Consider the following 144,179-nt stretch of genomic DNA (forward strand, 5'->3'; position numbering starts at 1 on the left):
TAACCCAGAGTTTCAGGAATGGTGGATGGGAAAGAGTAAGTAGTATCAGACCTAATGTCAATCAACACTCGTAACAATGGGCTTGTTCGACGGTGATCCAAAATCAGCTCCTATTTGTCATTTCTCTACAAAATCACCTTTCATCTGTCATTTTTCTTTTTGTGAAGGTATTTTGGTCAATACAAAATAATCTTTATGTGGGAGCATTGTAGGGGTATATATAAGTAATTTGAGAGAGAAAGGATTGCTATTGAGGGAAGATAAGTTTTTGGGAAGAGATATTGGGGTTTGCTCATTTATGGGCAAACCCTAGCCCTAATGTTGAGAATTTAGAGGAATTTTTTTGGTAGCGACGAAGCTGGTTGACGGCGTCAAAGAAAGAAGTCGATTGATAGTGTTATTGTGGTACGAGAAATCAATTTGAGATTTCAGTTTGAGAAAAAAATATTGGGGTTTCGTTCATCTATGGGCAAAGCCTACTATTGTTATGCTTTTATATTGAGAATTTAGAGGAATTTCTTCACGGCAATGCTTACTATTGTTATGCTTTTATATTGAGAATTTATGCTCTTATATTGAGAATTTAGAGGAATTTCTTCGCGGCATTGGAGTTAGTTGATAGCATCAAAGAAAGAAATCAATTGGTGTTATTATGGTAGGAAAAATCAATTTGAGATTTTTTTTGTCGGTATTCTCTATAAAACTCGCAAACAGGTAAGTTTTCTCCCTGATGCATCCTTGCCGAGAGCCTATCTTGGATGAACGCTTTTGTTTTATATGTGTCATGGTTTGTTGATTTCTATTTCATTTAGTTTTTTTCATTTTTATATTTTTTTTCAAATTTATTGCACATATTATTGCTTTTTGGCATATTGTCTACTTGATCGACTTTTCTTTTGAGATGTTAAATTTATTGATGTAGGGTGCTCAAGACATCAAGTAGAAATTGAAATTATCCGAGTGCCTGCCCAGCTGGGATGCTGCCAATGGCTGATGTTCTTGTTTTAATGGAGGGAGAGAGAATTAAGGGGTGCCCATTGCAAGTGTGGGATGTTTCGAGAAGAATGGAAAATGAACTGCGGTGGCTTGGTTTTAGGTTCGGACCGATCAGTATCTTCTTGTTTCTTCCCTCTCTTGCATCTCTTCTTATAGATCAAGGACACCATAGAGTGTTTGCAATATCGGCCAGTTCAACTCCTAACTCGCCAATCACTTCGGAATCGGGCATTGGTTTGGTGATTCGGATGGTTATTTTTAAAAGATCAAAAAATTTTATAAATAAAATTCAAAAAATAAAGGATTTGTAATACATTTTTAAAGCAAAGATCGGAAAGAGTTTTTATCATGAATATTTATTTTTATATTTTTTCTAACTTTTTGAAAAATTTCAAAAATATTTCTAGACACAAATTGATTTTTTAAAATTCATTTTTTTACTAATTTTCATCGTCGATGTGTTTTGTTTAATGATGTTCTAAATATATTTTTCATATTTTTTTGGTTTTTTTTGTATTTTTTAACACTTTTTTTGAAGAGAGAGAATCCATGTTTAAATACACTTTTTCTTTTTCTTTTTTCACATTTTTTCTATCTTTGGAAACTTATTTGTTCTTGATCCCTAAAAATTTGGATCATGTTTATCATGAATCTTTGAGGGAGGAAGCATATGAATAGGTGAGTCACCAAAATTGGATCATTTGATAAAAGGTTATATTTTTAAAAAAGTTTATATACGGTGTCAACCCAATATATTGGGTCGATAATCTAGAAAAATGGAGCGATTGGGAAAGATGTCGCATACAGAATTGGAGCTGGGTGGGTGAAGTGGAGATGTGGGATTGGAATTTTACAAATGAGTTTTATAGGATAGCGGTAAGGCCACTTTGCTTTTATAGAGCGGAATGTTGGGCATACAAAAAACAATATATTTATAAAATGATTGTAGCAGAGATGATGCTGAGATTGATGAGTAGTAAGACAAGAAGGGATAGACTTCGAAATAAATCTATTCGAGAGAATTTAGACGTGGTACCAATAAGTTATACAATGAGATAGTAGACTTAGGTGGGTTAGCCATGTGTGGTACTGACTAAATACAAGACCAGAGATAGGGCTAAAACGTTGTAATTAAAAGTAGTCTGAAAAGATATGAGGACTTATAGTGACATATGACTTTTAATAAGGATATGACCTTTAATAGATCTTAATGGAGAACTAAAAATCATGCAATCGACATCAATTAATTAGAAAAAGCTAAAATGAGGAATAAATGATATAATGTAAAGTAAAGTGGATCTCGAAAATGTTTTCCTAACATCAAGAAATCATATAATTAATCATCTCCACCTCTAGATGGATTTTCGAACCATCTTTTTTCAAATTTTTCGAATGTCTATAGATGCGTTAGATCTATACCATTTTTAAAGTTTTAAATTCATAATTAATGATGAAAATAAAATTTTAAACTATGATAAAGATTTCTAACACCCAAACAACATCTTTTACAAAAATTAAAATGTGTACAGTACCGTCATAAATTTTTTTGTTTCACCAAAAATATTATTATTTTACGTGGTTAGTTATTGGGGGAATTTGTTATCCAAAGTAGATGTTTATGAAAGATAAAAAAAAAATTTGGGCGTCTTTTCTCGTTAATTAACTAACTTATTGCTCTTGGTTAATAATTTATGCCCCATCAAAAATTTTCAAAAATATTTTCATCTGCACCATTTTCTAAAAACAGGAATTTTTTTTTTTGTTTTCGTTTGCCGTAGATTCAAAGAATGTAAGATAGGGCACTCCAGATATTTTCTTAGATCTTAGGGGTTCTTATTAAAGAGGCATTTGCAAGAAAATGCCATTTTAAGCCAATTCCAGAAATAAAGGGCATCCCGGTAACGATTATCAATGAGGGGGTACTATCGATATTTCATGACTTCTAGGTCAATTACAAGTCAATTTTTGTTCTTTGGCAATCCCTATGGAAACAGAAGGAAATCTCTTACCCCTGCCCCAAGCATGGAGAAATAAAGAGAGCAAAATCCACAGGTATTCTGCTTCCTTCTTTCTTCCCCTTATTTTCCGTTTGTTGAAATGTCTGATTTTCCATTAACGACCTGCAATCAAGGGATTTGATTGTTTTTGTATATTTTACCAAAATTGAACCAGGTTTTCCTCTTTTCTCTCTCTTCCAGAAGCTGGTTTTTTTCTTCAATGGAGGTTCCTCAATGCAAGAGGTCAGATGGCAAGGGATGGAGATGCAGCGCCATGGCCTTTGGAGGCCGAACGTACTGTGAAAGGCACTGGTTGATGCAGAAAAAAACTAGAGACAGAAAATTGAACTCCAAAATTGGGAATGGAGAAAATGAGAAGAAGTCAATTAAGAGGAAGAAGAGCTCTGATGAGAAAGAAAATGGGTTTCACAAAAGGAAAAAGGTGAAGAGGGAGAAGAAGAGGGAATCAGAGGATGGGGTCTCTGATAATTATTCTGACGAGGGGTCTGTGGGTTTGATTGATGAGAGAGAAAGAGAATGCCGGTTATCGAAGGGGTTAGGGTCTGTGGGTTTGGTTGATGAGAGAGAAAGAGAATGTCGGTTATTGAAGGGGTTATCTGGAAAGAAACAGAAGGAGGTGCGCAGCCTGTATGGGAAGAACCCAAAAGCGGGTACTGGATTCGAGAAGAAGAAGCTGGATTCTGGGTTATCAACTGAGAAGAAGAAGAGAGTTTCTGGGTTATCAAGTGAGAAGAAGAAGGTCGTTCGTGTAAACTCTGGCGAGGTTGGTTGCAAGGTTTATGGAGCACTGGACAGAGATGATGAATTAAAGAGAGAGGTGGGTTTAACTGTGAGCTTGGCTTTCCATGATAGTTTTCCTCAATAATTCATTTTTTACGTGGCAGTTCATTGTTTAATTGGTAGTTTCCCCAAAAAATCTATTCTTTATTATTTTCCATAGAAAAATGATATTTTACTTGGTTGTCCCAAAAATCTATTCGTTATTATTTTCCATGGAAAAATGATATTTTTACTCAGTTATTATATTTCATGTGTTCTTTTTGAAATTGCTCATCCTGTCTCAAAAAATTGAGATGAGTAAAGTATTTTTTACATGATCAAGCATTGTTTTTCTGCAATACAATTTACAGGTGGGAAATAGGAGAGGGGGATTAGTTGCACTGTGAGTTTGGCCCAGCATCACAATGCCCAACGGATTAATCTTCTATGTGTTGTATTATGCAAATTTCTTGTGAGCTTGGAATTGCGTGTTATTGGATGATCATTGTCTAGCCTTGTCTTTAACAACATTTAGGGTTGTTTTGTAATTCATTATTGTATTATTTTGCTGCATCTTGGTTTCTGTTTTGGTTTGTTCTTTTCAGTTTTCTACTTATGTCTCTTATTTCGGGATTGTATAATTGTGTATTATTATTATTATTCTTAGTTTTTTGTAGTTTCTGTAACTTGGAAGTCAGTTTTTACAGTAGACCCACATATTGTTGACCATTTAACACTCCTGATGTTTTTCAGCCGTCCCATCTCGTTCAGTGACTATGCAGCACCTGTAGTTACTTACGACTATAATCTATGAAGAAAACAGATGAGCTTCTAGCGTGTAACTAGCTGGCTCTTGGGGATATCATTTATTGTTGTTATTGATAATTATGGGACAATTTTTGTTCAATTTCAATTATTATATATTTTTGATCGGTAGAGTGAATGGCATACAAAGAATACTAGATGACAAATTTTCTTTTCTTTTAAGGGGGAAGAGGTGAATATTTGGAAAATAAAACATATATATGTATCTTAAACTTTTCTTTTAAGGGGGAAGCAGTGAATATTTGGAAAATAAAACATATATATGTATCTTAAATGATATACATAAAGAAGTTTTGTGAAAAATGAAAAAAGAAAACAAGTCCTAAGGTTGGCAAAATTTCCAGCTTTAGAAATCCTCTCAAGAGTTGTGACACCCCAAAACTTGCTAGTCTTTCTGTAACCACTTTTCCCTTTATCAAAACGTGACACATGTCTGAGTCTCCTTCAATTATGGTTGCGGCCTACATGTATGTCTTCGATAATGCAAGCCCTGATGCAGCAGCTCTAAATTTTCCCCATTTTGAATTCCCAATTCTTAATCCACATAACATTTTAGATCTTTGCCTCTGTCATGTATTGCACCACTGTAACAAGCTGACAGAGGGCTACCTTCATCCTTCAAAATTCAGCTCATTGTACTTCCAGGGAGGACACCAATTTACTGTTTGGCTTGATCTTTGAGTTTGTTCTTGTAGAAGGTTGGACCATCTTTGTCGCCCTTCCCCTACAGTGGGCTTTGTGTGAATTCTTAAAGTTTGGGACACCATTAAATTTTGTCTCTGAATGATGTCAATGGCTCATGTTGATTGTGGCTTGCTTGTACATTGTCTCAAGGATATAGTCACCTTACTCCAAACGATAACTTCGCAATGACCTGTCCTGACTTAAAATTTATGAGCAAAATGCTAGAGAACTTACCTTTTTAAGAATAGTTGACTTGGAAGGAACTTACCTTGTATGACAGTCTGTGACTTCTGGGCATTGTTTATCTTGTGATTTACTTTGTCCATCTCATGTAAAATGTGATCTTTTACTTTTATGTAAGAAGGAATTCAGAGGCGTGTAAAAGATAAATTTAGTAATATTATATTTTCTTTTCTGTGAGGTTGCTTGTAAACTTCTGTCAGAAATAATGGTCTTCAGGTAAATTAAATTCAAGCTCAAGTTTTTATGCCCTGTGGCAAAATCAAGTCTGAAGTAACTAGCATTATAATGCTTATGGATACTAGTAGTGGCCACAAATCATCTGTAATAAATTCTTGGTGTGCTCTCACACAAACTATCCTTTGGAACTAAATAAGCTATTTCCATTTATATGCCTTGGATAATTAATGTAGAATGTAGGAGCTTACTTCTGTGAGTGGTCACCCTGAGTTTTCTAATTGCTACTTTGGTTTTTTGGGAGGGTACATATCTGTGGTTGCTGTTCGCTATCTGTTGTTGAATTGATGATGATTTCAACTGCTTTGTAGGATGGTACCTGTAAGAATAAGGAGAAGAAAGGTCTAATGTGCCACCAGTGTCTGCATAGTTACAAAGATGGTGTCGTTGTTTGCTCGTACTGTGAAAAGAAGCGCTATTGTTACACATGTGTAACCAAATGGTAAGTATTTCTATTGAATGAAACGTTCCTCATCAATCTTTTGGGATGATCAACATTAGGACCTGATATGAAGCATAAATGATCAGTGGGTTAGTGCTATTTTTATTTTTATGGAGCCCCCCTCATCTTCATTCTGCCAACTGTTGCTTGTTAGTGTTTACACATTTGGCTCTTATGTTTATTTTGTTGGATTCATTTTTTTTATATATTTTAATTTTCTGAGTTATTAAATTGGGTTTAACTTGGGTACCTAGCTAAAAAAAGGTTTTAGCTTTGTTGCTTTATTTTTATATTTTCTTTTTATTTTTTTTTTAAGATAGAATCACCTGACCTAAACTAATTAGTTGCTTAGCCAGTAATGAAATTGAATAATCACAAGATATGAAACAATGAAATAAAATAAACCTGCAAATTTTTTTTTAGCTCGCTTGTTGTTTATGCCGTCCATTGTTTGCTTGAATGAAATGACAGGTATCCTGAACAAACACGGGAAGAAATTGAAAATGCTTGTCCATATTGTCGTGGCAATTGCAATTGTAAGGCGTGTTTGCGTGAAAGCATTGCTGTGATGGTAATGTATCTGTCTTTTTGGCTTTTCTTGCATTGGTTGGAAACTTGATTTGTGACTTGACTTTGTTTACAATGAAATTGATCTGATGATCAAATTTCTCACTCTTCCTTGGACTCTCTCTCTCTCTCCTTTGGCTTCTTTCCAGGCCAATAGAAAGGAAGTTGATGCCAGTGTTAAACTGCGACGATTGCAGTATCTGTTACGTCGGGTCCTTCCTGTGCTGGAGAAAATTTATGCAGAGCAGGATTTGGAGAAAGAGATAGAAGCTAAGATAAGGGGTTAGTGATTATGATATACACATTCTATTTGTTTTTTATTTTTGCTACTTATTTGCTTATTTCCTTTTTTGTTTTTTAATCTGGAGTCATGGTAACTCTTTAATGGACTAGGAGTTCAGCCAGCTGATCTGGATGTGGAAAGGTCAAAACTTAACCCTGATGAACGTATATATTGGTATGTAATGTCTTAAGGTGGAAATGCCATGCATATTTCTTAATTTTCATAGAACAAGTTAATTACTTACTGGATGTTGAGGGAGAAGTTAGTGACTTATGGATGTTGGGAGGGAGGGAGGGAGAGTGGCATTTGGGAAGTTGCAATGTGGATTTTATATAATTTTGTATAGGAGTTAAAAAAATGTCCTTTTGAGGAAGGAATTCGGCCTAGCTGTGGTCAGAAATCTGAAACCTTTAGCCCAATCTTTGGTTGCATTTGGTTTCTGGAAGTGGTGGCTTCCATATCCTCCGCTTCCAGAAATTTTAGCACTTCTCCGTTTGATTTTGGGAAGTGCAACACGATCTTTGGAACCGCAGCTTCCAAAACCATGTAGAAAGGTGGACGTGGCTGATTCTATGGGGGGCCATGGAACTAGCCACTTCCTTCTTTGGGAAGATATTACTTCCAAAGCTGCGCTTTCCCTAAATCGAACATGCCCTTTGACTCTTTGTTTGTGCTTCCTCGTTCAATAATGAACCATATTAACAATGACTTTTCTTGTATGGCAGCAACAACTGTAATACGTCGATCGTCGATTTCCATAGAAGCTGCTCAAACCCGAAATGTGATTATGATCTTTGTCTTTCATGTTGCCGGGAACTCCGTGAAGGTCGTCAGCCAGGAGGCAACAAGGCTGAAACTGCCCACCAACAATCAATAGAAAGAACCCAAAATCGGGTATCGGATGACTCTTCCAAAGATGTTAATAGCAAACCATGCATACCCAGAAAAAGATATGGTTGGGAGAGTCAAGCGGCTGCTGCTAATGGCCATATTGTGATGCCCCCTTCTCTTCCTTTGCCTGATTGGAAAGCAAATGAAGATGGTAACATCCCTTGCCCCCCAAAAGTGCGGGGCGGATGTGGGGCTTACACCCTCACGCTAAAGCGCAACTTCAAAACGAATTGGGTTGTCAAGTTATTTAACAATGCCAAGGAACTCATTGATAGTAATGATGAATTGTCTAAGGATTCGGGGTTTTCTCAAAGATGTCTTCGTTGCCCTCCATATTGGCATTCAGAGATTATTGGTGATGATAATAAAAAGTGTGACCTTAGGCTGGCGGCTCATCGAGGTGACAGTGATGACTTCCTCTATTGTCCAAGTGCCCTTGATGTGGGGAGCGATGGGATTGACCATTTTCAGGAGCACTGGATAAGAGGCGAGCCAGTGATAGTTAGGGATGTTAATGAGAGAACATCTGGACTTAGTTGGGAACCCATGGTTATGTGGAGGGCTGTTCGGGAGACATCCAGAAAGAAGCTCCAAGAGGAGAAAACAACTGTAAAGGCCATTGATTGCTTGGATTGGTGTGAGGTAGCGTTCTTATTCTCTGTCCTCATCTGCATCCTAGAAATATGCTTTCCTGCATCTTAGCAATGTCGTATTCTTGATTTTGTGTTTTTCTATTACTTAATCCCAACAAATAGGCATACCAAGGTTTAATCGTCATAGGAAACAAAAAGTATAATTCAACAAATTATGGAAAACCGTAATCCATTTAGGTCATCACCATTCTATGACATGATGGATGCCATGATGGAGAGAGAGTGAAATCCGTCATTGGGGTCATGCCTTGTCTGGGTGGGTTCCAGTTTCTCCACCATGTGTCATTTCACGGCATGGTGAAGACCCCAACGGACAATGGTTTTCCACAGTTGTATTCTATCCCATCTTTTTAGGCATTGTATGAGTGAAAAATCAAGAATATACTTATCCAGCCATGAAGACCTGGCAATGGTGTTTTATTTACTAATGGTTTAATGGGCAAAAATGAAGTCCAATGCTTTATCAGAATGCAACATTAATAGTCACCTGGATTGTTCTTAAGCCGAGTACCTACTCATAAGACATGGAATTCTTGAGCCTTGTCAGATGTTAAGCATAATATTTGCTAGATGTGATTGTGCGTCTTTGGTTTCGAACGGTTTCCACATTCTTGACAGAACCAAATTTTCGGATTCTGGACAGAAATCTGACCAAATAGGAAAGCCCCCGAAATTTGGAATTTCAATCTAATTGGATTGAGATTAGGGAAAAGATTGTTTAAACACAATGTCTTTAATACCTTTTCCTGTAATTATTTAATGATTAGCTTCTTCTAAATTTCACTTAAGTGGATTATATCTTGGCCATTTCTGACTGAAATTTGCTACAGTGGTTGTTTGAAGGGTTATAATATCATTCTTGCATCCTAATGTTGATGGTGGATAGAATACAGAAGATGCCTTTAAGGGCTGATTACAAATAGTGGCAAAAATATAGGGGAACCCTGATGTAGTATACAGGGTGGCAAAAATATATGAGACACCCTGATATAGTATTGGCTGCAGCAAGCTTTTAGTCAATTACACGTAGTATTGATAACATTGAGATAGATTTTAGCTAAATGCTCTACGCATTGGTGGTGGCTAGAAGCTGAATACATCAAGTCTTGATAGCAGTGAAAAGGCTTTTGTTCTTTATCCACTAAGCATTTTAGTGGCAAGAAGCCTGAACCCATCAAGTTTTGATACTAATACTCTTCACAGTGGAAATAACTTTATTCAACCAAGGAATTATTTCAAAAAAACTTAGATTTGTTTGTTGCATGCTAATTACGGCTGTGACTAGAATGAAATCCAGCGAATTGTGTAGGAAGCTTTGGCCAAATATACTTTTAAGTACTGATATAAGTGAGAAAACTTTAGCCAAATACACTTTTTAAGTATTTTTGGAAGAGAAGGCCTTTTGCCAAATACACTGAAGCATTGATTACTGAAAAGACTTTTATGCTAAATACATTGAGTATTGGTAGTAGTGAGAAGCTGAATTCATCAAGTGGTAATCATGTGATGATCATGGCGAAAAGGCTTTTACTCTGTATACTGGTCACGGCAAGAATAGATTGATCCATCAAAGGCATTAAGCCAAAGCACCTCATATTTCTTTGTTCCTGCGATAATTGTTCAGCCGTGGCAAGAATAAACTTTGTGTTATAAGGCAGAGAGAACTAGGCATGGGCCAAGTGGCAATCACGTGACATACTCTCACCTCTTGAAAGATGATAGCTGTTAACGTCTTATAGAGCGCAAGAGTTATGCACGTGCCCCAATTTCCCAAATAACAAGGGCTTAAAGCTCATCTTCTAAGGTACCTAGCATGCTGAGAATTTTGTAAGCTGGATGGAAGTTGTAACTTCCAAATCTCCTCTCAAAGTTTTCTAGAAAGAAGATTTGGGTTCCAACTCTGAGAAGACAGCAGACAATACTTAGAGAGAGGGAAGACAAAAGAGATTGCATTCAAGTGGAAGGGGGAAGATTCTCATTGCTTGTAAGCAACTTAGAGAAGGCAAAATCATGGTGAGGAAATCTCTATTTAAAACCCGTTGTTTTCAAGAAAGCTTTGTATTTCTTAAATGTGTTTTAAAAGGTGTGATTTTAACTTTAAAAAATCATATTTTTTAAGAAAACAAAAGGAAAAAACCCATTATTTTCAAGAAAGCTTTGTATTTCTTAAATGTGTTTTAAAAGGTGTGATTTTAACTTTAAAAAATCTTTTTTTTTAAGAAAACTAAAGGAAAAAGTTTATACAAGATTGCAACCTTGAAATGTAGAATTAAGGTGCACCTTTAAAATAAGTCATAAAAGGTTGTTTTGATGTTGGAAAACCCTCTAATTGATCATACATTGAGATGTACGAGTACGAAGAGAAAAAAGGATTTCGAGTCCCAAAAATAGTGCATCTTGAAACACATTATCTAGACTATCTATTTTTAAGATTTTTATGTGTTTATAGATCTACTTTGATTTGAACTATTTTTGAAGTTTAAACTTTTATAATTAGAGATGGGAATAGATTCTCAAGCCATCCTAATAAAATTTAACACCGAAATTACATTTATTATAAAATTGGTAGGTGCGCCTTAATTTGATTGTTTAAGGTTGCAACCTTATACAAGCGACATCCATAATATTGTTGTATTTTATATTTTTTAAAAGAAACTTTTGAAAAAACTCCCAAAATTTGCCTTAAAATTTTCTTACTATGTTTGTCTCTCTGACTCGATGAATATAACTCCCTTTTGAGCATTGGCAAAGTATAACTCCCTTTTTTTTTACTATACACACCTGTGCATGTATAGGACTTTTTGGACCTCGTAATGGGTTTTTGATATATGAACATCTGGTCTGTGGGTGTTCCATTTTGTGTGCATTTTCCCTATCACTACAAAAGTTAACATTTAAAAAAAAAAAGTATTAAGTTTGGTCCAGTATTTGATTAAAAACATTATAAAGTGATAGTTCCATGCAGTGTTTTAAAAATCGGCGAGTCAAACCGGACTTGCCCGGTTCGACTCGGGAACTGGCACAGCCCATGCTGGTTCCAATACAAAACCGGGAACCGCCTTGTTCTAGAGAAGAACCGCCGGTTCCAATTCGGTTCTGTCCGGTTCTACCTGGTTCTCTCCCTGCAAAAGTGCGACACGCGCGTGCATAAGTGCGACACGCGCGTGCATGCGTGCGACACGCGCGTGCACGCATGCGACACGTGTGAGGTACATATTGTATAAATATATGTTGTATATATTGTATAAATATTTTTGTAAATAATATAAAAGAGTAAAAAAATGAAAAATAAAAAAGTTAATGTTTTGTATAGCAGTTAATTTTTGTTGTATATAGTGGTATAATTATTTTTTTAAATAATATGAAAGGCGTAAAAAAATAAAACATAAAATTTTTTTATTCTATTTGAAATCTCCATCTTTCTACTAACAATCTCTTTCACTAAATTTATTATAGAAACCTAAAAAAATAAATTTTTGAAAAATTGAAGTGTTATTTCTAAAATTTGTACGCATTTTATTAATTTTTACATTGATAACCAAATTTTTTATTTTATTTATTAATTTTTACATTATAAATCATGTAATGTACTATTTTTCTTACAGTTGTCAATAATACATTTTAAATTAGATAATATTATAAATATTTTTAATTTGTTATTATTTATCTAATAAAATAATTATAAAATGTAAACTAATAATTATAATTTCAGTATATAATATTATAATTAGTTAGGTTTTAATAATTTTGGATTATAGTTAGTTAGGCTATAATAATTTGGATTTTTTTAGTGGATTAGGGTTTTTCGCCAAAACGAGATTTTAATGGCCATTCTTTCATTGATTAGTCTACTCTTTATAATAGTCCATGTATAATTATATATTTTATCTATGATAATTCTATGAATTTTCTTTTATGTGATGCAAATTTAATGGTTAACATAAGTTTATACAAGGAAAGAGCATCTCAATATTCACAAATTGATGAAAAAAATGAAAGCTAATAATGTAGTACTTTCATTTCTTATTTGATTCCTAAAAAACAATATTTATAATGAATTTTAATAATTTTTTTGGATGGTTTTGAAGCTTTAATCCGACCGATTCAGTCGATTCCCGATTCGGATCGCCGATTCGGATCGGTTTTTGAGATGCCTGATCCGGGTCACCGATCCGCTTTTTAAACTATTGGTTTCATGAGTTCTATGTGAAAGTTGATGTTTTTAGCCACTCTCCCCAGCCACACATACATAAAAATACATACATACATAAATATGTATATATATATATATACAGTTATACATCAAGTTCCACCTGATTTTTTAGTCAAATCCAAACTAATTACATTCTTCACACCTAAGAGTTTTCTGTTTTTCTATTATTTGGATGAAAACCGAACTCATATGTATTTTCTTGGTTACTAGTGCATTGCTATTGTATATCCTGTTAAATATGGGTAAATTAACGCGTCATCTGTGGCTTGTGTAACCTTCTCTAGTTGTCTCCTTTAACTATAGAGTCGTCATTTTGTCTCGAGAATGAGCGGTTTTCCTTTAAAGAAGTTTCAAAAAATTCCTGATGAAAATAATAGTTATGTTCCTAATGGGCCCAACTGTTGCATTATATAAAGATAACATGGAGTACAGTAAATGCAAGTACTTATGTAAAATTACTCTTGTTTTGCACCAAATTAGCCATTAAGAATTGCCTCATGGCTGTAAATAAAAACTTATGGAAAAACATATGTAAATATAAAATCAAAAAAATTATTATTATTTTTTGAAGATGACCCTTTTCCCAAAAATAAATGTTCTTTTTTAGTACTTATAATTTTCTCCATTATTTTCCTTTTTCATCATTTGCCCATTTTGTCTTTTTTCTTGAAAAAAGTTTATATAAGGATGCAACGTTATAATGTAGAACTACATATGCACCTCAAAAATCCATTGGAAAAGGTAGTTATTAATGTTGAAAAACCCTTTGATTGATCATCTCGACATCGAGATGCATGACCATGAAAAATAAAAAGATTTTAAATCTTAGAAATAGTGCATTTTACAACATATTATCTAAACCCTCCATTTTCAAGATTTTCATATGTTTATAGATCTACTTGGTTTTAACCATTTTTGAAATTTTAAATTTTATAATTAGATATAAAAATAGATTTTGAGATAATCCTAAGATCATTTTACATTGAAATTATATACCATGATAAAATTTGAAGGTGCACCTTACCTCTACAGTTACGGATGCATCTGTATGCCAACTGCACCCTTTTTTCTTTAAAAAAAAAAAAAAAACTCAATGCCCCTTTCCCCCTATATTGGCTGCCATTCATCGTCATCATCATCGTCATATCTGTTTCCCAATTAATTGGGGTTTGCTACACGAATCTTGAAATGGCATTCTGCTCTATTAAGGGCCATGCTCTCTCAATGTGGCCATAAGTCCCCATATCTTTTCTCACTACTTAGAACCATGTCTTTTTGGGCCTATCCTTTGCTCTTTTTGAGCCTTCCATTTGAACTAACTTACATCTTCTAACAGATGTTGTACTGCGCCTGTGCCACACAGGGCCAACCCCTCGAAGTCTACTTTCTCTTATCTTATTATCGTCTGTTAACACCACGTCTGGACTCTCTCGAATGTAATCATTTCGAATTTTATCCCTTCATGTCTTGCCACTCATCCATCTTAACATCCTCATCTCGGCTATATTCATTTTATGGGTATGTTGTTTCTTGACCGCCCAATACTCTGCCCCAAAAAGGAAAGGTGGTGTCACAACCATCATATAGAACTTGTCCTTCAGCTTTATTGGTATGCGGTGATCACATGAAACTCTGGTTGCACATCTTTACTTTGCGTTCTTGACCTTCCAATACTCCGTCCCAAAAAGCAATGGTGGTGTCACAGTTATTCTATAGAACTTGCCATTCAGCTTTATTGGTATGTGGCGATCACACGAAACTCTGGTTGCACATCTTTACTTCGCCCACTCGGCTCTAATTCTATATGCGATATCTTTCTCAATCTCTCAATTTTCTTGGATTGTCAACCTAAGATATTGAAAATGCGCTTTACGTTGCCTATACCATCATAAAATGGAAATGGACCAGTCCCATTCTATTCTATGATACCTATTTCTTTGAACTTGTGTTTTTTCTTTCTATGATTGTTAACTTGGGACAAGGTGGGAATGGAACTCTGGACGTTACGTTGTGGCACCTGTCACCCTGATTGCCTCTACCGAGAATCTGTTCGCACCCATTCCTTTGAACCTTACACAAAAGGATGTAATGAATGGAGCATTGGTTGAGCTTTGGAGGGTTTTTGTTTTTAAATTATCATTATTATATTGTTTCTGAGCACAATATTGGGTTTACAAGGGGTAGAGGTTACACATGGCATAATACACTTGCATTGGTTTCTACAGCCACTAGTATTGAATGTGGCTGAGTATACGAAATTCTCCCAAGTTGTGAATATTTATTTTGGGTAAATCCATGTTTATGAATACTTATATTAGGTAAATCTGTGTTGTAAAGTTCAAGCGCCTTGCTGCCTAAGTGGTCTGCGGCTGCTGGAGCACCACCTAGTTTTAGGCAGGGGCCTATACAAATGATGTCTGCCTTTAAGCTAAGGTGCCCACTTGATGCTTAGACATGCCTTTAGCAACATGCAGGTGCCTCGATGCTGTGTTCCACAAAACGTCGGACGGGGCCTAACCAAGGCGGCTGCCCAAGTTTAGGTTCGAAACGGGGCAAGGGGTGTCGAGTAATCCTATTTTAGATACAAATTTTGTATAAAAAATGAATGAATATGTATTTTTATAATTCAAATCAGAAAAAAATACCCAAAAATACCTCACTTGATGGGTTTTTTGGCACCTAGCTGTCTCTTGGGCGATCGCCTAGGTGGGGTACGAGACGGGCGCCAAGGGCCCCTATGTGGGCGCCCAAAGACAGCCCGCCTAGTTGGTCCACCCAAGTTTGGGTGATGTGCCCAGGCCCCCTACCCTGCCTTGGCGTCCTGCCTAGGCACAGAGCGGATCGCTTTTTGAACCAATGCCTCAAGCCCCCTATTGGATGGCGAAAAATGGCCCTTGGTGGGGACATTTTAAGTTAGTTTTTTTTCCTTTAAAGGGAGCCAAAGGGTTTTCAAGGGCATTCTTGTCCACCAACATCTAATGGAGATCCCTACATAGATGGCATCGAGATTCCTAACTCTATGGAATCGTGTTTCTGACCTATTTGGAATCGATTGATATGGAATCGAGATTTTGATATCTTTTGGAATCAAGATTTTTAAGCATCTTGAATTGAGATTTGTACCAATTTGGAATCGATATTCGACCCAGATTGGAATTGAGATTCATAGCAGTTTCCATTCGAGCTTAGACCTATCTAATAAAAAAGGCGTCCTCTTAGCCGAACAATGACTTTCGAAATGGTACTGGCTAATGAATTTGCAGGATTGAGCATTTTTGAATGCATCCATCCTTGAATCTATCTGAATCTGTCATTCCATCGTGATGGTGGAATGTCATCAATAGTAAATCCTTTAGATGAATCTCCATAGGTTGGGGTAGGTTGAGGTTCTTGGTGGTCAGGAGGTCTGAATTCTTCATCCATGGCAGGGTCTGGTTCTTGAGGTGGTTCAGGGGGGGTTCATCATTAGCAAAGGATCTAAAGAAGAAGAGGAAGATTTGTCTTCAAAAGTATCAGAAGTATCAGACATATCTTCTGAGATTGTGTTTCAGTTTGAAGGTTTAGTTCATGTTGTTTGGTCAGGTTTTTGAGGAATGAACTCATATTGTTCATAGGCTTGGAGGAAGTCAATATTTGGGTTGGGACTGAAGAGGCTATGACATCAGATTCAGTATCTGATGACTGAAACATTTGGGTTTCATTTTTAGGTATTTGAGGACTAGTATGAGGTTGAAATGTAACAGGTGGTGCAGTAACAGAAGGTTTAGGTATTGGATTTTGTGAAGAACTAGGTGTTGAAACATTTGGTTTCTTTTTTTAATTGGGGAAATAACATTTCATCAGGAAAACGTCTTTCATCTTCAAAAGAACTTAAAGCTCTAAAACTAAATTGTCTTGGAGGAATTAAACCTGTAGGTGGGTAAAGGGTTCTTGTACATGGGAACGGGTCAAGGCTTCTCAGGGTAGGGTAGTTTTGAGTGTAGGGATCTGCAAGTAAGGGTTGAAATTGGGAATGGTATTGTGGCTGAGGGTATTGAGATTTCATCCAAAGATCTTTTTCGAGGCTTTGTAATTGTTTTTCTAAAAAAGCTTTTTCCTTGCCTTTCTTATTTAGTAAATAGGATTGCGCATGAATATCCTTTACTGTATATAAGATCTGCATCAACTCTTCATGCAACAATTGAATCTTTTCTTTCAATTGAACAATTATGCCAGCTAATCCCTGTAACTGTGAAGACATAACAGTTTGTTTTTCTTCAATTCGAAGTAATGCTAAATTATGCGATTTAGCATTTTCAGCTTGCCAATTGAGGCTTGCTTCAGCTGGAGAAATGGACTTTTGTGCTCCAGTGGCATCTCTAGTACTGAGATTTTTTATCTTCCATACAAGTTTTTCATTTTCCTGAACTTTTTCATAATCATGTAATGGAGGAAAATTTGAGGCATAATTTGAACTTTGAGGGTCAAAAGCTAAGCATTCTGGGATATGATTTTTTCTTTCAGAATTTCATTCTGATCATCCCATCCTGTAGGGACTATTTATGAAACATTGGTTTTGGGTTTTTGACTACCATAAGTCACATAATAATCCCATTTTCCTGAACTCTCTCCAAGTAATCCAACAGTTGGATCTCCTTTAATATATCTCTGATGTAGCTTTTGTTAAGATAAAATTTTCTTTTTATTTATCTTTTTTGGTATTTCATTAAAATCATTTTCAAGACAAGTGGAACAATTGCGAATATCAAACCAATTATGACCATCAGAGGTTTTCTGTTCATAAATAGGTTTCCCTGTTTTGTCAAATGCAACAACTGGAACTTTTTCAAGTAATCCTTGAAATTGGGTAGGGAATATTTCTCTGGTTTGATTTTCAATAGCTCTTGGAGTCTGAAAACTTATCTGAACTGTGCCATCAGGCATCCTTGACATTCTGGAATCTAATTGCATTACTGGCCGACTTTGATTTTGAAAATTCTCATAGTTTGTCACCCATGTCAATGGAATCAATTCAAGCAACCTTTCTCGAGATATTTGTCTGAGTATGTAATGACAGACAGGTTGGGAATTATTGTCAACTTTAATGAACAAAGCAGTATTTTCACATTCAGGGGGTAAAGGGGTAACTATATCAAAAACATGGTTCTGTAATCTATACACCATTTGATAATGGAGTGTAGCTACAGTGGCTGTTTTAATTTGCTTGGTTCCTGTAATTTGTAATTGGACTTTGAAAGCAGAACTCAAATGAAGGTCTTTGATTGGGATATTAAAGTTTGGGAAAAAGGTAACAAAAATGGTGCCAGCGTTTAAGGTTGTTTGCACAGTTCTGATACAGGCATGCTGCTATTCTAAAAATCTGGAATCTAATAAAGCAATTCGGAAACTGCTTCCATACCTTTTCTTTCATGAAAGGTTAAGGCTAATTTGATGCTTCCAAAATGAATATGCGTATACCTATCTTTAAGCCATTGGGAGAATAGGTTTCTGGGTAAGGTAATGGTGATATACTGTTCAGCTTGGGTTGCAAGGATTTGGTGTTGGTCAAAGGAAGAGGCTTGAACATATTCCTTGATGGCTTCAGGATTCTTTTTTCCACATTTTTTTGATTCTTTTGGTCCAATTTAAGCTAGATTTATCATAAACATGATATGGATTAATTAATTGAGAGAGCTAGTTTCAGAAAACTTTTCAGGGGTATAGGTTATTTCAAAAAGATGTTCTTGTTTAGAAAACATGGGACCTAAATCTGGATTAGAAGAAGAAGCACCATCTAAAGAGATATCTGAGACATTTTCTTGTGTCATTTTGAAGTTATCTACTGTGTTGACTGTAAAATTTTGAAATAAAGGTTAAGGCCAACTTTCCTTTTCTAGCTAACGAGGTATGAACTCCTTTCACGACCTTCTTGCCTCCAACAGAGCTTCTGTTATGTTAACTTTCAGAAAGTATTAACAGTGGAATAGCATCAAAACTAGAAATTAACCTTTAATTCATACTGTGTTTTCTGATGCGAGAGGTCCTAGATCAACTAGACAGACGCAGAGCATACTAATCTCAGTATGAACTACAGATTAACCCAGTCAACAAAGTAAATATAGGAAATAATCTCATTCACATGGCTCTGATACCAATATAGATGTGCATAAAGAAACAAAGATAACAGAGTAAGAATAACAGAGTAAACAGTACAAGAATGTTGAAAAGATAGAGTAGAAAGAGTAGGAACACATGCACACCGAAAGTCTATAAACTTAAGGATCAAACTTACAAGCACAAGCAGAGGTGAGCAAGAACAAACTCAGAAATACATAAGAAAGAAGAAGCACACCAAGGAAAGAAACTAGGCTGAGAGGCTCTAAGCAGCGCTCTGCCCTTACAATTGACTTAAGAGGCCTTTTATAGGCATCGGACGTGAAATCCGGATTCCAAACCATAATAAAATAAGATAGCTGGCCTGGATAGGTAGCCATTATAAACAGTAAAAAGTGGATGTACAGTGGACAAGTGGCCGACATGAACAGTGTACAGGTGGCCAACATGAACAGTGAACAGTGGACATGTGGCCGACATGAACAGTGTTGCCGACAGAATAGTGTTGAACAGTGTTGCCGACAGAATAGTGTTGAACAGTGTTGCCGATAGAATAATGTTGAACAGTGTTGCCGACAGAATAGTGTTGAACAGTGTTGCCGACAGAATAGCGTTGGACAGTGTTGCCAACAAAATAGTGTTGAACAGTGTTTTAATCGGTGTCATAATTGAGGGGATAACCATCAGAATCGTAGCTTGGTGAAGAAGGATTGGACAGACTGTGTGATGGTCCAATGTAAGTATCATCACTGGAACTATCTGTTTGGATTTCTGCAGGAGGAGGGTGATCAGCAAGTCAAATGTGTAGTTGATGTAACAGTGCAGCTCCTCGGGGTGTCTCATCATTCCAAACTGTGTTTCCTGTATAGACATCCAAAGGATTCCATTCTAGCTGGATTCTGTTAATATAGCACATGAGAATTTTTAATTCTTTCCATAATTCTGTCTGAAATAGCCAAAAATTCAGGAGATTAGAATCATATCATCCAATGGTTTGGATTAAAGGATGTTGGGTGAAATAAGTATGTTCTGGATAAATTTGTGATCTAAGGTCTTGATGAACAGCTATAATGATATGAGGTCGGTGAGGATAACCAAAGGATTCGAGATTCGCAACCCTTTTATAATCAAGCATCAAACAAATACATGGATAGATAACGACAAATTTAGAATTTAGTAGGATACTACATATTGGATAAGTAGTAGGATACTACATATTGGATAAGTACAATGCATACTAAAGGATATTACATATTCGGAGCGCACATGAACTATGGAAGATATAATTGTCTAGTTCTTGTTTCCAATTTCAAAACATATTTCATAAATATTTCAGCCAATTTATAAGTCACATATTTATGCACTTAGAATATTAGTATTTGATTTTGTGGTATTACGATTTCAAGAAAAACAGATCACGGTGTTTCGTGCATCTAACAAACACGGTAGTTGTTCAGGAATCTAGATTTGAAAAAAAGTAGAATCAAGTATTGTTATACGTGAATCCAATTTCAACTAAGTATAGAATCAAGATTCACCAATTGCGGAATCGAGAATCCGTAAATATTGGAAACGAGTCTCTATAATTGTTGGAATCTTGATTCCTAAAATACGGAATCGAGATACCAGACTTCATGGAAACGAGTTTCGTGAATATTCCTTGTCAGAATCGCCGAATCGGGGTTTCGAATCGGAATTGTGATATTCGGTGAGATATTCAAGTAACTACTGTTTAACTACCTTTTGGGCCTTAACAACATTTATTTTTCTGCTATACTGCCCCTTTTCAAATTTTTGGTGGTTTCTTCTTAATATTTGGCATGGCTTTAGTGACTTTTTTCATTTGGGTGATTGTTTGTTTTTTTAAATTTTTTTCTTTTAGTTGTTATTGTTTAAACTACTGAATACTTTCTAGGCTGTGTGAATTTCTTCAATATTTGGGTTGGATTTATTGTATCCTATACTAAATACTTGAGTTTTGTGAATTGCTAAATACTTGAGTTGTTGCAGGCTTCAATATTTGAGTTCTGTTAATAATGAATTTTTCTTCTTAATATCCAATTTGGGTTTTGTTATTTTTTTTATAGTAATCTGGTTTTTATTTAGCGATTTTGTTTGGTTTTCATTTTGTAATTTACTAAATATTTTCTTGGTTGGGTTAGCTTATTCAATACTAGATTTTGGTTTCTTCACCACATTTATGAGATTGTTGCATACAAGAGTAAGGTGAATTGCAACTTTTATAATGGAATTTATAAAGCTTGAATAAATCGACGCAAAAAACATTTCCCTGGCGAAAGAGGGGATGTTGAAGAAAATAGCAATGGATGTCACATAGAATCACAAGATTCAACATGGTTTAGCCACATTTTGTGACCTACATCCACAAGAAAATAATGCAGAGCTCTAATTACTGATTTGATGGGGATTACAATGAGAAACAAGGCCCAAGAGCCTTCAAAGGGCTCCCTCTTTATACAAAGTCTCATGTACAACACAACCAGCAAAACCCAATATGATGGTTTCCCCTTTCACACTTTCTCTCTCCAGAACATGGGCACACAACATACCCTAAAGAAAACTCGCCCTCTCACTCACTCAGTCAAGGACTCGTCGCATTACAACCATTGGATTAGTATGCAATCCAATGGCTCAAAACAAGAAAGGGAAGAATCAAAAGAATAAGTACATGTGTGCCATAGTGGCACAAATGTGATTTGGCCTCAAACACACATAACAATCTCCCACTTAAAAGCAAATCACCTAGCCCTCAAAACTAATTGCAAGAGATGCATCATTCTCTAAACCTTTGAGTTTATGTCTCTCCTAACTTCGAAAGCCTTCTGCACATACGATTTTTCTCAGTTGGAACCCCCTTTGTCAACATATTAGCTAAGTTCTTCTCATTGTGGATCTTATCTAGTTGTAGACCCCCATGTTCTAGGTTCAATCGAATGAAATGGTATCTGATCTCTGTGTATTTTTTCTTAGAGTGATAAGCTGCGTTCTTTACAATATGAATTGCACTCTGATTGTCAAAATGCAGAACATACTTCTCTTGTCTCACCCCAAACTGGTCAAGCCTCAACCAAATCATCTCCCATGCTGCCTTTGTCAATAAAACATACTCAGATTTAGATGATGACAAGGTAGCAATATCCTATAACCTTGATGTCCTATTGATTGCACTACCTCCAACCATAAAAATGTAGCTAGTACTAGAATTTCTAGTCTCGTGACATATACATAATCGACATCCACAAAACGAACAATTTCCAATGGTGAATTTTCATAGCATAAGCATATATTCTGTGACCCCTTGAAAAACCAAAGAATCCATTTTACTACTAGTCAATGTTCCCATCTTGGATTAGACGTGTAACATAAAACAACTCCCACTACATAGGCAATATCCGGCTTATTACAAATCATTGCATACATTAAACTACCCATTGCAGAGGTACAAGGGACATTCTTCATCTTACTCTTGTCATCCTCATTCACTAGAAAGTCATTTTGGACAATTTAAAATGTGCAGCCAATAGTGTGGAAACAAGTTTACAGTCAATCATATTAAAATGTTCAAGAACTTTAGATATATATTGAAATTGATTTAACCAAAGTTTACCTTGCTCTCTATATTTGTGAATGTGCATGCCTTATATCTTTTTTGGCTGTTCCAAGATCTTTGCTAGCAAAATGTTTGGACATATTGAAATTCAAACACTTGATTTCTTTCATATCATTGCTAGCAACGAACAAATCATCCACATAAAGCAACAAAACAGTAAAAGAATCATGTGCAAACCCTTAAAGCACACATAATGATGAAATTCACATCTAATATAGCTGTCACATTGCATAAAACTATCAAATTTCTTATACCATGCCTAGATGCTTGTTTCAAACCATACAAACCCTTGTTCAACTTGTAAACCAAGTTAGGATTAGTCTTGTCTTCAAAACGTTGTTGTTGAGACAAAAATTTCTCCTTCAAGATCACCATGCAAGAATGCAATTTTAGTATCAAGCTGTTCTAGTTCCAAATTTAAGTTTGCAACCAATATGAAACGATTCTTATAGAGCTATACTTTACAATAGGAGCAAAAATTTCAAAAAAATCAACACATTGGTTTTTGGTCATAACCTTTCACCACAAGTTTGGCCTTGTATCACACAAGGCCATTTTCCTCCTACTTAACTGCATACATGCACCTATTCTAGAATGCTAGGTTCAAGATGACCATGCAAGAATGACTTGTTGTTTATTAAATCTTTTAGCTATCAACCTTGCCTTGAATCTCTCTGTACTTCCATCATATTTATATTTCACCTTATATACCCATTTGCAATTTTATCTGCTGGTCTTTTGACAATTTCCCATGTATTATTGACATGCATGACCTTGATTTCTTCTTGCATAGCTTCAATTCACCTCTTTATCCTTTGTTACCTTTGAATATGCTGATGATGGCTCCTTGAACTCAAGGATCTCACTCAAGAATACGTGATATTCATAACTGAAACCTCCATGGCTTACTATCTTTTTCTAGAATGTTTAATGCGATTCATCACCGTCTGTGTACAATTCTCCCATGCTGTGAACCACTACCGAACGTGGTTCCTGATAGTTGGTCCTTCTACAAAATACAATTGGAAGTAAATACAAAGAAGACATGATTTTCTCTATTAAATTGTGACACAGAAATAAGGTCACATTTGAAATTAGAGACAAGGAAAACATTTTCGGGATGTATAAGACCTTTAGAAAACTGAATTAGGACATTCCCAACATGTGCAATTTGGTGAGAGAACCCCTCTCCAGTTATAATGGATCCACTACTTGAGTAAGGGGCAAGGGAAGAGAACATGCGTGAATAACTTGTCAAATGGTTGGCTGCTCCACTATCAACGATCTGTGCTGCTTCAAATGGAGATGAATAACGAGATTCTCTATTAGATGTATTCAATGTGGCTGACTGTCCTTTGACATTATGGACTCTACTTTCATTACTTGCAACTTTATCATCAAATATAATTGTAGCCACATGTTGATTGCTTCCATATTGTGGTCTTGGATTTCGATCATATCTATTATAATAGTTAACAATTGAGTGGTTACACCTTCTACAGAACTGACACATTATATGATTGCTCCCACCAATGTTTCAAAAAGCGCTAGGTGGCACCTAGGCGGTCGGGGGGGTCCAGGCCGCCTAGCGCCTAGGCGGGTGCCCAAGTAGGCGCCCAGAACTTGGGTGGCCCAATAAATTTTTGTTTTTTTTGGGGTTTTTCTCTCTCTCTAAAATAGTCTCTAATGGGTTTTAGGTTCATTTGAAACCTAAAACCCACAATTTTGTACCTTTAGTATTAAAAAAAATGACCCAAAAATGACTTCAACGAGCGGCATTTCCGCCCCTGGGCTGCCGCCTAGGTGAGTTCCCGGGCACCTAGGCGAGCGCCCGAGGATACCCGCCTAATTTGGCTGCCCAGGTCTTTTGAACCGCCTAGGCGGCCGCCCAGGCATTGGGCGGTTCGCTTTTTGAAACACTGGCTCCCACAACTGGAATTCCCATTGTTATTATTGTTAGGGAGGTAAGATGCTACACCCTACAGTATTTCCATAAAATCCCCTTCTACTATGATCACCACATCCTCTATCATTTCTTCCTCTACTTTTGCCTCCACAAAAACCATTGCTAGGAGATGAGTACTTCTTTTTGGTGAATAAAACATCATAAGAATTCATCCTCCTATTACGGAACGTAAACAGCATGCTGCAGTAGAGAACGTATTCTGCAAAAGTGGGGTATGGTCTAGAGGTAACACTAGTAACAAAAGTTTCATATTGATCTCCAAGACCCTTCAAAGCAATGTGCACTTTATTAGTATCACTAACGGGATATTGAATCGCAACAAACTGATCACATATTCCTTTGATTTTACAGGAGGTATTTAGATATGGATTTATCTTCCTTTTGCAACTCAAACATCTCTGACTCAAATGCATTAGACTAGCCTGAGATTGCTTGGCCATATGGGTTTTGTAATTCCTTCCACAATCTTCTGCAATGTCTGTATATGCTACTTGTGTCAAGATATCTTCTGACAATGTGGCATTAATCCGCCTAATTAATCCTTAATCCTTGGTAAGCCAGTCATCTTATTCAGGGTTAAGGGTTACAACTTTTTTCTCTTTCCTTCTGTATTCACTTTCCTCTTTGGTGATGAACTACGGTTGTACTTTACACGATCCATCAATGTGACCCATCAATTGTAGGCTTCTGATAAAAGGAAGCGTAACTCCTTCGTATACAAGAAATTGGAAGAATAAAGTTTGATGTTAACTTTTGGGAAAATAATATTGGGGGAGACTAGAAGCTTCCATGGGATCAAATGAGTTGAAGACAATGGAATTTTTTTTTTGAAAGAAAATGATTTACTGTTCAAGAACAGTACTACTAAGGTTTACTGTTTATGTCAAAATATAGGATTTAGGGTACAGTAGAGACTTAGAGAGAATCAGGGATTTAGTTTCATGAAAGATCTAAGGTTTCATGCTTGGGATTTCACACCAAAAGAATAGAAGAGATTTAGGGTGAAGAAGATATTTGGGGTAAAGAATCTAGAGTAAAGAAGAGATTTAGAGAGAAAAGATTTAGGGTTAAGAGAGATCTAGAAATCCAAGTTAGGGGGACATATCTAGGTTTTTTATGTCAACATTGACAATTACGTAATCAATCTCAATAATCACTGACAAAGAACAGAGATAAAAGAGAGATTTTGATACTTGTAATCAGTGGGTCACATTAATGGTTGAACCTTGCTCTGCTACTATGATAGGATATCACCTTGGATATTAGAGTGAGAGGAATTAGTTGTGGTGTTGGTAGAAATGGATGGAAAGGAAGCCAAAAGAAGAGTGACATGACCCTTAATTCCTTTATAAATGAGGGGCAGCACTAAAAGATATATATTTATATTGTTTCGAATCCTAATTAATTGAGGGTTAGTTAAGGGTACAAATAAATCTAGAGGCCAGATCCTTGGCCGCCTAGGAGGCTGAATCTGAATTTTTAAACATTGAGTAGATGGTAGTTTCTATGCTGACTTTGTGGTATTGTTATAGTTTGTAAGTTATCATTGGCTTTTGCAAGTCCATACTGGGATTATACAGAAATCTACAAACATAATACAGAGTTATGAGGGCATCTCTTGAAGCCATTTGGCTATGGCCATGGTATATACATTAAGAGGGCATTTCTTGAAGCCATTTGGCTATGGCCTAGCCTTTTCCCCTTTATTTTGTTTTTGTATTAACTTGAGGTCATGCTTGGTATTTGTTATTCAGCCACATTCTGAGGTTTTCGTTTGGCGCCATTAATTTGTTTATAATCTTTGCTGATACTTTGTTTGATGGTGTGGCATGACGTGTGCATCAGAGAAACCGATAATTAGAGTAAGTAGCCTGTTTTAGTACCACATGAGAAAGGTTATAGTGAAAGTGAAAGGAAAAGAAAAAAACGGGAGAAAAGGAAAATACAAATTTTATAACTCGAAAATAATTTTAAAAGAAAACACTATTGATTAAAGGCTTGGATGCTAGTAATGATACCTTTGCGACATATTCCTCGAACGTGTTTTGATCTTTGGAATTGAGGCTGACCTTGATCTGTTAAGCATCTGTTGGGGCCCCAAGAGTAGAGACCTTCTAGGCCAGTAATGTGACAAATATACCTTATGCGCTTTGGAGTTGCATTATTATTGTACACTTTCCAACTTAATAATAGGATTTTTTTCATTTTAGTTTCTAGTGGTTTATTGTTTATGTTATGATATTACTTTTGTAAGGAAAATTATTTTTAGATTGGTATTAGCTCTTGATGTTTCTAGACCTCATCAATTTTTTCAGGTTGAGATTAATATTCACAAATTTTTCAAAGGCTACTTAGAGGGTCGCATGCATAGAGGTGGTTGGCCAGAGATGTTGAAGCTGAAGGATTGGCCTTCATCCAGCCGATTTGAAGAACGGTTGCCTAGACATGGTGCTGAGTTCATTGCATCATTACCTTATTTCGATTATACTCATCCAAATTTGGGTCTTCTGAATCTAGCCACAAAGCTTCCTGACGGTTGCCTAAAGCCAGATTTAGGACCCAAGACATACATTGCATATGGATCCTATGAAGAGCTTGGTAGGGGTGACTCGGTAACAAAGTTGCATTGTGATATGTCTGATGCGGTATGTTCTAAACCTATAAGCCTTTGTGTTGTTGAAGTTTCTTTTCTGGATTAAATAACAAATACACAATATTAACTGTTTATTTATATTAGTTTGTGTTATGTGGTGTGTGGCTTGCTTGATAATTATTAGTTGGCCAAGGACAATACCTAGTATTGTTTGATGTGTTTTGTCTTAGAGACTTCTATGATTTGTTCTTGATAAAAAAACATACCGGTTTGATGATAGAATAGTGGAAATTTGTCAAACTACATCTAGGAGATGAACTATCTAATGTCTCACTTGTTTCTTTTGATCTAGTTTCGAAATGCTCTTCAAACGGCACATCATCTTGGGTCAGAACTTGTGACAAGGCCAAACTCCACTTTTTCCCTTCGTCAAAACTAAGTGGTCTTAAAGAAAACCTCTTCTCCATCAAAATCAAAGTGACAAGAAAAAAAGAAAAGCGAACCACTTATACAACTTCCTCTACTTGTAAGCCAAATTTCGATCCCCATCTCTTTCTCCAAGTGCTTGCCAACGCCTCTACTCTTACCTTTGATCCAAATTGATCTCTATTATTCTCTCTTGATGGCATGAAGCCACGAATTGGAGCCTAAGGCGATCTCTCTCTCTCTCTGCATGCAAGATGCGGAACGAACCATCCTGGCCTCCATTATCATATGCCCATGTTTTCTATGTCATTTTACGTGGATTCAAGGCCAGTTTGGAGATTTTTTGCTTGAAAATTGGAAATAGACATGCACCATTTTTGGTGGAGTCAAGTGTACTGGAATTCACCGCTTTTTTCTCTCCTCTCTTCTCCATTTCACTATCTCCATGCTGAACTTCTCCACCCTTGTTCCAATTTTGTTGCTCTGCACACAATTCGAGATTCTTGGTGCTGAACTTAGAGAGAGAAGATTTTGTTGGGTATTTCCCAAGTGAAGTTTGTGATTCTTTGTTTTGTTTTTAGGTTTTTGGGGTTTGAATGAATGGGGTGGCGATGGATTCCTAGTGTTATTGGAGGTAGAGAATTGGAGTGCTTTTGGTTTTGGAGAGAGAAAGAGTGCGTTGGAGGTGGATTTGGCATGGTAAAGGCCAAGGAGGAGGGATCCTCTTCTTGGGGGATCGAAATTTGGCGTACAAGTAGAGGGAGATGGATAAGTGGTTTCGAGGATGGGTTTTTGTTTTTTTTTTTTAACCCACTATGGTTTTGATGGATTAGTGGTTTCTTAATAACGAATTGATTTTAATTAGTGTTGGATTACTCGAACGTGTCCATGGAGCCTGGAGCCAGTCTGCTCAATGAGTCCTTTCTCAACTTATTGAGTTTTATCCATGCTGGTCAATTGCCCATAAAAATCCTGAAAAAAATTGGGACAAAAAATTATAAAAGTTAAAAAATTCACAAAATTCATAACACCTATACACAAAATGAAAAAGATAAAAAATTGATTCATTCTATAAGTATTTAAATTGAAAAAATAAAACCCAATTCAACTGACCAAATTTCGTGGCTAATTATCCAATCTTGGTACTTGGTGTGAATCTACGCCTCCTTTTTTTTTGGGTAAATGAATCAATGCTTTCTTCCTCAGAGTGGTCCTCAAATACCCCAAAAATTGAAACCCGTAAACTAGATTTGGGACTCAAGTTCAGATATGTTGATCTAAGGGTGAGGACCTTAAACTTTCCCTTAACCTGTCCCAAGCCCGGGTGGAGGAGAAGGGGGTTGTGTTAGGTAGGCAGCCAACATAGAACTTTGCTAGAACATTCAATGAATCCCAAACCAGGATTCATGTAGCCGACTCCAAATAGTTCGGAAAGGTTCTTAGGATGATGCTGAAATTTTTGGCAAAAAAGTGTTCTAATTTTCTAAATCTCACAATTCCAACCATGTGTTGTTTTTGTGGGAAGCAAGCCTATGTGTTGGTAAAGAACTCAAAAATAGGTTTAGGTAACAAATTTCAGCCACAATCAAGCTAGAGATGCGTAGAAATTGTAAATTTTTGAACTTTAGCCAAATTCGAGTTTGAAATTTGTTGTTTTTCTTTCGAATCTATTTTTTCTAACAGATAGAGAGTATAAAAATGAATGTAAACCCAAATTTCAGGGCAAATATATGCTTGGTTGAGAAAGAGTTTTGTTTTCTAGCCCCAAGAAAACCAGTCGAGGCAACCCCCAGTGAAATATATGCTTGGTTGAGAAATATTTCTATTTTCTAGCCCCAAGAAAACCAATCTAGCCAACCACGCTAACTGGTTTTTATTTATTTATTTACTTATATATATATTTTTGGTGGGTGGGGGGGTCGGTAAGGGATTGTGTTTATATCGGTTAACCTAATGGACTCTTCAATTTATGACAGAACAAGCGAGTGTCTCAGAAACTCACCAGGTCACCTAAGTTACTAAAGCAACTCAGGCGAGTAAGTGTTTAGTACCCCCTCTACTCCAGAGTAGAGGGAGCGTTCCAGGATTGGCAGCGTGCTGAGCCTGAGTGACTTAAGTGGGTCCACTTGGGCTCACTTGAGGCAAAATTAGAAAGTGTCCCACCCAAACGTTGTGATGCTTTATGATGTGTTCTATGATGATTGGGGGAGATGTTAAATAGTCCATCTCTTAGGTGTGATTCAGTAATTCTCTTGAAGTAGCTATACTCTGAGAAAACTGACCTGTCCAGGTACTTTTTCGAAGTTTCAAGTTTCATGAAGGTGTTCCACTTGCACTCAGCTACTGGATGTTTTCACTTTTTAATTTGTCTTACTGTTAATGTGTTTCATTCTTTTCTTGGTGCTCATTTTTAGGTTAATGTTCTAACCCATACAAAGGAGGTGAAGTTTGCATCGTGGCAACGGAAGAGAATTAGACAAATGCAACATAGGCATGAAGAGGAAGATGAGATTGAACTGTATGGTGGGGCAGACAAGGCTGTGGATAACGCTGCTGAGGAAAAGGTGGACAACTCAGATATAGGTAGGGGCCAAACAGCGAATAAAGGATCTCTCTCTCCAAAATGTGGTGATAAAGTCGACAGAAACTTCCCATTGCCAGAGAAGATGGACTTAGAGATTGTACCAGAAAAACTAGATCAAAAAATGAGTATCTATACAAAAATTTCAGATGACCATGAATCTGAGATGACACAAGGCTGTTCAAAATCTGAAGGTAGTGAAGAAAATTTACCATTGTCAGTAAAGATAGATAATGATCGACAGTGGTTAGGTGGCTCAGAAAAATTAGATCCAAAAATGGATCTTGAGACAAAATTTTCAGATGCAAATCTATCTGCGATGAGAGTTGAATTTTCAAAGTGTGTGGAAAGTAATGTGGAAAATTTGGTATTGTTGAGAAAGATGGACATTGGCCCAGAGAGATTGGATGGGTCTGAAGAATTAGGTCAGAATGACACTGAATCTGAGATGAGAGAAGGTTGTTCAGAATGGAAGAACAGGATTGAGGAACAATCACCATTGTCAGAAGAGATGGACATTTATCCAGTGAGATTAGGTCATCAACAAATTGAGATGAAGGCATCCTCTAGTACAAGGAACGATTCCGAAGTTGTAGAGCCACAGAGATCTCACAGCCTTTCGCCAGCTGAAGTTCATTCTTTTGAAGTAACACCAGATAAGGATGCTGATAATGCGGAAGGCACATCAGGCGTTTCGGAAGAGGATAGGGCTGAGGCTTCTAAATCCAGTGGAGAAGCTTTAGTGAATGGCTTTGTTCACCAAGATGATGTTTCAGATGTTGTTTATGGAGGCGCTGTTTGGGATATTTTCCGGAGGCAGGACGTTCCAAAGTTAATAGAATATCTCGAAAAGCATTGGAAGGAATTTCGCCATATCAGCAATCTTCCTGTGAACTCGGTGAGTATCATGCAGGTGACTAACATGAGTGCATAATTTAGGTGGTGTTTTCTCTCTTTTGTATGGAATTGATATTTTTTGTTGCTTCAGGTTATTCATCCTATTCATGACCAGACACTTTACTTGAATGAAAAGCACAAGAAACAGCTTAAAGAGGAGTTTAGTAAGTCTTATGCTTCTTTCACATTGAACTGTACTTTGGTTATTAAGATAAATGATATCCTTTTCATAAGCCTGATGTTCTATCTGCTCATACTGTAGATATTGAACCTTGGACTTTTGAGCAACACTTTGGTGAAGCGGTATTTATTCCAGCTGGTTGTCCCCATCAAGTGAGGAATAGAAAGGTAAATAGCTCTTTCTTAATTGCAGGCAAAGTATGGAAATATTAGACTTAAAACTTTGAATCATTCTATGTATTTCACTCTCTCTCAATCGATCATCTCAAATGGAAATTTGATTCACATGCTCTATCCTCATCAGAACGCATTATTGTGAATCCATATCTTCTGGGATGCTAGGAAACTGTACTTGTCTGCATACTTCAATGGGATACTTCCTGGAACTGGCACTAAAGATGATAATTCAACTAACAGTACTGACACCGGGTTGAATCAATTCAGCAAGTTAAAACGGTCAAGTTACAAATTTTGCATCAGCTTTTTAAAACATGGTAATCTGTATTCCTTGTGCACTCGCAACTTGCTCCCCCAGTGACCAACCCATCCATAGACATTGCAAGCCCTCCTGCAACCGGCCTTTACTTATCTCTATCATAAATAATAGAATAGTTCAAAACGTATTGCAGATATGCCACTTATTTTAGACTAGTTAGTTAATGAAAGGGCCACTTGTTCAAAACAATTTTACTAACTGCAGAGTTTAAAGAATTATGAATCGTAATTGATAGTTTATGTTCCTTTCCCTGTGATTTTGGCCCCACCTCCAGTCCAACTCAACCACTCCTTTACCCCTTGCCTTAGTTGTCTCTCAGCATGTGGCCATAAGTCTTGGCCATTGCCTCTCGCTCTTTCTCTATTCGGGTGTGTGTGTTTGTTTGTAGGGCATGGAAACATTATCCCATTACAAGAATCCTGTAAACATGGGCCTTCCTTGAAAATTACTAGTGATATGCACGTGCGTTGCACATGAAATTAATTATTATTTATAAAAATAAATTTTTATTTTAAAATAATAATTTAATCAGGACTTTTGATTATATATATATATATATATATATAGAGAGAGAGAGAGCTTCTAATAGTTTCATCTTCACATAATTATAGAGAGAGAAGATAGTCCTACTTTGTCCGTCTTATTTAATAGAAATAATTGAGAAACAATACAGTGAATACAAAAATGTGAATATTTTTCTCATATTATAATTTAATGCATTCTGCACATTTATGGGTCAAACCAAAGCCCAAATACTTCCTTATTATGTTTTTTTCTTTTTAATTATATCATTCACTAAATTATTTTTATTTGTATTAATATATGGGAAATGACCTTGTGAGACCCTCCCACACCCATGTGTGTAGGACCCCAAAGGTTCACCATTAAATTTGGCACAGATCTCTAGAAAAGTCAAGTCTCACACCCATGTGATAACTTTTCTAGAGATCTGTGTCAAATTTAATGGTGATCCTTTGGGGTTCTACACACATGGGTGTGAGAGGTCTCATAGGATCATTACTCTTAATATATATATTATTTATTTATAAGTTAGTATTATTTTGATAAATTAACAAAACTAAAGATGCAAAAAGGAAAAACAATAAAGAAATTATCTCTTCTTTTTTTTCATTTAGCAATATAAGTTTTACTATATTATTAACTTATATAATTTGTATTGTTATTAATTATTTTTCTGTTGTTTATATTTTTTGTTATATTATTTTTTATATAATTAATTTTATTTTTAATTACAAAAGGACATATATTATTCACTTATAAATAAAAATTATTAAAAAATTAGAACAAAAATGTCTTATGATACATATAATAAAATTATAATACACAAGTATCTATTGCAATCAAAACTAATCATAGTGTTGGTATTATTTATTTTTCTACTTTTATGATAGTAAATTTTTTTATTTTATTTTGAATTTTGAAAATTATAAAAAATGTATAGATAGAAAATGAAAGAAATAGAAGAAGAGAAACTGAAATGAATAAAGCAAATCGGAAGAGTTTTTTTTTTTGCAATTACTAATTATAGTGATACTATAAATTTTGGAACGGGTTCGTCGATCTACTAGCTAAGGACGGAGCTGGGGCCTGCGCTGAAGATTAGTGTTGTTATGAGCTTTTTGCGGAGCTCAAAGGGACTGTGCCTTTTATTTGAGTCTCTTCCTTGCCCCCTTTTGTATCTTTTTTGTACACTTATACTTTACTTTGTAAGGGGATATCTTATAACCCCATTTTGATTACGGTTTCTTGACCCATTTTTTATCAGGAGTCCTACTTTTTAGGCACTCCTGGATTGCCTTCTTCCCTTGTATCTATCTCTCTTTTTCAATGCAAATGTTAACAGTTATAAAAAAAAAGTGATACTATAAATTTTAATTTTTTATTTACTAATGTGTCTTGATTTTGAGGTAGTTATTTCTACAAAATAATTTCAACTTTGTTATTACCTCTATAATTTGTATTTATGGTTAATGATAATTATGTTTTTTCCTACTTTTTTACATTTACAATTATATCATTCATTAATATAAATTAAATATTTTTACACAAAATATAAAAAATTTCTTTAAAATTGAAAACAAATAGCATTAATGATTTCAAATATATGAAAGAAATTTTCATGAGATAGAAAGCTACATTTTATATCATACATTCAACCTCTCACTAAATAGAAAAAGTTTTTATTGAAATATGAAGGAAAATAAAGTGTAATATGTGTAAATGGGGGTTGAGAGAAGTTTTGAAATGTGGGAGAGAGAGGTAGAGAAATTTTAGGAAAGTTGATTTATTTGGAAAGAGAGAGTGGAGGTACATGATAATATTGGTGAGAGAGAAGAGAGGATATTTATTAAGAGAGAGATTTTAGGAAAGTTGATTTATTAGGAGAGAGAGAGAGTAGGTTATATAAGAATATTGGTGAAGAGAGAGAATAGAGAGAAAAATGTGAGACTTTATATTAGTACATATTTTATAATAATTAAATAATTATTATTGAAAATTGTAATAAAACTAATTTATTTTTGTTACTATTAGTATTTATAACTAAATAGTTACAATTGTAGTATTAAATATATTTATTACCAAGAGATTATTATTTTCTTAAAAATACACTATAGTTATATGATGCATATATCAAAAAAATAAATTGCTGCAATTAAACAATGAGTATCACATAAAAAATGAAAATTCGCTTAATGCAACGCTGATGATGTAACATTCACTCATCTTCATGAAATTTTGCATGGGTCCAAGCATGACAACTAATACATTTTATTAGGGTGTATTTTAATCTATGAGCATAACTTCATTGCACATATAGAAGTACAACTGATAAACAATTAAAATTATTTATTTCTTACATTAAACACTACACACATTTCTAAGTAAAAGTAATACCGAACAACTCTAATATCCAATGAGCAGCCATATGAAGGCTCATCTAGGTTCTCTCTCAAAACATCTAGGTTCTCTCTCGAAGTAGCCAAGGCTGCTAGATACATCTTTTTTGCTTCTTCCATGGTGTGTAACTGAGCTTCATCGATGGGTTCTTGGAAAGAATAAAAAACATAAATCTAGACAATATACAATATCAAAAGAAAATAGAAATCAACATACTTATGTAGAGGAAAAAAATATGATTGCTTACATATAAAAGTACAACCGATAAACAATTAAAATTATTTAGTTCTTATATTAAACATCACACACACTTCTAGGCAAAATTAATACCGAAGAACTCTAATATCCAATGAGCAGCCAAATGAAGACTCATCTAGGTTCTCTCTCAAAGTAGCCAAAGCTGCTATAAACATCTTTCTTTCTTCTTCCATGGCGTGTAGATGGGCTTCATCTATGGGTTCCTGGAATAGAAAAACCAAAAAAAAAGAAGAAAAAACAGAAATCCAGACAATATACAATATCAAAAGAAAATGAAAATCAACATACCTATGTAGAGGAAAAACATATGATTGCCTTGGAGAGAATTAGCATAGTCACATTTGTTGGGTGAAGCACATGTTAAAAATTGAGAGAGAGCACTTGTGGCATGCATGAGAGAGGGAGAGAAGAGAGAGAGAGTTGTGGTATGCATGTGTGTGAGAGAGCGTAATGTGGGTAGGAGAATTGTGACGGGGAGAGAAAACATAGGAAGGAGAAAGATGGGAGAGTGATATGTGGGAGAGAGGTATGTGGTACAGGAAGATAAATATGGTAGAGATAAATGTGGGAAGAAAAGAGAAATGTGGGAGGGAGTGAGAGTAAATCATGATAAGAGAGACAAATTTATTTAAATTGGAGAGAGAAAGGAATTTACTTAAATTGGGGAAAGAGGGAAGATAAGGCGTCACCACAATAAAAAAAAAGAGTTACCTAGAAGATGTGGTGTCATCATATTAAAAAATGAGTTACCTATTTTTATGCCTTTGCATCATTGTTAGAACAACCAGGCGATCTAACCGATAATTGCCCAGTTAGATCGGAATCAGCCCCTTGTCGTTTTTGGTTTCGGGCGGTTTTGGTGATCGACTGGTATTTTAAAAATAAAAATTCAAAAAAATGTATATAAAATCCTAAACATAAGGAATTTGATTTGTATTACATTTTTTTAATATTTTTATATTATGGTAAATATTAAAAATTATTTTGGTCATTAATACTCACTTTTAAAATCCATTTTTTTCATTAATTTTCAACTTCATTTGAATGTGTTTTGTTTTAATCATTATTTATATGCTTTCATATTTTAGTAGTTTTTTTTTTTGCATCTTTTTATTTTTTCAAGAATTTTTTTGGCCACTCGGAACTTGTCTGGGTAGAATGGTTGAATTGGCCAATTTACAAATTAGGCCGGTTAAACCGCTTCCGGTTAACCGTTCCGGTTCGATTTTGCAAACACTGCTTTGCATTTATGTAGGGAGAGAGAGAATGAGAATGAGAATATAGAAAAGTGGGAGAGAAGAAACGATGAGTAAATTTAGTTTGGTTTTAATTGGGAGGGAGAGAGAAGATAAGGCATCACATAACTAAAGGAGTTACCTATTTGTATTTTCATGCATGCAGGATGGAGAGAGAGAGAGAGCTAAATACAGAAACGTGGAGATGGAGAGAAGATGAGGCGTCATCACACAACCAAAGGAGTTACCTATTTTATGTATTTCCATGCATGTACGATGGAGTGAGAGATATAATGGAGAAACGTAGGAGAGATGGAAAGTAAAAGTAAATTAAGAGAAATAAAAGAGAGAGAGAGAGAGTGTAGAAATGTGGGATGGAGAGAGAGATAGGAATTGAATGAAAAAAGACATGTGGCGCGATAATAAGAGGGGTGTTGCTCTCGCTTAATATATAATAGATAGATATTACTTTCCGGCTAGTGATTTTAAAGTAATTTGTTTATGAGAGACCATTTTATAAGCTAAGCTCTTTGATATTTTGCTCAATTTGGATGTTGCTTTGACTAATTACAACTTAAAAGATATTTTCTAACTTGTCTTCCTGTTCCGGCTTTGTGCTTTGAGCAATTGTTATACAATTACAATTATCATTATCTGTTATATTTAGCTAACTCGATTATAGTTATTAAAGAAAAAATGTGCTAGATTGCAATGATCATGTAATCTGAGTGGGGAATTCCTCTGTTGTTCTGCAGTCATGCATTAAAGTGGCTCTGGACTTTGTATCTCCTGACAATGTCGAAGAATGTGTTCGATTGACAGAAGAGTTTCGGTTGCTTCCAAAAAGCCATAGGGCCAAGGAAGATAAATTAGAGGTACCTCAGCATAGCAATTAAGCATATTTTAATTTGTGCATTATCTACAGATTTCTTGGGGTTTAGTAAATTTGTATCCTTCTTTTTTTTTTGAATAAAAGTAGAGCTTGTAACCTTTGATTGCCTAGATAGATAATACAATCTCCATTCGTTTATATGAACATCATATGTACTATAAATAAGATTGTAACCATTCTATGAAATAAGAGTTGAATGCTATTGGCTTTTTAGTACAATTTGATTCTTGATGCCATCCTGCTTGGTTATGTTTGACCTATATTTGGGAGATGGATCTCTAAATTTTTTTTTATTGCTTATCAAAGTTATATTTCGCCTGAAGTGAAATATGATATTTTTGCTGCTAATATGATTTTCTTTTGAATAGGAAAGAACTGCTATTAATTGATATAGTGATATTTTCTGGCAAGTAAAAGGGGAGGACCAGATCATCAGTTATTGAAATATTAATAATCAAACATCAAATGTATGGGAAAGTATACTATACATCAGTGTTCTATGGTGTTATGGTACATCATGGGGCCATCTGTCATCCAGTCCCGATGATGGATGGTGGAGATTTGTTGTAGTCCCCATTGATTGATGGTGGATGCTGTTATGGCATACCATATAGCATATGCTGGTGGTGTATGTTATACTTCCCCTCAATGCGCAATCAGAAACTAGTGGTTCTCTTTATTGACAGCAGGTTAGAACTTGTTGACCTTTTGATGCTTTAATGGGAATGAGTAACTGATTCAATTGTTTGCTCATAAAGGATAATGGGCTAAACTTCCTTCTGCACAGGTGAAGAAGATGGTTTTATACAGTGTGAGTGCAGCTGTTAGAGAAGCTCGACAGTTGATCACAGAACTCAAGTACGCTATTGTTTCGATTGTTACTGTAGCATCCTTTTTTATTGTTGCAATTCTAGAACTTTTTGGTGCATCCTTAGTTAGCTGTGCAAGTTTCAGATTAATACTAGTTATTGATCTGCTTAGATATGAACTATGCACTCATCAACAGAACAAAGAAAGTATGATATTTGGCTTTTCTGTTCACTAATAGTTCTCAATTGGTATCTGATATGCAAATTAGGAACAAGGTATCTTATAAGTGCTCAAGAATTTGTTGGAAATTGCTTCTTTCTATATTGACATCTCAAAAGCATGTGCTCATGTTTTGTTTTGGATTTTGTGCACTTGAGAGAATAAAGAGCTTGCTTCCAGCATGGACAAATATAAATTGATTTCATTGTGCTTTGTTAGAAGTGTGACCATTGTCTTCTTTTAAGCTCCTTTCATATTTGGGCATTCAATTTATTTCGCCTCTGTATCCATATATGGAGGTGTCCAGGTAAATGTAGCCCGCATTGTGTTATATGCTGAATTATGATTCCTTTTGTTTTGGAATTGGATTTGATGCTTTATCTTGGACAAGTCGGAAAATAAAAAATAGTATGACTAGACTATCCACTTGATGACACTTCTAGATGCCTTATCTTGGACAAGTTGGAAACTTGAAAATAGTATGACTAGACTATCGTTATCCACTTGAAAACACTTCAAACATGCACAGAATTGTTCTCATCAGTATGTATAACAAATTTACCTAAAACACTTAACAACTCCTGACAACTATTCAAATATGCAGTTGTTTGCTTGCAGACTTGTTTTGGCTTCTCTATGTATTGGCTTTAATATGCAATATCATCAAATGAATCAAGGACATGAATTATCTAGAGTTCTTGTTATTTAGCATATCACTGGTAGAAGTATACAACAAGTTGCACAAAGTGTAGACACATATATACATAAAGGAAAGTCGGCATGTGAGAATCATGGTGATCTTATGGGCTAGGGAGTTAGTTAAAGAAGAGGACTAGAAAGAGAGAAGAAAGAAAAAATTGAAGAGATATCAAAATGATCTCCTGTCTCTAAGACTCTAACTGTTCACTGCATTGAAGACCAACAAGAAGTCAGCCTCCGTGGTATATGGTGGAATGATATCCACAATGGACTTCGCAGAATCAAGTTTTCATTCATCATACACAATGAAACCTATTGTGCTTCTAGCCACTTGAAAATGTTGAGTGAATCAACTTCCACTTCTAAGGGGCCCGAGCCAATGAAGTGTGTCCTGAACTTTTACCTTAGAGATTCGCATATTCCTATCAGGCCAAAGCAGGTTAATTGCACTATGGAGTTACATATAGACCTAGAATTTGGGGGTGTATGCAATTCTCAAAGAATAAACCCTATAGGGGTTTGGGGCTTTTTCCTCATTCTTACTATCCTCCATATTTTGCGAAGTATGTAATGAATTTATGTGAGGGTGAAGGCCTGAGATGCACCCTTCTTTGATATTGGTGAAGTTGTACAATGTCAAAATATGAGTTCTCAAGTGGACTAGGCTGATTGGGGTTAGGGCTGTAATTGGCTGGGACAGTCTGATGGGCTGCAGTTGGATGCCCAAAATGGTTCGCGAAGCTTTGTAGGAGTGGCAAATTAAGAGGCCTTGGCTATAAGGCCCAACAGGCCCTTGTTGCATTGTTTCATGCTTTAATATTTTTCGCCTCTTTAGGATTCGGGCACTAGCTTCACCGATTACAACGTTGGTAGATGGAACACTAAATCCTAGACATGAATTCTATGCTGACTCAATCCATGTTGACTACTTTATTTTTATTTCTCTTTTTCCATCTAGGCATTGTGTCCTGCCTAGGATCATCATCGTCGTATGTGCCTTATCCCAACGATTTATGGTCGGCTACATGAAGCATGTTCCCACATTCATTGGATCAGGATTCATGATTGGGATGTGGCATAAATTTTTTATTGGCTGCCAACCTAACACAACCCTTTTCCTTTCTCATCTAGGCTTGGGCGATGCTCGGGATCAAGCCTAGATATCACGGGCTGGACCTTTTCCAAGTCCAGACCCTTCAGCAATTAGAAAGGCCTTGGTTGACCTTAGCCTTGTGCTTGGGGCCTTAACAGAATCCGAGATAGGCTCAAGTGCCTTGTCCCAGTCACAGCCCGTCCATGCTATCACGATTAGACCGGCCACCAAACCAGCGAGAGGTGACGTCGTGCCCTAAACGGTTCGACCTCCAATGGAACCGGTTGGATTGGATTTTCAAAAAACTAAATAAAAAATAAGAATGATAGTTTAATAAGTATAAAATAATATCAATGAAAATGCCCAACTTTGTTTACCCGGTCCGACCAGTCAAAACCAACTATTCCAATTGACAAAAGCTGACATTAATTTTGACTAGTGTTTTGCTAAACTTGGTTTTTGGCTTTAGACTAGACTAGCCAAGGCAATGGGTGGCTGTCCGATTGCTTGGACCAGTTTGGTCTTGATAACTGAGCAGCTTGTTGCCATGTTGCCTGGCCTGGTCCGGTTTTATTCTTCAATTTGCAAAAAGCTCCCCAATTGCATACCTGGTTGAGTGAGAATTTTTTCAGAATTTTTTTTGGGTGGTTTAGTGATTGGATTAGTGCTTGGGACCAATGCAAAAGCCAACACCTTAACCAATGAAGACCAAGCCTAAATTTTGCATACTTCTACCTTTTGAAAATATAAATAATGCAAGGGCCTGATCGGCCTAAGGGTATTGGCTCTGGCCTGGCCCAATGAGCAATTCGATCTGAGATCCTAGGCCCAAGACAATAGCACTACTTAGAATAGGGGATGCCACCCTTCGCTAGCATTCTAGGATATTTTTTCAATGGGGAAGGATTGGAGCAGGCTCTTCAAAGATTTTAGTCTAATTCATTTTGATGGCAGCTTGAACTTAATGGAAGGATCGAGGGGATTACATATGGGAATCTGTTGGAGAAGTTCTTTCCTTAGAAGACAGTTCAATTTTCAATTTCGTTCTTAATCCATTACGATGGTTGGGACACCACACTATTATGATGTTTCACAATTGATGTGGATTTAAATTTTTACTCTGATCGTGGTGAAAATTCAATGTTTGCATATGCTTACTGAGATTGTGAGCATGATGTCTTGGTGATGCCCAGGCGTATGGAAGATTTAGAATTGGTTGCATAGATTTTTCATTTTAATTAAATGATTTATTTGAGATTTTTATTTATATTATTTATTATGTTTGGTGTTTGGGTTTTCTAAAATTGAGTTTTCTATGTTTCGGATTGCCAATCAGTCCAACAACTTGCTAATCTGATTATGATCAGCTTACCGCTGTCTAATCTATTTTATAGGCTTAGTTAAGCTGTTGTAGGGATACTCTCCTGTGCAAGAGTTTAGGGGTTGATGTGACCTGTTGAGATAGATTTCATGGAGTTTTGGTTCTTATTTCAACATTCGAGTGCCCTCTAAAGAATGCTGTTCTGCAGAATTTTATTTGGGTGGTTCATAGGTAGGATTTGAATGTGGGTGTAGTGTTGCAGAAGTCAACACCTTAACCAATCAAGCCCAAGCGGAAGTGTGTTTAGCAATTTCATGCAACCATACTAGAGTCGTGTTTGTTCAGGCTGATAAACAATAACCTGTTGAATTGCTTCGGTTTTCTTTGCTTTGCTTTGGTTTTTGACTGACTCTGTGTCTCAACATTACAAAGGATTTTGCTTTAGCATGTCCACACTTGGACTTATCATTCCTTTTCACCCTGTCTCGGTTTTTTTTTTTTTAGTTTGTAGTTTTTAGTTCCTTCACTTTGGCAAGCCGAGGAATGGGTCTCTCCGATAATCATAGGCAGACTCTTGAACTTGCAAAGGGTTTTGAACTTGGGGATTGAATCCATATTTGGTTGCTCACGTTGGGTGTCACTTGGGTGCCATAATGAGGCACAGTGACGTGACCCAAACGGATGCCATTATTGTGAACAGGTTGAATAAAGAAACCAGCTTGTCACCACATCCAAACGCCGAAGAAAGAATTGCCCATGCTTGGACATAAAATCCAATATTCTCACCCTTATGGTATTTTGGAGGTGGGCCTCGTCGAAACCATGCTTCTCTTAATTCTTGAAATTTCCTCCTACTACTAGTATTTTTCAACCTTGAATGAGTCTCTTTCTTTCTTTATTATTCAAGAGCCACTTTTTCCATGTTCGTGATGCCTATTGAGGCTCCTTAGCATAGGGCATGTAACCCAAAACTGATAGTGGAGAATCAAAACTTCAAATCTTAAGATGAAAATTTTGCACACTACTTTAGTGATTAGAGAGAGAGAGAGAGTAGAATGGGCAAGTAAATTGCTCTATTCCCTTTTTTAAAATCTTTTCTTTTGATACTACTTCTCGTGGAGGGGCCCTAAACATTTGATACAAAAAGCAGAGAGAAAATACTTTTGAGTCAAGATTCAAATCCTTCCCTTACAAAAGCTAAAACATATATGTGAGTTTGTCTCTTTCTTTATTATTCAAGATCCACTTTTTGATGTCTATTGAGGCTCCATAGCATATAAGAGTATTTAACCCAAAACTGATAGTGGAGAATCAAAACTATAAATCTTAAGATGAAAATTTTGCACACTACTTGAGTGATTAGAGAGAGAGAGAGAGAGAGTGAGAGAGAGAGAATAGATTGGGCAAGTAAATTGCTCTATTTCGTTTTTTTTTTTCTTTGTTTCTTTTTTTAATTATTTGTTTTATTACTAGTTCTCGTGAAGGGGACCTAAACATTTGATACAAAAAGCAGAGAGAAAATATCTTTGACTCTAGTTTCAAATCCTTCCCTTACAAAAGCTAAAACAAATATGTAAAAAATAAGAAACCTAGAATTTGAATCATCCCACAAGTAATCTTGAACCTAATCCCACCCTAATAGAATTTGCTTATTACCCTTAGATTCTCTAGAACAATTAAGATTGGGATACCCTATTCTTTACAAAATTAAAGACCAAACTAACCTTGATTTCAATTTCCCTAGGAACCAACTACGTCATTCCCTCAAGATTGAGGAGAAGCTCTCCTGAGCTTAAGGAAATCATTTTTTCCTGCTGATATTCATTCCGATTCAACTGGAAATATTCACCTTTCACATTGAACTTGCGATTTCTGAAGTTGATTCTATAAAGTTGGGGCATATCCATGACAAGTCATCTATTCTTCATGGACACATATGTCTGTTAGTATTTGACATGGGTACAGGATTCGGGATTCCTCATGCCACAAAGAAGAGGATTTGGCGACACGGCTATATTATGAAGAGAACCAATTCCAACAATGTTTTGATTGATATTCCAGTTTATTATGAGGAACTAGAGAATCAACTATGCCTTAATTGACAGAATTCACAGATACTAGATAGTTTCATAGACATTTCAAAGTTACACGTCCACTCAAAACAAAAAAGAATATCAAGTCTTTAAAATGATGCGACCAGTGGTTAACAAACAAGAAGAATCCAAAGAATCTATGTTGATATGTGTGTCAATACATGTTTGACATGGGTACGGCAATGAAAGAGAAGAATTCATGTAAAATAGGAAACCATAGAATTTTGAAAGATCGATCTTGATGCTAAAATCTTGTACTCGCTCCAAAACTTGTATTTGATGCCTTACATCCATATTGATTTATAGGATTATTATGCTTTGTGGGTTAGAGGTTGAATATTATGTTCTACCCCTTCACTGCACTCTTGTTCCATGTGTTGCTTTAATATGCTGAACACTTCTTGTACTCTGAAAACTTTTTAATATTTGATCCATGGGCTCCATGATTGGATCCGTCTTGTCTATACATGCTTTGATGGTGTCCTGCTGAACTAGGTCTTTCTCTAAGCTCTAACAATGATGCAGAGATAGAGAGCATGCAAATAGGAAAAAAAACACAAAAAAATATGATGGTGGGTCTGCTAGGGAACCCACACCAAAACAACTCTGTTCCCAAGACTCAAAACTATAATTCTCCTCTATTATTCTCTCATAAAAATGTTTACTAATTTATATAAGGATCAAATAAGGTTTAGTTGAGTCACAAGTAATACTTAACCCTCATCTCACCAAAAATCCTTTGGATGAAAAAGTGCCTTTACTTATTTTAAATGCATAGAATAAAAGAAGGATAACTTAAAATATTTATAGTCAAGTAATTTTAAATGCATAGAAGTGAAATACACATACACATAAAATATGTGGGGAACATGATTATATGAGCCATCAGCCAATGTTGTGTCGTATGATTTAGAATAAATCGTAGTAAATCTGCCAACATGTGTGGCCACTTTTTATGTTTATTTATTTTATTAGAGTTGGAATTTTGGGGACCGGTGCCATTGACCCAAGCACATAAAAACAAAATCTGATGTAGAGAACTCGAAGAAATATAAATAATTAGCAAGAAAGCATTGACGCAAGCAATTTTGAAGAATTTATAAGGCTCTCTCTCCCTTAGGTCTCAAGCTTTAATTGTCTAAGACAAAGTCATTTCTTTTCTTAAAAGAGGAATTCGTGAATGCCTTTCCAGCCCGTCCACACTTTTATTTATATTGAAAAATTATTGTTTTAGACAATATTTGTCCATATAATTAACTTTTGATCAAGAAGTCCTAATTTAAGTATAATTTGAAATTAAATTCTCTAACTTTAATTAAAATATCTAAAACATCTCTAACTGGTCCAGTAATGAAATGAATGAAAAAACATTTGAAATACTCTAAAAAACTAAAAAAAATCTTAACTATTTTTTATGCAAAGTACGTTTTGGAAGCCCTCTTAAGGTTTTCATCATCCAAATATGATGAAAATTAGGAAGAATCTGTCACTCCCAAAGAAGATACTCGTGGTTACTTATTGTACTTTGATCACCATCATCATTCTCCTCTGGTTGAGGAGAACTCGCCCTCAAGTTCAAATCTTCATTTCATGCACCTCCAAACCACGATACCTTAACAATCTCTATATGTAAAGGCAAAGCGGCCTTGTAAGCATTGTTGTTCATCCTTTTTAAAATCTTGACTTATGCAAATCAAGATCTGGTTGTTACAAAATTTTATTTTTATTTTTGTTGATTTTATTTTTAGAGATGTGGTTAGATTTTTTGGTTAGTTTTAAGAATTATATTTATTTTAGGAGTTACGGTTACGTTTTGTTTTTTTGGGGAAAAACTTCTTTTGTTATTTTGTTATGGTGTCTTTTATTTATTTATTGTAAGAGTTAATTGTTAGAAATATGATTAGTTTAAGATTCTTTGGGTTTATTTGATAGGCTATTTTTTTATGAGTCCGTTTTTGTTGAGTTGTTTTAGGAAGATAAAGCAAAGTACGTTTCCTATTAGTAAGCATTTGTTGAGTTCGTATTTTCTTTTTTTGAATAAACTCTTTCCTTATCTTTTGTATAAGGACATGGTTCGCATGATATGGAGACCACCTATTAAGATTAATGTTGAAGTGGTGAATTTCTTGTAGGGAGTTTTAGAAAGCAAGTTGTAAGTGTAAAAAAAAAAGAACACTTACAATGTATTAAGGGGTGAATTTTGGTTAAATGAGAATATTTGAGATAGAGAGAGAAAATAGTTGAGTCTCTTGTTTACTCTTGATGGTGTGTGAGGTCTCAACTACTTCCATTTGTGCTTCTTCTTGTTGATTGATTTTCACTTTTCTTATTTCCCTCTAAAGCACGGTGGATATGCCTGATAATTTTCAGCTGCGTCAAGTGGTATCAGAGCATCGATTTTTGTGAGATCGTAATGCTCATTGAAAAGGCATCGTGCTTTGTGGACGTGCTCAATAGGTAGCTATTGAGAATGAGCCGATCCGACTAGAGCGAGACATTCGGGATATAGAGATAGAAAATTTGAGAAGGCATGTAGAGAAGTTAACCCATCACATGGCGGAAAATCTCGTTGTAACACACTATGATGGTTGTAAGTCGGACGTTGTTTTCAAGAACCTGTTCTATGCACACGCTCCGCGTCGGGAGTCCCATGTTTGGGAGAGTAGATCATGGGATTTAGTTGATTTACATGATTGAAGGAGAACAAGGTTATTTTTGTTAAGTTCGTATCGAATATTGGTAGGTTGTAGATTGAGATTTCTACTAAATGTGATACGTACTTAAATGATGAACAAGATTTTGTAAGAGATATGATCTACGACGATGATCAAGATTTCGTGGTTGAATTTATATTTGATGAAAAAAAAAAGACTCCAAGGAGAATCAATAGGCAAAGCTGGTTCGACCATTGGATATAGTGCTCATCTCAGAGATGCACATGTGTTGTGTCCTAGGGATAAGCTTAAGCAATTTTAGCAAGTTCATGTGCCTAATATCGATCTTTTTCTCGAGGGTTTATCATTTTTAATACACAATCATTGTGTTATGATTAGTGCAAGAACCCATAAATCCCATGTTCGTGTTTATAATGTTCGAATTAAAGAAGGTTGCGAGGCTCTATTGAAAAAATTATCTTAACGCATTTTAAAACTTGAGGTCGAGTTTTATCCAACTAGGGAAGAATGATGCATATCAAGATTTGATTGCTACAAAATTTTAATTTTATTTTTTTTTATTTTATATTTAGAGATGGGGGCAGATTTTTAGGTTAGTTTTTAGGAATTATATTTATTTTAGGAGTTTTATATTTTGTTTTTTGAAAAAACTTATTTTGCTTTTTTTTTATGGTATCTTTTATTATTATTTATATGGTTCATTGTTAAAAATATGATTAGTCTAAAGATTATTTGGATTAATTTGACAAGTCTAATTTTTTTTTGAGATATATCTAATTTTTTTATGAGTCTGTTTTTGCTGGGTTGTTTTAGGAAGATGAAGCAAGTATGTTTCCTTTTAGTAAGTATTAGTTGAGTTGGCATTTTCTTTTTCTTTATTAAATTATTTCCTTATCTTTTGGATACGAACATGGTTCATGTTTAGGGGTGGCAATGGACCCGGACCCGACCTGGGACCTACTAGGTGTACCCGATATGGCTCCAAGTATGGGTCCAGCATTTGGACCCGACGGGTTGGGTCCGGGTTCAAAACTTGGACCTTAACACTATTCGGGTCTGGGTCCAACTGGACCCAACCTGTACCCATAAACCGTTGGAGATAAAATGCTTTAGTTTAAGCCATCTTCGTTTGTGTATATTAAAAATTGTATACAATAAGAATTCGTAGTCATCAGACAGCTTGAAATCTAATGACGGGTGATTGTGATCGTGTTGATAATACGGGTATATGATAATTAAAAACATGGAAAACATAAGAAGAAAGAAGCTCATAGTGAGAGTGGCAATCGGTGCAATCAGACCCAAGACCCGATGGGTATGGTTATGGGTCTAAAACTTGGACCCGAATACTATTCAGGTTTGGATCCATGTCCAACCAAATCCGACCCGTATCCAACCCATTGCCACCCTTATTTACGTATATGGAAATCACATATTAGGATTAATGTTAAAGTGATGGACTTCTTTTTTTGTATGGAGTTTTAAAAAAGTACGTTGTAAGTGTTAAAAAAAGTACATATAATGTATTAGGGGATGAATTTTGATTAAACGAAACGATTTGATGTAGAGAGATAGAGAAGAGTTGAGTCTCTAGTTTACTCTTGATGGTGCGTGAGGTTTTGACTCCCCATGTTCGCGCTTCTCCTTATTGATTTATTCTCGATTTTTTTTTCTCAATTTTGAGCTGCATCAAAATCTTATTCTAAAAACAAAGATGATGAAAATGCCTTAGCCCCTATTGGTGATTGAGCTCTGCCCATGCCGAGCCAATCTTAGCCAATCTTAGTGAAATTGGATGGTTGCATTTATTCCATTGACTAAGCTCAAAGTTCCAAAAGAATTTTTTCAAACTTTGTGACACTCAAGCTATCAAATTTCATATCGGATGGCAGCAGAGACAGGGGTTTTAAGTTAAATTTTGACGAGAGCTCTTTGGGTAATCCAGGTTTGATAGGCATTGGAGGTGTATTGTGTGACTGTTTTGGAGTGGTCATCTTTTCATATACTGGCCCTATTAGTTTAGCCACAGCTAACCAATCGAAGTTATTTGCTTTGCTCCAAGGTATAAAAATTTGTCTTTAAAAACCTTGAGAATAGATGTATCATTGAAGGAGACTCTTTGAATGCTATTAGATGGTACAAGAAAGAGATGCATATTCCTTGGAATCTGAGGTCTAATTGGCTCTCTACTTTGTTTCGTTCTGCCACGGCGAATTTCTTGGTTGACTCTCTTGCTAAAGGAGGGGCCTCTCTACCCGTTTTAGCTAGTTCTTTTGATGTAATTTCCTTTCGAGTAGATTTGCTTAATAAAGTATAGGATTAAATTTTATTTTAAGATTCCCATTGATCTTGGTTCAAGAAGTTTTGGCTTTGGGTAAGAGTTTCTTTTGTTTGTTGCGGTCTTAGTTTCTTATGTTTTACTTTTGCAAGTCATTATACTTCTTTTTGTTAAGTTTCACATTCGTAGTCAAAATTAGGTTCAATCGTCTAGTCCAAGATAGGAGATAGCATTAAGTGTCATCATATATTAGAAGCACATGCAAAGGACGTTGGCCAGACCATGTTTTGAGCATGTGATCGCTATGCTATGTAATACAAACAAAATTAGGTGAAAGCATAGACAAAAGTTGCCAAATTTAAGGCTCAATTGGGTAGGATATTCAAAATGGGGAGGCTTAGAACAACAAAGCCTATTTTAATAATGGAGATATGCAGGGGGCAAGAGAAGATGGTAGGTTCATATTACTGGAATGTAGGTACTTACCTCATATTTTGAGTCCTTAACACTATTAAAGAAAGAAAATGAGTCTATTTTGAACGCTAGAGAAATTGAATGTTATTAAATATCAATGTAATGTATAGTTCAATGTTTGTCGTGTTTTGTAAAGGATTTTATTTCAAACATACTGAGGATATTCTTATTTGGTATGTGTAGAGTTCAATGTTTATCATGGTTTGTACATGATTTTATTTGGGATCATCATTAAAGTTAGCACGGATTTTAAAAAAAATTATCACATGAGAACGAAAGTTGATTTTTCTATAGATTCGTACCAAATTTAATGGTAATCCCTTGGGATTTTATACACATAGATGGGAGAGGATCCTATAAGATCATTTCTCTTGTTTCGATATCTTGTATTGAAGATTATGAATTTTGATAATCGAATTTGTACAATTTGATTATGTAGGGCATAAGGGAAAGGGGAATCCTCTACGGTTATTTCTCTTAAGGGTTTCAAATTAGTTGGTTGTTATAGGGCAATGAAATACAAATGTATGATATACAAGGTCAAAAACATGCAAATTCTTGCGGTTGTTAATGCCCATTAGTAGAGATGTTATTGTAAGGGACTATAATGCATATTATAATGGTCATTTTCACTTTCTCAATAATGCCAATTTTCATATTTCAATCATTTTGCTATTTGACACATTAAAAACTTAGCCATGTTTCTTTGTTTTTGCTTTATTACTGATTGACTTTTGCTGATGTTGCAGGGACAAGGACAATAAAGTCAAGATTTAAGTTTGCAAACATATATATGATCATTTTGGTATTCATAAAATTTTGAACAAAAAAAGAACAATAATATAGTCCACTATAGTGGAAGTAGAAGAGTTTAGAGCCTTGTGGTCGGTGAATGGTGCGTTTGGAGATTAACGCCTATTTATGTTATTTATTTTTCTCTAAATGGAAACACCCAAGTACTTGGTAGCCCAGCTTGGGTCATCAGTATGTAATAATTTTCTATTTTTTTCTCCATTGTATAATAAGTGGCCTTTCTGAAATCTATTGAGATGATGAGCAGTTGTTTTTTTTTTTGTTGACAAGATTTTAGGTTTTATTAATCATTGAATGTGTACAATGTCTTAGAAAAATAACTTCAAAAATTGTTAGGGAATAAGACCATGTTATTTGCGGCTACTTATAAACATGTTGAAATAAGACTTACATATAAGCACAAAGGTCCAAGATTGTTGTCCATTTCCTTCTCAATTACCACAAATACCATGATACATGATTGCACCAGTTTATGAGCAGTAATAAATATTTAGTTGAAGATGTTCTAAGCATTGATCGATAGTTAATACGCATAAGGTGCCAACTAAAGTGGCAAATAGGACAATATAACGAAAGAAGTAAAAATGAGTAAGGATCCAAAAAATGGCGAGATTTGGGTTATCGCACAGGCTTCTAGCTCAAAATGAGAGTGGAGACAAATGCAAGGAGGGTGATTATAGGAGCTTGGAGGCCAAGTAGAGCACAAAAATCATGTGTTTTGACTGTAGAACCTCGGAAGCTCCTTGGATGGTAACTGGTTTGTTCTTTCAGCACTCCAAGAGAACTTCAAAAGGTTTCAGAGATTCGTGTTCTAAGCCATGGGGTTGTGAGTTTCACTTAAGATTCAATCAAGGTAATGAAGCCCTTATAATGTTCAAAAACCGATTTTGAAGCAAATAGAATAGTAATACAGAAATTCGGTAGGTTTAAGAGATCATTGAGGTCCTTTGAGTGATGGTCCCTAAAATCTAACCTATATCTTACTTGGGTAACAAATATTGTTGGCTAAAGATTCTTGGTATACCAATTCATGATTGAACAACGAAAACTTCCATAGAATCCAGGCTGCCTAGAACCCCAATAGAATAAATAGTTGTTTTAGTTTCGTGTAAAAAATTAAAATACATATTGAAACATTTTAATCCATAATTTCATAAATTTCAAATTCAAAAATCAAATATTGAAGTTTAAACTTCAAACCATTAAGTATTAGAGTATACCATAATCCAAACTCCAAACACTCTATAATCCATACACAGTAAAAACTAAAAATACGAAATATAATCCAAGATAAGACATTGACATTCATCATTAGAAAAATGAAAGAAAATAAGAAATAACACTTTAGAGTTGTGGGGCACATCTAATATCTATAGTCCGACAGGTGATATTTAAATCGATTTATTTGATAAAACCTTAGATCCTATCGAAATCACAAAAATCTAATATTTTTATGTTTAGCATAGGGTTTAAGTTTGAACTGAACATAGACCTCACTTTTTACAATCCTATTTTTATCAAACCACCCAAAAATGCCCATCAACTAGTCGCAGGGGTGGACCGCTTATTTTTACCGCCTAAGCCTGGGTGAGGTGCCCAAGCGCCCTGGAACACCTAGCGGGTGCTAAGGTGTACGTCTTCTTCTGAAAGAATGATCAGAACCACATAATGTGCTCCATCCACGATGAGGAAGTCCTAAGAAGAATCATGGGGAATGCAATGAAAAAGTCCCAAAAAGTGTGGAGAATATAAGTATGTGGGAAGAATATAGTATGGAACGTGTCACTTCACCAAATTTGGAGAGTTCAGGGATGCCTGAAAAGGCGCCGTCGGTTACAGACCATCATTCTCCCTCCTTTTGAAGCTTTGCCTTCCCCTTTCCCAAAATAACCATATACACCACACAAGAAAGCACAAAGGCTTTCTTCAAACCCCGATTTTCAGGCTCTTCCTCTCCTATTCCTTTGCATCCACTTAGCTTCTTCCAGTAAATAGGTATCAGAGCTGGCAAGGTTTTATTTAATGAGGGAGAGATTGTTACCTTTTTTGGAAAAGAGTCATGGTACGTCCAAATCTCTGAGCCAACATAGATGCTCCCACTTCCAGAAGAGAAAATTCATCTTAATGTGACAATGAGCAAATTAACAATCCAACTCCCACAAATGCTTATACTAAAGAAGCACTTGGCTAGGGCCTACCTTGTGGCCAATATGCCTGATCTTCCGTCCATTCTGAGGGACGACGCTACCTCCTCTTTAGAGGGAGCCTCCCCAAGTCTAAGAAGTGGAGGATAAGCAATGCCTCAAGGGTCACAGACTCATGAAATGGTGGGGGCAGACGACATGAATGTTACCTTTCATGGCTCAACAAAAGCAATTTTGCTGAAGACTCTAATCGCTCATGCTAGAGAAGCACTTGGCCAGGGCCTACTTTGTGGCCAATATGCCTGATCTTCTGCCCATTCTGGCGGTGGACGCGTCTGCCTCCTTTTGTGGCGGACGCGTCTGCTTCCTTTTCAGATGGAGCCTCCCCAGGTCGAAGAGGTGGAGGATAAGCAATACCAAGGGTGACAGACTCATGAAATGGTGGGGGCCATGTTAAGACGACATGAATATTGCCTTTGATGGCTCAACAAAAGCAATTTTGCTGAAGACTCTAATCGATATGAAAGAACCACATCAAGCTACAACTTGAAACAACAAGAGGAAGAAGTTTGTCAAAGAAGTTGAAGCCTACAGTACTGCTAATTTCTATGGAAGCACTAAGGAAAGGAGTGTTCTTTTCAAGCTGCTATGAAGATCCTTTGTTCGAAAGTCAGGGAACTACCAGACAAAAGAAAAACGAGAATTTTGTCATTATTGGTTAGAAGATGGAGGCCTACGTTCTCGAAACCAAAATCCAAGTTCCTAATGTAGTTATTATTGTTGTTGCTGCTTTATTGCTATTTATTTATTTATTTTTATGGTCATAGGGCAAGGGGCCCATGCTATTTACAAGTGTGTTTTCCGTGGGTTTGTTAGGTGGTATGTTGACGTTGTGGGACCTTATTTGTGTAAGTGGAATCACTATATCTGTAATGGATTGGTGTCAGCCCCAACTCTCCTCTTGAAAGAGGAATTTTTGTTGAATGTAGAGAATGATTTGCTTAATGTTAATATCCCTTGGTGTGGTGTTGGAGACTACAACATTGTCAGATGGTTGTCTGAATCTAATTCCAAAATCCAAATTAATGCAATGCATGAGAAAAATCAAAGAGTTTATACAAAGGAATAAATTAATAGACCCGCCTTTAATACGAATTGAAGGTAAAATTACTTCGATTATGTACCTCTATGCTATGGGATATTGAGGGTTGCCTCTATGGGCCCTCTCCTTTTCGTTTTGAATTAACATGGATGGAGGACAAATCATAACATAACATAGCCTAGTCAGACAAGTGTGAGAAAATAACCATGCTCAAGGTTGGAGATGCTATGCTTTTGCAAATAAGATTCAAATATTTAAAGATAATTTAAAAAACAATGGAGTAAAAAAAATTTTGGGAGCATCATTAACAAGATTTGATAAATCAGTACAGCCATTTAATTTTTAGATGATAAGGAGCAATCATGTAGATCCTTGTCTCAGTATAGCCATTTAATTTTTAGATGATAAGGAGCTATCATGTAGATCCTTGTCTCACTATATCCATTTAATTTTTAGATGATAAGGAGCAATCAAGTACAAAACTTCAAATGTTCAATTGGAAGAAGTTCTCAAAAAGGAATAAGTGTATTGGTTTCAAAGGTCAATGTCTAAGTGGATAAAGGACAGAGACAATAATATTAAATATTTTCATGCGATTGCAAATTCAAGGAGAACGATACATGCCATGCGATGACCATTCTGGGGATTGTTGATGATGATTGGCCTGCAAAAGAAAGTATTATAGTTGAAGTTCTATATTGGCAGCATTCTATCTACTGCTTTATCCTCAAAGCAAACAGCCACCTTGAAAAAGGTTTCACTATTAAAGAAATTGAGTTTGTTGTTTTTAGTTTGATAAGAGACAAAGCCCTTGGTCCATATGAATATAATTGGTATTCTTTTCGAATTACTAGGATATTATCAAAGAAGATCATTTGTGGATGATGGAGGAATTATATGGAGGTAAGATTTGTAAAGCAATAAACTCTACATTCATTGCTCTAATTCCTGCAAAGAAAGCGATGCAATCGTTGATAGATATTAGTCATGTAAGTTTGCTCATGGGATCATACAAAATAATAGGAAAGGTTCTGGCAAATATATTCAGGGAGGTCCTTAATGTGGCTATTTCTGAACCACAATCAGCATTTGTAAAAGATCGTTTGATCACAAATATCATATTGATGGCTCGTGAGACGATTCATTCAAGAAAGATTGCTGGTATACAAGAAACAAGTATATAAATTGGATTTTGATAAGGCCTATGATAGAATTTAATAGACTTCTATGATGGATGTAACGTCTAAAATAGGGTTGGGAGAGAGATCAAGAAGTTGGATTCTTAGGTGCATCTTGTTTGTATATTACTCAGTATTGATGGATAATTGATCAGAGATAGGGAGATCCCCTATCCCAATTCTTTTTTTAGATTGTAGCATTAATCATTTAGCCTCATGGTTAAATCAATGAATGAAGAGGCCTCCTTAAAGGCTTCTCCACCTCCACTAACAGTCCTTTAGTCTCCCGGTTGCAATATGCATATGAAACACTCATTTTTTATAATCTCTTTTGAACAAGTCCAATGTGACAATTAAAAGACTATGGGCTAATACACAAGCGTCTTTTGTCTGAAAGGCCTTAATGGTTGCAAATCCCTATTCCTGAATTACAACAGAGTATTACTAGGTAATGATAGGTAATGAGGCTGATACTTCAGAGCACCAAGCGGGGCGGCACATTACCTCTCAAACTTCAATATCCAACTATCTTCCAGAAATCTATTTTGAAGCAGGCTTCAATCGAGGTCATGGTGATAAGAATAGGTGCAAATAAAGTTTCGCATATTAGATTAACACATGGCAGAGTTGATGAAGGCATCAAGACAAGGTATATAAAGTTGTCATGAATTCTTTTAAGAGGTATTTTATGTACCATTTAGAGAAAGACAATAATATGGGAATTAAATCCAAGTGGTTGCTTTACAGTTAAATACCTTTATGCCAGGTTGAGTGGGGATCATTACGTCCAACACAAACCACAAGCCAACAAAGTATATGGAATTTCAAAGTACCACATTGATTTGAAGCTTTCCTTTGGTTGTCAGCATGGAATAGGACTCTATCTATGGAACAACTTAAGAAAACCACCCAATTTTTGGGTTCTCAATAGGAATGAGTCTAAGTCTAATGATCGCTTGTTTATAGGTTTCCTTTGGCCACTAACTTATGGCAATGGATTCTGGGTTTGTTTGGCTTAGAATGGGTTATTCCCAATATTATAACTTAGCTATTCTCGACTTGGCTAACATCACCTTTTCGAAAGATATGAATCAACCTTTGGAGAATGGCAATTGTAGTGATCCTCCGGCAAGTATGGAAAGAAAACGCTAAAATTTTTGAGAATGGGCAATGCTCTTTGGAAGGGGTTAAAGCAAAAGAATAAGTGATGTTTATTTCTATCAAACTGGTCAACATTGATAGTGGACCTCTATCCGAAGAAGAAATATTGGGTAACTTTGCCTTCCTCATCATTCATTAAAAAAAAGATTCACTAGAGCTTCTAATTAGATCCCGCCAATAGAAGGATGGTATAAACTTAATATTGATGGCAGCTCTAAAGGGGATCCAAATTCAAATAGTGTTATTACTTTAGTTGGGGAAGGAGGTTTAATTAGGGATCACTTGGGGAATACTATCTTTTCCTATTCCATGACACTACACCCTTGTACTGCTAAGGAAGCTAAGCTTTGAGTAGCAAGAATTGGTGTATCAAAGCTTGAAGAAACACACACAAGAGTTATCATTGAAGGGGAATTTTCTAATGTTATATCTTAGTGGTCAAACCCAATCCACCTTGGAGACGGCGGCACCTAGTAGGTGACATTCACCTCTCATTATCTTCCATAACTTTTTCCTTTGAACATGTATTCAAAGAACCGAATAGTGAAGCAGACTCCCTTACCAAAGCTTCATCATAGGGCTCTGTCTTTGTTTCTCCTATTCCTTTCACCTGCTCCTTTCTTTTCTTTCTTGTGCCCTTCTCTCTGTAGTTCTGTCCTTCTCTTTTTTCTCTTTTTTTGTACATCGCTCATTGTACATTTTTTCCTTTCAATGAATTTACCTTTAACACACACACAAACAAAAAATAAGTAGGGTAAAAATGAAAATGCCATATGGGCAAGATATTTTTTTGTATCTTCTCTAACATAATTAATTTGTTAAATAAAATTAGTTAAAAATATGTCCATATACCATGTACTTGAGTAAGAAAGCATGATACCATACAAAAGGAAATATTAGCACTTAGCAGCCATAACATACACCCAAATACTAAGTACCTGACAAGTGCAATAAAAAATAAAAAAAATTAAAAGACCATATAGCGAAACAAAAAGATAACAAGGCTCAATCCATATTAATATATGGAGTTATGATGCGTTGCACGATTGCATCGCAGTAGTGAGGCCTATGGCTTATGTTGTGTGCCCAAAATAGAAATCAACTCAACAATGGCCAACAAAATGTACTAGTATTTATTATTTTTATTCAATTTAACGCATAAAAATAAAACTAGACTTCTAAATTTCATATTAATATCATTCAAATTAAAAATTAACAATTAAAAATAAAAAACAAAGTTCATTTTTGGCCCTTGGATGAGGCTAGTTCAATCTAGCCTATTAAGGTGGTTGTGCACCTTTTAAGCATCTATAACTAGTGGTCGCAATACCTCCCTTGAAACAAATGCAAACATAAGTATGAATAGGCTTTTAGATCGATGACCACTACAAAATAAAGTGTCACAATTATCTTTTAAATCACTCATGAGAATATAATCAAACAGTTAGCATGCATATACTCTAGACACAAAAAGCATCAAAGCAATCATGCAAATAGTTTGTAAGGACTCTCCAAAAGTACACAATATATTACATAATTTCATTTCTTTTTTTTGTTCCCCTAATGAAAAACTATAACAAAGAATAAACAAAATGAGAGTATGGAACGAACTCACCAAGATCAGTTGTACCCAACTCAAGCTTGGAAATGGAGGCACATGAATGAGGTTTTTCTTTTCCTTTTTTTTCATCTCTTTTTTGGTGTAGTTCGGCATGGAATGGCAGGAATGACCACCTACACCTAGTAGAATAAAACTCAAGACGTCATGTTGTGGCATCCCGCTGCCCTGACCACCTAGCCTTGCACTCCTTCATGGAAGAAGGGGATTGAAAAGGAGAGACTAGTACTTCACCATTCTCTCTCTCAACCCGACGTCCATAAATTGAGCTCTTGTTCAGCGGGTGACTTTTACAAGATGTGGATTTCTGCCACATGTCAAAAAGATAATGTATCAATAACGCAAGGGCGGGTCTAATAAAAGAGACAAAAGTATAAGAAGCAAAGTTTGCCTTAAGCCAAGTTGAACCTGTTGGTGCGACCCTACACAAAGAGGCTTCTTGGTCAAATACAAGTCTAGAGTGGTTGTTGTGCCAAGTACTCACGTTCATGAACAAGAGGAAATAACAATAACCGGCAACAACACAATAGAAACTAGAATGAAAGGAAATAATACAAAGAACCACAAGATTTATGTGGTTATTGACTGTGACTACTTACACAAGAAAAAATGATCAATGACTTCAATATTGCAGCTTTAAAGATATACAATGTAACTCTCACATAAAAAAACTTGATTGCATAATGGAGAGCATGTAAATATCATGTTGGGAGCACATAAAGTGACCATCCATCATTGTACTCATGTTTAATCCTGGACTAAAAAACTGTCGAGAGTCTTGAGCTCAAGTGATTCAATTCGGCCAAATCTCTAAATTAAGAACAAATAGAATAAGAGCAAAGTATGGCTCATCCAAATGAGATTTGACCCATTTCCAAGTTGAGGAATTTAACTAACACCCTGCTAGATACAAGTGAATAAGGAAAACATAAATTGAATGGATGTAAAATGACAGATATATGTGTCAGTGGTGTCAATGTCAATATTTGGTAAAGCCACACTTCAAAACCCTAATTGAAAATGTATTTATTGTGCAAGATAAAATCAACAACCCATAAAAATCAACAAATCTTGATAAAAACAAAAAGTCATATGCGGAGCCATATCGTAATTATTCATTATTTAGAATAATACAAAAATCATGTGGTTCACTGTATTAAGTTATCCTTGAACAAAAATAACGCATATTCACCATTTACAACACCCAATATTATTTATTATTTATGAGATAACACATAATTTATGTGGTTCGCTAACAAAGCTATTTGAAAGAAGAAGATTTTGAGATATGAAAGTACCTTCAAATATTAGTTTGCTCATTTCTACATCCAATCTCTCTTTAAAAGAAATCCTAATACAACATTATCAAATCTTCCTCAACTCTTTCTTAGTAAGAGATGCAATGCATTCCTTAATGCTAAAATAATCACATACCAAAACACAAGATTTAAGTGGTTCACCACATCAAGTAGTGTGAGGACTCGCCCCTAGCCCATGCAATTTACTCGACGAGTCAAGCATATGGGCTTGCTAGTCCGAGTAGACTCGAGTGAGTCATTGCACGATATTAAGTTTACATCCTAGAACAAATTGAAAAATATTTATGATAACACAACATTTATGTGGTTCACCCTTAGGATCAACAAGATATTATTCCAAAAAATTTTAAATATGCAAGTTGAAAGTAGTTTTGTGCCTCCTTTGTGTCTAGTTCTAAAGATATTCTTGCTTGCTAATCTTCTCCATTCAATCTATGTTTCAAAACTTTCAAACATGTCTCCATTCAATTCAATATCTCTTTCAAAGATGTCTTGTTTTGCTAATCCTCTTCAAGATTATCTACCTTTCCTCAACATAAAAATATAAGATAAAAGATAACCTTGAGAGCAACCAAAAAAAAGTAAAATATAACTTCACTCTATGTTAATCAATCCTTCATCTCCCCAACTCTTCTTGCCTAGAGGGAGAGATGAAAGTCCTATAGCATTAAAATAAACTCATAGTATCAAAAACAAACCATAAAGGAATATAACTTAAGAGCACCAAGAGTATTCTCCTAATACCATTCAAATACCACATATCCCTACATCTCCCCAAACCCTAGAAGGGGAGATGAAAACCCTCCATCTCGCAGATGAAAACCCTCATCTTCTCCAAACCCTAGATAGGGTTTGGAGATATGGAGGTCTTACGGCCACACAACCTTAGAGCCCCTCTTACACCGCCAAAACGCTAAAGCGAACACTTCCTCTCTCTTATAAAGCCCTCTTTATACCCCATCCCCGAAACCTTCCTCTCTCTTATAAAGTAACTGTGCATACCTTTTATGCTGGCAGTTTCCTATCCTGTCGTCTCTCTTATAAAGTAACTGCCCCAACCTTTATGCTGGTAGTTTCCGATCCTTTACTCTAATAAGTCGGTGTAGAATTTGGGAAACGATAAGGGAGCTTTATCACCAAAACCCCTAACTAAACATTTATGAGCCAAAAATGATAAAGATTACGAGAACCGTCGTATATAAGGAACTCTATGAGTCAGCGGACTCATATGTATACATGCGGCCCCATCTAAAATCTATTTTAAAGATGGATTTTTTATTGAAAAAAGTTTGTCTAGAGCCAAGGCTCTAAACAATCAAATTAGAGCCCACCTCATAATTTTCATTAGAAGATGTTGTTATGATCTTCAAATATCCTCAAATTGATCATCTCAACGTCATGATGCATGGGCATGGGAAAAAAATGAATTTCAAGTTCTAAAAACAGTACATCTTGTAACGTATTTTTTTAACGTCAATATTCAAAATTTACAAGTTTTCATAGATCTATTCGATCTACACTATTTTTGAAACTTTAAATTTTATAATTACAAATGAAAATATATTTTAAGGCTAATTTCCAATATTGAAACCATATTTCTTGACATTATTTGAAGGCGCGCTTTATTTTGATTGTTTAGAGCCTCGGCTCTATACTTTTTTTTGTTAAAGTCCGAACATAATCAGGTGGATAGTCTCATAAATTGGTCAGTCGAGAATATGCAACTTTCTTTGCTAGTAGGTTAGCCACATTGTTTCATTCCCTAAAGATGTGTGTTATCATCCAAAGTATAGGATCCAAATAAGTCCGAAGGATAAGCCATTTTGTGAAAAATTCCATGGGATTTTTCAGCCTTTAATTGCTTCAATAACAGCTATTAAGTCACATTCTATCCAAAGCCTTTCCACACCTTTTTCCTTTGCAATCTCAATACCCTGGAACAGAGCAAAAAATTTGTTGTATTACCCAGATAAAATGAAAAAGTCCAACCTGGTATGCCCATTGAATTTATGAAAACACCACCCCCCTAGAATGACCCGGATTGCCCAGTTCACAACCATCAACATTTAGCTTGAACCATCCTTCTGCCGGCTTCCTCCATATGATCTCCACAAGAATTTTTGGCCTTGACCGTCCCGCAGGGATATCAAAGGTCCTCAGGATTTGGAGATCTAAAAGTCTTTTCGGTGATAAGTTCTTCATCCCTCTTGTAGCTTCCATAATGTCTTTTTTGATACTTGTGATGACCTCACGGGATATCTTCTTTTGTTGGTTAAATCGTCTTGAGCTCCTCTCCCTCCAGATGTGGTATTGAATAAGTTTAAATCCAGCTCTCCATATTTGTGGAAAAGGAAGTTGTTCTACCTTATTGTTCCACCATTGAGATAGTTCCTACAAATTTAAAACATTCGGCCGCACCTGTATGCCAAATATCTCCAAGAACCATCTCCACAGATCAAGTGAAAATAAACAATCAAGAAAGATACGACAACGAACATTGAGAGGCTAAAGGAATTCCTTTGGAAGTAAAGGAATCATCAGTAGGTAACTTTAACTGCATAAGCCTCCAGTCAAAGACTGAGTGTCTTAGCTGTAAATGTGGTTGCCAAACAATTGAATACTAAGAAACTTGGTTGCTTTCTCTCGAAAAGTTTCCCACGCAGAGCAAGAGGAAAATAACCCAGACAATGTAGGTTTTCAAATACAAACATTAGAAACATCAATGGTGGGTAATTGAATGAGTAGAATTTGTGAGAATAAATCATTCAAAAATGAAGAAGAAACATGAGGAAGAGACCGTTGCGTACCCAAGATGAAACTAGATACCCTTGCATTAAAGTTTCGAAACACCGAAGCATTAAGACCTGAAACTTCTGTTATGGTAACTTCCCCCATCCACTTGTCCTTCCAAAAATTTATCTTGGAACCATCACCAATAATCCAGTGCTCATTATCGGTAACCAAGTCCCAAACTTTTAGGATGCCAAACCAGATAGAAGAGGAAAAGGACTTTTTGATTGATCCATCTTGCTTTAGATATTTAGCTCTCATAAAGTTGTCAAACATTGTATCTTCATGTTTAATTGACCAGCGTAACTTTGCAAGAAATGATTTGTTAATGTCCCTCAAGTTGCGCACACCAAGCCCACCTTCGACTTTTGATTTACAAATTTGGTCCCATTTGACAGTAATCAATTTTGAATTATCAGGGTCCCCAGACCAAATAAAATTTCTCATCCATTGTTCCATAAGTGCAATGATCGAGGACAGCCACCAATAAATAGAAAAGGTGTGTATTGGTAGGCTAGTTATCACCGACTTGATTAGTTGAACTCCACCTGCCATAGAGAGTAATTTACCTTTCCAGCTTGAAATTCTGGCTTTAAATTTGTCCACCATTTCCAAGATGTACTCTTTTTTAACCCGACCCTTGAAGATATTGACACCAGGATATGGTAAGCAGCATTAAGTAAATTTCAAAATTCTAGATATCTCATTCTTCCTTGTGCTAGGAATTCTTCCAAAGAAAACCTTACTCTTTCCCTGATGTATCAACTGACCAAAATACTTTTGGTAATTGACAAGAAAGCTCTTCATATTTTTTACAAGTTTGATATCTGCATTCATAAAAATAAAAACGTCATCAACAAAAAGGAGATGTGTTGGGTCCCTTGGAATTCCTTGGTCCTGGAAGAGCTTTAATTTTGCCCTTTTCTCTTAGGTTAGAAATACCCCTGCATAGAACTTCTTCTGCAATGATGAAGAGTAATGGTGCTAAAGGATCACCTTGGCTAATGCCTCTTTCAGCTTTGAAAAACCCATATGGACCACCATTCACAAGCAGAAAAATATTGGCCAAAATTAAAATTTGTCTGATGAATCCACTTAGCACAAAAACCAAAATTTTCCAATACATCAAAAAAAAATTCCCATGCCAGGGAATCATAAGTTTTTTGTATATCAATTTTAATTCCCATAGACCTACCATGAGACTTAATAGGAATTACATTGGCCAGTTCAGATGCAAGGGAAATGTTTGAGAAAATAACTTTACCCTTTTGGAAAGCCCCTTACTCCTCAGATATCAATTTGGGAAGTAAGGATGCCAGTCTTGGAGCCATAATTTTGGGAATGATCTTAATGATGAAGTTTCCCTTACATATTGGTCTAAACAAATCTAGAGGTTTAGCACCCTCAACTTTGGGAATCAAAGTAATGAAGTTATTATTGAAGCCTTTCATAATAATTTCTTATTGGAAGAAGTTCCTGATTGCCATGCAAACATCAAAACCCACAATATCCCAACATTTTTGATAAAAAGTTCAGGGAAAACCATCAGGTCCAGGGGAACTGTTAGAATCCATAGCAAAAATGATCGACTTTATTTCATCTTCAGAAGGATTTGTTGTGAGCATGTGATTATCATTCTGATCAATAAGAAGTGGAATACAGTCAAGCAAATAAGTGCATTTAAAGGATGCCTGTTTTTTGTGAAAATTTTCATAGAACTCGGCAATATAATTTCCGATATCCTTGGGGTTTGAGATTATAGAACCATCCAGCTTTTTAATCTCTCATAAAATTCTTTGCTTGACGGATTTTAGTTGTCAAGTTAAAAAATTTGGTGTTCCTATCCCCACATTTTAGCCACTTAATCCTGGATTTTGCAGCCCACAGTTTTTCTTGAATTCCAAGAGCATTATGAAGTTTGGTTTTGGCTTCAAGCTCTTGATCCAAAAGAAAACCATTTGATCCCACATTCTCAATAGTTTCCTGTATATCTTCAAGTTCAATAGTGATGGACTTCACTAGATTATTAAGTTGAGGAAAAGTTGATTTGGCCCAAATATTTGGATCGGCTTTCAACCTTTTAAGCTTCTTGGCAACAATAAAAATGGGTGTACCATTAACAGGAGTATTCCAAGATTGTGAAACCACCTCAGAAAAATCCTTATGATTTGTCCAAAACCTTTGTAAATGAAAAGATATATTGTTAAGTCGTTGGATGTCCTCATATTTAATCAAAATAGGTGCATGATCAGATGCAACCCTTGGTAGAGTCTTTTGAGTACAATCATGGAAAAAATTGAACCAAGCATCATTACAAAGCCCTCTATCAAGAACTGCCATCACATTCCCATGCCTTCTATTATTGGGCCAAGTGAATTTGCTACCAATAGAGTGTAGTCTTACAAGAGAACATGAATCAATCATGGCTGCAAATTCGTTAGAAGATCCCATATTGAATGTACCAGAGCCTCTCTTTTCATGGGAGAAGAAATGGCATTAAAATCTCCTGCAACAACCCAATGAGAGGTTGTTGTCATAGAGACAAGTTCCATCCAAAGGTTTCTATGATTTGCTCGGATAGTACTAGCATGAACAACAAAAAGTTACACATTATTACCAAAGACACCCATATTAATCGTAATCTGCTGGTCCGACGTTCCCAATATCATAGGTTTTTTACATAGATTCTATACAAATTGCACCCTTTTTTCATAGATTCTAGATGCAAGGTGAGCATTAATATGAAAAGAAAAATAAACTTTTACAGTTAAAAATATAATTTTGGTTTTTTTTGTGCACGGTCCATGTTGTTTATGAACAATGCACTTTATTCGACGTCCATCTTTAGGATGGATATTTGTTTCTCTTACAAAAGACTTTTCTTAAATGATCTATTAGTCACTTTCATTGTATTTTTGAGTTCTCATCAAATAGCTTTCTAGTTAAAGAAATGAGCACAAGGTGAAATTTGATTAGCAGGACTAGAAAGGGCCGATTGAACGCACTTGAAGATGTGAATCAATATTTATTTTCTAATTGGAATATGAGAATATCAAAAGATGTATGGTATTAACGGCTCAGACATCCTCAAAATAAAGTAGCATGTTACTTAGAATCTAAATAAATGATAAATGTTGATGCATGGAATAGATCACATTTTATTTGTGTTAGTTGTCAGATGGGAAAAAGTTATAAAATTCCTATTTAGTAGTACTAATAAGACCCCTATATAACCTCGTTTAAATATTCATTAATATATATGAGATCATGCTTTAATTTTATCTAATCACAGTTTATCGCTTTTATGTAGTGTTTGTGGATAATTATACTCGTTATTCTTGGATATTATCCTTTGAAGAGAAAATCTAATTTTGTTTTTGTGTTTGTGAAATTTCAGTTGACAGGATATTTTAAAAACAAATTCGAATTTTTCAATATGATGGAGGTGGTGAGTTTGTTAAGAAATAATTCATTACTCATCTTAGTGATAATAGAATTGTGCAATATATATTATGCTTGGGAATCTCTAAGCAAAATGGAATAGCTGAAATGAAATATCGAAATATTGTAGAATTATATCTTATAATGATGTTTAATGAGGGAATTCCTAAATGATTTTGGGTTGAATCTTTCTATATTCCAATCATTGTATTGAACATGATTCCCTCAGTCAGTTTAAAAATGGATTTACCATACTCTTTGTTGTTTGGCCGTTTATCATACCATTTTTCTCTCATGGTTTTGGGGTATCGGTTCTTTTCGTACCTTTGAGACTATGCTGCAGGTAAATTCAGTCTTTATTCTCTTCCATGTAGATTTTTGGGATATAATATTCAGCATATCTCTGGACATATTGTATTTGATGATAGTATTTCAAATACTTACATTACAAGTAGAAGATGATGATGATGAATATGATATAAATAATGAGGATGCACATTTAGAAGCATACTTAGCTGCTAAATTAGAAAGAAAAAAGCGAAAAATAGATATTAATTATATCAAACAAGATTATCTTGCTCCAAAAAATCAGGGTATTAGGGAATGGTATCTTAAAACCTTTCAACCCAGGTTAATAGAATTATTCCATAAAAAATATAATAAATTCTTGAAAAAAGAAAGAGAAACAAAAAGATTTTTTATATGGTTACAAGAAATATGTACTCAATATAAAATAAACATTTTTCAATTTAATACTCTTCAAACCATAGAAGAAAAAAAATACATTAGTACAGATGGTACTACTACTGCTAGTACACACCCTCCTAAAAAAAGTATAATACTAAAAGGTGCAATAACCTTGTTAAGTAAAGGAGAACCACCACAATTCCTATATGATACTATTGCAACATCATATAAAGTTCTACCAAAAAAAAATAGTTAAAAAACAAGAACTAATACCTCATATAGTAGAACAAAACAATTATACCAATTTATATATGCAATCTTTAGGAAAACAAGCGGGACGTATAGAAAGATTAGTTACTCCTCAAACTAAGGGAATAACTCCTTCTATCCCTAAAGCAGTTTTGTTTAAACATCCTCCAAAACTCAATAAAAATAAATTCCATATAGGAGAAAATAATAAAACACTAATGGACCAGTTAATATCTAAATTAGCCCAATTAGATATCAAAAGAATCCTTTCTCCTAAACTCAATATTCCTATACCAATACCCAGTACTCCTGTACTTTTACCAACTATCCTAGAATCTTCAGATAGGAGAAAAACAAAAATACCGGAGCATGAAACTATGATGCTCCAAGAAGAGGAACCAGTTATAGAAGATACTGTACAAAACCAAGAATCTGCTTTTATGGATACTTCACCTATTGATTTAAATAGAATAGCATACGGTAAAACATGGAAACCAATCACAGCTTTACCATACTATAAGAGACCTACACCTGTTGATGTACAACTTGAAGAAGATGCCATACAACAAGTTGTTTCCTATTCAAGAAGATCAATAGTTAACTGGACAATAGATGGTTTATCTGAATTAAAAATATTAGATGTCATGAGACATATGACAATGTTTGCATCAGCAAACAAAATGGCAGGCAATCTAGACCAAGAGGTTGCCATAGCAATAGTAAATGGATTCACTGGCTGGTTAAGAGGCTGGTGGGATTTCTATATTGATGATGAAACCAAAAATAGAATCCTTACCAATACAAGACAATAGACCGCTAGAAATGAACAAAATCAATAAATAATTTATACTGAAAGTGATGCAGTAAACACCTTAATATATACCATTACATTACATTTTGTAGGAAGTACAGCCCTATTAGCAGCAAGATCTGAAGATCTGCTGTCCAACTTTCGCTGTCCTGCATTATCCCATTATAAATGGTATAAGGATGTCTTTTTCTCAAGATTACTAATACGAGAAGATTGTCAGTTGGATCATTGGAAAGAAAAATTTATTGCTGGTCTACCATACTTATTTGCAGAAAAAGTCAAAGAGAGACTAAGAAAGAAACATAATGGAGTTATAGTATACTCTGCATATACACTTGGAAAACTATCAGCAGAAATATGTGCTGAAGGATTAGCTTTATGTACTGATCTTAAACTCAAAAGACAACTTGATAAACAACAAATTACCAAGCGTAAAGAACTTGGTGATTTTTTTGAGCAATTTGGTTATCATTTAGATAGAAAAAATAAATTTGAAAAGTTATATAAGAAAAAGAAAAAATACAAAAAAGACAAATATAAATCCAATAAAGTACATAAAAAATATAAAAAGTTTAAACAAAAATTTATAAAAAAGTTTTCTCCAAATACTAAAAATAAAAAGAAACTACCAGTATGTTATAAATGTGGAAAAGTTGGCCATTACAAACACCAATGCAAGTTAAAAAAGAAAATCGAAACATTACACCTAGAGGGATTCAATCAAATCAAAATTATATCATATAATCAATTATGATACCACATCATCAGATTCTACTGAATCACATATAGGAAATATCCAAGATGACGACCTCTTATGGACAGAGTCATCAGATTCTTCAACTGAAACAGAATCATCTCATCAAATGGAAGAGTCCAATTGCACTTGTCCTATACCCACACATAATCTTCATATGCTTACCCAAGAAGATAATTTGATCTTATATCTCATCGAACAAATTACAGATCCAGAAGAAAAAAGATCTGTGATCACCAAATTTATTACTTCAGCTAAAACAAAAGCAAAACACCTCCTATTAGTAAAACACCAGATGAATATAATTTTGCTTTTATTATAAAAAGAGTTAGTGAACAACATATTACTAAACAAAAAGAACTTTCTATTTCAAAACTTAAACATGAAATTAAAGAAGTTAAGAAAGAGGTTCATCAATTAAAAAATAGAATTAAACTCTTAGAATTCTAAAATTTATCTCATCAAAATTCGAATACAGATGAAATAGAATTCAATCATCTTGTCACAACATATAGTCCTGATCCACTGGAAGATATACCAGAAACCTCATAAGCTAAACCACTTCTGATCACAACTGCTTCTGTAAATCTGATAGATAAAATTATGATTCAAAAATGGTTTGTTCAAGTCATTATTATAGTAGCCGAAGATTATCGCTTTCAAACATCAGCTTTAATAGACTCAGGTGCTGACCTTAATTGCATCAATGAAGGATTAGTACCAACAAAATATTTTGACAAAACAACTCAAATCCTAAATACTGCAGATGGCAGTAGACTCTTTATCAATTATAAATTATCCAATGTTTCTGTTTGTAATAATCAACAATGTATCAATACACCATTTATCATGGTCAAAGAACTAAGCCAAGCGGTTATTCTTGGAGACCAATTTCTTACATTACTATATCCCTTATTAATAGATCAAACAGGATTATCTTCTAATTATCAAAATGTACCAATACATTTTGATTTTATTCATAAACCTAAATTAAAGGAAATGAATAACGTCAAAAGTCAATTACAAAATAAAGAAAAATTTCTTTGTACTTTAAAACAATAAATTAAATATAAATATGTGGAAGAACAAATACAGAACCCTTTGATTCAACAAAAGATTCAATCTATTCAACAACAAATAGAAACTTCTATCTGTAGTGAGCATCCCAATGCTTTTTGGGAAAGGAAAAAACATAGTATTAGTCTACCATATGAACCTGGATTTGATGAAAAACAAATACCTACTAAAGCTAGACCAATACAAATGAATACTACTTTATTAGATATGTATAGAAAAGAAATTACTGATCTTCAAACAAAAAAGTTAATAAGACCAAGCGCCTCATTATGGAGTTGTGCAGCTTTCTATGTCAATAAAAATGCTGAAAAGGAACGAGGAGTTCCTAAATTAGTCATTAATTATAAACCTCTAAATAGAGTGTTACAATGGATTAGATATCCTATTCCCAATAAAAAGGATTTACTAGATATAGTAGCCAATGCTTGTATCTTTTCCAAATTTGACATGAAATCAAGATATTGGCAAATACAAATTCAAGAAAAAGATAAATATAAAACAGCATTTAATGTACCTTTTGGACAATATGGATGGAATGTAATGCCATTTGGCCTAAAAAATTCTCCATCAGAATTTCAGAAAATAATGAATGATGTGTTTAACGCTTATTATCAATTCATGATAGTTTATATTGATGACGTCTTGATCTTTTCTAAATCCATAGATGAACATATTAAACATATTAATACTTTTATTCATGCAGTCTAGAAAACTGGATTAGTTGTATCTGCAAGAAAGATTACTTTATTCAAAACCAATATTAGGTTTCTAAGACACAATATCCATCATGACACTATTATTCATATAGATAGATCCATACAATTTGCTGATAAATTTCCTGATCAAATACTAGATAAAAAAGAACTTCAAATGTTCTTAAGATGCTTAAATTATGTTAGTGATTTTTATCCCAATCTTGCTATAGATGCTAAGCCTTTACATAATAGATTAAAAAGGAATCCTCCACCTTGGACGGATATTCATATTAAAGCAATTCAACTAATCAAACAAAAAGTCAAAACCCTAGTTTGCCTTTCTCTTCCTCATTCTACTGCTTTCAAAATAATTGAATGTGACGCCTCAGAATTGGGATTAGGGGGTATCCTCAAACAACGCATCGATAGTCATGAACAACTACTCAGGTATACCTCTAAAGCTTGGAATCCAACCCAACGAAACTATTCTATGGTCAAAAAAGAATTACTTGCAAATGTCCATTGCGTTACCAAATTTCAAAGTGATATTCTCAATCAACAGTTTCTTATTCGAACTGATTACAAAGCCGCTAAAGATATTCTGTAAAAAGATGTTCAAAACCTTGTTGCCAAACAAATATTTGCTCGCTGGCAGGCTATACTTTATGCCTTTGATTTTACTATTGAACACCTTTCCTGGTCTTCTAATTCTCTTCCTGATTTTTTAACCCGTGAATTTTTGCAGGGGGCAACACTGACACCAACGACGATTCACCACTATCACTAGCACTACAGCTTTTTGCAGCTAATAATAATAATACTTTGTTCAATCCACCTACTCTCATGGGCTCTCGTAGCAATTCCTCTCGCAATGAGAAACGTCATTTGACAATAATACCATTTGAAGGTGAGAACCCGCCTTTGGCAACCCTTTCACCTTCCATCTGTCTTGTTCACCAAATAACTTATCCAGACACTAATACATCCACTCCCGCCTATACTTCAGCTCAATCAAAACCAAACCAAAGGCCTAATGTTCCTCGCTCTGCATACATTGAACGAGCCTATCTTATAGATATTACAATAGATGACCACCATACTAGTATGGACCCTATCAAACTTGCTCCATTATACCTTATAAACCATTTGAATCCAACCAATGGAGTCAAAACTCGTGAGTATTATGAAGCTATTCTTATGGAATCAGGATCCATCTTTGTTGTCCATTACTACCAGCAAAATACTAGAGTAATTGCATATTAAAAAATCCAGATCAAGAAATTGCTTTCTTATGATGAGTGGGGTTGCAATCCTGCTCAAGGCAAAAAATTACATAATCCCAATTTTACATACAAATATTACAAGTATGCTGAGTACATAGAAGCATAGCATAAAATGTTTTATTACCAAAATCCAAACAATACTCATAGTTGGTATATTCAGTTTCGTTTACCCATTCTTGAACAATTCCCCAACTGGTTTAAAAATTGGTTTTTAGTTTGGGGATCAACTACTGCAATTTTACCTCCTGCTTTCCAAAAAGTGCAGGAACAATTCGTTATATTCAATAATAGTGATGATAATACAGACAATCACCTATACTTTGTGGCACTATACCAACTCCCATGGATTATGAAATGGGAATACTCAATCCTTGTCAATAATACAGCCGACCATACTTATATCCCACGTTTGAAAAAAACCATTTTAGTAAAATGGTGGGACATCTTCAATATGGATCCCACAACCATAGTTCCCAAACGCATACCTCCACAAAAACCTATATATAAACCCAGTCCAAGTGGACATAATACAGCCAATACTTCCTTTGACTTCCCCACATATTTGAGAAATATGCTACAATCAAACCCTAATGCTTCCAAAGAAACCTTGGAACAATAAATGAAGGAAATCTTTACAGAAGTAGGAAAAAAGCCGGTCTCATCAGATGAGATAGTACAATCATCACCAACTCACAACGATAGATACTTTCCCCTGGAAGAAACAGACCCTGAAGAAGAAGATGATCCAGACGAATTCAGTCAAAGACCATGACTCATTGCTGTCATTCAGTCATATCACCATAATCTCCTCCGACATACGACAAACCACGACTGTGCCAAGATACTCTCCACCAATATACGACAAACCAAGACTGTGCAAAGATGCTCTCCACCGACATAAAAAGACAAAATGACGACTATTCAAGGATACCATCACTGTAGCACCGACATAAAAGACAAAGTTGCATACTATTCACTGATGCCTTTTTGTCCACAAGTGCCGACAAAGACAAAAGGCTTTTTCACTTTTTCTTTTCCATTTTGTCTTCTTTCACCGACAGCATATTCTTTATTTCACATCTCTTTTGCTTTATGCCTTGTCATCCTTCTTTCGCGACGAAGGCACTCCTTTTCCCCTCTATATAAGAGCCTCTCATTCTTCAGAAGAGGCAGGTCACTCAGGAGCCCTTCCTCAGACGCTCTCCTCTCCTTTCTTCCTCTCTGCACTTCTCTCATCTCTGCATTTCTCTCTCCTCTGCATTTCTCTCATTTCTCTCTCTCAGAAGATACTCTTCTGCCCTCTACCTGCTCCATCTCATGCAACAACTATATTAACCTCATAGCTCACGAATACCATGTCACATAATTCACCTTAATTTTCAGGTTCTATCTTTTCCTCCTTTTCATATTCCTAGCATGTGTGATTATAATCTTCGTTCTCTCCCTTCCTATTGCCCTCAACACTGGAAACTCTTTTCCAGTTATTGCATATGCAAACAGTAAGTTTGTTTACAGTTAGTTTGATTTTCAGTTTGTAACATTTTGTATACAGTTTGTTAAAGTTTGTTTGTAACCTGTAAGTTTACAGTTTGATGTATCTGTACAAATTTTTATATAAGAATGTAATGTGTTGTTATGCAATTCAAAATAGTGTTTAGTATCAAAATAGGTAATCTCAACCACACACAGTGGTTAGTCATAGATATATCAATTATACCTTTTATTTGCATAATTCTATTCTGTCTAAACTTTTACAGAATTTTACAAGAAATACTAAAATATAACAGCTTAATATTCACATACTTAATGTAAACAATATATAATGCTTTTACTGTAGATCCCGACGCGTTATATATATATATATATATTAAAATAATTATTTTTTGGGTGCAGTTTGTATAGAGTCGAGGCTCTAAACAATCAAATTAGAGCCCACCTTCAAATAGTATCGAGAAATACAGTTTCAATACTGGAAATCTTTGACTAGCCTTAAAATATATTTTCATCTTTAATTATAAAATTTAAACCTTAAAAAATAATGTAAATCGAGCAAATCTATGAAAACTCGAATAACTTTAAAATTGACGGTAAAAAAATGCGCTACAAGAAGCACTGTTTCCAAAACTTGAAATCCATTTTATTCTCAAGTCCAAGCATCTTGATTTCAAGATAATCAATTTGAAGAATCTGAGCATCAAAACAACCTGTTCTGGTGAAAGTTTTGAGGTGGGCTCTAATTCGATTGTTTAGAGCCTAGGCTCTATATAAACTTCTCCCTTATTTTTTTGACATGTTTTTAGCACCATCTATTTCAAATCTTGGTGGGACCACAACTTTCCCTCGTCCATCTTTAAGAAGGATGATGGATGCGCTAGGAGATGCATGTGATTGCTTTGCTTCCCTACACATGCTACATTTTTCCTTATTTACAAGATTCCTCTAAATAAACAAATTTAACTTTAGAGTGATTGTTTGTGAGATTCCACTCAATCAGATGCCTATTTAAGAAATTCGTTTTAAAATTTCTAAATTGCCCTTGCCCATTGTGGAACATTAATAGGGGGATTTCAATTACTTAGTTCTCTCATGGGTGACCATGAATACGGAAAACCTGATTTTGCATATACTGGCTTTTGTGGGTCAAAGGCAGTTTGGCGCGAATATTAGGTCCAAAACCCGCATTTGCATATCCACAAAACGGCTCAAAACGTATGCTTATTCCCAAAAAAAAACAGTTAGGAATACACAAACAACTCTTTTTTTGTGTAGATGGAATGAAAAAAATCTTAGTGTTTGGGTTTTGAATGTTGTTGATGATGTTTTTGGGGGTTTTCATTAAATCGAAAAGGTGAGTAAAAATTGATTTATTTTTGTGCTTTTACCTCTGTTGGTTGGTGTTTATTGGGGCATTCCTATTGGACATTCATCTCCGGTAAATCTTGGCCATTTTTCTTAGAAATGAGAGCATTTTCTATTTTTTCTCTCGTTCCCCTTTTCTTCCTAAAACTTGTTAACGTATCCATATCAATACGAATATGCATATGTACATACACATATCTCTTGATAAGATTAGGATATGTATAAGTATGATATATATCTCTTTTTATCTCTTGATAAGATTAGGATATGTATAAGTATGATGCATATATTGATAAGATTAGGTGGTGTCTATCCATAACTGTTGATATTTATCTTTAACTATTACTGGTCGTATATTTATATAGAGTCTTGTATATTCTTGATTAATCAATATATTTATACAGAGTCTTGTATATTCTTGATTAATCAATTTAATACAGTTCTGCAATATTTTAAAATTCTAACATGGTATCCATACATTAACAAAACTATTGTGTCTTCTCCCCCTTTCAACCACTCAAAGAGATCTTCTCCCCCTTTCAACCACTCAAAGAGAAAGCACCAAGAGAGAAACACTTCATATTATGTGGTGTCTATCTATAACCGTTGGTATTTGTCTTTCACTATTACTGACTATCAACCACTCAAAGAGAAAGCACCAAGAGAGAAACACTTCATATTAGGTGGTGTCTATCTATAACCTTTGGTATTTGTCTATCACTATTACTGACTATATATTTATACATAGTCTTGTATATTATTGAGATAAAAACACTTCAACCACTCAAAGAGAAAGTACCAAGCTAGAGAGAAAAATACTTCATATCTCAGTGTTAGGTTTCATATCTCAGTGAAACACTTCATATCTCAATGTTAGGAACACTTCATATCTCAGTGTTGGGTTTCATATCTAAGTGAAACACTTCATATCTCAGTGTTAGGGTTTCAATGTTGTTGGTGGTGTTTTGGGGGTTTCATATATCAATGTTAGTCGTAGGTTGAAGAACAAAGAAATATCTTATGTTTGATCTGTACATTGTTTTAGACCTTGTGATAGACATCCAATGGTTGGGAACTTGTTTGTGAAAGTTGCTATATGGACTAATATATGCAAAATGTAATGTATAATTATATTTTATATAGATTGATGCTCACAATGAACTGAGCATACCCATCTCATGTTTTCTCCCAATGTGATATTTGTTGCCTATTTGAGTTTGGCAATTTGTTGCCTATTTGAGTTTGGCAATGAGTTTTAGGGGGATGTAGAGACTTGAGGATAATTCAACTTATAAAATATCAAAAAATATGATCGGAACTGTCTAATTTATTTGTTATATTATTGATAATTTATTGTCAAAAAATATTTGTTATTGGCGATGTATTACTAGGAAATCATCAACTTCTAGAATGAACGCCTAAAATGCATTAACCCTTGTTTTCATATTCATGGTGCCAAACAAGGTATTTTTCATACATTGGGCTCTTCCTTCAAGCAGCCAAACAATATTGTTTTCAAAATCAACTTTTGTACATGCTAGAATCTGCAAAACCAGGTATTGAAAGAAACCTAGGATTTGCGTATCCATGGACCCAAACGACCCATCAACTTACACAAGCTAAACGATGAGAGCAGGTGAAGAACTCAGGAAATGATGTTTTTCATATTATAACCTCCTTTGGGTTTCTTGAATGAGGGGTGTTTATATCATGTAGCTTAGGCCAAGGCCGTCAAACGAATATAATGCTAAATTTTTTAATATGATCTGCTTCATTATTTTTTTATGTAGTTTGATCATTGGGTTATGTTTTCCCTAAAATGATTCCAAATTGCCAACGTTTCTAGAAGGAAAGCGTTTATACAAGGTTGCAAAATTGAAGTATAGAATAAAGGTGCACCTTAAAAATTCATGAGAAAAGGTCATTTTGATGTTAAAAAACCTCCTGATTGATCATCTTAACATCAAAATGTATGGATATGAACAAAAATAAAAAGAAAAAAAAGATTTTAAGTATTAAAAATAGTCTACCTTGCAACAAATCATCTAGACCACTCATTTTCAATATTTTAATGTGTGTAAAAATCTACTTGATTTGAACTGAGCCTAAAATTTTATAGTTAGAGATAAAAATAGATTTTAAAGTCATCCTAAGAATTTTTTACACTAAAATTACATCTTACGATAAAATTTAAATATACAACTATTGATTGAGTTTATAGTTTTGGGAAAGTTTTTCTGAGGTTTGTGATTAACCCTCAAGGTATAGGAGTTCACAACTGATTAATAGAAGTACTGTTGACTCCCTTGTAACAAATACTAGTAATATGCACGTGCATTGCACGTGATATTTAATATTAATCACTTAAACATATTTATCATTGAAAAATATTTTCAATAAAATATTTATAAGGTTAATATTATCTTTTTTTTTTCCTTTCACGCAGCAAGGTTTTGTGCTTTCTTTTTTTAATTTTTTCAATTTCTTTTCGGGGACAAAAATTAGTTAAAATTATAATATAATTATAAAATTAGAACAAAAAATAAATGATTTTTTCCAGTATCTAATTTTTATAATTGTTATAGAAATATATGAGTACAAAAATCGTATTTAAACTTGAGGGAATCAAGGAAAAATTATAAATATAATATTCTAATAAGAATAAATTACTCTCACTTAAATTTAATTTATTATTTACTATAACTATGATTACATTAGATTAGTTTACAATTTATTTATTACAAAATAATAATTATAAATATAATATATATCATATTTATTATCCAATCATGAAGATAAAAGATGAGATAGAGTATGCATGGAAAAATAATAAATTTTTAAATAATAAAAGTGTTAAAATAATATAATTTGTAATTACAATTATAAAATCTGATTATAAATGTAACATTCTTAAAAAATAAATTATTCGTACAAATACCTACTTTTTACAATTATTATAGAACCTTTCATGTAGCAAGGTTTTTTGTTTTCTTTATTATTATTCTTATTTTTTGAATTACTTTTTGGTGACAAAAATTAGGTATAATTATAAGATTCGGATAAAAAATAAATTATTTTTAACAGTATCTGATTTTTATAATTCTTATAGAAATATATGTGTATATGTGTATAGAAATCGTACTTAGACTTGAGGGAATCAAGGAAAAGTTATAAATGTAATATTCTAATAAGAATAAATTATTCTACTTAAATTTAATTTATTATTTATTATCATTATAATTACATTATATTATTTTACAATTTATTTATTACAAAACAATAATTGTAAATTATATATATATATATATATATATATATATATATATATATATATATATATATATATATATATATATATATATTATATTTATTATCCAATTATGAAGATAAAGAGGAGAGCGAGAGTATGCATGAAAAATTAATAAATTAAAATTTTAAAATAATTCAATTTGTAATTACAATTATAGAATCTAATTATAATGGTATCATTCAAATAAAAATAAATCATTTTTACTGATACTTACTTTTTACAATTATTATAGAAATACAATACAAAAAACTCATCCAAAACACAGTAATGCATTGATTTCTTAAATTCAATTCCTACACGGTTAGAACATTAAATCACTGGAGCCAGAGAAAGAGCAACTCTCTCTCTCTAAGAAAAGGCCATCATCATTCAGGAATCAAGACTCAAGGTTCTTAACACCTTGATACAATCTGGTAATATAACCACCATCCGTATCACACAATCACATAAAGAAGAAAACGCATTGTCCACAGTAACATGCAAACCGATCAAGAAGAACAACAACAATAAAAGAACAAGGAAAGTCCAAAGTAGCTGCCTACATTTGAGATTTAGTTAATATACTATTTAAGACAAAATTCTAGGGCATTAAATAAAACCAGGAAGCTCACAAAGACAAAGGAATAGAAAACATTAAGGAACACAACCAAAATCTTAAATACCAGCAAGTTATAGAGGACTCTAACATAAAAAATTATTGGGTGAGCAAAAAGATTTAACATTAAGAATAATTGAAAATTTATACAATAGAAGCTGCATTAGCTTTGGATGGGTGGGTCGTAATCAAATTAATGGTTTCACAGTTGGAACTTTAAATCATAGGAGCTGAGATAGTAACAAAAAAGCTTCTTTACCTACAATGAAATAGAGAATGAGAAATCAGTAGAGAGGGAGATAAATTGAGAAAAACAGTAGAGATAAAATATAGAAATTTAAAACGATGATATAAATAAGAGAAAAAAAGTACCTGTGATATTTAAGAGGGAGAGATGGCGAGACATTTTAGGAGGGGGAGATACTTTAGAAAAGAGGGAGAGAGAAATAGAGAGACTCTATTGGAAAGTGAACGAAAGGATATTGACTCGGTCCTTATATGATCCTTTCCAGTTGTGAAATCTGATTCACTCCTATGATAGAGAGAGATACCAGAGTCGATTTTAGGAAAGTGAGAGTGAGAGAAATAGAAAAACAATGGAGTGGGAGAGAATTTTAGAAAAGATGGAAAGAGATTTTAGTAAGGAAAAAGTTTATAGAGAGTTGGGGCTCTAAACAATCAAATTTGAGCCTACATCAAAAATTTCACTAGAAGAGGTTGTTTTGATGCCCAAATATTTTCAAAGCGGTCATCTCGACATCGATATTCATGGACATGAGAAAAAAATGGATTTCAAGTTTCGGAAATAGTGTATTTTTGTAACACATCTTTGGATAGTCAATTTTCAAGATTTTCAAGTTTTCATAGATCTCTTGATCTATACTATTTTAAAAGCCTTGAACTTTATAAATAATTATAAAAATCACTAAGATTTCCAATATTAATACCATATTTCTTGATACTATTTGAAGGTAGGCTCTAATTTGATTGTTTAGAGCCTAGGCTCTATACAAACCGCACCCTTTTAGTAAAGAGGGAGAGAGAAATATTGGGTGAGAGTGAGAATGGGAGAGATGAGATTATAAGAAAGAATATCTAATATATGAAATAGAATAGAAGAAAGAAAATCCCATATAAATAGGAAGAGGAAAATCATGCTTATCTTTATAAAAAATGCTCGATTTGAAATAGAGAGAGAGTTAGAGAGAGTAAGAGTATGGATAGGAGATTATAGGAAAGAATATATAAATATAAAATTAGAAATCATGCTTATTTTTTGATAGAGAGAGGGAAAAAAAGATGCGTGGAGAGAGAGTGTGTTATAGATAAAGGGGTAGATGTGTTACTTTGAGAGAGGGTATAAAGAAAGGGATAGATGTGTTACTTTGAGAGAGGGTAATTTTGAAAAAGAAAAAGGACATTTGACAAAAGAATAAGTGGGGTAGCCCTCTCACTTAATATATAATACATAGATAAATAGTTTTACAATATAGATCTCTTCATCATAATCATTACCGTAATATATAATACATAGATAAATAGTTTTACAATATAGATCTCTTCATCATAATCATTACCGCCTTGTCCAAACTATTTGGGGTTGACTATACAGATCAACTTTTCCACCATTCTGCTCTATCTATTGTCGTGCCCTTATTCAGACCATAAATCATTATATGTATGGATATGAAAAAAAAAATATTTAGAGTTTTAAAAATGGTCCATCTTGCAACAAATTATGTAGACCATCTATTTTTCAAGATTTTCATGTGTTTATAGATTTACTTGATTTGAACTATTTTTGGAGTTTAAAATTTTATAATTACAGATAAAAATAGATTTTAAAGTCATCTTAAGAATTTTGGCACCAAAATTACATCTTATGATAAAATTTAGAGGTGCGGTGGTTGATTGAGTTTATAATTCCAAAAATGTTTTTTTGAGGTTTGCGATCAAGGTATTGGACTTCACATCTAATTACTAAAAGTGTTGGCGACTCCCTTCTAACAAATATGAATAGCTTTATAAATATCGATCTCATCATCATCATTATTCAAGCCTTATTCGAATTATTTGGAGTCGACTATGTGAATCATTTTCCACCATTTTACTCTATCTATTGTTGTGCACTCATGCAAACTATAAATTACTATGTGTATTCTCATTACTATTGTCCATGTCTTTGGGGCTTCCCCCTTGCCTTTTTAGAGCCTTCCAATTGAACCAAATCATTCATCCTAACCAGTATTGTTCTAAGTTGATATTGCACATAACCAAACCACTTAATATCCTTACATCAGTTACACCTATTTTATAGATGTATTATTTCTTGTATGCCTGATATTTTGTTCATAAAAGCACGATTGCTCTTCCAGATGTGATATATAATTTCCCTTTCAGTTTAATTGGTATGCAACTATCAGATGAGACTCCAGAAATACATCTCTACCTCTTCTGCCAACTCCAATTCTATGAGCAATATCTTCCTCAATCTCCCCTTTCACATAAATTATCGACCTAGTATAATCTCGTCTAGGTATTTTTCAGCCATTAATATTAAATAATTATTTGTTTCTACTCTTATTATTAGTAAACTTAGCATTCGATATATTACAAACTCTTAATTTATCAGTATCCAATAATAATAATTAAAGTGATTATCAACTTAATTCTATGAGCAATATCTTCCTAATCTCTCCCTTCACATAGACCATCAACCCAATGTAATCTCTTATAGGATTGTTTTAGTCACTAATATTAAATAAGTCTCTGTTTCTACTCCTATTATTACTACACTGGCATTCGATATATTACAGAATGGAGCCGAGCAAAAGTAAAAAAGTGTGGTTTGTATAGAGCCGAGGCTCTGAACAATCAAAATAAAGCACACATTCAAATAGTGTCAAGAACTGTGATTTCAGGAAATCTTTGCGATAGTCTTAAAATATATTTTCATCTTCAATTATAAAATGTAAAGTTTAAAAAATAGTGCAGAGCATATCTATAAAAACTTGAAAATCTTGAAAATTGACAGTTGAAAAATGCGTTACAAGATGCATTATTCCAAAACTTGAAATCTATTTTTTTCTCATGTTTATGCTTCTTGATGTCGAGATGATCAATTTAAAGATATTTGGACATAAAAAACAACCTCTTCTAATGAAAATTTTGAAGGGGGCTCTAATTTGATGGTTTAGATCGTCAGCCGTAAAGTAACGTGGGCTGTCTAGATATGAGGATAGTTTAGATATATCATAATAAGATGCGGACATGTTTGTCATTAGTCAAACTACATAAGACCCAAACGACTCTTCGGAGAGGTTCAGAGGAAGGAGGTGGAGTCAGATTCACCGCAATCAGGTTACTCTCTTTCTATCTGTCTCTCAATCTCTCTCATTTATCTGTTATTCTTGTTATTATTCAATAACCTATGAGTCCGTTACTTTTTCCATTTTATTTTTCCTTTGATCTTTTATCAAATTTGTGGAGAACGAAATGAAAAGAATGCAAAAATATCACATAACCCAAATCAACATAGAATTACCTGACGTAATTCCTTACCTCATCCATAATTTTTTTCCTTTTGAAACGATTCGAAAACTCAGGTTTATAGCGCAAAGTCGGCCAATTACTCCGGAATCTCGAAAAGGTCATCCGAGGTTATAATTCTGAAATTTGGGATTTTTGAGCGATCCTGCATTTGGGATTCCACTTGATATCAGCCACAAGCTTTTAGAGCTCGAAACGAAATCTCGGCTGAAACTGTAGGTTCCCTATGCTCTGCAATCGATTTCACGGTTTGGAACATATGTACAAACCCTAGTATGATGGACGGTCCATATCAAAAGTGTGTCCCGGTGTCGACATCTGGACCGTCTAATATTGAGTTCTTTTATTTGTTCCATTTCCTTTGAATGTACATATGATTTGTTTTTTTTTCAGGTCGCAGGTAATCCTAGAATTGTTGGCGTTCATGTTTAGGAGGGAAATTACCAGTAATGCCCTCCGTTTTGTTCGATATTCAAAGAAATGCTTCACCTGCAAGAATAGTGGCATGGACCATGCTGTCAAGGAGCTCAACATGGTAACCCTAAACTACTTAAAAGACCAAAGAAATATTTCATTTTTTCATGATCAAATTATGGGTGAGGTTTATATAAGGCGTCCACCTTAAACAATGGTGCACCTTCAAATTCTTTTGAAAGATGTAGTTTTGGTGTTGAAAATCTTACAATGAGATGAGAATCTATTTCCAACCCTCACATCATATTCGGAGCTTTTTTCGGTTCGAATTTTAAAATTTAAAGTTTTAGAAATGGTATTGATCAAGCATATTTATAAACACTTGAAAATCATGAAAATAAACGGTACAGATAATATGCTATGTGGTTTGGCAAAATATCAAGATTTACGCAATTGCCTATGTCTAAGAGACAACATGCATCTCTTCCACTAATTAGAAAAACAACATTCAAGCATGGAGAATATAAGGATTTACAAGCTCCCTCTCACAAGCCATAAAACATAACCCCACTTCTATATTTTGATAAGTTAAATTTTCTCTAGGTACAAATGCCTTTTTTTATAAAGAAGAAAAACCTAGAGATAGAAGATCTGCATGAGGCCTCTTCCTTATAGCTTTTCTAATTCTCATAGGTTTCTCAAATTATAGGAATTAGCTTCTCATAAAATAGGAACTCCTAGATAAAAGGATCTCCTCAATAAAATTAGGAAAAGTATGTCTGTACGGGAGGAAACATGGACCTCACACCCTTACTTGAAGACATGGTTCCATTCTTACTAGTCTGCTTCAAGAACATGTTGCATATCGGTTACTAATCATCAAGGAACCACAGAACCTCGGGAAGCTTTGAACAATATAAAACTGTGCACCAAGTGAATTTCCTCTTCTAAATATGTTTAGTCAACATATTTGCGAGATTGTCATCAATATGAATTTTCTGCAATAATATACTCTCATCTTCTACCATATTATGTAAAAAATGATATTGAACATTGATATGCTTGGTTCTATCATGGAATGTTGGATTCATTGCTAAAAGCAAAGCACTCTAGTTATCAAAATGAAGCAACATACCTTTTCGCACAATTCGAAACTTACCAAGTAACTTGTTTAGCCAATGCTTCTTTAGATACATAGGTATACTCAACTTCTATAGGAGACAAAGCCACCACAGTATGTAACCTTGATAACCAACTGCACCACCTCCCAAAGAGAAAATATATTTGGTAGTAGGCATTCTTTTATCCAAGTCACTTGCAAAATCTGCATCATCATAATTGGGAATTATCAAATCCATCTTATTGTGACAAATACCAGCATTACAAGTTCCTTTTAAATAATGAAGGATCTGCTTCACGATGGTCTAGTATTTTCCATTTATATGTTCACAACTCCCATTGCTTGTGCTATGTCAGGTCTGGTGCTAACCATAACAAATATGAGACTTCTTATTGTTAATGAGTACAATACTCGAGACATCTATGTGTTCTATGCTTCAGTGTGAGGATGTTGTTTTGTAAACAACTTCATATACTAAAAAATGGGATACTAACTTGTTTGACATTCTACATATTGAAGCGTTGCAGAACTATCTCCACATAACTCTTCTTGGTTTATCAGTTTTTTTTTGTTTTTCTTTTATCGAAGTACGTTTATGTCATGACTCCCAAATCTTTCATCTTGAATTCTTTAGCCAATTGAGATTTAAATGTTGCAATTTTTTTTATTTGGTCCTGCAATAATTCTGTCATCAATATTCAATAAGAACATAATAAAGCATATATCACCATAGCCACGCAAAATAGGCACAATGGTCAGCTTCACATCTATGAAAATTCAAGCTCAACATGAAAGAATCAAATTGGTTGTACTAACATCTCGGTGCCTACTTCAACCTGTACAATGATTTCTTGAATTTATAAACCAAATTCTCTTTACTTTAATAAAACCATAAAGTTAGGGCATAAAAAATTCTTCTTTTAAATCACCATCCAAGAAAGCAGTTTTCACATTTAATTGTTCCAACTTTAAATCAAGAATAGTGACTATAATCAAAGCAACTTTAATACTGGTCATACACAAATAAAAGAGACCTGATTCTTGAGCATTACGTTTTACAACCAAATGAGCTCTATATCTTGCAACAACATCATTGAAACTTTTATTCTTCTTGAAGACCCATTTGCAACCAATTGCTTTTTGCCCATCTCGTGATTCGACAATGTCTCGTATTTTAATTTTTCATAGGGCCTCCATCTTGTCTTCTATGGTTGCTCTCTATTAACTTACTTCATCGACCTTACATGCCTCACAATAAGAGATTGGTTCATCCTTCTATGTTGGGCAAACATAGGTTAAGCATAGTCTTTAAGCCTCAAAGGAGTTTTTTTAGGTCCTACAAATCTTCTCAATTCAACTCCATGTTGTTCAAGCTCTTGGACAATTTTAAGGTCTTGGTTCTGATCACTATCTCGCTGGTTCTCATGGGTATATTCCACTCAATAGATTTTTCATCTACCTTTTCTTTCTTTTGCTTCCTAGAATTTTATTGAAAAGAATATGTTGGCTAACAATAATCTAGTTGTTGGTAGGATCCCACTATCTGAATATCTTTGTACTATCTAATATTTAAGAAAACCATATATATTTGATTTTGAATCCAACTTATTTTTTGTCTTCTTTGAAATCAAACACAAAAACATAAAGGAAAGAATAATGAACTTGTTTACCTATCCAAACTTCTTGTAGTGTCTTTTAGTTAATAGCAATACTAGGATACTTGTTAATTTTGGATATAAGTTATACGAATTCATTTTATCCAAAAACATTGCTCTAACCCGACAATACTCAACATACACCTGACACGCGCCATAATAATAAGATTCATCCTCTCATCAACACTATGCTGCTGAAGTGTCCATGAGCTATCAACTGCCTAGCAATTCCTTACTACAAACTTGTTAAATTCATCGTAACAAAATTCACTTTTATTATCATTTCTTTTAACACTTGATACTCTTGCCTTTCTAATTTCTACCCTGACCTTGATTTTTTTGAAACACCTAAAAGCATTTGATTTATTTTTCAACATATAAATCCGTACTTTTTTGGAAAAATCATCAATAAAAATAACAAAATATGCAACATCCATCATAGAGACAAAAGGTGACTATCATGTGTCCGAAAGAAGCAATTCCAAAAAGTCCTTATTCTAGCGGAATCTATTCTGTTTTTCAAACAAGCATTATTCACAAAAATCTAAATTAGGAGATTTTAAAGCAAATATGAGGTTGTTATTAAGAAGTACCATGTGTCCATGCTTACTCATGTGTTCCAAACTTACATGTCATGACAAAGTCTACCAATGCGTTATCAGCCTCTCCCAACACTGTTTCTCCAACAAGTCTATATAAATTACCCATTAACTCTCCCTTAGCAACCACTAGTGCTCCTTTCGAAATGCTCAGACATCTATTACCATTTGCAAACTTGAAATTTTACTTATCAAGTTTTTCCAAGAATAAGAGTCCTTTTGAGACTTGGAATGTCTGACGCTTTGAATTTTGCGTGTTACTTCATTGATCATCTTGATTTTTATATCTTCGACTCCTACTATTTTACACAAGTCATTATTTCTCATAAAAAAAATACTTCTATCGCATAGTTGATATTTGTCTAAAGAATTCCTATGTGGAGTCGTGTCAAGGATGCACCTAAATCAAGCAATCAATATTACAAAACTTCGTCTCCCTATCCATAAACAAAAGTTCTCCATCTTCAAAAAACTCAATTTTTTCTACTAAATTTTCTTAATACGCACTTGAACTAGGTTTCTCATTAGAATCTCATTTACTTTTTATAGCTTACATATTTCTTGACATGGCTAAATTTCCCCATCCTCAATACTTCACTTTCTTACATTCTCTCAACTTGAAGTTTGACTGATCCTTATTTAGTTCTTTCCATTAATATATCCCATGCTACAAATATATTCTCAGAGGATGCTGCAAATATACTCTCGGAGGATTCAAGACCAAGCTTTCGCCCCTTATATAAACTTTCTCAGAGGATTCATGACCAAGCTTTCGCCCCTTGTATAAACTTTTTCCATGATGAGACATATTCAGGTTTTAATAATGCGTGGCACTAACTTTTCTTTGGGGGCCTTTATTAACGTGCATTAAATTTTCTAGAAGTAACATAACCCTATGCTATAGTTTAAAAGAAATTTTGGGTGTAGTAGTTTTCAGCAATTAGTTGAAGAAGTACTTCGATCGAATTTAGCACAAATTTGTTCGTGTTATATTGCAAACGAATTTTGAGTAGAAATAGTTTTTGTACTACATATCATGGCTATAATTTTTTTGGGAAATTATACAAAGAGATCATTTATTTTTTGTTTAAGGAAGTTACAATCATTCTTGTCCCTTGGATGTCAAATTGGGTGATTGAAGTATCACTAAAAAGACTTAAAGTTCAAAAAAAATATTTTTTGGATTTCGTGACTACCCCAAACCACAAATTTTGACATCTAATGAATATGAGTGATTGTGACTTACTTGTAATAAAAATAAGTGGTCTCATTGTATACGATCCCAATTCTTTTACTGATAAAGAGTAGTTCCTACGAGTACTAGTTAGAAGTGCATTAGATTGATGCTGGCATGAAATGAATGATAGAATGAAACTCTAAACAATAGAGATTTGTAATAAAAAGCCAGGTATTTTAAGTTCAACTCCCAGATAAACGAGAAAGGTTTTTATGCTTCTCTACCACATAAAAAAATATATACTTCTCCTTCATCCAGCTGTCCAATTTTGATCAATTGAACCACTAACCACTTAATCTAGATTCAATGTTTCAGAGTATTTTATTTTTAATTTTTTTTCTATTGACTATATGAATATGAAATTTGATATATGCATCACCTCAATGGGGTGCACCGAAATAAAATATTAAAAAATATTTATTGGATTTCGTGGAAATTATACAAAGAGATCATTTATTTTTTGTTTAAGGAAGTTACAATCATTCTTGTCCCTTGGATGTCAAATTGGGTGATTGTAAGTATCACTAAAAAGACTTAAAGTTCAAAAAAAATATTTTTTGGATTTCGTGACTACCCCAAACCACAAATTTTGACATCTAATGAATATGAGTGATTGTGACTTACTTGTAATAAAAATAAGTGGTCTCATTGTATACGATCCCAATTCTTTTACTGATAAAGAGTAGTTCCTACGAGTACTAGTTAGAAGTGCATTAGATTGATGCTGGCATGAAATGAATGATAGAATGAAACTCTAAACAATAGAGATTTGTAATAAAAAGCCAGGTATTTTAAGTTCAACTCCCAGATAAACGAGAAAGGTTTTTATGCTTCTCTACCACATAAAAAAATATATACTTCTCCTTCATCCAGCTGTCCAATTTTGATCAATTGAACCACTAACCACTTAATCTAGATTCAATGTTTCAGAGTATTTTATTTTTAATTTTTTTTCTATTGACTATATGAATATGAAATTTGATATATGCATCACCTCAATGGGGTGCACCGAAATAAAATATTAAAAAATATTTTTGATAAAATACAATGACCAAAATACCCCTAATACTTTTAGGGTCATTTTAGTCATTTTATTTTATTGCAATATTTTGTTAATATTTTTTATAGGTGCGAGTTCAAGCGATGATTGGACACCCAAATTTTAGTTTCAAAATGTTTTGTATAAAAAAGTTAAAAATAAAATAGTATAGAAGGTGACATTGTGATTAGGGCCATTTAAGCCGTCTATTTAAAATAGATGGTTGGAAAGGGGGAAGTATAGAAATTATATGTCATAGGGGAAGCATAGAAAACTTGCTACCAAAAGAGTTAATGAAGTTCCCTACATGCCTAGTAAATGAAGAAGGTTCCAAAGGATCACTGATCTTTATTCTAAACTTTTCTTTTTTAGGTCACAAATTCGCATCAAATCCATACTAAGAAAGTCTATGACATGGAAATAATGCGTGTCTGAATTTTTCAATTAGATTTCAATTACATTTGGAAGTCACAAATTGTGTTCTTGTCCCATTGCACACTTCAAGCCTTACCATGTATTAGTATAGAAATAGAATGATTTTTTCTCTCTTGAAAATTGTCAAATAAAGGACATTGCTGAAAATTGCATCTAGTTTTTCAGGAAATGGAATCAGTATTTGGCAAACCCCCATGTTCCACAAGCCTTGATGCCATGAACCACACAACCTTAACTGAAGAACCGAAGGCGGAAATGACAGAGACCCAACCTGGTCTAACCCATGTTGACAGCAAAGGGAGAGCACAAATGGTTGACATCTCCAAAAAAAATCCAGATAGCCGCAGGGTTGCTACGGCTTATTGCAAAGTTTCTCTTGGCCGAGAAGCCTTCAGTTTGGTGGCCTCAAACCAATTATCAAAGGGAGATGTTCTCAGTGTTGCCAAAATTGCAGGCATTTGTGGCGCTAAGCAGACTAGTAGCTTGATACCTTTGTGCCATAACATAACCTTAGAGAGTGTTCAGGTTGATTTGAGGCTGAATGAGGAGGATTGGACAGTCGAGATTGAAGGAGAAGCAGCCACTACCGGGAAAACGGGGGTGGAGATGGAGGCGATGACAGCGGTGGCTATCGCGGGTCTCACAGTATACGATATGTGTAAGGGGGTGTCGAAGGGTATAAGGATCGAGGGCATCGAGCTACGACACAAGAGTGGGGGCAAAAGTGGAAATTGGTCTCGAGAATAATACTTTTGCCTTTGTTTTTTTTAGCAGTGGATGATCTTGGAGGGTGGATTTGGTGCAGAGATGGTAGAATCTTGTGAGGCAGAACAGTCTCAGATGCATTCAAATGCAGTGCAATGCAAACTGATAGCAAGTAGAAAGGCTGACGTACATAGGAGAAGAGGGTGTTTTAAGCATGGCAATTACAGTACCTGTTCATATCTTGCATGGATGTAAACAGGTCCTTGGACTGTACAATGTCATTGTCAGATGACCATAAAAAACTTTCATGGATTTTGAGCCAAAGAAAACAGCACCAGCAGTCTGTTATCCACTTTCAACGGTCAATGGATTTTTATATCCACGATGTAAATGTGTTATCATATACTTTCCCTTAATCGCTTATTACTTCAGTACTACATGTAAAGTGACGAGAGCAGAGGAGAATATTTTGCCCAACTTCAGAGATAAAGAACTTTCATACCTTCAGAATATCCAAGACCAATGCAAAATGAAAATGATTGGGCACAAATCACATATTTTATCAAAATTTGATATATTTTTCATACGGGCTGGACCACATTTCTACAATATGTGATCCAGAGGTATAAAGCATCCATCTTAAAGATGGACGCAAATAAGTGGGCCATCTAGAAACAATTATAACTAACGGTCCAAATGTTTTCTTAATATTAATATTATTTATAGTTTTCAATATATATATATATATATATATATATATATATATATATTATATATTCTTCAAAAATTATGATCAAGTTATATTTAAAAAATATAATTATTGTCAAGCCCACATTTCAGGCTGATTGCATGGAAACCGTGTCCTTGATATATTGCTTGGCAATTAAAAAAGGGAAAGTATATAATGAGACCATTTACCTTTGGTACAAAGTGGTCACATTAATCTTGACCATTGGATGTGCAATTGGGTGGCTGCAATTATTCCACTGACCAAACTCAAATTAAAATTTTTTCGAACTTTGTGACACATCCAAGCTATCAAATTTGACATCGGATGATTGTAAGTAATAGTAACCACCTTGTATCAAAGATAAATGGTCTCATTTCATACAATCCCATTAAAAAAATAGTTTATATGGAGAGTATAAAAAGAAAACTAAAAAAATTCTCAAAATTTTAGAGCATCAGTTTCTGGTTTACTAACAAATGCAGAAACCCCTTCTAATATCTTCAAAAACATGTAGAGAGTACACACAAACAAATGAACATACAGGATTGCTGTTCCCCGAATGTTATAGACAATTATTAATAATCTTTCAAAAGCAAGAAGTGTATGAATATAAACAAAATAGTGAAAAAATAATGGCAAAATTTTGGTACTTAAGGTCATAGTAAAACAATCAAGGCTATTATACAGCTGTACAATACTGTCAGGAACCAGGGTCTAAAGGTATGGGATCTCTTCTCAGGCTTGCCAAAGCCAAATAACATTAAAGATTGATCTAAGAAGAGCTTCAGAAACACTGCACAACCAAAAATGGAACTCACGGCAAATATGGCAAGCTCTTTGTTCTCCATAATCTTTTGATCACTCGTAGCCTTTTCCACCTCTAGTCTGCAGAAGAATTTGAAGAACTCATTAAATACTGGTCATTGGATGAAAAGAAACCAGCTTTTCTTTATTTTAATAGGTGGTTTGTATATTCGTCATTCATAATCAGTTCATGGTGGTTTACAGATTATAAAAAGAAAAAAACACATATTTTCTTCATTATGTTGAAGTTTTTCAAGCATGTCTAACTAGAGGAAAATGCTGGACATAACCTTAGTCTGGCAAAAACAACAAAAGTACCCAATAATTAGGTCTAGATTTTCCATAATTGATCAAATCTTCCTCCCACCCTCAACAGTACCTTCCCCATTCATAGTATTAGCTGAATACAAATCTTCAAAAGTATCCCAATTCTTTTTCCAGTAATGTTTTTGTACCGATTCTTTTCCGGTAATGTTTTTGTAAACCAGATATTTGTGTTTGTGACAAGATTCATATTATCATTTAGAATTAATACACCATATAAGTTTGTGAGCTCCAGAGAGGGGAAATAATAGCTAACATCATCAAGGCAAATGATAGAATAGGGTTTCATATTGAAGTTCTGAGTAGATGCAGCCTTAGTGAGAAAAGCGTCCAGGTTGTTATTGAATGTTTCTCAAATGCTGAACATTAATCTCTAAGGGATAATTAAGATCTAATGGAAATTAACAATTATGATTAGCGAGGTGAGCTACTGCAATCAAGTGCCAAGACCATTTCCAAGAACGGTCTATATTTTATGAGATTTCTGTATTCCAAGCCCCAAGAGGTATCTCATATGACCACAGACCACGTTGAGGATTACAACTAACGAAAGGATCCAGTGCACAAGACCTAGGAAAGCCAAGATACGTCCCAGGCATTAAATGAGGTTGTATGGATTTAATAAGGCTATATTTTACCAAGAAGTGCAGCTTTAGGCTCTTCTGCCAAAGCCACAAGGGAGATTATCATGTACCACCCCAGCATTGACCTTTAATCTAGAAAATAAAGATGGTATCTTCATTTCAGATCCCTCTTTCTATAAAAGTATTGTCTATGAAGCTTCCACTGAAAATCTTATAGGACCATTTCTCTCATTTTATGATCTCATATGTAAGACCAAAGAACTTTGGTGGTATAGGATACCCCAAAGCTGCATCCACTGTCTAGGGTTGATATGGAACTTACCCAGATATAGTCAATTCTTAGCCATTCAATAATAAAAAACGGATGGTGGATATAGTCTTGGAGAACATCAGTCTCTTCAACAATGGCATACTTTGCATTTCATTTTATGTAGTATGCTTACATTCCTGTGTGACGCTACAAAGAGAATGCTCAATCACATTAAAATTTTTGCAATGACGCCAGGTGCAGAAGCAGCACACGTGAAAAAAAAATTCAGTTCTATGGCTATCTCTACCAGAGGTTTATTTGGTACTTCCGCTATTTTTCCCAACAAGAAATGATCCTCTCATTTAGGAGTATAAGATGACATTAGGCCAGTTAGCCAATTCTAGTAAAAAGATTTTGAAAGATTGCTTTACAAACAACGAGTAATCTAGAATTTCTAACAATCAATCCAAACAACATTTCTGCTCATTCACACAAATTTAAGTGCAAACATTAACATTGAGACTGTGAGCCTAATAAAAGTAAATCAGATTCTTTTATCCAAGAGAGATTTAAAGCACAGTCTCTTATTCAAAAGAGATAATCCTCTCCCATTAGCCAATCACAAGCATCAAATTCTCATAACAAGAAGAATGGACCAATGAGAAGGGCACTGCAGGCTGAATGGGCTCAACCATTGGAGACTTCCACCAACAATGGGCCAGCCCATCCAATGGAAGCTCATCATATATCCCTCTCTTTTATAAATAGGAGGCCTTAGCCTCATTTGCAGCCAACTTTAAGAGGTATAGAAAAATCCTACATGGAAGAAAAATGAGAGAGAAGAAGATAGCATCACAGAGAGATTGATTGCCGGAGAAAGAGGTAGGAGCTCTGAAGAAGACCACGACCAAGCCTTGTGACTCCACCAACCCTGAGAAGAAAACTGGCACACTTGACCTAGGATCACAATCTAAATAAAGTGACCAACATGCTAGGAGAAAGTGGTGTCTTTCGACTCCCGAGAAATAGAGCAGGTACACCTGACACAGGATTGCCATCCCAATTAAGTGACCAACTTGCTCGGACAAAGGCCCCCATGACTCGCGATGACCATGAGGATGTGACACCTCTTTCCTTCTCATCTCATTATTTCTCTATCAACTCCTTTTACCTCCCTTCTCCATTCTCTTGCTTCTTTTTTCTCTCTCATCCAAGGGGCCAAACCCAAAGGAAGCCCCCTTCAGGAGGGCGAGTTTTCTCCCTCATTCCTCAAATCCAGCTAGAAACGGTTCACGAGCAATAAAAATCTGCACATCTCTCTAAGGCCAAGAAATTTCTTTTGTTTATGGAATGGATGAATTCTTCGCTCTCCGTTTCTTAGGGTTCTGCTCTTCCAAAAAAGGGACCAATTAAGGAATGAATAAAACATAAGTCTTGATCTCAGTGCTTCACCATATCACATGCAGTACACGTCATGGTCCTAGTCTGGATCTCTTATTTTTAATCAAACCAACAGATGCACTCTCAGTATTTAATCATTATCACCTGAGCCATATCCCAATAATTTGGGGTAGGCTACTTTCAATATTTAATCATGCAAGAAATTGCAAGTGACATGTTTTATACATAAATTGTATTCACTAGATACAAGGCAACTGTTCTCATCTCTCTAAAAGGGAGAAATTTCTTTTGTTTATGGAACGGATGAATTCCTGTCTCTCCATCAATCCTTAGGATTCTTCTCAACCGAAAAAAACGACCCACTAAGGAATGAATGACACAAAGTCTAAATCTCAGTGCCTCACCAAATTACATGCAGTCCAAGACATGGTCCTAAGTTAAAATCCCTTATTTTTAATCAAACCAACAGATGCACTTTCAGTATTTAATAATGTTGGCAAGTTAGAGGTTTTATACATAAATCTTGTTTACTATATAAATCTTATTTACTAGATTCAGGGCAGCTGTTATCCAAAAAAAAAAAATTTATTCATTAGATAAATATACATGCAGATTAAAGTTGTTTAAGGACAAAAAAGATCAATTTTACAATTGATGCAGTCATTAACCCACCAAGTAAAGCCAAAAAACCAACGTGCTATTTTAGGACCAGCATAACTGCATAGTCCAGGCATTCATGATGGTCTAGTGGAAGGGTGGGAAACGCAAGGAAATAATAAAAAAATACAAAAGAACACATCTACTGACCTGAGCAAGCCATTATCTTTAATCAAACCTTCCATTTGCGAGGAAATGATAAACTTCCAAGATATGAGCTCTCCCACCTCTCTCTCCTGATAAAAAAATGTTACAGCCCAATTACATGAATATTTTCAGGTGTTCTACACCATACAGGTAAAATGATAGCTGAGAGAAATCTACATACCACTACCTCTTTCCATAAGAGGAGATCCTTAATTTCCATCCTCATTTGCTCCAAGTGCAAGGAAACCCGAGATGTATCCTTGTCGAGATCTGAGAAAAGTTTCCCATATCTACGATTCTGTTCTTCCATATATCCCTCTAGAACAGATAGATTTAACTCTAACAACCTGATTTTCTGCATCAAAATCTTAATCACAGTATCACCAGGTATCCTCCCACTTTGCTGCTGCCTTATTTCTTTAATTGGATCGGGGACATTGCCTTTTGAAACCTCATTTTTCACATCTAATACCAACCCATCATCATTATCACCTTGATTTGCAGACGCCTCTTTAACAGAAGGATCAACCCCATCAAAAAGATGAGTCATCTCATTATTGTTGCCAGAGCCTAGTTCTAATCCAATAGGGAGAACTTCAAGAGGATTGGAACCGGGCAACTGATTGCTAGACTCTTCATCAGGTTTTGGAATAAAAAATTCAAGCATACGCTCAATGGCATCAACCCCATAAACCTGTACAACACTAAGAGTGCAGTAGAATTCAGTCCCGTAATGGCTGAGCAAGTTGAACTTCAAGTATCTCACCCATTTAGGTTCAGGAAGCATGAACCTCTGGACATGCTTGACATTCTGTGCGACACATTTCCCAAGAGTTGTCCATGTCTCTGTGGGATAAATTAGACTTCCCAACAGTTCAAAATCCTTGAGGTTAGAGGAGTAGTGCTCAAAATTTGCTATTTCAAAGGAATCGACTAAAGTCTCCTCAGATAGCTCAATAATGACAATTTTTTCTTCTGCTGAACATGGGTTCCTCAGGTACTTATCTTTGTCTCCATTCAAAATATTTCCAGCTCCTTTAGCTTCCTTGTTATGTGACAAGACTTTTGCACCCTTAAAAGAACATGCATAATTATACTCACTACCATCAGGCTCAAGCCTATGAATGATACTCCCAAGTTGCCCACTCACTGCTTCACCTGTTTTTTGGATCGCCTTGCTTTTGAACTCGTCCAGACCAAAATGAATGGAATTGGTTGCCTTTTCGATCCTCTGTTGCTTGTACTTATCAAAATCCGGATCTTCTGGTTTATCAAGCTGCAGTTTTCCTTTGGAATCAGATTGCATGCACTGATCTGGGGCTTGCATATCAGGAACAAGCCCAAATAGCTTTTCATATCCATTGGTTTGGAAATCTTCCTTTACCTCTAGTCGATGAAAGTTTTCCCCATCTGGGTAGACAAGATTGTCAGAATCACCATTAAGCGCTCACTAGACAAGAAATATTAGCATGCCAATCACTTTAACATCTATGATCATTCTAATTTTGCAAACAAATATGCTTCATTTCACAAAAAACCAATATTTCCGTTAACTAGGTAAAGGTCTATAGGATCAAACATGAAAAGCCCCTGGAAGGCAATCTACTTCTAAAAGAGTTGGAACCAAATAACAGAAACAGTTATCCTCAATGGAAAAAAGTATAGACATCCGTGTCTCCGTTAATTATCTCTGGTTGACCTCCCAATTCATTCTTTACAAATAAAAAATTGAAAAAGCACTAGTTTCAATTACTAAAGGGTTCTGTCCATCACTAGAAATAAGTATAACAACAGGGAAGGGAGGAAGTTCGTAATTGAAGCATGGTACGCACAGAAAATAGCTCTTCCCCAGAAGAGAGATGTACTCAAGCTCTATTCCACCACATAATCCTTTTCATAAACAGTAAATAATTCGTAGTTCTAAAAGTGTTCATTATTATAATTCATATCCATAGTATAAATACTCGAAGGAAGTCAGTGAAGAACAAGAATAGTTCAGTACTTGCAAGGAAGTAAGACGGATTAACAATAGAGAATGGATATTCCCACTGATTATGCCAACCTTGGATTCTCAGATATGGAAGCAAGCAGACATGGTACTCATGAGTCATCATCAAAGTCATTGCATCTCTACAAGTCAAAAGTAATATGTTCCTGTACGATAAATCAATAAGAAGTATGCTGAAATTTGGAGAGGAAAAGGAGATTTTGGGGAACCAGTTTCATAAATAAATCATTATCAGTATCTCCTCACAACCATACTTGGCTCATCATATAGTTCACAGAAATCATTCAAAAACCAAAAATAATTTTTTTTTAAAAAAAACTTATTATCCAGTATTCCACAAGGAAGTACTGGAAAATTTCACATGAATTACCAATTCCGAAGTAGTCATATATGACAAACAAAAATATTGTTGTACATCACACTAATGCAAAAGAAGAAAAAAAATGAAATGATCAATGCTAGTGTTCAGTCAATAATAGAAAAATCAATAGAAAATGAAAATTTTAGCCACCTTAAGGGACCATATATTGAGAACGAACATCCAAATAAACATTACCATTCTATTTTAACAAAAAGGGTTAACATTGTATTTAATTTCTCACGCATGTAAAGAGGTATGATCCTAATGTTGTGATCAATGGTGATTAAAAACAGCAAGGGTATATCACATTAACAGTTATTGTGCATACAAAATCACATAAACCAGAAATGAAAACATTATGGAATCAAAGCAACAACATGGAATGAAAATACAGCAACAACCACATCACATGACATAATGATTTAACGTGGTTCGACTACAAATCGTGACCTACATCCACATGAGAATAGTGCGAGACTTTACTTACTGATTTGGGAAGATTACAAGGTGAAATCAAGGCTCGAAACTTCAAATTACAGCAGCCCTTTCTCACTCTAAACAGGGCCCAAAACAGGGCACCAAGAACACCCAAAAATGGATTTTCTTTGACACTTTCTCTCACTAAAATAGGGCCTGCAATAGGGCTCCTATAAAACCCAACAAGGAACCCACTTCTCTCACTTCCTCTCACTAGAAAGTAAGACAAAACAGTTGCCTGCAAAATCCTCAAACATGAGCCTTTCTCTTCTTTCTTTCTATCTCTCTAAAACACAATGAAACAAGCCCCTTTAAGAGCCTAGTTCCTACAATATCACAATCCTTGGATTAGTTTCAATACAAGGGCTTAAAACAAGAGATGGAAAAGTAAAAAAAAAGAACCACGTGTGATTTGGATTCACACATGCATAACAATCTCTTACTCGAAGACAAATCACCAAGCCTCTGAAACAACCACCAATACAACATTCTCCAGCCTCTCAAGGTTACTTCTCCTCTAACCTCGAAAGTCTTCTACATATCTTATTCTTTTCAGTTGGGATAATTTTTGTCAACATATCAGCAAGGTTATTCCCAGTATGGATCTTGTCCACCTGTAGATCTCTACGCTCGAGGGCCAACTGAATAAAATGGTATTTGACCTCTATGTGTTTTGTCTTGGAGTGATAAGCTACATTCTTGGCCAAATGAATAGTACTTTGGTTATCATAATGCACAATATATCTATCTTGTTTCACCCCAAACTGGTCAAGTAACCTCTTCAACCAAATCATTTCTTTTCTTGCCTCTATCAATGCCACATACTCAGTTTTATTTGATGACAAGGCAAAAATATCTTGCAACCTTGACATCCAGCTGATTGCACCGCCACCAATCTTGAAAATATACCCAATGGTAGACCTTCTAGTGTCACGGCACCCTACATAATCTGAATTTGCATAACTAAGAACTTTCAATAATGAGTTTCCAAAGCACAAACATGCATTTCGTGTCCCCTTCAAATACCGAAGGATCCACTTAACTGCTTGTCAATATTCCCAACCTGGATTAGACATAAATCTAGAAACAACTCCCATTGCATGGGCAATATCAGGTTTAGTACAAATCATCGCATACATCAATCTACCCACTGCAGAAGTATATAGAATATTCTTCTTATTACCTTATCTACCTCATTCATTGGAGAGCCATTTTTAGACAACTTAAAATGTGCACCTAATGGTGTAGAAACAGGTTTACAGTCAATCATATTGAACCGTTTAAGAACTTTAGAAATATATTCAAATTGAATTAACTAATGCTTACCTTGTTTTCTATCTCTATGGATGTGCATGCCCAATATCTTCTTGGCTGGGTTCAAGATTCTTGGTGGCAAAATGCTTGGATATATCAAGCTTCAAATGCTTAATTTCATTCAAATCTTGCTTGCAATCAACATAAAGTAATAAAACAGTGAAAGAACCACATATTGATCCCTTAAAGAATACAAAATGATAAAATTTGCATTTAGTATAACCTTTACCCAGTATAAAACAATCAAAATTCTTATACCATTGCCTAGATGCTTACTTCAAACCATACAATCCCTTTTCAACTTGCAAACCAAGTGAGGATTGGTTTTGTCCTCAAAACCTTCAGGCTGACACATATAAATTTATTCTTTAAGATCACCATGCAAGAAGGCAATTTTTGTATCAAGTTGTTCTAGCTCCAAATTCAAGTTAGCAACCAAAGATAAAACAACTCTAATAGAGCTATGCTTAACAATATGAGCAAAAATTTCATCAAAATCAACACCTAGCTTTTGGTAAAATTTCATTAATGATGCCAAAGGATACAACCAACACTTTCTAGAATAATCGTCTAAAAAAGTGACAAAATAAGAAGCTCCACCAAGAGATTTAATCTTAAAAAGGTCACAAATATCAGAATATATCAATTCTAATGCTTTACTTTTTGTATCAGAATCATTTCTTTTATAACTAAGTCTATGCTACTTACGCATAGCACAATGATCACAAAAATCAAGAAAGGAATGCTTCAAAATATGAATAATATTTTGACTTGGCAATACCTTCATACCATGCTCACTGAGATAACCCAAGCGACTATGCCAAGCCTACATGTCCTCATGCTTACTAGTTGTAGCAACAATCTTCTTTGCAACATCATTCTTTTGAGTCGTGCCATGAAGAATGTAGAGATTTCCATCCTTTTCCCCCTTTAACATTGTCATGCAACCTCTTGAAATCTTCCATGACCCATTTCTAAAAGTCATTATTGAACCAGAGTTACCTAATTGCCTGGCTGAAATGATATCTTCAAGTCAGGAACATGCCTCACATTTCTTAATGTGTGCTTCTTTCCATCTGATTGTTTGATAACAACATTTTCAATACCCAAAATTTTGCAAGCTCGATCATCACTAAGATAGACAAAGCCACCATCCACATTTGTGTATAATGAAAAGTATGATCTTTCTGAGCAAACATGAAATGAGGCACCAAAGTCCAAAACCCAAGGATATTTAGTAGCAATGTTGTGCATACAATACTAAAAGTGACCCCATCTTGACCGTTAGATACAATACTTGTTTCGGCATGGTCATCCTTGCTCTTAGCCTTTTTCTTGTTTTTTAAAACATAACAATCTTTCCTTGTATGACCAGGTTTCTTGCAATACCAACAAGTAACCTTCTTTCCCTGCGACTTGGACCTACCTCTGCCATGAGATTTACCTCTATTAAATCCAGATGGTTGATCTCTATATTGTGTTCTTCATCTATCACCTGCTGCCAATGCTTGATTTGATTCAGCAAGCATTTGAGCAAGATGTCTTTCTAGTCTCGTCATTCAACAATAAAGCAACAACATCTTTCAAATTAGACTTGTTACCCATTGTATTTGTCATAGTGGTAACCAAGGTATCCCAACTAGCAGGTAAAGAACTCAGTAAAAGCAAACATAAAACCTCATCTAAATTAACTTTTAGAGACCTCAAATGTGAGGCAATAGAATTAAATTCACTCACATTTGCTCTAATTGTTGCACCTTCTTTCATTTTCAAAAGAAATAACTTTTTCATTGCATGCATTTTATTGCACCATAGGGTTGTTCAAAAGATTGCTCTAAAGATTGTCAAAGCTTTGCAGATGTTTTATATTGACAAACATCAAATAAAATTGAGAGTGAAATACAAGGTCTAATAGCTGCCAAACATTTTCGATCAAGAATATCTCAGTCCCAATCTTCCATTCCAACAGGTATGGCCCCTTTTCCTGGAAGCGGCCAATCTAATTCTTTCCTAACAAGATAATCTTCCATCATCATCTTCCATATTGTTCAATTAGTTTGAATTAGTTTTTCAAATTTCATTGCCGTTTCCATTTTAGGAAAAATACAGCGAATAAGTACAATAGCAAACCCCCTTTCTTCACAAAGCACAAATCCTTAGCTTTGATACCAGTTGTTGGGATCGATGGTGGTGAAAATACAACAAGGGTATATCACATTAACAGTTATTATACATCCAACATAAACTAGCAATGGAAACAATATAGAATCAAGGCAACAACATAGAATGAAAATACAATAACAACCACATCACATGACAATGATTTAACGTGGTTCGGCCACAAATCGTGACCTACATCCACAAGAGAATGGTGTGAGATTTTACTTATAGATTTGGGAAAATTACAAGGTGAAATCAAGGCTCAAAACTTCAAATTACAGCAGCCCTTTATCACTCTAAACAGGGCCCAAAACAAGGCACCAAGAACACCCAAAAATGGGTTCTCGTTGACACTTTCTCTCGCTAAAACAGGGCTCCTATAAAACCCAACAAGAACCCTTCTTCTTTCACTTTATTTCACTAGAAAATATGGAAAAAACAATTGCCTGCAAAATCCTCAAATGTGAGTCTTTCTCTTCTTTTTTTTTCTCTCTAAAACAAGATGAAACAAGCCCCTTTAAAGAGCAAAGTTCCTACAACATCACATCCCTTGGATTAGTTTCAATCCAAGGCCTTAAAATAAGAGATAGAAAAGTAAAAAGAGAACAACATGAGTGATTTGGATTCACACATTCATAATACCTAACATGTGCACAAGTACAAGGTGATTAATTCAAATGTCAATACTCAATAGTCAATTGATTTGGGATAGGATTGCCATAGCTTAGAAAGCCATAGATACCAAGGCAAATAGGAAATTGTTGAGCTGATATATGCTTGCTCTCTCTCCTCTCTCTCTCTCTCTTTCTAGTGCAGGTTAGCTGGGACTTGAACCTTGGTCATCATGCTGGTCTCCCACATGCCCTAACCACCAAGCCAAGGGGATGAAAGACCTGATATGACCATTCCAATTGATGTCAATCTTATAGCATTAATGAGAATTGCCAGAAAGAGAGAGCTTACTTAAGGAAAAATGACATATATCACTGTTTCTCTATCATGTTCCATGGTTCAACTAAGACCCACTTAAGACATCCTAGCCATAGTAACCGTGATCTCCCAACTAAGGCGGCGATCCTGCTCTAGGATCACTATTCGGAGTTTCTTAGCCGGGATCCCCATGGGATTTCAATCCCTAATACTTGGGATCTGGTGTCAGACTTAATAAATCATAAACCACATCATAATGATCGCATAAAGCCATAAACTACAACATAATGCTATAATTGCAAAAATATATGCCTCATCATAATATTATCGAATGATAATGAATTAATGATTGCATTTTTTAAGTTCTAATACATTTCTATTTTAATATTTTTATTTACTAATACTAATATCATAACCTGATTGAATTTTTTTTTAGAATTTTTCATTAAAATTTTTATTTTTAAAAAAGTTATGTATGTATCAGTTAATAAATTATATTAAAGGAGCTCCCGATCTAGGGAATTTAGTGCATGTATCGATCAGCCGCTCCCACCTCTACCCACACTCCCGCTCCAAGCAACTATGGCCTTAGCAGCTAGAGAAAATATCATTCTCTCTACTTTAGTCTTATCATTTGGTTTGTAATGAGTCGCTTGCAATTGTTTGGCCTCCATATTGAGAGGGAAGACCACCACAAATATGCTGCCCCCCCTTTCAATGTTGTCAAGGCAAAGGCAAGCTCACAGTATATAGCACTTAATGGGTGGTCTAAGCAAAAAAAAAACTTTGGGAGAACTAAATGCCAGTATAAACTGATGTGGAAAGTTGTTGATAAAGAGAAGTTGTAGCATGTAGGATCACATGCATCTTCTAGGAGAATTACAAAAAAGGAGAATTAGGACAGCCACCATGACATCTGGTAATTAATCTTGGATATGTGTCTGGTCAAGGATGCTCCAAACACTCCAACGATACTTTTTTTTAGATGGATAATGAGCTCAACCAAAATTCTAACTAGGAAACATAATTAGCTCCAAAGCTTAAAGTTAGAAAATTAATGCGGATTTTTGGGAAGTTTGAGAAGATGGTTGAGTGCTCCTCACTCATCCATTATAAGCAGAAAAGAAATTGTAGTTTTTGATTCAGGACTATTTGGAATATCGAACATTGGTGGCTACAAATGTTTTAAGACTGGGACTCATGCATGGAACTAGGCAGGGCCCAAGGCCAACGCAAAGGGTATGACTTGGTCAAGTCTCTACAGGATCCGTTGTGCAAGCAAAAAGTAACACGGTAAAAACGGAGTTTGATATGCCAAGTCTCAACAAGACTCGGCTGATCTAGCTGGAAAAAAAAATGGTGAGACTCAGCCGGTTCCCAAGGTTTCTCACTCAGACCTTGCAGGATACCAGGTTGGAGTAACTTGGGTGATTCCGCGTCGGTGTTGCCGAGTTTCAAAATATGGGTGGCTACTGTCCTAGGTGGATGGTCAATTGGCTACCAATCCTTTTCGCGAAAGAAGGTCCATTATCTAAGAGTTTTTCCCTTTTACAGTTCTCTAAGATTTATCATGGGATTAAATATTTTGAGCCACATTTTCCCAAAGTAAGGTGCTTAAAGAGAGAGTTTAATTCCCACCATCTTGTGGGAAGCAATCACATCGGGTCACTTAGTGAAGATTCGAGTCTGATAGTACAAGCATTATGGACTATGGCCCCTCAAGAGTTCTCATAAAGAACAGAGGTTCCATACCTTAAGGCTTTAACGGACATTTGGAACGTTGGGGTTCAAGACTTAAAATAAGGCAAAAGCTAGAATCTCAATTGGACCATGCTCATTCTTGATATGTCATTTGAGCCTCTTCTCACAGAGGATGATGACTTTCTGATTGTGATTAGATGGGTGAGACATGGAGAAGTTATGATATGGGATTACAAAAGGGAAAGCACATGTTGGATATCTATCTTTTCCATGTTCTAAAAAATGCCAATCAGGTTATTAGCTCCGATGGCAAGGGAGGGTGGCAAGATAGACGCTAATTAAAAGGAATGTCATTCCTCTGCCTTCTGTGTTTCCACTTCCACATACTCTGTTTCTTGTTGAATGACAATGTGTTTCACAAAGGAGTAAATGCTGCTCTGTTCTAAGAAGGCCCCGGGGTATGGGATACGCAAACACACTTAAAAAGGAGTTTCAATAGTGGCCATTGCTCTAGATTCCATGGACTACTGATTCAAATTATCAGAACAAGCAAAAGTACAATTCCAACCTCATTTGCCATGTTATAAATGTATAAGCGCAAAGAATATTAACTTGCAAGCAACCAAGCTAGTTTCATTCATCATCATCATCACCACCACCATCACCATCCGAGTCTTATCCCAACTATTTGGGGTCTGCTGCACGAATTCTGTTATGCTATTCCACTTTATCAAGCATCATACCCTTAGTTAGAGCATAAGTCATTGCTTTTCTGCTTCCATTTATGTCCTTTTGAGCCTTCCCCTTGCCCTTTTAGAGCCTCTCACATGAACCAAATTACCTTTTCTAACCAAGATTGTTCTAGTTTGACACTATACATGGACAAAAACCTAAGTCTATTTTCCTTCGTCTTATTGCATATTGGACCTACCCTTAAGTTCTCTTAGATGTCATGTTATCATTTTGAATTACATCATTTCCTATCATGCGGCTCATCCTTCTCAACATCCACATCTTAGCATATTCATTGATTGTATTTAATGAATATATTGTTTCTTGACCGTCCAACATCCTATCCTATAATGCATTGTTGGTCTTACAAGCATCCTATAGATTCATTAGTATGCGACGATCACATAAGACTCCAGAAACACATCTCCACTTCTTCCATCCAACTCTAATTCTATGGTCGACATCTTCCTCAATCTCTTGGTTCTCATGGATTACCGACCCAAGATTCGAAAATAATCTCTTTTAGGTACTTCTTGGCCAAACTAGCTAGTTTCATTTCTCCTCAGTTAAAAAAAAAAAAATTCGAAGGTGTGATTGTGCCCAAGATTATGAAGAAACATAACAAGAAAAAGCTAAATTTTGGGTCCATCGCAAACCAAAATACAAATTGGCAACATTAATTATCATTTTCATTCGACAATTGGTGTGTATATCAGTTATCAACAAGAAATCTCTTGATGAGAATTTCTTATATAGAAGCCTAAAACAGACACAACTGGTATAAAGCTGAAATGACAATAAAACAGACACAAACGACATAGAAAAAAATACAGATGGATAATCCTTTAATTGCTTGAATAAGGGGCTAGTTGTTTTAATTGGCAAATACTAACAAAGTATATTTGGCAAAGAAGGCGAGTCTTTAAGAACATAAAGATGAGAAACATGGGTTACTATAAACAAGAAAAGCAAGAAAACAATTAACAGGATGGACCATGACCCGAAAACATAAGTGCTAAGGAAGATCAAATTTAAGTCAAGTCGAAAATAAGTTTTGAAACAAAATTAAGCTCAAATCACGAAGAAATAAAACCAATCGGGAAATGCATAGATATTGTAATGATTAAATACTTAAACTGTGAGGAACTAGGAAAACATATAGAACAAAAAAGCAGAAAAAATGGTTGATCTTTCAAAGACTGAATAAAACAATGAAGAAAAGTGGGGAACATAAGGTTGAACGGTAAAACAAATGTGTGATAAAAAAACCCAAGAGTAATCAAGCATAAACAAATCACAATATTAAATTCACATAAACAATTTAAATAGCATTTAATACTAGTGGAAAGGGGATATAAATACCTTGATATTCATGGGTGATACTCACCCATGAAATGAACAAGAAGAGGAGAGCCCATGAAGCGTGGACGAAGGACAATGAGGCCTCACAGAACCGGCTTTTGCTACTTTTAGTATGAAGTGTTGGCCTCTGCATCTCTCTCATGCGAACTGCCAAAGCTTCCTGATTGGGAACTTCAACAGTAAAGGGGAGTTCTCCAATTATCTTCCCCTTTTTATCGAACACTTAACATGAACATAGATAAAGTTCCTTCTTCTTTTTCAAACTTCCTTCCTGTTATCAATCACGCCCTTAGGGATCGACTACAAACAGACCATTTATCTTTGAAAAAAGTTTATACAAGGGGACAACCTGAAAATGTAGAATTACAGATACACATCATAAATTTATCATATTATCTTGTTTTAATGCTGTAAACTCGACATTGATATATATATATATATATATATATATATATATATATATATATATATATATATATATATATATATATATATATATATATATATATATATATAAAAAGATGATGAGTCCCAAAATAGTGCATATTGCAACACATTATCTAGACCATCTATTTTCAAGATTTTCATATATTTATAGATCTACTTGATTTTAACCATTTTTTTTTGTTTAAAATTTTATAATTAGATACAAAAATAGATTTTTAGTTAATCTTAAGAATTTTTTACACAAAAATTACATGTTATGGTAAAATTTGGAGGTGCGCCTTAATTGGATTGTTTAAGATTGCAACCATATAGAAACCACACCTTTTATCTTTTGTACATGAGATCATAATTATTCTCACTCATTAGATTTCAAATTGGATGGCTTAGGATGAGTTACAAAGTCCAATATGTTTTTATTTTTTTAACTTTGTGTCTATTCAATAATACTCTTATAATCACCTATTTTGAAATTTAAATTGTGACCTCAATATACAAAAGGTAAATGATATTTTTGTCTACATTCCCATATCATTAATCCCCTACTAAATATCGTGTAACCAAGAGAGAATGAGAAAGTGTTTTAAAAATCACTAAAACACTATCTACGTCTACCAGTTTAGTTTCAAACTAGGTGATCCCAGTGTGGATAGATTTAAGTTGGGAAATTCAATTCATTCTGGGCTTTCTCAAAGCTCGAGAGAGAGATTGTATGTCAAGCAACTTGTTTCAAGGCTCTATATAGATAATAAAAAGGATATATAATTCATAAAATATGAATTTAGGGCCCAAACTCTAGTGTCTCTTTGAAAAGCATCATAAATCGAGGACTTGTTAAACCCCATATGAACATGTTTAAAGATTTGTTGATTTCAAATAACAAAAAAAAAATTTAAAAAAAATTGTTATTTCCCAATCGAAAGAATTCCAAAAATTGAAATATGATAGTGTTATATGCACCATGATAAAATCATAGCAAATCAAAGAATAAAAATATATCGGTAAGCTAAAAAATCAGTAATGAATCAGTTTTGGTCCAAACAAATTAGAGTAAAAATTTTGAAAAAAAAATAGGGATTACTGGAAATAGGTAAGTAGGAATCATGAATATTTCTATTACTTACTAGATTGCAAGATAAAAGTCGAGGCTAGCGGATGATAACTAAGACCCTCTGTTAATGAATGGGGGCTGTAAATTCGTTTGCTTTCATAACAGTACGAATAATGTGATAGCTAGGCCAATTGAACCACCCACCTAACATAGAACCTAAACCATAAAATAAGTCTCAAATACAAAGTTTTCAAACCAAGCAAGCCACCCTTCAAGTTGTATGATGCCTTGCATATAAAATCTCATATATATATTATTTTAGAATATTGTTTTCGCGGCTGACCCGAGTAAGTTGGTATCAACTTTGCCTCATTTGAAGCTCAAATGGTGCAGTTAATAATGGAGAAGCATGTGTTGTCCTGGGGATACATGCGGGCTTGGGCAGTGATGAACATTTATGGAGCAGCCGTGTTCTTAAAAGTGATGTCCTTGGTAGTGAATCCGGCTTCTAATACACCTAAAACTGGCACGGAATTCATAAAAATAACTACAAGGTTCTTACTTAGAAAATACATATGATCAAAAAACAATGTTTGCAATGCGTACCAAAAATAGCAGTTTTGAGGCTACTCTTCCCTCCACAACCCATGCTTCAATGGCCTGATATGATTGTTGCATCTTTGCCATCCCCAACCATCATGACATTCTTCTATGTCACTTCAAAATATTCTCATGATCAAGAGCACCTTCCATTGCTTCCTAAATTGATCGAACTAAGTACTCCAATGAAAAGAAAGAACACCAATTTCTAAGTTTGTGGTAGGGAGTGGGGAGATCCCCAACTTTCATGACATTTTTCTGTGTCACTTCAAAATATTCTCATGATCAAGAGCATCTTCCATTGCTTCCTGAATTGATCGAACTAAGTACTCCAATGAAGAGAAAGAACACCAATTTCTAAGTTTGTGGTAGGGAGTGGGGAGATGTGGGACTTAATTTTAACTAACTTTTATAGTTTAAAACATGTACAATACGATATAACCTGGGCTTTGAAGGAGTAGAAACATTAAGGGCATTTATTCTTTAATGAAGAAATCGACTATTTACGATTCTAGAGGTGAAGCATTAGCATTTACATAGTTTATTATATTTGTAATTAGTCTCATTTATAACCAATTAATCTGTATGATGAAGTCTCTCTTTCTTCTCCAGTCACTGTCTATGATAATTGAAATCATCTTTGGACCTTAGTTAAAAGAAATATCACGCTATCTACTCCATGTTAGCATCAAATATCATGACAACAAATTTTGAAACAGTCTACTACTGTTACCATACAATATCATGAAAATCAAATTTCAAATACAAACAAGCTGGGAGATTACTATATATTTTCTACTTAATGTTACAAATCAAGCTAAAATTGAAATGCATACAGGGAGATGGAAATGTCAAATTATGCTATGTTACCATCCACTAATAGTATAGACCAACATTGAAATACAAGATCAGGGAGATTACTATCGCACAAATATCTAATTGAGCAAACTAGGACAAAATTTGATGCCGATAGGTGGTGACCAAGACCCTCTATCAATGGAATTCAAGATTGCAAACGAATTTACCGCCACTCTAAAAAACTAGGGCCTGGGCAATAAAAATTGGCCCGAGGGCTAGGGAACCAGGGCCTAAGGGCTAGGCCAAGCCAGAGCTATGACAAGAGTGGCCTAGTTCAACAAAGTCTGACCTGCTTTTTTCTTTTACTTTTCCTTTAAATTTATTTATGTTTATATGGCCCACCATGCCAGGCCAGGGCCGGGATAGGTCTGGGCTGGCCATTTGGGAACCATTACTATGTTAGGTTCGTGATTGGCCTAGCATTGTGCCAGCTCCACCTTTTGCATTTATGATGCCTTGTTTACAAGATTTCATAGATATTGTTTTAGAATATTGTTTTCCTAATTGACTTCAGGTAAGTTGGTGTTAATCTTTCCTCTTTTGAAACTCAAATGATACAGTTAATAAGGAGAAGCTTATGTTGTTTTGGGGATATATGCAAGCTTGGGCAGTGATTAGAGTCTTTTGGTATAAATGAGGCCGACAACTCTTGATCACATAATTCTATCACCAGATATGAAGTCAATGATGTCGTAAATGTCACACTTATGGTAGAATAATCATAAAGAATGGATATAATGAGTATCATGGAAACCTGTAATAGTGCATTGATACACCTTAAGGGCCATTACTAAGAACATTTTAGGCACAATTGTATTCTCAAAAGTGATATCATTATCAATGAATGGGTATGACAATACACTTTAAATTCACTAAGCACATGGAAATAATTGGTTATAACATAAAAAATACTAAGAGTTAGAAAATAATATATGGAATGTGTACCAAAAGTAGTATTTTTTATATCCTTTTACATCATCCACCAATGCTTCAATTACCTAATATGACAATTACATATTGTCATCCCCAACCAATATGACATTCTCTTAATAAAACCCGACATAATAAAACCCGACTCACATGTAAATCACATAGCATGCATTCTCAAGATCAGAAACATGTTCTACTTCTTCCTTAACTAATCAAAACTAAGCACTCTCATTCCATAAAACCATGACATGAACTTCATTTGGGGTTGACAATGACTCACATTTCAATAAATAAGTAAAAAAACACCACTTTTAAGGCTTATAGGCACCAGGGGGAGATGTGGGGCTTGGGAGGAGGGGGTAGGAGGTATGGGCTTACGGGCGGCTTATAGGCACCAGGGAGAGATGTGGGGCCTTAGGGGGGGAAGGGAGGGAGATGTGGGGTTTGGAGGGAGGGGGATGAGAGGTATGGGGCTTACGGGCACAAAGAGAATCATGGAAGCCTTTAATAGTACGTGGTACACTCTAAAGGTCATTTGCTTGGAACATTTTAATACCAGTTGGATTCTCAAAATTGATATCCTTGTCAATGAATATATATGTTAATACACTTAAAAATCATAGAGCACATGAAAAGAATTTGGTTATAACATAGAAAGTACTAAGAGTTAGAAAATAATGTGCGGAATGTATACCAAAAGTAGGAGTTTCTAGGGTCATCTTACATCGTCCATCAATGCTTTGATTACCCAATATGATTATTACATATTTGTCATTCTCAACCAATATGACATTCTTCTTTGTCACTTCAACATTCTCGTTATAAAACCCGGCTTACATGTGAATCATATAGCATGCATTCTCAAAACTAAGTACTCCTATTCCATAAAGGTACGATACGAATTTTGTTTGGGGTCGACAATGACTCACATTCCAACAAATAAGTAGAAAAAAACACCACTTTCAAAGCTTATAAGTGCCCGGGGGGGAGGGGGTGGTGCTTATGGGCATAAAGAGTATTATGGCAGCCTTTAACAATGCGTCGATACACAATAAGGGTTATTGTTTGGAACATTTTAAGACCAGCTGTACTATAAAAAATGATATCCTTGTTAATGAATATGTTTGCTAATACACTTGAAAGTCACAAAGCACATAGAAATAATTTGGTTATAATATAGAAAGCACTAAGGATAATAAAATAATGTATGGAACGTGTATCAAAAGTAGGAGTTTTTAGGGCCTCTTAAATCGTCCACCAATGCTTCAATTACCCAATATAACTATTACATATTTGTCATCCCCAACGAATATGACATTCGTCTTTGTCACTTCAACATTATTGTAATAAAACCTGGCCCTCATGTAAATCACATAGCATGCATTCTTAAGATCAAAACATCTTCCACTGCTTCCTTAATTAAACAAAACTAAGTACTCCCATTCAATGAAGCCACGACATAAATTTTGTTTGGGGTTGACAATGATTCACAATCCAACAAATAAGTAGAAAGAATACCACTTTCAAGGCTTATAGGTACCCTGGGAGGTGTGGAACTAAATTTTAACTATTATAGTTTAAAGTCTATGCAATGCAAGATAATCTTAACTTTGATAAAGTATAAACATTGATGACATTTATTCCTTAATAAACAAACTCATCTATTAGGATTCTAAAGTTGAAAATTTGGTATTTACATAGTTTATAAGATTTGTTATTAGTACTATTTATAACCCAATTAATTTATATGTTGAAACATCTCTTTTGACTTCATTTAATATCTAAGATAGTTAAAATCAAATTTGGATCTTGTGTAAGAGAAACTTCACTCTTATTACCCCATGTTACCATCCAATATCATGAAAATGGATTATGAAACGGTCTACTCCATGTTACCATGTGATATCTTGAAAATCAAATTTCAAACACAAACAAGAATGGAGACTACTATAATATTTTACTCAACATTATCATCCAGGCTAAAATTGAAATACATACATGGGGATGGAAGCATCTAATTGTGCCATGTTACCATCCATGACTATTCAAACCAACATTGAAATACACACATGGAGATTACTACCACACAAACATCTAATGAGGCAAATCAGGATAAAACTTGATGTCGGTGAATGGTAACCAAAACCCCCTGTCAATGAAATTCATGACCGTAAAGTTGTTTGCCACTATTAAATTGTGAATGAGAGGTGTGAGACTTCATTTTAACTATTACAGTTTAAAACCTATACAATGCGAGCTAATCTTAGCTTTGATATAGTACAAACATTGATGACATTTATTCCTTAATAAACAAACTTATCTATTATGATTCTAAAGGTCAAAAGTTTGCATTTACATAATTTATAGAATTTGTAACTAGTACCATTTATAACCCAATTAATGTATATGTTGAAGTATCTCTTTCGATGTTATCCAATATCTAAGATAATTAAAATCAACTTTGGATCTTGTATAAGAGGAGTATCACTCTTTCGTCTCCATGTTACCATCCAATATCATAAAAATAGATAAAATGAAACTATTTACTCCCTATTATCATATGATATCATGAAAATTAAATTTTAAATACAAACAAGAGTGGAGAGTGCTTCAATTTTCTACTCAATATTACCATTTGCGCTAAAATTGAAATACATACATGGAGATAGAGACATGTAATTATATCGTATTACGAACCACTACCATTAAAACCAATATTGAAATACACACATACAGAAAATTACTGTTGCACACACATCTCATTAAGCAAACCAAGATAAAACTCGACATCGGTGGATGGTAACCAAGGCCCCCTGTCAATGAAATTCATGACTGTAAATTCGTTTACCATTGTTAAATTGCGAATTCAAGGTTTAGGACTTCATTTTAACTCTTATAGTTTAAATTCTATACTACGTGAGATAATCTTAGCTTTTTATTCCGTAATAAACAAAATTATCTATTAGGATTCTAAAAGTAAAAGTTTACATTTACATAATTTATAGGATTTGTTATTAGTATCATTTTATATCATTTTAACCCAAGTAATTTATATATTGAAGTATCTCTTTCGATTTCATTCAATATCTAAGATAATTATAATCAACTTTGGATATTGTGTAAGAGAAATAACACTCTTGCTACTCTATATTACCATCCAATATCATGAAAATAGACTATGAAACAGTCTAATCTATGTTACCATGTAATATCATGAAAATTAAATTTCAAACATTAACCAAAAAGGAGACTATTATAATTTTCTACTCAATGTTACCATTCAGGCCAAAATTGAAATGCATATATGGAGACATAAATATCTAATTGTGTCAATTTACCGTCTACTGCCATTAAAGCCAACATTGAAATACATGTACAAGGGGATTACTACCACACAAACATCTAACTAGGCAAACTGAGATAAAACTTGATGTTGGTGGATGGTAATTAAGATCCTCTATCAATAAAATTCATGACCAAAAATTCATTTGCCACTTTTAGATTATGAATGCAATGCATGGAACTTCATTTTAACTATTACAGTTTAAAACCTATGCAATACGAGATAATCTTAGCTTTGATAGAGTACAAACATTGACGATATTTATTATTTAATAATCAAACTCATCTATTAGGACTCTAGAGGTGAAAATTTGGCATTTACATAGTTTATAGGATTTGTTATTCGTACCATAAATATAACTCAATTTATTTATATGTTGAAGTATCTCTTTCGACTTTGTTCAATTAAAACCAGCTTTGGATTTTGTGTAAGAGAAACATATCTTTCTACTCCATGTTACCATCTAATATCATGAAAATAGATTATGAAATGTCTACTCCATGTTACCATCAAATATCATGAACTTCCAATTTCAAACACAAACAAGAATAGAGACTACTACAATTTTTTATTCGATATTACCATTCAAGCTAAAATAGAAATACATACATGGAGATGGAAACATCTAATTGTGGCATGTTACCATTCACTACCATTAAAACCAACAGTGAAACACACACACACATGGAGATTAGTACTACACAAACATCTAATGAGGCAAACCAGGATCAACTCGACATCAGTGGATGCTACCCAAGACCCCATATCAACGAAATTCATAACCATAAATTTATTTGTTATTATTAAATTGCGAATGTGAAGTGTAGGACTTTATTTTAACTATTACAATTTAAAGCCTATACAATGCGAGGCATTCATAGCTTTGATAAAGTACAAACATTGATGACATTTATTCTTAGTAAACAAAATTATCTATTAGGATTTATAGTTTATAGGACTTGTTATCAGTACCATTTATAACCTAATAAATTTATATATTGAAATATCTCTATCAACTTCATTTAACATCTAAGATAATTAAAATTAGCTTTGGATCATGTGTACAAGAAATAGTAATATCTCTGCTTCATATTAACATACAATGTCATGAAAATAGATTATGAAACAGTCTACTCCATGCTACTATGCAATATCATGAAAATCAAATTTCAAACACAAACAAGAATGGAGACTAGTACATTTTAAGCTAAAATCGAAATACATACATGGAGATAGAAATATCTAATTATGCCATGTTACCATCCACTACCATTAAAACCAACATTGAAATACACACACAGGGAGATCATTACCACACAAACATCTAATTAGACAAACCGAGATAAAAGTCGGCGTTGGTTGATGGTAACCAAGACCCCCTGTCAATGAAATTCATAACCATAAATTCATTTGCCACTTTTAAAATTGTGAATGTGAGGTGATGGACTTCATTTTAACTATTAGAGGTTAAAGCCTATGCAGTGCAAGGTAATTTTGGCTTTGATAGATTATAAACAAAGATGACATTTATTCCTTACTAATCAAACTCATCTATTATGTATCTAGAGGTGAAATTTTGGTATATAATATGTATATAGTTTATAAGATTTGTTATTATTACCATTTATAATCCAATTTATTTATATGTTGAAGTATCTCTTTCAACTTTATTCAATATCTAAGATAATTAAAATCAGGTTTAGATCTTGTGTAAGAGAAACATCACTTTTTCTACTCCGTGTTACCATCCAATATCATGAAAATAAATTATGAAACAATCTTATACTCCATGTTACCATGCAATATCATGAAAATCAAATTTCTAACACAAACAAGAATAGAGACTACTACAATTTTCTACTCAATATTACCATCCAGGCTAAAACAGAAATACAAACCTAGAGATGGATGTGAGAAACTGTATTTCTGTATATTTGGGCTTTAAGCCCCATGGAAGATGTATTTCGAGCTTATCGAAGATGTAAACTAGAGCCCCAATTATAGGGTTGTAAAGCTATGTACTACTAAATAAAGTAAAATATGCAATGAACCACCTTATTAATATGGGTACACATAAAAGGAAGGAAAATATTGTACCAAAAAATAAGTGCAAGTTTCTATAATTTCACACTCCCCCTCAAACTCAAGATGAGTTAAGAGAAAGCAACTTGAGTTTGGACAACTGAAGGCAGGCCTTAGAAACAAAGCAGGAATAGAAGAAGCTATAAATTAGCGATCCTAAAAAACCAACGTCTCAAACAAAGTAGTTTTGCATAACAACAAATCAACAAGCCTCCGAAATAGGCAGGATCAAGTAACCAAAAAAAAACATGATCATCACTCAAGATAGAGTAACAGAAAACTCCAACATCCAATAGAATTTAGTAACGGAAAACTCAATCATTAAACACGATAGAGTTATGAAAAACTTGACCATCAACCAAGATCGATAAGTTCGATCATCAAATAAGAGGCACTTGGAAGAGCCAATAGAAATCAGTTGTAAATCAACAAGCATAGTAGGAGCTTAGATTCGGAGTTGAGAACAGTAAGATCTAAAACAGATAAGAGAGTCAAAACACAACTCAGTAGATAGACAAATCAGATAGCCGAAACACGACTCGACAGATAGACAAATAAGATAATCGAAACACGATTCAGTGGTTGTTTTGCGAATAGTGCAGATCTTCCAGAGGTCAATTAAGCGAGTTTCAGATCCAACTCACCAAGGGTTCAGCATCAGAGGGGAGCACAACATCAATGATTTACCTAAAGCAATAGGCAATGGCAGATAACTTATAAATCACAAAGATCATATTCTTTCCATCAAGTTGTATTGCCAAGATATCTCTTTTTTCAGAAGCCATATACAAATTATATGAGCACCCTCAGACATGATCAAGAATATGGATCTGAGATCAAAACTTAGATGTGAGAATTCTTTTTATTTATTTTTGGTAACAAGATTTGCAAACAGGGAGACAATGGATCATTTCAATGTATTGCGGAGAGAGATCAAGTAGGAAGCAAGGGTAAGACGGTGATCAAGACTTATGATTTTTTCCCACAGGAAGATGAACAACAAACTAAGTTTTACGAGAAAGGTCTAATGTGCAACAATAGTTACTAGGGCCTACACCAAAACGATGCAAAACTAATGATTAATATGGAAGTACAAAAAAATATATGCAAAAATAGGTGCAAACAATTGGCGTAAAAAAATATGAAAACATTGGCTAAACGGTGTACCTTTAATGAGTTTCAATAGGTGTAAGCAAAAAAGAAAAACGTAGAGAGAGAGAGAGAGAGTAGACATGACAAGACAAACGAATGCTAGGTGAAAAAAAACAAGGGGAGCCAAAAAAAGATGAACAAAAGACAATAAAATAACAATGGCTAGATCTAATTTCTCGTGAAAGAAACCAGATGATTAATAACCTTAAAATTATGCAACAAGGGAGCAAAAGAGAGATTCGAAAATGAACTTACAGAAAAACGCTGAAATGTGAGAAGACAAAAGCGTTGCTGAAAACAATTTAAGAGCATTTGTCACACCCCAAGAATTTACAATACTGTTATTCCTAAGATGTGACAGACAAAACATATATACATCTATTGATAGGACAAATTTACAGTGGCGAGGTCTTACAAAGTAGATAAAGAAAGCTAGCACAACAACAGTATCTTCCAAGGTTGATATTGACTAGCACTCAAAATGAATCCGCAGTTATCCTGAAAAAATGTTTACCATAGTTTGATGAGTTTGGCTACTTAGTAAGTGATCATCATAATCCTAAAAATAATCATGATTGAAAGATATCAATATTTTCCAAAATGAGATCTATTAACAGAAATGCATCAACAGTTTCACTTTCAATAAATGCATAATTAAGTATAATCCGAGTAATTGAAATGCTTATAACACTTTTAACGGCAGTATATAATTCAAAGGATTTCACAAAATACCCTACTAACATCCCAAGTAAGTCACCTATATACCCCATCAGCGTCCTGATGGGTTCACTTAATCCCTATCGGCATCCCAGATAGGTCCACTTAATCCCTGCAGGTCCACTTATACCTCACCGGCATACCGAATGTGTCCACTTAATCCCTACCGGCGTCCCAGATATAGAAAGGTAGCAGTTTGTAAAGGCATTATAGCAAAATTGCCAATTTAATATGTATAGAAAAACACTTATAGAAATTCAAGAATACGGAATTATCACAATTTATGGGATATCAATCTACAAATAAACATTTCACAACAATACTATAATCAATTGTAAAAATGTCAATAATAAGGCATTCATTTGCACATGAATTTTACAATGTCTAAATATTCAAAACAGTGGAAAGAAATATCACAATTTTACTAAAAGCAGAAATATCACATTTATTTCTAATAATTTGATAGTATCTAAAATTTTTTAACAATAGCCAAGAAAAATAAATAAATTTATTTTTCTAAGAATTTACAGCATTTAAAGTTTCTAACATAGATAAAATATCACAATTTTTATTAAAAAGATTATTTTTCAAGATAATGAGGTCGTGTGCGCATAAAATTTATCGCACCTAAAATTCATGATAATAAGCAGAAATAATTATTTCATTTTATCTTTAAAAGGATGGATTATTTTTCGAGACAATGAGGTCACTTACACATAAAACTGATAAAATAAAGATCCTGGACGGAAATATCACTATTTATTAAAAACAGACTATTTTTCAAGAAGACGATGTCACTTACTTATAATCACTCACGAAATTGATGCTTTTTGTGTATGTTGGTTGGGGCACTAAAAGGCCGCCCGTTTACAGTAGATCTTATGGAATCAGTATGCACAAGAGCTCAGTGATAAAAGTTTCAGTTAAAAAGACGCATCTCATGGTTATACCATAGGAAGGTGACACATTTAATTTACTTACACGTCATAGTGGATTGTCAGGGGCCAACACGTAAGAGAAACTACAAGCCACGTTATAAGATAAGAAAAGCTTAAGTCAAAAGCTTTTGAAAATAGTGATGGTCCCTAAGGACCATCATGCTCATATGGACCATCACTTATTAAAAGTTTATTGTCCCTTTTTTTTTTTTTTTTTGAAAGTTTAGGATTGTTACACTCTTCCCTCTTTAAAGAAATTTAGTCCGCTAAATTTATGTACCTGATTACTGAAAAAGATAGGGATATTTTTCTCTGATATCGTCTTCTCGTTCCCAAGTCGACTCTTCTCTTGAATGGTACTGTCATAATACACAGACCAAAGGAATCTCCTTGTTACGCAACACTTACACCCTTCTATCCAGTATCAAAATTGGCTGCTCAATGAAAGATAGGTCCTTCCTAATCGGTAAAGGTTCATATTTCAAGATATGGGATGGGTCAGGCTGATATTTTCGTAGTGAAGATACATGAAAGACATTATGGACGTTTGCCAATTCGGGTGGTAAGGCAAGTCTATAAGCGACACCTCCGATTATTTTCAGGATTTCAAATGGTCCGATGTAACGTGGGCTCAACTTTCCTTTCTTGTCGAATCTCATAATGCCCTTTATTGGTGAGATTTTTAGGAAAACTCGATCACCTTCCTCAAATTCAAGATCTCTCCTTCGGTTATCGGCATAACTCTTTTGCCGACACTGAGCTGTCCTGAGCCTTTCACGAATTAATGTTATTTTATCTGGACAATTTCTGGCCCCAAAAGCTTTATTTCACGAACGTCGTCCCAACATATGGGTGACCTGCATTTCCTTCCATACAGGGCTTCATATGGTGCCATCTGAATACTGGCTTGGAAGCTATTATTATAAGCAAACTCAATCAGGAGTAAATGGTCATCACAGCTTCCTGTAAGGTCAAGCCCAAAATTTGGATGGTCCTCTCCGATTGTCCATCAGTTTGGGGGTGAAAGGCAGTACTAAAGGCGAGTCTCGTTCCCATGGCTGACTGTAGTCTAGCCCAAAATTTAGAAGTAAACCGAGTATCCCTGTCCGATACAATACTGACAGGAACTCCATGCAACCGCACTATTTCCTTAATGTACAACTAAGCTAGTCAATCCAAAGTGTACGTCGTGCGAATCGGTAGAAAGTAGGCAGCTTTGGTCAACCGGTCCATAATGACCCAAATGCTATCATATCCTGAATTTGTTCTAGGCAAGCCAGAGACAAAATCCATAGAGATGTGCTCCCACTTCCATTCTGGCACGGGTAAAGGCTGCAACAACCTAGCGGGCCTTTGATGTTCAGCTTTTACTTGCTGACATGTTAGGCATTTAGACACAAATAGTGCTACCTCTTTTTTCATATTATTCCACCAAAGGTTTTCTTCAGGTCCTGATACATTTTAATAATTTCGGGATGCATCGTATAACGAGAATGATGTGCTTCTTCTAAGATAGCTTTCTTTACACTCTTATCATTCTGGACACAAACCCGACCTTTGAATCTTAGCAAATCCTCACTACATATAGAGAATTCATCTTTCTTTTCTTGATTCACCTCTTCTATAATTGTTATAAGCTGAGGATCTTTCTTTTGTGCCAATCGAATCTGTTGGATTAATTGGGGTTCCGCCTTAATGTTGGCAGTCATACTTACCACACCATTAATGGACGGAGTTGGATGCCAATCCACTATTTCCTCTAACAATCGCATTTCTTGGATCATTAGATGAGCTAAGACTCCCATAGATTTTCTACTTAGAGCGTCGGCCACAATGATAGCTTTTCCTGAATGATAATGGATTGTACAATCATAATCTTTTAAGAAATCCATCCATCTTATCTGCCGCATATTTAAATCCTTCTGAGAGAAAAGGTATTTCAAACTCTTATGATCCGTGTATATTACGAATTGCTCACCATATAGATAATGCCTCCATATTTTCAAAGCGAATACTATTGCAGCTAGCTCCAAATCATGAATTGGATATTTTTTCTCATATTCTGTCAACTGTCTGGATGCATATGCCACTACTTTCCCATATTGCATTAATACACAGCCCAAACCTTTATGTGAAGCATCACTATAAATCACAAATCCCCCACTCCACTCAGGAATAGGTAAAATAGGTGCTAAAGTTAATCGAACTTTTAGTTCTTGAAAACTCTCCTCACATTCTCTTGTCCACTCAAATTTGACATTTTTCTGTGTCAATCGAGCCAACGGGATTGCGATTCGAGAAAATCCTTCTACAAATTTTCTGTAATATCCTGCCAATCCCAAAAAGCTTCGAACTTCAGTCACATTACTTGGTTGTTTCCAATTAACAACGGCTTCAACCTTTGAAGGATCAACTGATAGACCTTCATTTGATATGACATGTCCTAAAAATGTCACTTGTTCAAGCCAAAATTCACATTTACTAAGTTTGGCATACAATTTCTTTTCTCCTAATATTTGCAATACCATTCTTACATGCAGCTCATGTTCCTTCTGATTCTTGAAATAAATTAAAATATCATCGATGAATACCACAATAAATTTATCCAAAAATGGCTTAAAGATCCAATTCATCAAATCCATAAATGCAGCCGGTGCATTAGTTAATCCAAAAGGCATGACTAAAAATTCATAATGGCCATACCTTGTTCTGAAAGCTGTCTTGAGTACATCTTCACTTTTAATCTTAAGCTGATGGTATCCAGATCTAAGATCAATTTTTTAAAACACTTGTGATCCTTGTAATTGATCAAATAAATCATCAATTCTAGGTAATGGATACTTATTTTTCACTGGCACTTGGTTCAACTGTCTATAATCAATACACAATCTCATAGTCCCATCTCTCTTTTTGACAAACAGTACTGGAGCACCCCAAGGTGACACACTGGGCCTGATAAAACCTTTATCTAATAATTCTTGTAATTGTTGTTTCAGTTCCTTAAGTTTTGCAGGAGCCATTCTGTCAGGTGCCTTAGAAATTGGTGCTACCCCTGGCAATAAGTCAATGGAGAATTCAATTTCCCTGTCAGGCGGTAATCCTGGCAATTCTTCTAGAAAAACGTCGGGAAATTCTCGGATAACGGGAGTGGTATCCAAATTTATTTATTCCTTCCTATCTTCTTTGATATAGGCAAGAAAGCCTTGACACCCTTTTCGAAGGAGGCGATTAGCTCGAATACAAGAGATTAAATATGATGGGGAGTCTTCTTTGACACAATTGAAGTAAAATACTGGTTGATTCGGAATACTAAAGGTAACAATTTTCTTATAACAATCAATACTTGCATGGTATGCAGAAAGCCAATCCATGCCTAAGATTACATCAAAATCTTGAATTTCCAAGAGTATTAAATCAACCAACAGTTCCTTTTCTTCTATCTTTATTACACATGATTTGTACATTATATTGGTGTTAATTGAATCTCCCATCGGTGTGGGTACCTCTAGAATGTATTCTAATTGTTCTGGTTCTACCTTTAAGTGGCATGCAAAGTGTTGTGACACAAATGAATGAGTAGATCCAGGATCAATCAAAACATGAGCTACTTTTTGGAAGATAGTAAGAGTACCTTGGATCATTAATTTTGAGGCTTGAGTGTCTTGCTCGGTAATCGCAAATACTCTTCCTTTCATCTGAGGCTTTGGAGCTATCTCTCCCTGCTTTGGAAGCTATTGTGTCTGTAAGCTAAGACATTGTTTAATCTGGTGTCCCAATTTTCCACATTTAAAACAGGCTCCGGTAATCCAATAACAAGAGCTTGATCCATGATTTTTCCCACATTTTCTACATGGTTCTATTGGAAAATGGCGAGGGCCTTGGCTTCTTGTTTGGCCTTTCAAACTGTTGTCGATTAGATGATGTAGGTCTAACATGACTGTTCTGATTTTTCGTCTTTTGGTAATCTTCAAAATCTTTTTCGACAATTTGGACACGATCCACTATTTCAGCATAAGTTCTTAATTTCAAGACTGATATTCTGCTTCTAATAGCTGGCCTGAGACCCCTTTCAAATTTCTTCACCCTTCTTGCCTCATTGTTAATCATATGTGGTGCAAACCTGGCCAATTCAGTAAACTTAGCCTCGTACTGTGCTACTGTCCTATTTTCTTGGATTAATTCTAAAAATTCCATTTATTTTTTGTCTCGAATAAAATCTGGGAAATACTTTTCATTACATGCCTCTAGAAATACTTCCCAAGTCAAGGTTTTATTTTCTTTGACCAATACTCCTTTTGCCATTCGCCACCAGTGTTGTGCCTCACCTTCTAACATAAAAACTGCCAAGGCCGCCTTCCTATCATCAGGACATTCCATAACCTCGAATATTTTTTCCAATTGCATAATCCATCCCTCGGCTTCCAGTGGGTTTACAGCACCCTTAAAAGAATGTAGGTTTAATTTCTTAAATTGTTCGATATTACTCCCACCATTTCCTGTAACTGACTGCCTAGGTGGATTGTTGTTTTCCATCTGATGTTGCATTAGAGCAACCATATTTTCCAAGGCTTTGTGAATTCCTTCCATATTGGCTTCAGCTATTCTGGATCTTGACTTTATCCCGGTCTGTACACACAATAAATGTGATTTTAAGTACATTCTTTTTAAATTTCCTAAGAATCTTAAACCTATTGCTCTAATACCATAATTGTCACACCCCAAGAATTTACAATACTGTTATTCCTGAGATGTGACAGACAAAACATATATACATCTATTGATAGGACAAATTTACAGTGGCGAGGTCTTACAAAGTAGATAAAGAAAGCTAGCACAACAACAGTATCTTCCAAGGTTGATATTGACTAGCACTCAAAATGAATCCGCAGTTATCCTGAAAAAATGTTTACCATAGTTTGATGAGTTTGGCTACTCAGTAAGTGATCATCATAATCCTAAAAATAATCATGATTGAAAGATATCAATATTTTCCAAAATAAGATCTATTAACAGAAATGCATCAACAGTTTCACTTTCAATAAATGCATAATTAAGCATAATCCGAGTAATTGAAATGCTTATAACACTTTTAACGGCAGTGCATAATTCAAAGGATTTCACAAAATACTCTATTGGCGTCCCAAGTAGGTCACCTATATACCCCATCAGCGTCCTGATGGGTCCATTTAATCCCTATCGGTGTCCCAGATAGGTCCACTTAATCCATGCAAGTCCACTTATACCTCACCGACGTACCGGATGAGTCCACTTAATCCCTACCGGCGTCCCAGATAGGTCCACTTATACCTCACCGGCGAACCGGATGAGTCCACTTGCATACTTAAATTATTTCTAAATCTCTTTAAACATTCGAAAGCAGCAATATCATGTACTCAACATATCACTGAAATCATTAATATGAACTTCACTTAAACCATTAATAACAGTCACTCTTTATAACATTTCAAAAATAACCAATCAAATATTTTGGGCTCAAATTTAGAAAGGTAGCAGTTTGTAAAGGCATTATAGCAAAATTGTCAATTTAATATGTATAGAAAAACTCTTAGAGAAATTCAAGAATACGGAATTATCACAATTATGGGATATCAATCCACAAATAAACATTTCACAACAATACTATAATCAATTGCAAAAATGTCAATTATAAGGCAGTCATTTGCACATGAATTTTACAATGTCTAAATATTCAAAACAGTAGAAAGAAATATCACAATTTTACTAAAAGCAAAAATATCATATTTATATCTAATAATTTGATAGTATCTAAAATTTTCTAACAATAGCCAAGAAAAATAAATAAATTTATTTTTTTAAGAATTTACAGCATTTAAAATTTCTAACATAGATAACATATCACAATTTTTATTAAAAAGATTATTTTTCAAGATAATGAGGTCGTGTGCGCATAAAATTTATCGCACCTAAAATTCATGATAATAAGCAGAAATAATTATTTCATTTTATCTTTAAAAAGGATGGATTATTTTTCGAGACAATGAGGTCACTTACACATAAAACTGATAAAATAAAGATCCTGGATGGAAATATCACTATTTATTAAAAACATATTATTTTTCAAGAAGACGATGTCACTTACTTATAATCACTCACGAAATTGATGCTTTTTGTGTATGTTGGTTGGGGCACTAAAAGGCCGCCCGTTTACAGTAGATCTTATAGAATCAGTATGCACAAGAGCTCAGTGATAAAAGTTTCAGTTAAAAAGACGCATCTCATGGTTATACCATAGGAAGGTGGCACATTTAATTTACTTACACGTCATAGTGGATTGTCAAGGGCCAACACGTAAGAGAAACTACAAGCCACGTTATAAGATAAGAAAAGCTTAAGTCAAAAGCTTTTGAAAATAGTGATGGTCCATAAGGACCATCATGCTCATATGGACCATCACTTATTAAAAGTTTATTGTCCCTTTTTTTTTTTTTTTTGAAAGTTTAGGATTGTTACAGCATTGCTCTAATACCGTTGAAAAATTGTATTCCTTAAGCTCCCATGGAAGATATATTTCAGAGCTTATTGGAGATGTGAATAAGAGCCCCAATTTATAAGGTTACAAAACTTTGTACTATTAAAAAAAGTAACATATGCAATATAGGTACACATAAAAAGAAGTAAAATATTGTACCAAAAAATAAGTATAGGTTTCTATAATTTCTACAATGAAAATATCTAATTGTGTCATGTTATCATTCACTAGCATTAAAACCATTGAAACACACGCCCATGGAGATTACTACTACACGAACATCTAATGAGGCAAACTAGGATAAAACTTGATGTTGGTGGGTGGTAACCAAGACCCGCTATTAAAGATATTCATGACTGTAAATCCTTTTGCTAGTGTTAAATTGTGAATGCAAGATGTGAGATTTCATTTCAATTGTAAAGCCTATTGAATGCGAGATAATATTAGCTTTAATAGAGTACAAACATTGATGACATTTAGTCCTTAATAAACAAACTTGTCTATTAGGGTTCTAAAAGTAAAATTTGGCATTTACATAGTTTACAGGATTTGTTATTAGTACCTTTTATTACCTAATTAATTTATAAGTTGAAGAATCTCTTTCGACTTCATCCAATATCTGAGATAATTAAAATCAGCTTTGGATCTTGTGTAAGAAAAATAACACTCTCTCTACTCTACGTTATCATCCACTATCATAAAAATAAATTATGAAACAATCTACTCCATGTTACCATGAAATATCGTGAAATTTTGAAAAAAGCAAATTTCAAACACAAATAAGAATGGAAACTACTACAATTTTCCTCTCAATATTACCATTCCGGTTAAAATTGAAATTGTGTCATGCTACCATTCACTACCATTAAAATCAACATTGAAATACATGCACAGGGAGATTTCTGCCACACAAACTCTAATTAGGCAAACCAATATAAAACTCAATGTTGGCGGATGGTAACCAAGACCTCATGTCAATGAAATTCATGACCATAAATTCATTTGTCATTGTTAAATTGTGAATGAAGGTGTAGGATTTTATTTTAACTATTACAGTTTAACGCCTATGCAATACGAGATAATCTTACCTTTGATGGAGTACAAACATTGATGACATTTATTCCTTAATAAATAAACTCATCTATTAGGACTCTGGATGTGAAAATTTGGCATTTACATAGTTTATAGGATTTATTATTAGAACCATTTATAACCCAATTAATTTATATGTTGAAGTATCTCTTTTGACTTCATTCAATATTTTAGATAATTAAAATCAACTTTGGATCTTGTGTAAGAGAAATATTATTCTTTCTACTCCATGTTACCATCCAATATACTGAAAATAGATTACGAAACGGTCTACTCCATGTTATCATGCAATATTATGACAATCAAATTTCAAACACAAACAAGAATGGAGATTACTGCAATTGTTTACTCAATGTTCCCATTCAAGCTAAAAATTGAAATACATTCATGGAGATGGAAACATCTAATTGTGCCATATTACTATCCACTACCAGTTGACTGACTTAAGTGGCTACTTACTCATCTTCTCAATTCATCCGGATAATCAGTTTTAAAACTCACAAAAATCCTTTTAGAATTTAACACGATTTTTTAGTCCATATCGGTTCCTTTGAATACTAAAAGTTCACAATAAGACCATTTAACTTTCATATAAGGAGGTTAGGATCTTGATTGTTGGATGTGAAATTGGGTCATTGAAGGTATCTTACTAACATACTCAAAGTCTAAAAGTTTATTTTATGAGATCGCTACATATCAATGAAGCTAACGAGGAAGTTCTATAGGACAACTGTGAGACCAACACTGCTTTATAGGGTAGCATGTTGGGCGGTCAAGAAAATATACCCATAGAATTAGTGTAGCTGAGATGAGGATGTTCAAATGGATGAGTAGCATGACAAGAAGGGATAGAATTTGAAATGAATGCATTCGAGAGAATTTGGGTGTGGCTTTAATAGGTAATAAGATGAGAGAAAGTAAACTTAGGTGGGCTGGCCATGTACAATGTATTATCTAGTACAACACATGTTATGAAGTGTGAGTTGATTCAAGGGGAACGCTCAAAAAGGGTAAGGGGAAGGCCCAAGAGGACATAGTTGGCGATAGTAATAAAAGATATGGGGATTCCTAGCCGCACTGAAGATATGACCATTGATAGAGCAGAATGACGGACCAGAATTCATGTAGCCAACTCCAAATCGTTAAAAAAAAGCTCTAATGATAAACGAAGAATTTGAGAGTTTTTAGTGATTCAGTTCATGCGAAAGATAAATGATCTTATGATATTCTATCCAAGTTTTTTCATTTGAAGGAAGATAAAAAACCAATGTTGTCAAATTCGCTTCGCTTCAGCCGAAGCCTTCGATTTTCCACTCTAAATCAAAGTGAAACGAAAAAAGATGCAGTCACTTCTGCTAGATTCGGCTTGCTTCGTATCGATTCGGCCAAAAAATAGCACTTCGGCTAAAGAGACCTAGGGCGAAAATGATATTTTCAATCTCTCTCTTAAGGGTGAAATTAGTATTTCATTTCTCTCTCTCTTTAAGGTAAAAAGTAAAGAGTTTTAACTTGACAGTTAAAACAAATTTTACAGTGAGCATCCTGAACTCTTGTGCATCTCCCGTCTCCACTTTCAAGCCTTCAATCTCTCTCTCTCTCTCTCTCTGTAAAAATCATAAGTACTCTCTCTCCCTCACTTTCTCTCTCTCTCGCTTTCTCTCTTTTTCTCTTCCTCCCCACCCCAAGTCCTCAAGCATAACTCTCTCTCTCTTTCTCTCTTCTCCCCCCACCCCAAGTCCTCGAGCATAACTCTCTCTCTCTTCCACAGTCCTATGCATTATAATTGTGCCCTAAATTTGGGCTTCCTAAGACCCTAACGATGCAAAATTTTGGGCTCCCAAAGACATGGCGCCCAAAATTTTCCATGACTGAAAATTCTCCCTCTCTCTCATGCTATGTTTTAAAACATGACTCGGCCAAGGTATTTAGACTTTGGCTAAGGCGAGTTTCTCGATCGAGTCTAAGTAATTCGCCTGGGTCGTGTTCACTTTAAAAAAAGACAAAATCTAAACATATAATAAATAAAATAAGGTACTCTCTTTAACACGACATGGAGTGGCATAGTGATTGTGTTATCCACTTAGTGCAGTTTGCTCTTAATGAGTTGTCGGTTCAAGTTCCACGTGTTAGGATATGGATATCTCGGGTTCATATTGATATACATCATTATAGATGTATGGGTATATATCTCTTGATAAGATTAGATATCCAAAAGATAAGAAGATACTAAGTCAAAGTTGCTTGGTCATCAAGTTAATTTTGTGACAAGGCTCATACTATTTACCTTTATATCCAAGAATCATACTATATTTATCTTATGTAATTGTGTGGTTGTCATCTATATATAGAGGTGCTTATTGATGTAAACATTCATCCAAAATAGTGAAAATGTAGCCAATTGGGCTTTGGATCCATAGATGTAAGGCTTCGATTTGAGCCACTTAAATATTGTGTTCTCTCTTCTTCTCTCTCCATTCTTCATTCAATGTGTGTGCATGTATGCTCCCATGAATTCTAACATGGTATCAGAGCAATAGACTCTCGGCTCACATCTGAGGTCGGGAAATTGAAATTTCAAGACTGCCTTCCTGTTATTGGTTCATATTTGTTCTAAATATTTCCTTTGATCCTCCTTTTCAAAGATCAAGCTGATGAAACCCTTTGAAGTGATAAATATCTCTAGAAGTAGGTGCTTTACCAGAAGTTAGAGAGAGAAAGAGGTACGTTTGGACGAGAGAGAGAAAAAGAGCCCATCTTCAATGGAAGATCAGGTATCATATCCCTCCAAAGGCTCGCAAGTATTTTCACCTTCTTTTTTAGAAGTGGGATATGATGATATCATTTGCCCATAGTTTTGACTTGCTCCGTGGCTACATAACTTCAAGAAATTCTTGACGCTGAGGATCCTTATTCTCTCTGTTCTCTTCATTGTGTTTAGTAGATTTGATCTTTTCATGATCACCAATTTTACGAGCAACCTCACTGCAGATTCTGGGCGCATATAAAGCACATAACCAAATCTTTTCGAGCGTCTAGTATCCTTATCAACCACAAGATGGACTTGTGAGATGCCATCATACTTCTTGAAGAGCTCAGCTAGTTCATCTTCCGTTGTAGTGTATGGAAGATTGCATACAAAGAGACGTCCAATCTCAAGGACCTGTGCTTGTTCACTGAAATCAGAGAAGATGATGGGTTTTTACCATCATCAAAAACCTTGCCATCAGGAACTTCAAGGAGGTTGTCCTCCCCAGTTTTCTCATGCAATCCTCCCCCGTTTTCTCATGCAATTCCCTAGCTTTGGAAGTGAGATTCTCACTTTAGGTGAAAATCGAGCCGGAAGTGGGTTCGAGTTTGGTTACAGTCGGAGACATCGTAAAAAGGTTTGGAGCGACGGGAGGTGGGAAAACATGGTGAGGGGCCGAGCTGTAGTGGCGGCGGTGGAGAAAGAAAGCGCGAATGTGACGATGTTGGCTTCTCCCTCTCTAGAGAGCAAAGTGTAGCCGCTTCTTAAAAAAGAAGAGGAGGAGAGAGAGAGAAGGAGAAAATAATTGTGATTCACATATTAAGCAGGGGTTTACAGGCTAGATGGGTGATTTTGAGAGATCTAGAAAGAGAAGAAAGCAAGAGGAAAAGGATGATGTTCAGAGATCTAAAAAAGAAAAAAAAGAAGGTTTGAATTCTTTTTGTTGTTATTACGTGCATGTTGCAAAACATCCACCAAGTTTGGAGGCTTGAAGACGATCAGATACTGTCTTAGTCTCAACCATAAACGATGACGACCTGGGATCGGCGGATGTTGCTCTTAGGACTCCGTTGGCACCTTATGCGAAATCAAAGCCTTTGGATTCCAAGTCCGTCCAATATGCAACTGGGACCTTGCTTGGAAAATAAGAAATCTTAGGTTCTATATCATAAGATGATTGAAGTTTTAGAACAAAAGATGGACGGAACAATTTTCCTTGTAAATTGGATTTGAAAATCAACCATGAAGGCTCCATGAGCTCAATTGAGAAGGTCAATGATTATAAAGTGAATCTGGGCACTTTGTAGCTCTTCGTGTGATAAGGACAATAACATTGAACCCCTGTGAGCACCGCTGATTTATGTTGGCTCTTCCAAGTGCCTCCTGTTTGATGATCGAATTTCTCAAGCCTGGTTGATGATCAAGTTTTCCGTTACTTGATCCTGTTTGATAATAAAGTTTTTCGATACTCCATCATGTGTGATGATCGAGTTAACTCGATCCTATTTGTTTCATATGTCTATGTTTAATGATTGAGTTTTTCATTACACAATCCTATTTGATGATAGAGTTTTTTGTTCCTATGATATGATCGAATTTTTTTCCGTTATTCGATCATGTCTATTGATCTAGTTTTTCGTTACTCGATCTCGGATGTTTTTGAGGCCCTCTATTGTTCCTGAGGCTTGTTGATCCACCATTGTAATATGTGCTTATTGTTCAAGCAATCTGATCAATCTGAAGATCACTAGTCGTTTTTGGCAACTTAGTATTGTTCAAACTCTAGCTGCTTTGCGTCAAAGCATCTTGAGTTTGAGGGGGAGTGTTAAGATATAAATATCTTAGGTTCATATTGATATACATCATTATGGATGTATGGGTATATATCTCTTGATAAGATTAAGTATCTAGAAGATAAGAAAAGACCAAGTCAAAGTTAATTAGTCATCAAGATAGTTTGGTAATAAGGCTTCTACTATTTACTTCTATCTCCAATAATCATATTATATTTATCTCCTGTAATTGTGTGGTTATCCTCTATATATAGCTGTACTTATTGATATAAACATTCATCCAAAATAGTGAAGATGTAGCCAGTTAGACTTTGGGTCCGTAGGCGTAAGGCTTCGGCCTGAACCACGTAAATGTTGTGTTCTCTCTTCATTTCTCTCTATTCTCCATTCAATATATGTGCATGTATTCTCCTACGAATTCTAACACCACAGTCGGTATACATTTTATTTTATCGTATAGAAATACAAAATTTTTAACCATAGTACTTTTGACATTACATGTTTGATATCATGGTTGCCTATATATGTTTAACAACTCATGGGTTCGGTTCCCATGAGCCCCTTTTTTTAATTTTTAAAAATCCCCTAAAAAAAAAGAAGTATTTTATCTTAGTGGGAATCGAACCCTGATGAGTATGAAATCCAGTATGCAATTCTCATGTTATAGTATGGAAGTGACATTATATATTATTTTCAACTCTATTTAACGCAAAGAAAGAAAAACACAAGAAAAAGAGGGGGAAATTGAACCCCATTCAGCCACAATGAGAACGTGCACACGTTCGCCAATTAAGCAACATTACAATATATATATATATATATATATATATATATATATATATATATATATATATATATATATATATATATATACTTTTATGAAAACTCGCCTCGCCCATAGCACAAGTCCGAGTAGTCTCGGTCGAGTCTTGAAACGCTACTGTCAAGATTGTGCCCTCACATTGTGTCCCATATTGGGTACTTGGGTATTCCCAAAATGTACCCTAATTTTAGGTTTTCGAGCCCAAATTTTGGGCTTCTCTCTATTGGGTGTAGTTGGCATACGGATGCATATGTAGCTGTAGAGTTAAGGTGCACCATCAAATTTTATCATGGTATATAATTTTGATGTAAAATGTTCATAGGATTATCTCACAATCTATTTTTATATCTAATTATAAAATTTTAAATTTTAAAAATGGTTACAATCAAGTAGATCTATAAACATATGAAAATCTTGAAAATGGGTATGTTGTAAAATGCACTATTTCTGAGACTTAAAATCTCTTTATATTTCATGATCATACATCTCGATGTCAAGATGATCAATCAAAAGGTTTTTCAACATTAAAACTATCTTTTCTAATGGATTTTTGAGGTCATCTGTGGTTCTACATTATAAAGTTGCGTCCTTATATAAATTGTTTCCTTTTCTATTTGTTGGTATTTCCTTTTATTATTAATCTAGCTGTTAATCTTTGAATGGTTGTTTGTCATTTTTTTGTAAGCTGAATTTTATCTTAAAGTCCTTTTGTTTTGAATGTTGCATCCACCTTTTAAATCTTGTTCTATTTGTGCACCAACATCCTGCATCAAATTATTTATTATGCATTTTAGAATTATATTCATATTTTATTTCTCAGTTTTTGATAGGTTAAGGCTCACAGCATAACAGTTAGCAATACTTTTGGCTTCTCTTCCTCCCTCCCTTCATACCCGACCCAATATTTTTTTTAAGAATTATCAAAAAAAATTTATTACTATTGTTAATATTTTTTTTTCTATTTTTTTTCATTGCCATTGTTGAGGTTATTAGCATGCTATAAAACTATTAGTTTCTAGAATATTTTACTTGTTAATAAGTAATAACAAATTTTTTATTTTTATTTCTAATTTCTAATATTTTTTATTTTTAAAATTTTGAACTGCTTTTAATTTGTTAATTTTTTAAAATTTTATAGTTTTTAAACCTTTTTAAAAATCCACAGCAATGTTATAAAATCGGTTGATTAGAACCGAAATCGGTCAGTTAGATCAGAACTGCTAAAGTCCCAACTCCTGTCGGTTTTGGAGTTATAATAGACATACTAAACACCAAAAAAAATCCAGACCAAAACCGGCCGAAATACATACAAACCAGCCATTTTTTCATCATACCAGTCGGTTTTCTGCTCAACGGACCAACTAGATGTTATATTAGGCAATTTTTACAAATAACGGGCATGTGAAAATAACGAGCTTTATTTTCAAATGGTAGCCGTTATTTGTAGCAAGCGCATGTGAATCACGTTTTCTACCAATTTTTATTTGTTTTCCTACAATTTTTTGGCGTTTTCATGTATTATTGTTGTAAATCATTGTCTAATATCTATAAAACAATGAATTTGGATCGAAACATCGGAAAAAAAAAAAAGGAAGAAAAAGAGTTTCTTTGGCTTGAAATAGCATATTTTCTCGGGTTTTGAGAATTTTAGCCATTCTTTAAATAATCTCTTCATTAATGAATGCTTTTTGGTGAAATTTTAGGGGTTTGATAGATAATTGAAGCATTTACCATATCTGTGTTTCAATTTGTTCAAACAATGAAAGATTGTGAGCTGATTTTGGCCCAAAACGTTGATGCTCAAATAATCTGTCTTCGACCCAAAAAAAGCATATTTTTTATCAATTTACTAGTAGTTTTTTATCAAATTGAATTGTGGATTTTGATCATCAACGGCTATTCTCAAATTAAATAGGTATGTTTATTTATGATTGAGTATTTTTTTTATATGATTTTTTTTCTTGCACGATGTCATGAAAATTTCATAAATCTGAAAGTGCCACCATTTTTCAAATAAATAAAAAATACCAAATATTTTTTACGAGATTTTGTGCATTTGAAAGATGATCGAAGCTTTTACAATGCATGTGTGTCGATTTGTTTGATTATCCAAATATTGATGGTCTAATAAAAAAAAAAAAGTGCATGATAATGCCGCTCGATCTTTTGCTCGATTTTTTTTAATTATATATTTTTAAGTGGACGACATAGTTCTATTTGTAATAATGAAAATAAGACATTTTATTTTTTAAGTGCATGAAATTTTTTGGTTGCCTTCCCTTCAATGAAACACTAAAGTGACTACACCATGTGTTTGATTCTTCTCTCTTTTCATTTTTATTTTTATTTTTAAAAAATTTTCTATCTCTCTTTTCATTTTTATTTTTATTTTTTAAAATTTTTCTATCAAGGTTTTTGCATTGCTATGGAAAAATAACGACACGTTGCTTTTTAAAGCCTTGGGCGAGAATATATTTTGTAGCAAAAAAATATGCACGTTGACTGATATTTCTAGTGCACATGTCGGTGATAAGCTGATTATGAAATAATGAAGAAAATAAGCTCGGAATTAGCTTTAAGCTAGAATACTAGATTAAGAGGAAGAAGTAATAACGTAACTGGCATTTTTAGATGGTCAGAAAGAAAGAAAGAAGGTAGGTGTTTTGGTAGGATGGCTAGATACATGGCTGGAGGAACTTGGAATATGTGATAACATGTATTCATATATTAATTTATATAAAAAATTGTTTCACATTTTTTTCTTAAGACAAATGTAGGTAATAATATTATACTAAATCTATATTTTTCTCTTTGTTTTTTTTTAAAAAAAAAATTTAGGTTTCTGACCTAATTTTTTTGAAAAAAATCTACCAGGCAAGTTAATCCGGTTAACAGCCCGATTAGTCCGGTTTCGATTCTAACTGCTCTCGACCCATGTCCAATTAATCGTTTCCATACAATTTTACGAAGCGAATCTAACAACATTGATAAAAACACCTAAAGCGCATCTTTGCCTGACCTCACACGGTCTTCTCAAAAAAAGTGGGAGATATTTCTAACCACTATGCTCAAGACCTTGACACATGGGCCGTGGACCCACAAAGCTGTGGACTCACATTCGGTGGGTGCCCTAGGGCAATTGACAAGGGCATGCTTGTCATCTTTAGAAACTCAAGGGGCATATTTCGGAAGAAGGATTTCAAATTGATTTTTTGGGAAAGCTTTGTTGCAATTTTTTGGTGGTTGCATGTTTGTGGTATCTTGGATTTGTAATAATAGATACATGTATCCCATTTTGAGCTCTCACCTTAAAGCAAATTCCGGGTGGTTAAAAAAGTGTTTAAAAAAAATACAAATAAATTAAATAAAATATAAAAAAAGTATTTAAAGCATGATTAAACAAAGTAAATCCAAATGAAGTTGAAAATTTAGGAAAAAATAGATTTTAAAGAATCGATTATACTTGAAGGTAGTTTTGAAATTTTCTAAAAAAAATGGAAAAATATAAAAATAAGTATTAATGACCAAAACAATTTCTAATCTTTTCGGATGAAAAGCATTAAAAATACATTACAAACAAAATCCCCTATTTTTTGAGATTTTATATAATTTTTTAAAAAATACCCAGCTAGTTCACCGAAACCAGTCAAAATTAGAACCAGCCAATGGCTGCTTTCGATCTAACCGCGTGGTTCCGATTTGAACCACCTGATTTTTCCTATAGTGGTTTTGACTCTAAGAAACCCTCTAATTGATCATCTCAACCTTGATATGTATGGATATGAAAAAAAATGATTTTAAGTCTTGAAAAAAATACATCTTGTAATGTATTATCTAGACCATCTATTTTTAAGATTTTCAAGTGTTTGTAGATATGCTTGATTTACACTATTTTTTTCAACTTTAAATATTATAATTAAATATGAAAATAGGTTTCAGGACCATCATAACAATTTTTTGGCACTTAAACTGCATCAATTTGGAGTGGGAAAATTGTTCCATGAGGGCTGGACTACATAGGCGGTCCATAAAGTGTAAAGCATCCTCTTAAATATGGATGCAAGTAGGCATTCCATCTAAAAATAATTCTAGTAAGAAAGTGTAAAGCATCCTCTTACTACAACTATTATTTCTAGTTTTAAAAATTTATTTATTTATTCATATTCATGATCGCCATGTTAGACATTACATGTCTTAAAATTTAGTCTTAAATTCCATCTCAAAAATAGATTTATTAAGAGGCCCGCATTTTTATATATGCGGGCTTGGCCGCATAGAAACCAGGTCCTTCGGAGTGCACCGTACTTTGATTGTTCAAGGCACCAACCTCATAGAAATCTCGCCCTTCTAGATATATGTCTTCAAACTAGTCACCAACTTAACAAAGAATAAATATCAAACACATGATCTGTGAGTATGGAAAAATAACATCCTAAAATTGACCATAAACCATCCACTTATTAGACAGCTAGTTCTAAGCATTGAAAATTTTGAACTCCAAAATTCTTTTTGAAAATAATCAAGGGGTAATTCTTAAGTTCCCAAAATTTAAGGCTTGAACTATGTCTTAAGTTACTTTTTCACCCAAATGGTATGGTCCTGCAGGAGCAGACCATACACACTAAAAGAAATGGAGGAAAACTGAGCTCAAAGTAGACATTCTAGGGAACATGCTACGACATGTCACATGGGACATACCATCCGGGCTCCGGGACCATGGAATGCTTTCTTTATTAATTTTTATTTTTTTTCGCCAATTAAATTTCTGATGACCGAAAGTCAATAGTACAATATCATATGTTTTCTCTTTTTTCTTTTTTCTTTTTTCTTTTTTTTTTTTTTTTTTTTTTTTTTATGATGCTTGTGAGAATGTAGGTTGTGACCTTCAACTTTGGTACTACCGCCACGAGTAGATTATGACCCTCAACTTTGGTTCTACCGCCATGAGTAGATTATGACCTTCGACTTTGGTACTACCGCCACGACACCAGCCATATTCCTCTAATTTTAGGTTTCCACTATGGGATGCTGTCGTACTTCAGTGAAAGAAAATACATCTATATGATCTTGCAAAATGAGAAACACGAATTTCCTATGAATAATAATGTAAAACTATTTCATATGCGTAGGCGTGCATTTTGGTTGTGCCTTAAACCCAAAAATAAAAATGTAAGAGGATGATATTTTTTGTTTTTCTTGAATTTTGGACGGCGTTTACATTTAAAAAATATAAACAAAGAAAATCATTTACTTTTGATACATTGACATCACAATCATCGTTGCATTTTAGATTTAAAGTTAGGTGGTTGAATGTATTATTGTTTAGGCACAGTGTCCAAAACAATAATGTTGCGACACGTTAGATTTAAATTTAGGTGGTTGAATGCGTTATTGTTTAGGCACAATGTCCCAAACAACAATATTACGACACTTTTTCATCTATTGAATTTTACATCCAATAATTAAAAATAATTGTGAACTCCTTATATAAAAAATAAATATTCTCATAATATACAATCCCCTTTAACTATCTGAAAAGTATCTATTATAACTTTATTTTACCTCATCATCCTTATCATGAATAACACTACATAAGTATTACATGAAAATAAGTGCTTTCAATGGGGGCTAAAAATAAGCCTCTCCTCCATAGAGGAGAAATTTCTGGTATTTCCAGAAACAGTCAAGGGTGTTACCTCCCTTTCCCTCGAACCCGAAAAATAAACAACAATTTAACCTCATTGATTCATTTCCCAAATTTTCTTGCAGAAGAGAAAAATAAGAAAAATTATAAAAGGGACAGCCACTATCTAACACAGGTCTTCATCAGCAAGTCAAGCACCTAACCTAGGCCCAAACCAAAGCCGAATCCAACGGAACAAAAGTCAACCAAGGCTCGAACCTGAACTAACCTGGGGTTGAACCAAGCTCACCTAGGACTGGACCCAAAGCAAGCCTATGCCTGAACACAAGCAATGATAACCATACAATCCAACCTAGGCTTGAAGCTCACCTAAGCGCAACCCTTGGGCACGAACCCAATCCTCGAGTTCTTGCCATCAAAGACCACACTAAACCCCTGTTGCTGAATATTCCCGATGATCGACAACCCACTTCTTGTACCTGCAAATGCGAAGCAGAAAACCCCCTGATTGTTCACAGGGATCAAATAATTGGATGCTGGCAATGACAAGTCTGCACCACCATCAAAATGGAACACCATTGTCGGCACCTTCACCACATCCCTCCCCCCCAGATTATAGCACGTATCAAAAAGGGAGAATGAGTCGGCCAGTGGCAGCCCTGTCGCCCCAGCCCTAAATGCGTCCCGCACAACATCATACGCCGAGGACACAAGTCGGGTAACAGATGTACCCGAGTCAACAATGACCCCACCATTTCCTGTTGGGTCCAGTCTAAACAAAGATGAAGATATAGGGAGGCGGGCTCCACCAACGCTGATGCCAACGAGGCCAAGATAGTAAAATGTGTCAAGTTTTGGGTTCTTGATCATGGTGGTGAAGACAGTTGTGGACGGGTTGGGAAGGTTGCCAAAGGAGAGTGAGCCAGGGGAGGGCGAGGATCGGTCAGTGAGACAGTAAGAGAAGCCATGGATGGAGCGTTGGGAAAATTGGGAGGGCAAGGAGAGGGAGCCACGTCCAAGACCGAGGAGGCCAGCAGCCCCGATAAAGAGGCCCTCATTGTCATGCCCACATCCGAGGGCAACGTGTGGGAGGGCGGTGCGCCCGAAGGAGAGGGTCTCAGTCGAGAAGTCGCCCACCGTGAAAGAGCCATCACCATATGAGACCTGATGCAGGAAGTTCAGGGAAATGGTGTTAGCTCGTGTAACAGTCACTAACGGGTGTGCTGTAACAGCTGTTCGACGTTTCTTTAAAGTGACGGTAGGCCTTAGTAAAGAGTGCTAGGCCATCATAACAACCATGGGGCAACAGTGCTATCTTCACAATTGTAAACAGTTATTCAAAACTTTTTTGATAAAAGTAAAAGTGTAAAATAACATGACAATCACACTTTGCCTTTTAGACTTTGAAGTACAAAAACATGACAATCACCCATTGCCGTTAGATATTAAAATCTGCAGTTGAAGGTGTGCCATTGATCAAAAAAAAAAAAAATCTAATTTCCCATTGACGTCTCATTTGACAACCAGGAGTGATTGAACTTCAAAGGAAATGACCTATATAATCCCTTGGAAAATGTGGCTTTTCTAGAAGGACACGGTTTACATGAGTCCATGTAAAAAAGAGTCTGTCTCTTAAAAATCTATTTTTGAGATGGATTTTTGGATTTATTTTTTAAGGACATGTAATCTCTAACATGGAGATCATGAATATGAAAAATTAATAAATTTTAAAAATTAAAAATAATAGTTCTATCAAAAAAACATTTGCACCGTAAGTTTCAATTGTTTTTAGATGAACAAGCTATTTGCATCCATCTTTAAGATGGATGCTTTATACTTTGGTCTGCATATTATAGAAATAAGGTCAAGCCCCTTTGAAACAATTGTTCTTTCTAGAAACTACTAGGAAGTCTAATCAAGTGTTAAACAAACATATTGGTGCATTCATGTTTGGAATCTCATGCAAGAACCATGATAAAACGGCAATCCCTGTAAATCCAAATTTAAGATGTGACAGGATGAAAAAGCCGGTCACAAAAGGGTTTAGGGTTTGAAAAATCTCTTTCTTGAGGTTGATCCCTCCGCTCAAGAGGTTATATCCACAAAAGCCCATATCTAAAAGCAACCATCACCAACCTATCAAAACCCTCAACCTAATCAAGGCCATAAACATTCTAAGAATTTATTAAGCCCTAAAAAATGGTTTGTTGTAATGAATTTCAAATTCAATACCAAACCACAAAAGTTCTCATAATAGATTTTCACAAATTATAACACCGCCAACATATAAATTATCACAGTCCTAGGTTTTCAATCTTGACTCGGGCCTCGGACACGGCCCTGGCCCAAGATGACAACGGCTCGCCCAAGTAGTGTACATTCCTAAAAAAGTTATGAATTTCTAAAAAACCAAGAAAATTGTTCAAAAACAGAAAAACAAAAGGTAAAAGTCAAACTAAACCATCAAGAGCACTGAAAATGTAAAAAATAATGAAAAAAAATAAAGTAGAAAGATAGAATTTGAAAAAGAAAAATAAAATTTCTTTTTATTGTGCAATAAGGTGCTAAGTCTGAGTTACTCGGCCAAATTCCTAACATCAACCCATTCCATAATTGAATCTTATGAGAGGGGGCCACAAAGCCTGACCTGGTAAAGGCATTGGTGTCGGCGATCGCAAGCACGAATTTCGAGGCGGCGGCAGAGGGGAGCAGCACAAGGGAGGGTGGAGTAGCTGCTAGAGGAGGATGGGTTGAAGATGGGACCAACCTGGCGGTAGCAATGTCGGCAAGGGGTGCATTGGAGCCAGGCGAGGTCACTTCCTGTGTCAAGGACCATATACATGGGCTGTGGGGGGGTGCCCACCTTCACACGCGCAAAGTACTCACCACTGCCCTGTGGGAGGCCCGACACCACTGGGGCAGTGAAGGCCTGTCCACGGCCTCTCGTCTGCACAGACCCATTTGCATGAGCCGCAGGGTTGGCGGCACCATGGTGATGGCCCCTGCACATAGAGAGACTAGGGATCAGGAGCTCATGGCCAGGAGGAGGAAAGCATGATTTCCTATAAGTCTGAAATTGTATGCTAAATGCATTTTACTCTTTGGAATGAAGGAGCTCATAGCTATCTAACTTTCAGTTGTTGACGAAGGATTCAGTTGTTGACTACGGATGGCTTGGATGAACGCCTCTGCTCAAGCATTTTTTAACAGACAGCCAAAGAACACCCTCTCTGGTTCCCAAGTATCCCTAAGTTGGATCTTAAAAAATATATATAAAAACTATAAAATTTAAAAAAATAATAAAAAGTCTATCTGTAATGCATATATGTTCCTTCATTTTGGCAAAATTATAAAGTATTTTGGCCAGGAGCACTTATTTTTGGGAAAATATATAACGAGACCATTTACTTTTGATACAAAGTGATCACATTAATCTTGACTATTAGATGTGAAATTGGGTGGCTGCAATTATTCTATTGACCAAACTCAAATTTCAAAAGAAATTTTGTCAAACTTGTGACACATCCGAGCTATCAAATTTCACATCAAATAGTTGCAAAGAATTGTAACCACCTTGTAACAAAGGTAAATGGTGTTATTGTATACAATCCCCTTATTTTAACATTTTCCGTTCTTTTTGGATTATTTCAAAAGTACCCCTGGTCTCAATTATAAAGTATTTTGGCCATGAGCATTTATTTTTACATTTTTCTGTTTTTTGTATTCTTTTGAAATTACCTCTAGTCACTGATTTTTGTCAAAATCTATTGTTCAATTGCTTTTTTTACTTTAAACATATATTTCCTATTTTTATTTTATTTTCTTTACATTTTTTAATCTTTTTTAGCTTGAACAGAGCCTGAGTCGTTCAATCGACTACATGCCGCATGCTGTTTGCAAGCGCCACGCATGGTCTCTCCTCTTCACAAAGCGGAGAGACAAGCATGGGTAAAGTATTCTCCTATTAAAAAGGGTACAATGTTGGTCGACTCAGTTAGTTAAACGAGTCATCTTTTCAAAATTAAAAATACATTTTGGATTAAAAATATTAGGAGATGAAAACGTCAGCCGCCACAGGAACCTTAAAAAAAGAACAAACTTTAAAAATAAAAATAAAAATAATGTAACATAGTTTTAACACGGTTAATTGTAAATTTTTAGGGGGCTACCATACTGTAACGTCATCTCCCAAATGGATGTTACACGTGTTAGACGGGACGCTATTGTAGAAATGCGTCCCCTCACGAACAAACTACCTTTCCATTGGAAAATATATGTTAAAAGGGTGTGGTTTGTATAACACCGAGGCCCTAAATAATCAAACTAAGGCACACCTTCAAATAGTATTGAAAAATATCGTTTCAGTATTGAAAATCTTTGTGATAGCCTGAAAATTTATTTTAATCCCTAATTATAAAATTTAAAGATTCCAAACTAGTGTAAATCAAGATCTATATACACTAGAGAATTTAAAAAATTAACAGTCTAGATAATACATTGCATAACGCACTATTTCCACACCTTAAAGTCTTTTTTTTTTTTTTTTTTTTTTTTGAAGTCTATGCATATCAAAGTCGAAATAATTGGATTTGAGTGCTTTCTCGGCGTCAAAACAATGTTTTTTAATGAATTTTTGAGGTGCGCCTTAAGATGATTGTTTCGGGCCTCAACCTCATGTAAACTTTTTCCATCTTAAAAAGGTCAGAAATGGTACGGAAAGTGAAAAGGGTAATTTCGTTATTTCCCTACTTTGAATGCCTCAAAGGTAAATTAGTATTGACGAAGGGGCATGAAGAGGGGATAAAATTAGTTGTTGGGGTTTACATTGGTCAAATTAGCGTAATTAGAATTTGAATAGAATTTAGACCTTCCAAGCACTCATCATTAGTCTGAAAGGAGGTCCAAAAAGGCAGTATCATCTTTGAGGATGCAGCTATTAAGCACTCAGGGGTATTTTCGTCTTTTCCAATAAAATATCGCCCTGCTTTTTCTTGCTTTTTCTCACTAAGGAGTCACAAAAGTACGATAAAATAGTCCCTCTTTTTCATTTTTGAGCCTGTAAAATGGTTTTCGTACCGGGCCTGGGCCGGACGGCCGGGTCCGCCCTTGACCTAGCTCGACTCTATTACCCAGAGCCCAGCTTGGCCCCATTAAATTGATGAAAAAAATACGGGCCGTCGGCTCTCAGCCACATTTTGCAGGTCAAGCCTTAAGTTTTTTTTTTTGGGCTCGAGACCCGACCCATTGCGAAACCATAGATGCGTGAAAGTGTACATGCAATTCAATTCCACAATTTTCTTGTAATTATGGAATTGGGTAAAATCCAAATTTATCATCAAATTCCCACACAAAAATGCGAAATAAATAACATTTAAATAAAGGAAAATAAAGATCATCAACAAACTATGCGACATTAACCATGTAGGGCAACTCCGAATGTAAAAATACACCACCCAACATTGCATCATTCCTATGTGATCATTTTTCCACACAAAATAAACATATTAACACTAAAACATTTGAAGAGAAATGTGACTAAAAAGTGTGTCTGAGAGAGGGTAGTAGCATTTTTTACCTATGGCTACTCCCAAGTGCGGCTGCAAGATTCACCCAGTTGGTCAAGGACTTAACCCTAGCATCATCTCTCTCTAACCTGAGTTTGAAGAGCTCCTCTGCGGTCAAGTTTAGTGAGAGAGAGTCCCGGTGGTGTAGAGTGAGAAACAGAGAGGTTTGATCCGACAGGTCACCCTCTGTCTCCTCCTGTTTCAGGTCTTCATCAAGGAGGGGTGGTTTTGAGAGAGGCCTCAAGAGCAGGGTTTGGGACTCAAGCGGTTTTGGGAAACCGCTTTTGCAGAAAGAGAAGAAGAGGAGGAAGAGAAAGAAAGGGTGCCCCATTTTTTGGTGGGTGGTATGGAAGGGTGGTATGAAGAGAGGGGAGTAATTTATAGGGGTGGGGCTTCGAAAAAGGGGTTTTTTTTTAACCCTGGTGTTTGGGTTCGTAATTAATGAAAAGTAGTTTTGTCTGGAAATCTTGGTAAAAGTATTGAATGTTTCTTGCCTTTTTTAATACATGTTTATTTATGTTGTTATTTATTAGACCTTTTTGTGGTATTTTCAAAGACAAGTGTTTTCCGATGGCTTAATCCAACTATCTTTTTTGCAAATGGACAGAATGCCCCTTCTTTTCCAAAATAGAGGAAATTGCCCTATCTTTACTTAAATGACTATCATGCCCAATGATGATAAAAACCTACGGTCCGGATTGAGCAATCTACTGATCTGCATTGGGAATCAATCTAAACCAACCTGGTTTCTTATCTGAACTGGGATTTGATCTAGTTTTAATAGACTCACTCTATTTCGTTAAGGAAACATAACTGAGCAGTAGGACTGTTCCCTCACAAAATTTTTTAATTTTTCCCGTCTTTATTTTTTACTTGTTCTTTGTGTATCTAATTCCCATGCTAAAGAATCAACGAGTTTGTTGATTCAAATCGGCAAATCGTCAATCCTGATCATTTTTTAAAATGGCCGGTTCACCCAATCGATCCCCATCCCCATTAGAATTGTCTATGTTAATAATACCCTTTATTTTAATGTTGTTTGAAGTTTTTAGTTCAAAACTTTGGTAAAAGTGTTAAGCCTTTTTAAGGCATCAGTCCTTACTCATTAGACATTCTATTTGTTTTTAATGTCACTTAGCCAACAGAATAGGGTTTCATTAATGATGTTTGAACTCAAGCTTTTGGATAATTAACTTATTAATAGTCCTTCCGAACAGCCCCAATACATGTGTGGAACATTCCTGCAGTGGGAATATAGAAAAATGTTAGGGGTATCTTGAAATGAAGAGGGGGCTTGTTATTTTATGGGTACTTGTATTGGACTGATTGTAATTTTCTTCACCCATTTGGCAAAAAAAGGTAAAGGCATGTAAGACACATGCAAGTGAACAGCTGGAGTCCTAAAGGAAATTGGATTTTAAAAATTAAGATAAGGGCACTATGAAAAACTTGAGAAAATCATCACAACACTATTCTTAAAAAATGAAGATTTGCACCTTTCAAGCTACTTTTGGAGATGTATAAATTTAGTGTAATGGTCATTTCGGGGAATGGGGAACTTCTTATGGTAAGGGGCCCTCGAAAGTATTGAGTCTCCATTTGGATCATAAATTTACAATGAAATAAATGATGGGAAAAGTTTATATATAGCCTAGGCCATAAACAATCAAATTAGAGCCTACCTCAAAACTTTTTCTATAAGAAGTTGTTTTGATGCTCAAATATCATCAAATTGATCATCTCGACATCGAGATGGATGGACACAAAAAAAAAATGGATTTCAAGTTTTAGAAATAGAGTATCTTGTAACATATTTTTTAACCGTCAATTTTCAAGATTTTCAAGTTGTTATAGATCTGCTCGATCTATAATATTTTTGAAGCTTTAGATTTTATAGCTAAAGATGAAAATATAATTTAAGGCGATCACAAAACTTTCCAATATTGAAACCATATTTCTCGACACTATTTGAATTTGAGCTCTAATTTGATTGTTTGGAGCCTCGGCTCTATACAAACCGCACCCATAAATGATAGGCATGAACTCCCTTGGGAGCATATTGTGCAGGTACACCGCCACGTAAGATATGGAGGATTTTGTTATTTGACAGCTTGACCACGTCGTAGTGAGTGAATTATAATAACTAAATTAGGGCTGGTAACTCCCCAACCGGTCTGGCCCTAAAAAAGTAGGGCCTGGGCCACAGTTTATGGCCTGAGGGCTAAGCTTTCTTTTCTTGTTTTTATTTTTTATTTTTATTTTCATTTATTTTTGACCCCGTCAGGCATGTTGCCACTTTTACAAAATACGTATTTTCAATAAATATATTGATTTTAATTTTAACGAGGGAACTGCCAAAAAATTTGGACAATCTCCATTTAGTATTTCATTATTCAATATTAGAATACCATTTTTTGTTGAGGTCCTGTTAATTTTTGGCTCTTTTTGGGGCCCTCTCTGGCTAGGCTGAGGAGTTTACATCTCAAAATTCGAGGTCCTAAACATACCCCTAAAGACGGTTTTACTAGATTTAATGCAAGTGCTCCCACGCAAAGCATACAATTTTTGGATAATAATGATCTCACGCAACGGTTGTATCAGAGTATAAAGCAATAATCTTCAAAAACCATGTTATAACCATTTGTTTGATCTAAATTTTAAAATATACACTCTTTTCATTCTAATGAACAATCATAAAAAAAGAACTTTTGAAAACACAACCTAGAAAATATTTTTTTAGCCTAAGTAACATGGGCCGTTCATTTTGATAAGATGCTTAGAGCTAAGGCTTTAGAATGATTTGTTTCTTTTTTCAATTTTTTTAGATGGCTTTACCAAATGAACAATGTTAAAGACGAAAAAAATGATTTTGAGTTTGTAAATGCTAAGATCTTGAAATTCACCAAATGAATGGTCTAGATTCGTTGTTTGAGGGTGACTCATTTTGACCATATCTAGGGTTCAAATCAATTTTTTTTTTTTTTTGGATTCATTATTGAGATGAAGAGAGAGTGTGTGCAAAATTTTGGATCTTACAAATACCGCAAACATGGTTTTTAAGAAGTGTGGTTGCATTATACTATAATACAACCGTTGCATGAAATCACTGCCCTAATCAATATAGACCATTGTTGGAAGGGGATCCATCATCATTATCATATCTTTATCCCAACTATTTAGGGTATGTGAATTATGTTATGTCATTCAGCTCTATTAAGAGCCATATACTCAGTAAGGTCATAAGTCCTCATATCTTCTCTTACTACTTCTATCCATTTTCTTTTGGGGTCTTCCCTTTGCCTTTTAAAGCTTTTCACTTGAACTAGATCGCACCTCCTAACCAGGGTATATTTATTCTTAGACCATATGGATTTTTTTTTCATCATAGTATTTAATTTTTTTTATTTTAATATATATGATTTTTAGAATTGTTATTTGAATTTTTTTAAGTATCTAGATATTATATTTATTAAATTTGGATCTATAAAAATAGAGATATTGATTTAAATATTCAAATAATGATTCTATATTATTTAAAAATAAAAAAATAAAAAATTGCATAGGAGGCCTAATAGGTCTTTTGGGCTGACCATGGTAAATTAGGAAGGGCCCATTATATGCCCCAATGGGTGGCACGCCCCACCTAAGGAACTTACTATTTGAAAGAGCACAAGCTCTTGTCATATACATATTCAATCTCACATGAGTGGCAAGCCAAAGAAAACACTAAGAAACCCTGAATTTGTTCAAGTAAAAGAGAGTTGTACCTTACCCAAATCTCTACACCTTACTTTTTCCATCTCTCTCATCTATCTAAGGGGGGCACGCCTCAATTTGTTCGTCTCATGGCTCTTCTCTCTTGTCTCCCATCATCTCTCATCTCACATTGGGGCTAAGTCTATAGGGTGTGATAGGAAAAAAAGCATATCTCTTAAACTAGGTTAAAGGGGTTCACCTGGTTATTGAATTTGTGATCTAAGGGGTTCATGTTCCAATGATGTGGCTTGTCCAAACTTTCTTTTCGGGTTGAGATTAAAGGTTGACCATTAGATCCCGCATCATCGGGAGGTGGTGACTCGGTATGGGGTGTAAGAAGCCCGATTGAGATAATCTTCGGCACGCTCTTTTGTTTATTCCGTATTTATTTATTGTGTATTTTATTCCTAAATATAGGTTGTGTCTTTTCTTTGCTATTGAAAGAAAAGTTTTGAATGGCTTCAAGTTCTTGAGATCCTAATTGTATTCTTTTCTTTATTGAATTTGTTTCGTTGTAAAATTACTACTTGTGAGTGATCTAAGCCGTGAGGAAAAAGAAAAAGAATTGAAAAAGAAAAAAGAATATATACTCCGTCTAGATAACACGAATCCTTCTTTCACATATAGCCAACGCACAAGATGCCCCTTAAGTCTATATTCCCTTATCTTATCGTTTATTGGAGCCCTTCTAAGTTCCCTCAGATGTATTCATTCCGAACATGAGTTGTTTAGTTAAATATAGTTAATTAAAAATAGTTAAAAGTGCAGAAAGATATGCATCCATCGCTTGGTTACAGATCCCCCTTGATCATTTGAAAATGGAAAAATCATGGCATTTATTCAAAAACAAATTACTAAATTCTGCAAAATTTCACGAGGCCAATCATGGTCATGAAAGCCGGATTGAACTGGTCAGA

General features: G+C 34.8%; 4 protein-coding genes and 1 long non-coding RNA gene across 33 annotated transcripts; 2 read left to right on the top strand and 3 right to left on the bottom strand.

Moving 5' to 3' along the window:
- Positions 1 to 286: 286 nt before the first annotated feature.
- Positions 287 to 49,677, top strand: LOC18442343 (Transcription factor jumonji (jmjC) domain-containing protein). 9 transcript variants are annotated; one of them, XR_016057430.1, is made up of 17 exons: positions 287 to 405; positions 923 to 1,096; positions 2,991 to 3,048; positions 3,195 to 3,831; positions 6,071 to 6,201; positions 6,673 to 6,772; positions 6,918 to 7,050; positions 7,162 to 7,225; positions 7,777 to 8,584; positions 26,814 to 27,143; positions 29,932 to 30,996; positions 31,087 to 31,159; positions 31,258 to 31,343; positions 36,250 to 36,354; positions 36,839 to 36,958; positions 37,763 to 37,833; positions 49,387 to 49,677. XR_016057430.1 is itself a non-coding variant. In XM_088869321.1 (17 exons), the coding sequence occupies exons 3-17, from the start codon at positions 1,051 to 1,053 to the stop codon at positions 45,669 to 45,671; spliced, it is 3,813 nt and encodes a 1,270-aa protein (XP_088725447.1). In that variant the 5' UTR covers positions 287 to 405; positions 923 to 942; positions 973 to 1,050; the 3' UTR covers positions 45,672 to 46,294. The 9 variants fall into 9 exon arrangements, 8 of the variants coding, with proteins under 8 accessions (XP_088725447.1, XP_088725482.1, XP_011626304.2 ...); XM_088869321.1 differs by lacking the exons at positions 36,250 to 36,354; positions 49,387 to 49,677 and adding an exon at positions 45,581 to 46,294 and having other exon boundaries at positions 923 to 942; positions 973 to 1,096; XM_088869356.1 differs by lacking the exon at positions 36,250 to 36,354 and having other exon boundaries at positions 3,169 to 3,831.
- A 3,525-nt stretch (positions 49,678 to 53,202) lies between these two features.
- Positions 53,203 to 58,879, bottom strand: LOC110007926 (uncharacterized). 2 transcript variants are annotated; one of them, XR_016057432.1, is made up of 4 exons: positions 58,717 to 58,879; positions 57,045 to 57,075; positions 55,598 to 56,960; positions 53,203 to 53,360 (listed from the first exon to the last, which is right to left on the bottom strand). It is a non-coding gene; the product is annotated as an uncharacterized LOC110007926 (long non-coding RNA). The 2 variants fall into 2 exon arrangements; XR_016057431.1 differs by lacking the exon at positions 57,045 to 57,075.
- Positions 58,880 to 79,835: 20,956 nt separating this feature from the next.
- CNX3 (cofactor of nitrate reductase and xanthine dehydrogenase 3) lies at positions 79,836 to 87,786 on the top strand. Of its 11 annotated transcripts, none has more exons than XM_088869398.1 (5): positions 79,836 to 79,883; positions 80,129 to 80,287; positions 80,466 to 80,607; positions 84,546 to 84,674; positions 86,737 to 87,786. In XM_088869398.1, the coding sequence occupies exons 4-5, from the start codon at positions 84,657 to 84,659 to the stop codon at positions 87,316 to 87,318; spliced, it is 600 nt and encodes a 199-aa protein (XP_088725524.1). In that variant the 5' UTR covers positions 79,836 to 79,883; positions 80,129 to 80,287; positions 80,466 to 80,607; positions 84,546 to 84,656; the 3' UTR covers positions 87,319 to 87,786. The 11 variants fall into 11 exon arrangements, with proteins under 11 accessions (XP_088725524.1, XP_088725501.1, XP_088725515.1 ...); XM_088869375.1 differs by having other exon boundaries at positions 84,546 to 84,641; XM_088869389.1 differs by lacking the exon at positions 84,546 to 84,674.
- Positions 87,787 to 88,471: 685 nt separating this feature from the next.
- On the bottom strand, positions 88,472 to 103,497 carry LOC18442346 (SUN domain-containing protein 4). 10 transcript variants are annotated; one of them, XM_088869466.1, is made up of 6 exons: positions 103,219 to 103,497; positions 99,236 to 99,386; positions 94,236 to 94,303; positions 92,361 to 93,583; positions 92,177 to 92,262; positions 88,472 to 88,891 (listed from the first exon to the last, which is right to left on the bottom strand). In XM_088869466.1, the coding sequence occupies exons 3-6, from the start codon at positions 94,294 to 94,296 to the stop codon at positions 88,663 to 88,665; spliced, it is 1,599 nt and encodes a 532-aa protein (XP_088725592.1). In that variant the 5' UTR covers positions 94,297 to 94,303; positions 99,236 to 99,386; positions 103,219 to 103,497; the 3' UTR covers positions 88,472 to 88,662. The 10 variants fall into 10 exon arrangements, with proteins under 10 accessions (XP_088725592.1, XP_088725563.1, XP_088725573.1 ...); XM_088869437.1 differs by having other exon boundaries at positions 92,355 to 93,583; XM_088869447.1 differs by having other exon boundaries at positions 92,355 to 93,583; positions 94,236 to 94,327.
- A 30,323-nt stretch (positions 103,498 to 133,820) lies between these two features.
- On the bottom strand, positions 133,821 to 139,854 carry LOC18442347 (Eukaryotic aspartyl protease family protein). The gene is made up of 3 exons (XM_006852566.4): positions 139,518 to 139,854; positions 136,590 to 136,944; positions 133,821 to 135,106 (listed from the first exon to the last, which is right to left on the bottom strand). The coding sequence occupies exons 1-3, from the start codon at positions 139,835 to 139,837 to the stop codon at positions 134,312 to 134,314; spliced, it is 1,470 nt and encodes a 489-aa protein (XP_006852628.1). The 5' UTR covers positions 139,838 to 139,854; the 3' UTR covers positions 133,821 to 134,311.
- Between the last annotated feature and the right edge of the window lie 4,325 nt (positions 139,855 to 144,179).

This window comes from Amborella trichopoda, chromosome 1 (assembly GCF_054954075.1).
Source record: "Amborella trichopoda isolate Santa Cruz 75 chromosome 1, AtrichopodaSantaCruz75HAP2 v2.0, whole genome shotgun sequence".
NCBI lineage: Eukaryota > Viridiplantae > Streptophyta > Magnoliopsida > Amborellales > Amborellaceae > Amborella > Amborella trichopoda.

Coding starts and splice junctions, on each gene's coding strand:
- LOC18442346 (XM_011628003.3), bottom strand. CDS start 103,360: ATGAGAGAGATGCAGAGGCCAACACTTCATACTAAAAGTAGCAAAAGC. Junction 93,584..103,218: donor TATCACCCATGAATATCAAG/GTATTTATATCC, acceptor TTGTCTACCCAG/ATGGGGAAAACTTTCATCGA. Junction 88,892..92,176: donor AAAGATAATGGCTTGCTCAG/GTCAGTAGATGT, acceptor ATTCTTCTGCAG/ACTAGAGGTGGAAAAGGCTA.
- LOC18442343 (XM_020672236.2), top strand. CDS start 1,051: ATGTTTCGAGAAGAATGGAAAATGAACTGCGGTGGCTTGGTTTTAG. Junction 6,773..6,917: donor GTGAAAGCATTGCTGTGATG/GTAATGTATCTG, acceptor GCTTCTTTCCAG/GCCAATAGAAAGGAAGTTGA. Junction 27,144..29,931: donor ATTGTGATATGTCTGATGCG/GTATGTTCTAAA, acceptor GCTCATTTTTAG/GTTAATGTTCTAACCCATAC.
- LOC18442347 (XM_006852566.4), bottom strand. CDS start 139,837: ATGGGGCACCCTTTCTTTCTCTTCCTCCTCTTCTTCTCTTTCTGCAAA. Junction 136,945..139,517: donor GCACTTGGGAGTAGCCATAG/GTAAAAAATGCT, acceptor CTCTATGTGCAG/GGGCCATCACCATGGTGCCG. Junction 135,107..136,589: donor GACACCAATGCCTTTACCAG/GTCAGGCTTTGT, acceptor TTCCTGCATCAG/GTCTCATATGGTGATGGCTC.
- CNX3 (XM_088869375.1), top strand. CDS start 80,497: ATGTTTAGGAGGGAAATTACCAGTAATGCCCTCCGTTTTGTTCGATAT. Junction 80,608..84,545: donor CTGTCAAGGAGCTCAACATG/GTAACCCTAAAC, acceptor ATATATTCTCAG/AGGATGCTGCAAATATACTC. Junction 84,642..86,736: donor TGACCAAGCTTTCGCCCCTT/GTATAAACTTTT, acceptor CTAGTTTTTCAG/GAAATGGAATCAGTATTTGG.